The sequence below is a fragment of the Saccostrea echinata genome, unplaced genomic scaffold (assembly GCF_033153115.1).
Source record: "Saccostrea echinata isolate AGI-Se365-2 ecotype Australia unplaced genomic scaffold, CSIRO_AGI_Sech_v1 ptg000056l, whole genome shotgun sequence".
NCBI lineage: Eukaryota > Metazoa > Mollusca > Bivalvia > Ostreida > Ostreidae > Saccostrea > Saccostrea echinata.
Genome location: NW_026889805.1, coordinates 5095742 through 5239920, shown reverse-complemented (window position 1 = coordinate 5239920; position 144179 = coordinate 5095742). Strand labels below are relative to the sequence as shown.

The 144179-nt window shown below is 34.3% G+C and overlaps 6 protein-coding genes across 10 annotated transcripts; 4 read left to right on the top strand and 2 right to left on the bottom strand.

Annotated features, from left to right (window-relative positions):
* Positions 1 to 6987: 6987 nt before the first annotated feature.
* LOC133173296 (uncharacterized) lies at positions 6988 to 12547 on the top strand. The gene is made up of 7 exons (XM_061308285.1): positions 6988 to 7097; positions 8848 to 9091; positions 9273 to 9389; positions 10191 to 10833; positions 10922 to 11087; positions 11268 to 11656; positions 11764 to 12547. The coding sequence occupies exons 1-7, from the start codon at positions 6988 to 6990 to the stop codon at positions 12375 to 12377; spliced, it is 2283 nt and encodes a 760-aa protein (XP_061164269.1). The 3' UTR covers positions 12378 to 12547.
* A 7016-nt stretch (positions 12548 to 19563) lies between these two features.
* Positions 19564 to 27628, bottom strand: LOC133173287 (ER membrane protein complex subunit 6-like). The gene is made up of 5 exons (XM_061308275.1): positions 27557 to 27628; positions 27139 to 27302; positions 25982 to 26074; positions 21365 to 21384; positions 19564 to 19668 (listed from the first exon to the last, which is right to left on the bottom strand). The coding sequence occupies exons 1-5, from the start codon at positions 27600 to 27602 to the stop codon at positions 19638 to 19640; spliced, it is 354 nt and encodes a 117-aa protein (XP_061164259.1). The 5' UTR covers positions 27603 to 27628; the 3' UTR covers positions 19564 to 19637.
* Positions 27629 to 31627: 3999 nt separating this feature from the next.
* Positions 31628 to 52849, top strand: LOC133173255 (kelch-like protein 5). Of its 5 annotated transcripts, none has more exons than XM_061308238.1 (9): positions 31628 to 31732; positions 43330 to 43658; positions 47861 to 48057; positions 48295 to 48507; positions 48942 to 49131; positions 49245 to 49632; positions 49943 to 50155; positions 50705 to 50876; positions 51174 to 52849. In XM_061308238.1, the coding sequence occupies exons 1-9, from the start codon at positions 31683 to 31685 to the stop codon at positions 51231 to 51233; spliced, it is 1812 nt and encodes a 603-aa protein (XP_061164222.1). In that variant the 5' UTR covers positions 31628 to 31682; the 3' UTR covers positions 51234 to 52849. The 5 variants fall into 5 exon arrangements, with proteins under 5 accessions (XP_061164222.1, XP_061164219.1, XP_061164223.1 ...); XM_061308235.1 differs by lacking the exon at positions 31628 to 31732 and adding an exon at positions 34408 to 34734; XM_061308239.1 differs by lacking the exon at positions 31628 to 31732 and adding an exon at positions 35714 to 35737.
* Positions 52850 to 80648, bottom strand: LOC133173256 (uncharacterized). The gene is made up of 55 exons (XM_061308241.1): positions 80455 to 80648; positions 80233 to 80329; positions 80003 to 80141; positions 79785 to 79836; positions 79573 to 79657; positions 78648 to 78870; positions 78286 to 78458; positions 77665 to 77806; positions 77307 to 77424; positions 77055 to 77128; positions 76921 to 76953; positions 76740 to 76802; positions 75636 to 75701; positions 75468 to 75550; positions 74258 to 74731; positions 73924 to 74103; positions 72937 to 73211; positions 72551 to 72699; positions 72137 to 72248; positions 71666 to 71750; positions 71445 to 71546; positions 71177 to 71234; positions 70869 to 70932; positions 69918 to 70070; positions 69735 to 69812; positions 69331 to 69492; positions 69112 to 69199; positions 66127 to 66222; positions 65952 to 65989; positions 65699 to 65845; positions 65380 to 65500; positions 65184 to 65290; positions 64842 to 65039; positions 64524 to 64637; positions 64129 to 64242; positions 63829 to 63922; positions 63642 to 63716; positions 63500 to 63552; positions 63156 to 63197; positions 61740 to 61830; positions 60527 to 60661; positions 60229 to 60243; positions 57759 to 57902; positions 57222 to 57332; positions 57017 to 57132; positions 55996 to 56134; positions 55761 to 55820; positions 55262 to 55395; positions 55034 to 55168; positions 54813 to 54949; positions 54447 to 54586; positions 54128 to 54250; positions 53861 to 53938; positions 53524 to 53671; positions 52850 to 53378 (listed from the first exon to the last, which is right to left on the bottom strand). Exons 1-55 carry the CDS (start codon positions 80643 to 80645, stop codon positions 53242 to 53244), a joined length of 6561 nt encoding a protein of 2186 aa, XP_061164225.1. The 5' UTR covers positions 80646 to 80648; the 3' UTR covers positions 52850 to 53241.
* A 1715-nt stretch (positions 80649 to 82363) lies between these two features.
* LOC133172969 (large ribosomal subunit protein bL28m-like) lies at positions 82364 to 104312 on the top strand. Its single transcript, XM_061307835.1, has 7 exons — positions 82364 to 82493; positions 94218 to 94377; positions 94768 to 94893; positions 98054 to 98195; positions 98794 to 98937; positions 102932 to 103070; positions 103914 to 104312. Exons 1-7 carry the CDS (start codon positions 82421 to 82423, stop codon positions 104045 to 104047), a joined length of 918 nt encoding a protein of 305 aa, XP_061163819.1. The 5' UTR covers positions 82364 to 82420; the 3' UTR covers positions 104048 to 104312.
* Positions 104313 to 117783: 13471 nt separating this feature from the next.
* Positions 117784 to 127792, top strand: LOC133173422 (mastermind-like protein 1). Its single transcript, XM_061308404.1, is given in 3 exon segments — positions 117784 to 118804; positions 124380 to 126335; positions 126337 to 127792. Coding segments are annotated over 3 exon segments (2253 nt in total). The 5' UTR covers positions 117784 to 118558; the 3' UTR covers positions 126388 to 127792.
* The last annotated feature ends 16387 nt before the right edge of the window (positions 127793 to 144179 follow it).

Genomic DNA, 144179 nt, shown 5'->3' with positions numbered 1-144179 from the left:
TTTTTTGTGTTATGCCTTTGATTAGTATTATTTATTGGAATGACCGAAGACAAATATACGGAAACGTGACCGCCTCATGTTGTTGTGTTATACCTTAAAATTGCAAAATAGAATTAGTGTCATCTTTAAATGGAATGTATATAACATCAAAATTTTGTCAACTTGTACAAGGAGATCAGAAAAAAATGATATACTCTGGCTGATTTAACTGCCCTGTTCAAGCTTTCTTGAATTTGTTAAAATTATAATAATGTTTGCGTAATATTTGTAGCAATAAAAAATGCATGGAAATAATCCCATTATTTTGAATATTCCGAATAAATCATGTGGATATGAAACCATTTGTTAGGCTTTAACGATCATATTTTGATAATTCCTTGCCTGTTAACAAGGAATACCAGTTCAATTTTATCGTCTTAAAGGGGCAAGATCAAAATTCAATGTCTGACAAAAAACTAAATTCACGTTGTTTTTATCATCAATCCCTCCTTCCCCTCAATAATAAATATGATGAATATCAAGAACTAATACTGTACTTATCACTTAATAATTTATATATTTCTTCTGTTTATTAAAAGAAAGAAACATTTTAATTTACCAATTTGGCATGGAATCTTAAATTACAATATGTAATTTTTGCGTTATTATCAATGTGGTAGAATTAAAAAAAAAACTTTTGGAGCTCTTTATTCTACGGAAGCCACAATAAAAGGTGAAGGTCAGCATTAGTAAAAACAGTTGATCACTCGTGCTTCGCACTCATGAAAATATAAAAAAAAATTCCTGTCCCACTCGTGAAATAAATTCCATATCAACTACAAAACATTGAATATCCTCTATTTATTACCCCCCCCCCAAAAAAAAAATCATCAATCTCATTTTGAAATAAAAATTATATGCTTGTAAAGTATACATAATAAATATTGTGATGAGGAAAATAATTAACGACATTCCTTCAATGTTGTATTAATAATATAAATGTACATATGTAGTATTAGGCCTATTCGTTGATCAATCCTAAGTAAAAAGATTATAAAAGTGAACTGGCTTTGTAAACTCTGTAAACTTTTTTTTGTTTTGTAAACTCTGGTTTGACGTTCTGACACTATGTGGTAAACATATAGGATCCGCCAAATAGACGTGAATCTCAAATAGGTCTCCGTGAATCTCCACAACTTGGACCCCCCCCCCCCCCCCGCAAAAAATATAAACAGTGAATCATGACAGAATATTAGATAAAATGTCAATATCAGCAGATCAGATTTAACGTCTTATTACTTAAAAGGATGTAATATCATTTTTTGCTTCACCATTCCTCATTATAGTGGACAATATGCATAAGCTAAGTCACGAAGTTCAAGGGGGGAGGTAAACCAAGTAAAATATTTGACAAGTAAAAAGAAAAAAAAATAGATTTGATATTCCAACTACGAGTATTCGCCATTATTTTCGGGAGATATTTACTCAGGAAAAAAAAATATGGAGGAAGGGGCACAAAGATACTCTTGACCGCCCCCTTTTCAAAAGTGGTGGTGTGGACATTAGCCCCTCTATTACTACGCCTATGATCTAACTGCTGATGTCTCACCATCCCCCGTCTTCAAAACATTTCTGAATCTCAGAAGTAACATATGTATAACACTGTAATCTATATATTATATGTTGCATAAACGATATGCTGCACTTATATTGTCTCTGATATTTAATTTTAGCGGTATAGAAATTGATATATGAAAGTGTATACCGGTAAGTCGTCCAAAACATATCGAAATAGTGTCATTCATCAGAAATAAATTGCCAAAGTTTGAAGCAAGTATGTTTGGCAATATTATTTTAAGAAAAATATCGCGTCCTAATGCAACAATTTGAGGAGGAGTTCACGAAAATGTGTAAATGTGTTCGCCTTAGAGTTGCCATGATTAATGACAGCGAGATAGTTCAAGATATAATCATAAGTAAACCCCAGAGCAAATTAAATTTTCAACCATTTATCAATTGTTCAAGTTAAATTTGACTGATAATTACTTGCTAAAAATTCAATGGCATTTAAAACTGCAGCCATTTTTATTCCTATATTGCTATTAAGTCTCGAAATAACAAGAAAACTGTCTCGTTATAACGACATAACTAACTCGTTATAACGAGATAACTAACTCGTTATAACGAGATACTAACTCGTTATAACGCGATAATTATCTCGTTATAACGAGATAACTAACTCGTTATAACGAGATAACTATCTCGTTATAACAAGTTAATTATTTTTTATCTTGTCAAAAATGAGCCTATCCGGCTTTCGTATTTAATAATACGAACACACTTTTTAAAGAGGAAGTTACATTTTTAACATACCAATCAGTGATTGCGGTAGTATTGAACAAAGACTGACTCTTAATATCTCTTACACATGTGCACAAATTAGTGCTTGTAGTAACTTTGAACCCACGTTGAAATACGTTTGTCGAATTTACAGAAGAAAAGATGATTTTTGCCTGCATGGTAAGGGGTATGGAGGCCCGTTGGGACAAACGAAAAAAGCTCATTACATGTTCACTTTCTTCTGATGAAACCGATTTGTATTGTTTAATTGCAATAAATCGTAAACAATGATGTAAGATGTCATTTCTGCAAGTAGTTACAAACACATTGTTTGACATTCGTTTTGGGAATGTTAAACAAAATTAACAATACGAACAACAAAGGGCCTCGGTTTTAAGAGTGTCTTCCACCTATTCCCACTTTTTAAAAAAAATCACAAGTCCACCTATTTCCGTTTGCAAATATGATATAGTTTATTCAGAATATAACTCTGGGCAATACAGCCCATCAGTTACAAAAATAACATAATCTATACATATTTTACAATAAGTAAGACTCTCAAAGAGTCTAAAGGGGGTGGGGGTGAGACCCCTGATCATGTGTTCCTCAGTCCCACAGTTCCATTCGCTGTATAGAAGACTATAATATATGCTATAATATAAAGCAGAAGAAGGAATACTTTAAAACAATATAATTGCTTTACAATATATGTAACAATGCTGTTGTATTATATATAAACATCTGAAAATTAACCTTGAGCAAATAGACATTGGGTCAACCTGACAGATCATCGTAACGTAATATAAGAGCACGATGGATAAATTTCCCTAAGCCAACTAGGGTACATATGCGATGTGAACCGAATAACTGAAGTAATTTAAATGTACTTGGAGATTTGTAATAATATTCATTTATGTATTTTTTCCTTAAATTTAGATATCTATGGCATTGAAGAATGAAATTAAATTCTTCAATTTGATGAGTATCGTAAACATCGCATAATCTATCCTCCCTCCTCTTGCCTTGTGTTGAAAGTTCATTGTGTTTATAACCATTATGTTAATTAAATCTCAACTTAGGTGGGTTTTTTTTTTTTACAATTCAATACACTTTAAGACAGAAAATACATTGAATAAATCGATGAAAATGCAATGACATATTTCACTTAATTTTGTACAGAAAATAAATAAAAAGACTTTAAGAAAAAAGATGATGTAATTCACTCAATTATTTGCTCTTTGAATACGTACACTTTAAGACAGAAAATAAATTAAATCGATTCAATTTCTTTTTCAATTTGCTTGAAATACTGTATGAAATATGAAGATAACAAACAGTAATCAATCTCAAAAGTCCATTCAAACAATAAAAAAATTAAACAGAGCAAACACGGATCCCTAAAAACATCAGAGGTGGGATCAGGTGCCAGGAGGAGTGAGCACCCCCTACCGACCGGTCACACCCGCTGTGTGCTCCTTGTCGAAAAAAACGTAGACAATTCAATGTGTAAATAATGGCTTATGTGTACTTAAAAAAGCAGGCTTAATATTTTAGCGGCTGTGGGGCAGAAAACGATGCACTAATTCTTGATAACTATTAACAAATGAATTTCACAAAATCCATGATCGACAGGGGATGCCTACTCCTCCATAGCACCTGATCCTACCTTTTCGCTCTGCGAAAAATTTTATTGTTCAATTAGCCTTTTTTGTTATCTTCATATTTCTATTTCTCCTTGTATTTCCTTTATTTATACCAGGATAATCTACTTCTGGTAATTAGGATTTCATTGTCTCTTTTTTAGTGCATAACGTAGTTAAATATAAAATTTTATGCAACTTACACAATCAATAAGTTGTGCAAAATTTATAAGACGTCACATCTACAGGTAATTTTCACAACTTTTTCCCTTTTCTTGCTAAGACTAATCAATTTAATTCACGGTTTCATCATCAAGAAAGGAAACATTATACATGTATCACGGTGTAAATTTTGATAAAAACAATTTTAGTCGCATGTTTTAACTATCTTTGAAATATACTTTTAATCTATTGCAAGTACTTAAAACAACATAAAAGACTAATTATGCTAATTACCATGTAACTCAAAATGTGTCAATTTAATCGATTTACTCAATATATCATGAGTTATTCTATCTTAGCCATCTGTCACTCATGCTCAGAATTGTGCTAATTGTCATTGTTATATTTTATTATTTATATGTTACATGCAACATTGTTAATCAGTCAAGTCCTAGGCTTCGGATTGTTCGGGTGCAATTTTTGGATTTCCAGAATTCGCCCTACCGACCTAAGTTATAATAAAGTGCTATTCCATCGTTAGCATTTTTATGTTTCATTATCACCGGGGAAAATAAGTGTAAAACTTTCCGGCAACAATGAAACATAAAAATGCTAACGATGGAATAGCACTTTATTATAACTTAGGTCGGTAGGGCGAATTCTGGAAATCCAAAAATTGCACCCGAACAATCCGAAGCCTAGGACTTGACTGATTAACAATGTTGCATGTAACATATAAATAATAAAATATAACAATGACAATTAGCACAATTCTGAGCATGAGTGACAGATGGCTAAGATAGAATAACTCATGATATATTGAGTAAATCGATTAAATTGACACATTTTGAGTTACATGGTAATTAGCACAATTAGTCTTTTATGTTGTTTTAAGTAATTGCAATAGATTAAAAGTATATTTCAAAGATAGTTAAAACATGCGACTAAAATTGTTTTTATCAAAATTTACACCGTGATACATGTACCTAAGATTACATGTAAGAGTGACAAATATTGCTTACGATTGAGACGACACAAATCGGTTCCATTAAAGTGAACTTGTGCTGAGCTTCTTTTTTTTTTTTTCATTTGTCCATACCAGTAACTATGCAGGCAAAAATTACGTTTTCTTCTGTAAATTCGACAAACCTATTCCAAAGTAGGTTCAAAGTTATTACAAGAACTAATTTGTGCACATGTGTGAGAGATATTAAGAGTCAGTCTTTGTTCAATACTACCGAAATCACTGGTTGCTATGTTGAAAATGTAACTTCCGCTTAAAAAAGTGTGCTCGTATTATTAAACGCATCGGCAGAAAATTAAATAAATTTCATAAAATACAAGGATTCAAATTATTGTCCATTTTTATACCCATCACAACTTGCGCTTTAATCAGCAAGTATGTTATTTGATGAAATCGAGGGTAACCACGGCTGAAAATATAGCGGAATCTCACTATAATAGTGGTATACCACTATTATAGCGGAATTTACGTTTTCCCCCAACCTGATAATGTACATATCCGTTGCAATATGTGAGTCTATCATTCTCTTTTCCAACTTCATAATATCCCCATTTTGGCATAACTAGCATTGCTAATCTCAGAGTGGGGCATCTTAAAACACTACGACAAGTCTTGCTTTCTCAATTCTAGAGTAATGAGCGAGTCATTATATAATAATTGACGTTCGATAAGCAAGAACCAAAGGTTCCATTCAAACTGCTAGGGATGTCAAAGAATATTCATTCGATGATTTATTATTCAAATATGAATTTATGATTTGAATATTCTAGGTTTTTTCTCAGTTTACTTAAGAGATACGATAACTCTGGCAAATTCAAAATTTAATGGAAAAGTATTTAATCAAGTTCAATTTTGTTCACTTTTTAAATTTTGAATTGGATGTTTCAGAAGAAAAGGCATACCCCGGAAATCAAACGTTTGACGATGTTCTAAGAGAAATAGTTATGGAAATAATTTTATGTGTGAACACGGATCTCGCTTAACCCCGGTAATAAAATCACGTCTTGCAACACAATAAAATATAAAATCGAGTACATGTATTAAAACTAAGAAAAAATCCTATATCTATATATTAGACTATCTACTTGGCGTGAAGAGTGTATCAATGAAAATAAATTTATTAAAATTTGATCACTGAATTACATTTTTGACAGTAATCAGTTTGTATATATTTCATAGATGAATTTCTTCTTTTTTTCATGTTTAGATGTACAATAAGGTTGTGGAATTTTCATTTTCACCAAGGGGGGGGGGGGGCAAATGGGGGTCGAAAAAGACTTTTTTTTATCACCAAGGGGGGCAAATGGGGTCGAAAAAGACTTTTTATTTTACAAAAACCTGGTTCCCAGAATCCCTCAAGCATTTTATGCAGTAGCCATTTCATCTTTTCAAGATGATTGAGGGTGTCCTGCGGATCTGCAATAAGGTTTCGGAATTTTCAGTTTTACCGTAGGGTCAAATGGGGGGGGGGGGGGGTAAAAAATGAATGACGTGTTCAAGTTTTAATTACGGTCGATTTTTTCCTTCTTTTTTCCTTTAGGTGCATATTTTTCTGAAATTCCCCCTTTTAAAATCATAATATACTTTATCGCAATCACTAATTTAGACCGGTAATGAATTTATTATTTGACTTACTAATGACTAGTATTAACTATTAGGTTAAAAAAACGTTTAAATTCACAAATAAATGCTATTTTATTTCCGTCTAAAACCAACACTATTTGTAAGGAGTGTGTATAAATATTGAAAGCATAGCCACCTTGACATTTGAAGCGCGTCATCAGAATTGCTGGGTCCACAAAAAACTGACAGTTTGTTTTTATCGCACTGAAAAACGTAAAAATGAAGGAAGTATATATCTTCAGTGTTCTGGCTTTACTTGGAATTGCAGAGGGAGGACAGAATGATTCCTGTCGTTACAGAAGCCTTGCTTCTTCACCAAACCAAAGCAGGTGGGTAATTATTGATTTCTAGGTAAATTGACCGAGTTAAGTATATCAAACATTTGAAAAAAAAGGTAATAAACACAAGATCACGAAGTTAAGGTATACGCCACTCGTACCTGCTTATCATTATTCAAAAAAAGGTACATAATATTACAGGCTTTTATCGACTCTGAAATAATGCAACGGTTAAGATTTTTAAATAATATCTTATTTTTAACAAGTCGATTTCCTGTACACGAAGAATAACCGCGTGACCTTGATTTTAAAATACTATTTTTCTAAACTTTTCACTGATAACCAACTATACCATTTCATATTGTCCTGTATATGTGTATTTAATCACATCCATGGGTCTTGGTTCGGACGTCTGCGCTTCAAACAGATACAAAATGACATGGTCCATGTTAACCCGTAGGACATTAACTGACCATTTCACAATCTTACCGCTTTCAAGATTACAATCTTAAGGCGTATTTATATACACCTTATGAGCAGACATGCGCGGATCTATAGGGGGATGGGGGGTGTGTGTGTGTCCCGGATCATTGTTTTAGTATAATTATATTAATTTAAACACATGCCCCTCCCCCCACCCCCAGCTGAAATTGCTTCCTACTCCTATTGGCCTGCTTCGAATTACACTGTAATTAACGGTCAGATCATTCTAGCAAAGAACACATTCTTTTAAGGTGACACCCGTATGTCAAACAACTTACATTATAAGTCGATATTGAGAGATTAAAATGGTCGACATCCATATTCATTTTAAAACATTTTGATTGTAATAAATTTGTTATGTGTGTAACTTTTGATGACAAAATTTATTTTATTTATTTCTGTACTTAAAATTCTTGATATGAGAATGAATTACTTTTATAAATATGTTAGCAGTGACTCTAAGGAATTTTGTATATATAAATAATTAATAGTGTTATTTAATAATTCTGGGTCAATATAGTACACCATTTTGTGTCGAATATGATATTGTACTATATTCATTTTATTAACCTCAACCCTTAAAATATGTCACAGCATATCTTTACTTTATTTCGAAAAAGTACATGACATTTTCTATAGTTACACAGTTTGTGAACATATAAAGATATGTCCCCTAGGAACCGGCGGTGAGAGCATGTCATCCCCATAATTTTACCAGTATATACACTAGCCAAAATTACTAACGCACCCTCAGTATTTTCATCTGCAAATACGACACCTAAGCCATCGACATGTCTTGAGTAAATCCAAATTGTCGTCTTGCCTACTGCAGTCGAATTTGTCGCTTACTTTATTTCAACACAACACCCTCAAATGACCCTCTTGCGCGCAAACTAATTTCCCAAAACCGTCGCACACCTTTTGGGCACTAGCTGATATAAGGTTAACGGTGGTGGTCAGAAAGGTTACAACAGCGACGGTGACCCTGTCTCTCAAATGATATCAAGCAAAATGTCTAATATGTCACCTAGTAGTCAGTCAGTGCTTTGGCATCCGTACCCGGTCCATCACACTTCCGGTTGACACAATTTTACTGTACAATTTTACAATAGTCGTGTTAATGTACATTTTGTCTAGTGTACATGTATACTATACAGTTGAAAACGAAACTTTTTTTGCTATTAATAGTACTTTGTCAACAATATCGTCTGATGACCTTTCGGTGATATTTTTTATTTACAACTTTCACAGTCTATTTTATGAGTTAAATAATGTTAGTTACAGTGTTCGATTTGATAACCGACTCTTGATATTGCAGTATCTCTCCCATCTTGGAAAAGTATGAATCTGCCCTGTTGATGGTTCTTGGTTTCGCTGGATTTTCCATTTTATTGGCAATAATACACAACACTATAAGACGCATTGTATACAGGGACGCCCATAGTCTGGATACGGTGTTTGACGCTGGAGGGAAAGTCACGTTAAGTTTAACGGCCGTCACGGTGACGTCACAACTACTATGGCCGGCAGATTTTCTACAGATCACCACTGTCACTATAACCGTAGTTATCAATCACACTTCTTTATTTCAATCAAATTTCGAATTTTTATACAAGACACACATGTCTACGAGATTGAAAACTGCACAATAGAAAACACGGAACATTCTGATTTAAATGTTTCTATCAATTTCAATTAACTAAAAAACTACTACATGTAACAAATTATTCCATTTTTTTTCAGAGTGGTTTAGGAGGGTGTTTATTCTTCGTGTTGGGTATTGTTGTTGATATACTCCTGTTTCCAATATTGTCAGTTGAACTCAAAACTAAAGCTCCTGGTGCTAAGACATTTCTACAGGTAGGCATCGGACACTACCAGTGCTACATTGCATTAGATACTACAATATGGTTCAGAGACAGAAACTAGTATTTTAACTATTTACTATAAGTACTAGTATGTTTCTGACACTAGATTAAATTGCAAATTCCAAGCATCGCAAACAACCATAAAACAAAATTTATTTTTTACTTTTCAAAGAAGTCAGTACGATTATTTTAAAATCTAGCAGAAAACGGACACAATTTACCGAATCGAAAGATTCTTCGACTGTAGCAGAAAACATGCATGTAATGTCACTTTGAAAGTAAAAAAATATTTTAGTATATAAATAGAAAATAAATTATTTTATTTATTTAATATCACTACTGTTTCCTTTTGCTTCCCAAAGGTTGTTCATGTACTGTGCTTTCAGGTATCAAGTGCGATATAACATAATACTAATTTATAAATCATTCATAAGTAAAATTTTGAGTAAATTTATTTGAAATACTCCTAAAATATAATGATGTACATGTATTATATTTAGCGGGTACGATTTTTGGAAATTGATTTTCTACTATTCCACGAGTTAACGTACATTTTATTTAGCACAGTCTGAATTCAAGTACATGTAAAAGGTTTCTAAGAGAATTTCAGGAATCACCAAATAGCACTAAAAACAAGACAAGTGTTTTATCAAGCTTCAAAAATTGAATAACAACCACACTCATTCTTATCTTTTTTTTTTTGCATTCTTCATGAATTTCAGAGCTTTAATTCTGCAACTGGATACTTAAGAAATACTAGTATTGAACCGTCCTGTGACTATTTTTTTTCCAGATAGTTTATACAAGGTTTGGAAAACCTGCTCACATCGTGTTCTGTTGCATCGCCTTGTTCGCCAATATCGTGACGATCACAGCTCTTCTTGTGGCTGGCAGATCAGCCATTGGTGTTCTTACAAAAGACGCCACAGATGAATTCATCGCATTCGTCTTGTCTGTTTTGTTTGGTTCTTATTGCTTTCTAGGCGGTATCGGTACAACATTTTATATTTCGTATTTCAATACTGCGATCACATTCGTAAGTTTGATCGTGATAGTTGTCAGTATAGCATACACGGGTAACATAAATGAAGACATGTCCAAGTATGTCTCAGTAGATGCCATGTATGATGCTATGTCTTGTATCAAAGCGAAGGATGGAAACTATGAAGATTCTCTGATAACTTTTCGAACACGATCTGGTGCTATCTACGGTTTGTCTTTGTTCTTCATGGCCACATCACTGAGTTTTATCGATCAAGCTAACTGGCAGAGTAGAATAGCCGCCAAACCTGTACAGGGTGTCATCGGATTCTTTATAGCGGCCGTAATGTTCTTTTGTCTTCCTGCAACTATTGCTCTACCAGCAACTCTTACATACGCTTCAATGGCTTATGAGAATGGAACGCACCTACTGTCCCAAAACGAAATAATAAATGGTAAGAAAACCTGAGATAAAGACAAAATCTAAAATAAAGATTTTATATATTTTATTGTTTTCTTTTCTCCTATTAACCTTTAACACAGGTTACATTACACCATTTGTGATAGAGAAGATCATGGGTTCAACAGGGGCCTATCTCCTCATAACCTCCATAACCATGGCCCTAATGTCAACTGGATCTGGCGAAATCATGGCGGTGGCCTCCATCATAGTATACGACATTTATAAGGTGTACATAAACCCTTTCAGGTAACAAGCATACAGACAATGTCAGTAACCATTAAATTCATAAATGTTTCAAGTCGTTTTCCAATATAATCTGCAACAGCAGTAGCAAGTACTGTGTATCTTTGAAAATATTTTAATTAAAGTAGATGTCACTTTTGTCAGATATGTACATGTATTCCAATTTAAGAATTGTGTTTGTAGACGACTGTTGACTCCAACCACATGTGTTTTGTGTGGACGCCAGAAAATGAGTGGACAGAGCGAACTTTGTAGATGTTCTTCTTCTGTTAACTGTCCAGCATGTCTAAAGGATCTCGTCAAGAAGGAACAGACACGAGACTACGCCGTGCACTACACGTGCCCAGTGCATGGAGATTACCGCCATTATGAAGACCTTCTGATGCACTACAAAAGTTGGTGTATTGTCTGGGTCACCATTGCAATTATTCCATTTTCACTTATTATATATGCCAGCAATATCAACCTTACGTGGGTTATATTTTTTCTGCAAGGAACACTTAGTCCGTGCGCCCTTCCGTTATTATTAGCTATAACCTGGACCCGTTGTACGGCGTCTGGAGTGATTGCAGGTAAGTTTTATTTAGTCTTATTATTCATATTTCAGCTAATTCAGAGTTATGCTGGTAAAGATGTTTTGCTGAATACCTTTTGTTTTGTAAGACCTTTTCTTTTGTAGGTAGTCTTGTTGGACTGCTGGGCTATTTGGTGGCTAATTTCGTCGTTTCAGAGATAGTGTACGATGAAGGTTTATCGAATTTCTTTATTAACACTGTCCAAGATTACAGTCTCTTGGCTGGTTGTGTAACTGGAATATTACTCAGCAGTTTGGGAACAACTGTGACCTCATTAATGACTCACAAAATAAAATCTGAGGAGGATGTTTCACGTGAATGGGAAAAAACGATCTCCATTGACAATCCACTGAATCCATGGCGACGCTTGTATGAAAAAGAGCTGGCGCAGTTTCCTCCAGGGACAAAACCTACAGCAGCTGTCATGGCCCAAATTTTCCGTTCTGCGCGAAAAGTCGCCATCTATGGAGGATTTACTTTCGTCTTCCTATTCCTAGTTGTAATTCCGGCTGTTGTGACATCATTTGATGTTTTGACCCGCGATCAGTTTTCTTCCTATCTAACCTTTTGTTATGTTATTTGTTTTATGGGGGCTGTGTTTGTTGTTCTTGCGCCACCAGTGGAAGAAATGTATCAGATTATCAAAGCTTGGAAAAGTTCTAAAGAAAAGGACAATCTTCAGAAAAAGTCTCCGGAAATTGAACAAAGCCGACTTTAATCTGGAATAATATTGCATAGTTCTAATATTTTGTGTGGATATGAACAGAATCCAACAAACGTAGCTTTAATCAGGTGAATTGTTAGGTTTCAGGGCAAATGAACAGTCCCCAATTGTACCTTACAGTCCCTTTGATAAAAACAGCATGTTTTCTACTGCTTGAAATTCTACCTCCAATGAGTTCTATTGATTTGAAAATGTTTGAATGTTTACAGGCCTACATGGACTTTCTAAAGAAAGTTCCGTTTTATTGTTGTTTTTCCTTGTCCGTCTGTCTGTCACACATCTTCTTCAGTTTAAAATCCCCATTGCATTTTAAGCAGAAGCCGAATTATCTTTCAGAATATGATTGGTGGTGTCATGTAGGTGTGATAAAAGGGTTTGGAATATTCGTTTACGCCGGGGTTCACAAGGACGTTTTTCTGTTAAGAAAAAAAAATGTTCCAAGAACCCCTCTAGAATTTTTTGCAGTAACAAAATCATCTTTTGGATATGATTGATGATGTCTGGTAAATTTGCAATAAGTTTTTGGAGTTATTATTTTCATCCTGTGGGCCAAACGGGTTGGAAAACGACATTTTTCTACGATTTCAAACTTCGTTCCCAAAACTCTAAAATTTTATGCAGTAGGCACATTATCTTGGGGTCCCGTAGATGTGCAATAAGCTGGGTTCTCGAATTTTCATTTTCAAAGTTGAGGCCTGGAGGTAGGTTCTAACTTCTTATTAGACAGTGCGAAAGAAGGAATATATATATATATATATATATATATATATATATATATATATATATATATATATATATATATATATATATATATATATATATATATATATATATATATATATATATATATATATATATATATATATATTCATTCTGTAGTCAGTTTGTTAGAAAACTTTTCTGGTTGCCACAGAAAATTACATAAAAAGTTAGTTATATTATTATTCCGACAGTTGATTTCTGGTTGCCACAGAGACTTTGATGAATAGCTAGGTATATTATTCAGAGAGTTGATTTTTGGTTGCCATGCACAGAGAATTTGATGAATGGCTGGGTAGAATATTCTGGGTGTTGATTTCTGGTTGCCACAGAGAATTTGGTGAATGATTAGGTATCTTATTCAGAGAGTTGATTCCTGGTTGCCACAGAGACTTTGATGAATAGCTAGGTATATTATTCAGAGAGTTGATTTTTGGTTGCCATGCACAGAGAATTTGATGAATGGCTGGGTAGAATATTCTGGGTGTTGATTTCTGGTTGCCACAGAGAATTTGGTGAATGATTAGGTATCTTATTCAGAGAGTTGATTCCTGGTTGCCACAGAGAATTTGATGAATGGTTAGGTATATTATTCAGAGAGTTGATTTCTGGTTGCCACAGAGAATTTGATGAATATTCTGAGTGTTGATTTCTGGTTGCCACAGAAAATTTGATGAATGGTTAGGTATATTATTGTGTGAGTTGATTTCTGGAAGTTGACCTCCAGGGGACTGCTTCTAATGAGTTTATCTGATACTCACAACAACATGCAGCATCTGCAGCCTGTGTAATTTGATAGTCTTCTTGTCAACTAATTACCAATCAATACAATCCTTATTGGCACCAATGTTTCTGAGTCTGACCAATAAGTCACAGGATCAAAGTCTTACACTGTAGCAGTCTTATCTTAATTATTGCTGGTAACATTCCCAGCTCTACCATTACCCTAATCTCTATTGAGATAGTTTGTTTTTACCCTATGTGATTATGAACTAATGTCTACTATGGCTATTGAACATCACATAAAAGAAAACGGACTATAGGAACTCTTTTATGCGAGGTGGTAAACAATTTCGTCAAAGGAGCCATATTTTGAACGGAGATTTCAGTGAATATTTTTATGTTGGGATTTACATGCCTAAACGGTAAGCAATGTGGAAATAAAAGTGACAGAGAGTCAAATAAACAACCAAATGACTTAATTGAAGCGAACGGCAGTGTGGTCTAGATGAATAATTCTTGCTATAGTCGGCCGAAGTTGGGGCTTGATTTCCAGACATGAATTATGAGTGGTTGTCTAGAGATTCTGTGGGCGTCAGTCCAAATATCTAGCCCAGCAGAATCTCAATAGAGATTACCATTACCCATGTCCATTCTGAATTATGGGTGTAAATTTTATTTATACGTTACCACATTACCCTGATTTGACTAACTGCAACAAAAAGCTGATGCCAACCAGCCTTTTTATGAACCAATGAACATTTTCTACAGTGAAAGGTTATGTCTGGCAAAAAGAGGGGCGCATCCTTTTTTTTTGAAACTCTGCATCTTCGCTAGCCAAGGGTTTCTGATACGCTACTCTCCTCATAAACCCTTGGCATACGGTGCTGACAAAAGACGGGATTGTTTTCGACACGTGATCATGCTTCTTACCAGGTACGCATAGATTGCGTCATCGACAGAAATAAAAAGCGTATTTTAAAAAAAAATTGTTTTTAAAGAATAATTAACAAGAAGGTATTGAGTTATGTTAATTTGTTATTTAACATGTAAAAATGCAAATCTACATCTTCAGTATAGATTCTTAATCACATATTTTGCATGTTGCTTTAGAAATAGGATGACACCATATTGCTATTCATAGAATGGCATGTTGTTTACTTGCGTTTTACATTACCGATATTAAAGAGTCAAGATATATCCCGAACGCAAATATCGTCATTTACAAAAACAATTGCTGATTGGTCGAACGATGTCGATCAACTCCAATCACAACTTGAGAAAAAAATCCAAACTTTTTTTAACACCGTATGCCAAGGGCTTATGAGGAAAGTAGCGTATCAGAAGCCCTTGGCTAGCGAAGATGGAAACTCTGCAGTATTTGTATATTTAAAATCGTATGAACTGTTTTTAAATCAACTAAACTGGACTTAGCTCTTAGAAAATTTTAAAGGTTTCCAGGGCATTGGTGCACATTGTTCTGGTTTATAAGAATGGTAATTTTGACATGAGCTTTTATAATCTTCATAGATAAATCTTAACGCTCTTCCTGATATTTTTTTTAAATTTTGCGATGAAATATATGGAGATAACGAACAGTATTCAAGCTCAAAAGTCCATTAAACAATACAAAATAGGAGCAGAGCAAACACGGACCTCCAAACATCAGAGGTGGGATCAGGGGCCATGGAGGAGTGAGGATCCTCTGCCGACCGGTCACACCCGCCGTGTGCTCCTTGTCATGATCAGGTAATAACGGAAAAATCCGTCGACAATCAGTGTGTAAATAATGGCCTAACAATTAGTATGAAAAACGTCAGTCAGCATTTGACTCAATGATAAATTGTATTTGCTGACAAGGTCATTGTATCGACCATAGAACTTACGAAATGATGACTTTAAACGAGACAGCTGATATTCTTGTTTCATCAACTTATTTGTCAATAATTTACCTCGTTTTAGAAATTGTACATACGTAGAGCATGCTATTACGTATCGAATCAACTGAGAGATATATACCCCATATGCGGGTGATGAAGGTATACTGCTGCATAAGTAAGGGAAGTTGACGATTGAGTATTCTGTTCCTTACAGAAGTCCCATTTAAGTAGACAATAACTGAAGTTTGACATTATGAATGAGTGATACCGTATATTGTAAAAAGGTCAAGTCTTGTATTTCACCAAATTTCAAGTTCATGGTCAAACCTTGTATTTCTTACAAATATTCATCGAATATTGCTTCCAAACTTTAATTTAAAAAACGCTATATAATTGTACCTAGATATCGAACATCTGAAACATAATCATCCCATGTGTTCGCATTCTTCTTCACCCTACAACTATAGTCCTGCTGGCCACGTTATTACTGGTAGTTGTAGTTAATAATAACGACCTTAAACCACTTATTTTAATTTAGGAAACCCCAATCTTTCAATTGGCGTCAAAATTTTGACTTCTGAAATTATGAATCCTGTCGAAGATTATGCCAGGCGATGGAACAAACATGAAAAAGACCTGACACTTTGACAGAATAGCTTAAAAATATCAGATGGAGGTTGAAATCTCGTATTAAACAGTTTAGGGGCAATATGAAAATCATCTATCATTCTGTCTTCAATAATTCAGAAGTGAAAAAAAGAAAAATTGGATTAAACGATCAATATGTACAGGTCTCGGTGACAAAGCAGGTAACAACATGGTCTTACTTTGTAAGGCTCATTATTATAAGAGTATTTTAGAGGAACTTGCATTTAATTCTGCAAGTGGTAATCTAACTTCTTGTAGTTCCCTTTCCAATGAGGAAATTCTTCAAAATCATGTGTCAGTTTTAAATATTTTTATATTCCAACAAACTGAATTTCAGTGAAATAGCATACTTATACTGGATTCCTAAACTACATTACATAAAGATCCTTACAAAGATACATAGCAGGTTCTAGTAAATATTCTACATCTAATTCTAATTCTTTACTCCTCGCCAAAATAATAATAGCAGCGAAGGAGAAACTTCAGGAGTACTGTTCAACAATATACATGTATGAAAGAGGTGGTATTAATCAGATGTGCATGGATACTTAAAAACTACACTGTACAAGGAACTTTTAGAAAATTTGAAATCACAAAATAATATCATAATCAATAGCATCAAAACTTTCAACTTTTCAACACTTTGTACAATCATTCCCCACGATAAATTATAGTCCAGGCTTTTTGACAAATAGACAACTGCCTTTGTAAAATTAAAAATGGAACTCGTTAATTCACATACCTTGTCATTGGTCATCTGCAAAATTATTTTCTCAAAAAACATTCTGATTGTACATGCACACAAGTATTCCGTTGATATTAAGGAAGATGCTTGAGTTTCTGAATGACAATATCTATGTATAGTTTTTGGAAATCAAGTCTTCCAACAATCTGTTGGAGTTCCCATGGATACTAATTGCGCCCCGTTATTAGCATACATATTGAAGCAGAATTTATTGAAAAACTTCTATATGAAAAGAAGTCTCTTGTCGTGGCCTTCAATTCGACATTTAGTTATATCGACGACGTTTTATCAGTCAATGATATCCACCTTTAATTCCCACGTTGATTCGATACATCTCTTTGAACTCGAAATAAAAGACACCAGAAAGAGTCAAAGGTCTGTTTCTTATTTGAATATTTTACTAGAGAAAGACATTAATGCCAAACCAACAACAAAACATTACGATTGATGACTTTAACTTTTCTATCGTCAATTTCACTTACTTACGTAGCAATACTCACCTGCTTATGAAGTTAATGTCTCCCAGTTGATGCTATACACAAGAACATGTTCTACGTAGAATTTCTACAATTTCTAAAACGAGGCAAGCTACTAGTATTGACAAATATGCTGATGACATAAGGATATCAACAATCTTATTGAAAGTTAACATTTCGCGAATTCTATGGTCGATACAATGACATTGTTAGCAAATACAATCTATCGTTCAGTCGAATTTTGACTGACTTTTCCATACAAAATGTTAGGCCATTATTCATATTGAATTGTCTACGGATTTTCCGTTTGCCCAATCATGACAAGGTTGGTGTTTTAAAATTGAATTTCAAGTGCTCTTTCAAAAAAACTTCGACATTGCTACTAGGACACTTACTGGTCTATAATTCACTTTCTCTAGACCACTGTTCTTATGGATTGGAGTCACCTGAGCTATTCCAAGTTCATCTGGAGAGTTGATGTTGCCAGACAAGTTGATTACACTGGTCAGAGGTATAAAAAATGATGATTAGTTTAGCAATATGAAAGAGTTTTGCGGACATTACATTTATATACCAGCGTCTTTTTTCACATTAATTTTATTGATACTTTTGAACACAAAGTCCTCCTCTATTGTCGAGAAAGAAAAAGAACTCTGTGTTGTGCAATACCTAAGGTTTTGCTCTAATGTTTTAATACTTGGGTGGTCCTCATCAACCTTTTCATCTGGGTTACCAATATTACTTGTTCAGTGAATGTGATAAAAGATTAATATCATTTTATGCTACGTCCTTTTCATCATAACCTTGAGTAGACATAAAAAAGTATTGATATACAAAAAACTTACTCTGTTTGGAAATCTAATAACACTCTAAACATACAAAATGTTAAGGAACTTTGTTATCTCGGAAAATATCCGTGTTGAGTCTCAATTAGGAAAATTTATTATGCAGTTCTTAAAAAAAGTTTCATAATTACAATTACCTAATATAACGTTCTATGTGCTGGTGCATGTTATTATTTATTCTGCTTACTCTCATATTGTTATATCCTGTAACAACGTATCCATTTAGTAATTTACTGTGTTCTGATGTGTCGTATGACACAACCAAATAAACATACCAAGACATAAAATGTCGATAGATCTTTAACAGGAATCAAAACATTTTAAAATAAGTTGCTTGCAGGTATCTTGATTTCCATGGTAATCATTCATACAGGACATCCCCCGAATTCCCAAAATTTGCTGGAGAAATCCTTTACATTATACAAAGTTTGGTGAAAATCAGTAATCAAATGTGTCAGACTCCTTAATCCCTACAGTGAACGACTCTCAATAATTTATAATATCAGAAAATAATCTTTTATAACAAAACAGCATAATTTATGCAATCATATTAAATTGATTTTTTTTTACATAGCTTCCATGAAATTTACAATTTAGTCTTTCAAAAATGTGTATTTGGCATTTACATCTGTAAATGAAACATATGTAGGTCGTGATGAGATGTTGACTTGGCCTTCATCTCAGACTTGACCCACTTGTAAATCTAATGTAGAGCAGGATGAAATGTTTTATTTGACCTTGGTCTTGGTCTTTGAGTTTGCTTCACCAATCATTGGAGTTGATGAAAAGGGTAAAGATAACGAACAAACAACATGTCTTCGCGCAGAGGGGGGTTGGGGGGGGGGGGGGGTTGGAGTACACACACATCATTCGTTCAATTTTATTCTTATCTATTTAATTTTTAAAGCATCATCTTATACAACACCAGTCTCCATGTCCTGCAGTGGGATTCGAACCCATGCCGTAAAGATCAACACCCTCTTTATTATCGATATATGTGAACTATAAATCCACTTGAATACCCTTTTTTGGGGGAAAAAAATCATGAAAATTCCTAGAGAACAGTACCAGACAATCTAATTAAATAAATGAAGACACCCTGAAAACAACTTTTTTTTTACCACATTTATTTACAAATGTACACAACGAGATTGCACTGGCCGTGATGTCAAGGTCCTTCTTCAGTACACATGAACCATACCATAGAGGAATCTGGGAAAACGGTCAAGTCAAATACATGTAAACCAGCTGTAAAATTACTTTTCTATTGTCACCATGTATGACGTCTTCAGTGACCTTTAACCAAGAAAACAGAATTTTTAATTTTAATACCTTCAAATTTATAATGTAATTCATGAAAGTTGTAATTGAATAAATTTTGCTGCTAGGCTTTTTGAGGTTAATTCACATTTCCTTGTATGAAATACAATTTTCTTTTCTTCAAACATTGAATTCCTTTCCCTTTAAGTTATCTAAAATATTAGTGCAATTTTAAGTTTTAAACTATCTTCTTTTAATTCTAATTTAGATCATTCTATTCAAACTTTTATTAGAGTCAAATTTTCTCCATAAACACAAATTATTTAATCTCATGAATGTATACTTATCAAATTTAAACAACTTACGCTGTCTACCAATTGAAATCTGAATTTTGTAACTGTGGTGGATGGTGAACGATATCATTATGATTTTTTTTCTTTTTGGTTGCGAAACGACTTTGGACTTTTTATGTAGATTTGTTAATCCTAGTTTTAAACTATTCTAAAATAAGCAGAGAATTTTAGATAAATTAATTTAATAATTTTTACATGAATTTTTCAACACATGAAATGAAATGAGGTCTATGAAATACTAAATAATTCTAGAGTAAGATAACAACCCCTTTTAATAACAAGGCTATGTTAAGAGAAAAACTGAAATAATGTTAATTTGGGTAAAAAGTTACCAAACATAATCCTGTTTCATCAATGAATATCTTAAAAATTTTATGGAGAAATCTTCTTTGTACACTTTAAAATTCTTTTTTTTTTAAACCCTTTTTTATTATGTCCCCATAATGGGAGATTCATTGGCATATAGATTTTGACCTGTACATTTGACTATAAGACTGTTTGCCTCTGTCTGCAAAAAACTATATAATCTTGCTGATTGGTGCTAGGGATTTCAATATTCACAAGTGTATTCCTTGTGACAAGACCTTTCTTTAGATACCATCTCTTTTGACCTCATAACCTTGGGAGTTTGACATACTTTTGTAAAACTCTAACCTTGTACAAAACTGTTGAACAGTCGGCACTAGGGCTTTCATATTTCACATGCATATTTCTTGTGACAAAATCTTTTTTGGGGTACTACCATTTTTGACCTAATGATCTTGACCTTAGAGTTTGACCTACTTCTGTAAAACTTAAACCTTGGCCATTACTTTTCAAAGGTTGGTGCTTGGGCATTATATTTCACATGTGTATTTCTTGAGAAAAGACCTTTCTTTGGATACCAACATTTTTACACCTCATGACCTTGGAGTTTGACCTACTTCTAAAAGACTTTAACCTTGGCAATAACTTCTGAATTTTTGGTGCTAGGGCTATCATATTTCACATGTGTATTCTTTGTGACAAGACCTTTCTTTTGGTAGTGAGTTTGACTACTTTTGAAAATCTTTAACCTTAGCCATACCTGCTGAACGGTTGGTGCTAGTGTTTCATATTTAATTTGTGTATTTCCTTTGACAAGACATCTGTTTGGGTACCAATGTTTTTGACCTCTTGACCCCTTGAAGTTTGACCTACATTTGAAAAACTTTCACCTTGGCTATTAGCTGTCATGCCCAGTCACACATCTTGTTTACCCTTTAAAAAAGTAATCACACATGCATTGCTTAACACTACTTGTCAGAAAAGGATACGTCCATGCTAAAATATATGTCTGATTTAGTGGTTAAGGAAAATATCTGAATGTTTCTTAATGATAACATAATAAATCAAATGTGTTGAATGAATGAAACTTTTAATAATACATACACTACTACAAAATAAACATGCTAATTTAATTCTTTGAAATTTCATTTTACACAATACAATACTTATTTCCAACAGGCAAGGGATTGGATGGCTGGTCCTCCCCCTTACATACTGAATGCTTTATTGTCTCCCTTACGTACAGAATGCTTTATTGTCTCCCTTACGTACTGAATGCTTTATCCTCTCCCTTACATACTGAATGCTTTATTGTCTCCTTTATGTACCGAATGTTTTATTGTCTCCCTTACATACTGAATGCTTTATCCTCTCCCTTACGTATAGAATGCTTTATCTTCTCCCTTATGTACAGAATGCTTTATCCTCTCCCTTGCGTAAAGAAGGCTTTATCCTCTCCCTTCCTATAGAATGCTTTATCTTCTCCATTACATATACTGAATGTTTTATTGTCTCCCTTACATATACTGAATGCTTTATCCTCTCCCTTACGTACAGAATGCTTTATTGTCTCCCTTATGTATTGAATGTTTTATTGTCTCCCTTACATATACTGAATCCTCTCCCTTACATACAGAATGCTTTATTGTCTCCCTTATGTACTGAATGTTTTATTGTCTCCCTTATATACTGAATGCTTTATCCTCTCCCTTATGTACTGAATGCTTTATTGTCTCCCTTACGTACTGAATGCTTTATTGTCTCCCTTACGTACTGAATGCTTTATCCTCTCCATTACGTACTGAATGCTTTATCCTCTCCCTTACATATTGAATGCTTTATTATCTCCCTTACGTACAGAATGCTTTATTGTCTCCCTTATGTACTGAATGCTTTTTTGTCTCCCTTACATACTGAATGCTTTAATCCTCTCTATTACGTACTGAATGCTTTATCCTCTCCCTTACGTATAGAATGCTTTATCTTCTCCCTTACGTACAGAAGGCTTTATCCTCTCCCTTACGTACTGAATGCTTCATCTTCTCCCTTGCGTAAAGAAGGCTTTATCCTCTCCCTTCATATAGAATGCTTTATCTTCTCAATTACATATACTGAATGTTTTATTGTCTCCCTTACATACTGAATGCTTTATCCTCTCCATTACGTACTGAATGCTTTATTGTCTTCCTTACGTACTGAATGCTTTATCCTCTCCCTTATGTACTGAATGCTTTATTGTCTCCCTTACGTACTGAATGCTTTATTGTCTCCCTTACGTACTGAATGCTTTATCCTCTCCATTACGTACTGAATGCTTTATCCTCTCCCTTATGTACTGAATGCTTTATCCTCTCCCTTATATACTGAATGCTTTATTGTCTCCCTTATGTACTGAATGCTTTATTGTCTCCCTTATGTACTGAATGCTTTATCCTCTCCATTATGTACTGAATGCTTTATCCTCTCCCTTACGTACTGAATGCTTTATCCTCTCCCTTATATACTGAATGCTTTATTGTCTCCCTTATGTACTGAATGCTTTATCCTCTCCATTACGTACTGAATGCTTTATCCTCTCCATTACGTACTGAATGCTTTATCCTCTCCATTACGTACTGAATGCTTTATCCTCTCCCTTACGTACTGAATGCTTTATCCTCTCCCTTATGTACTGAATGCTTTATCCTCTCCCTTATGTACTGAATGCTTTATCCTCTCCCTTACGTACTGAATGCTTTATCCTCTCCCTTACGTACTGAATGCTTTATTGTCTCCCTTACATACTGAATGCTTTATTGTCTCCCTTACATACTGAATGCTTTATCCTCTCCCTTATGTACAGAAGGTTTTATCCTCTCTCTTACATACTGAATGCTTTATCCTCTCCCTTATGTACAGAAGGTTTTATCCTCTTTCTAACATACTGAATGCTTTATCCTCTCTCTTCATATAGAATGCTTTATCCTCTCCCTTTCATACTGAATGCTTATTGTCTCCCTTACATATACTGAATGCTTTATTATCTCCCTTACGTACAGAAGGCTTTATTGTCTCCCTTACATACTAAATGCTTTATTATCTCCCTTACGTACAGAATGCTTTATTGTCTCCCTTATGTACTGAATGCTTTTTTGTCTCCCTTACATACTGAATGCTTTATTATCTCCATTACGTACTGAATGCTTTATCCTCTCCCTTACGTATAGAATGCTTTATCCTCTCCCTTACGTACTGAATGCTTCATCTTCTCCCTTGTGTAAAGAAGGCTTTATCCTCTCCCTTCATATAGAATGCTTTATCCTCTCCCTTGCGTAAAGAAGGCTTTATCCTCTCCCTTCATATAGAATGCTTTATCCTCTCCCTTCATACAGAATGCTTTATCCTCTCCCTTGCGTAAAGAAGGCTTTATCCTCTCCCTTCATATAGAATGCTTTATCTTCTCCATTACATATACTGAATGTTTTATTGTCTCCCTTACATATACTGAATGCTTTATCCTCTCCCTTACGTACAGAATGCTTTATTGTCTCCCTTATGTATTGAATGTTTTATTGTCTCCCTTATGTACTGAATGCTTTATTGTCTCCCTTACGTATTGAATGCTTTATTGTCTCCCTTATGTACTGAATGCCTTATTGTCTCCCTTACGTACTGAATGCTTTATTGTCTCCCTTATGTACTGAATGCTTTATTGTCTCCCTTACGTACTGAATGCTTTATTGTCTCCCTTATGTACTGAATGCCTTATTGTCTCCCTTACATATATTGAAAGCTTTATCCTCTCCCTTACGTACTGAATGCTTTATCCTCTCCCTTACGTACTGAATGCTTTATTGTCTCCCTTATGTACTGAATGCTTTATCCTCTCCATTATGTACTGAATGCTTTATCCTCTCCCTTATGTATAGAATGCTTTATCAGAAGCAAGACTACCTCTGTGTTTAACATCGCAATACTACTGAAGATTCTGACTTTCTATAAATGTACATTCTCTTCTCAACCCATTGTGTGTTACTAATCATGAAACTTTATTTTATAAGAACTACATATTTAATCTAAAGGCTTTTGTTTCCAAGTGGCAAAGCAGTTTTGATAACAAGCTTTATTGACCTATCATTTTTTTTTAAAGTTCCTCAGATAAAGTGACACCAAATGTAAACACGACTACAATATACTGATATTTAGTATTGAACGTATTTTGCCAAAGCCTTGAATCTCAGGCAAATGGTTTGGTTCTTGGGTCTGACAAAGCTCATGTTGCCCTCAAACCCAGTCAATACATATACATGTGTATTATAATACATGTAATTAGGTCCTCTAGCTTGTGAGCTTATACTTAGGTTTGTGATTTATATACCATAACAGTGATCAGGATGATTTTTCCAGGTTTGGGTATGGGCATGCATGCCAAATAAACAATATGTAGTATACAACCAAGTAAAAGCAATAAAATCAGGATATTTTCTACACATTTTGACATAGTAAGCTTCAAATAACAGTGAAAGGACAAGATTCTTCTAAACTCTCGCATGATGGTTACTGCCACTGTCAAGTATGAAAATTAGGCTTTAAGCCCATAGTAACGATACTACATTGTAAAATATGATAACTAACATGTTAAGGTCAAGATCTAGTAAATGACTTTAGACTAACTTTTTGGTGCTAGATCCATTATGATGTCATAATCAATTATAACTTTCTTTTTCCCGTACTTTACGGCTCTAATAGAGTTATGTAGAAAATAAAGTATTTTCATGGAATTCAATTTGAAATCATGTGAAAAGTAATCCTGATACCTATATTCAATTTAATATCATTTTAAAGAAGAGGCCAAGAACATACAAATTATCGTTTTCTGAGAGACTGTAGGCAATCTGGATACATTTCCTTTGTCTGATATGGAAAAAACTCCCATATTCATGACTGGTTTTCTTAATTTCTTATTGAAAATGACAGTTCAAAATGTGATTTTTCGTCTTGTTCATCTACAAATTATGCCCCGAAACACCTTATTTGACCAAGCTAAAGTTATAAAGCATCATTAAAGGAATTTACTTCTCAAATTTGAGAAACCTGTAGGCACCTTTCATTTACTAGATCTTGACCTTAAGTTACAGAAACACAACAATAAAACAAAACACAAAGACAATTAAAAAGGGATCACTGGGCAATCACATGAACTCTTTTAATCTTTGACCAAAGGTGCTAATATTCAAGAGCACAAGAGATTTGGTTAGAAAAATCACTACATCCATCCTTTCCACAGATTTCCTTTAGCTTAATGTACATAGAATCCACATGTTCTTAGTGATATATGTATCACTTTGATTGGTTTACACCCACTAGTATAAAAAAGACCCAGTACAGTGCACAAGACAGCTGGAGAAATGTTCCTGGAAAAATTATTGTCCCATTTAAAGTAATCAGAAATAATTTGAGATACTGAGATTAATATACATGAAGAAAAAGCACCTGGGACTTACAACTCACTTTGACATGTCCCAGCTATTCAAGATTTCTATGTTTAAGATACCAAAATTCAATGTGAATACATTATATACACATATATGTATACAATGTATACTTATTTGATGAAAAAAGGATACAAAAAGTCCACCAAATAAACCACTCAAGAAAATTTGTCTTCCGTTGATAAAGTACTTGTTCCAAGAAGCTCCTGCCTTCAGTAGCAGCATAATCTATAAACAGAGAGTTGCATTTATAAATTATTTATAAGTACAAGCGTCTTATTGTGTGCGTCATTTTACCGGGGAAGCAGAGAATACTGAAATCAGTGGCAGATCCAGAAATTTCAGAATGGGAGGGTGCAGTACCTGGGGTCTGCCTTGACCCAAAGCATCAGAACAAAGCAAAGCCCTGGTGAGGAGCCCAGAGGCTGCTGAATTATGAAAAAATATGACATATGTGTAACATTATATTTTAGTTTGTGTTAACACTATTTGAAATTGATAACTTCACAATCACATAATACAGTAATAATAATAAAAGTATGAGTATTTAAGATGAACTTCTCCTTTGTTGATAACTATCTAAATTATCATCCAAAAAAAAAGAGAGAAACATAGATGCATTAGCCAGGAGATGTTAGTAAAAAAAATATGAATCCCCATTTAAAAAGAACATGTTAATATGCTATTGCAACATAAACTATTTCTTATGACTTTACTTTTACATGACTCACAGATGTGATGTTGCAATTAGTTTTACAAATTCTAATGCCCAGAAAAAATATAAATTTCATTGTTATTGAAATAATAAATAATTTATAATAATTATTTGGGAAGATCGTTATGCAACTGTGTCTGAAAAATACATTATGTAGTTATGTAACATTGCAAATAAACTATGCACAAATTTACAGAATCACAAAATAACTATATAAATAAAATAAAATAAAATAAAATGGGAAGGTGCATGCACAGTGCACCAGCTTTGGAGATTCAATTGATTCAAATGTGGTTTCATGTATCAAACTTAAAAGTAATTGCCGTCATCTCTGTGACTCATGAACATTTCATTCTCCAGTATATTCTTACTATTAAAGATTACATACAACAATAACCAAAATTCACGTAAATTTTTTCTCACCTTATAAGGAAAAATAATTATCTTGCAAATATAAGATTTTGGGAAAACAAGGAGTAAAAAAATAAAATGGTGATCTACAGTAAATTACTTCTAAATTCACTTGTACCAGATATGGTAAAATTCTAGTTTATGCATGTATTTGATTTATACTTACTGACAAAACAAAAGCAGTAACAAAGTAAAATAAGAATCCTTGAAGCCCTGTTAATCCCAGGATCCCTGCGGCACATCCAGAGAGAGCAGACATGGATGTCCGACAATACTCCAGCACTGAAGCATTCTGTCTCAGTGATATCTCACTAAAAGTGGCCGTCGTCTCTGTAATAAAACAAGTGCTCCGCTCTTATTTCCTTACAGATGCATTACTATAAAAACACTTATTCATGTTTCTAGAAGAGTAAGGCACCAAACTTGAATAATCGAATTTCCTCTGCTTTAACATTCATTTTGATGATGAAACAGGTGGAAATGACAGGAACAACCACTGTTATGGGGCCATTCAATAAAAAACAATAAAGCAACATATAAAACAGATATTATGTATTTTAAACTCAGTATTATAACAGATTTACCCTTCGATTTCTTTTTTCCTGTCTTCACTGCAACTCCGGACGCCATGATTGATTTCTAAAAGAAGAAATAGAGGAAAGTAGGAAACAAAAGTTCCGAAAAAAAAAAAACCCAATCAATGTACAATGTGCAGTCGTTGGTGGAAAACTTTTAACCAAAACAAAAACAGAAACTAACATTATAAAAATAAAACTAATTATTTAAAAAAAGAGAGAAAAAATACATTAATTGTGGAGTTATTAATTTTGATTTAAAATAACAAATCAGTATAAATACTTGGGACTTGTATTTAATTCTGATGGAAAAATAAAATTCTCTGCAGAACAGCTGTCAGAAAGAGCTAGAAAGGCCTATTATGCTATAAAAACTAATTTTCCAGCTAATATAATTTTTTCTGTTGAGACAATATTAAAACTTTATAGATCTATGATTACTCCAATTTTAACTTATGGTTCTGAAATTTGGATTGCTGACTACAAATGTGATTTATTATCCTCAGATCATTTCCCATTTGAAAAAATACAACTCCAGATATTTAAAGACAGTCTGGGTGTTCATAGAAAATCATCTAATATTGCTGTTCTATACGAGTTGGGACAGTTCCCACTATTTTATTCAGGTTATGAAAATATGTTTAAATTTTATTCAAGATTGAAAAATTTAGAGTCAGAGAATGAGCATCAGAACCAATTAGTGGTGTCTGCATTTAAGGAAGATAAAACATTTGGGTCTAGAATATCTTGGCAAAGAAAACTTTTTACTCTTCAACAGAAATGGTCTTTATCCTCATTGGACACACCACATAAAATTTTAAGACATAAATTAGAGGAGCACTATAGGAACAAAATCTGTGAATAGTTAAAGAACATTTCTAAATCAGATTCTGGAAAATTAACTTTTTATAGTAATATAATAAATTTAAATGAATATAAATTACAGAACTACCTACAATTACCATTGAAGAAATCTGAAAGAACAATCCTAACAAAACTAAGCATTAGTGCTCATACACTACATATTGAAATAGGGAGATACTCAAGGTCACCTATTCCTAGAGAAAAACATGTATGTCATGCTTGTAAACTTTTTATTGAAAATGAAAAACATTTTATACTTTATTGTCCTAGTTATGATCAGTATAGATTACAGTATTGTGATTTATTTAATGCTCAATGTTACATGAAGGAAAACCCTATTATTGACATTATCAACCCTCCAAGTATTAAAATTGCTAGAAGAGTATGTAACTTTCTGAAAAAATGCTTTAATATTAGAAAAGAAAAAACTTCAACATAACTGATATGCTTACTGGAATGATTTATTGATTTTATGTATGTTATTGTTTATTGTATTCATGACTATATGCCAATGTATGATGGTGTTGTCAATAAATTGAATTGAATTGAAATAAAAATTAAATAATCATTATTAAACTAGAGGTTCTCTGAGCACTGAGCTCACAAAATGATACTCCCGCTCCCATATGAGTATAATGGCAAAGTGCATGTTTTAGCAGTATGTAAATGAAATTCTGTGAAAGTTCTGTCAAATTTCATTCAGAGTTAAGGAGGAGTTCCGTTAACCCCTTTACCGAGTACATGTATGATGGCAAAGGTCATGTTTTGCTGTGCGTGGGCGGAAACCCCAGACATGTCCGAGTCCGACCATAATGTAAAATAGATACACAATTCATGGCACTTCATAATAAAGAATCTGTGAAAATCTCATTAAAATTTATTCAGTGGCACGGGGAGAGTTGCAGATAAGAGGTGGGTATCCTCAGTGATAAATGAAGAATGGCAGAGTCACTATTTTGCCATGGGAAACCCCAAAGACCTTTCCGATTGAAACGTAAGATAGAAGGTGCAAAATGACACTAGAAATAAAGATTCTGTGAAAGTTTCATTAAACTGCATTCAGTGCTGTAAGAAGAGTTGAGGATAAGGGATGGCTACCTCCAAGCGTAGCGTACGGATGAAAGGTCACACCCCCACCACTATACACCCCCCCCCTTTCCAAACCGAATGAAATGCGACTAAATAGAGCGATTGATCGATTGTTTGTTGTTTTATGTCCCTAGGGAGAATTTTTCACCCATATGAGACGACAAATACCGTTGAAGAGGTTCAAAATAAAACATATATGCGGCACTCAGGGCCGTTAAGCAATGAGGGTTCTTTATCGTGCCAACGCCAACCGTGACACGGGACCTACGTTTTCAAGGTCGTATCCGAAAGACCCGTGACTTTCACTTCTAATGCCGAGCGCTTGGCGAAGGAACGGTCACTACCTAGTTTATAGTCTTCAATAGGTTTGACGCGGTGCCGGGAACGAGAATCGAACCCGGACCTCAATCACGAAGGGAGCGCCCTTCCACTATTGCCACGAACGGTTAGATAAATATATGACGACAAGAAGAAAAGAGACAGACAAAGAAACAAGCAAAAATCATTTAGACTTACGAGGGATTATCAAAAAGTTCGACAACAATCTCTGTGTCTACATAACTACATATTCTATAAATATCATGTGTTACTTAATATATACTTGACGTCAATATGTTGTGTCAAAAAAATGACTGACCCAGTCGTACTCGAGCATGGAACGACTGTAAAGTTTTACGTAAATCTTGCAGTTGCAGTTGTATACAGTTTGGTGATTTGTACTCGTAAAAGGTTTATGGCGACAAAGGACTTGGCAAAAGTTAGTAATTGGATGGATTGTTTAAGTGAAGGAAGGGACATCGTCTCAAGCCACGGTCCGGAGTCTGCATATAGCTATCTCCCAGAATGGGAGAGGATCGTACATTTTGGCCGTGGTTTGCGATGATGAGGAAGGGAGATAGTTAAAAATGATGATCGTTTTGGGTGTCCAGTGAAAGTGTGTTGGGAAAGAGATGTGTCCTTCGTTTAGCAACTTCAACTAAAAAATCACAGAGACAGAAATAGATGAATATCTTAAAAATAAAGTAATTCTTAATCCCCTAAAATATCAGTTACTTCAGACGGTTACAGATGAGATATGAAAAAGGAAAACTTGATCCACATTGGGTACGCGACGCATCCAAGACTCATGAGTCGGGTTGTGATGGACACCATGCTCGTATTGGGAAAAGAAATTCTATCCACCCATCCTATGGCCGAGATTGGGCAATTTGTGACATATGTGGCTATTCTTGTTATGAAAAATATCCTGCGTGGTAAAAGAAAATATAAGACTCGGGAAAATCTTTGGGCTGCTGTGAAAGTATATGGAGCATGTCACGTGACCGCCCATGTCACGTGACCGCTTGGACCACGTGTTTCGTGCTTTTGCAGAAGGGTGGCTAACGTGAATTAAACTTTAAAAAAAAAAATAAACACTGAAACCCAGTTTGATTTCTTTTATGAAAGGTATTCATTTAGTTCGTGAACTTTTTGATCACCTCTCTTATCATAATGCATTTCAACTCACATGTCATTATACGAGTCTCATGTTATTTGTCCAGGTTAAAATTCGATGCAACGACTTTTAAAAATTGAATCACTGCGTGATTAATTTTTGGTACTATGGGGGGTGGGGGTAGAGGTTGCCCAGTTTCCATGTTAGTAATCGAAAAGAAGAACGTGCACTGATAATTTCTCCAAGGACGGAGATTGATGCTTCAAATGCTGTCCATGCTAAGATTCGAACTGGCGATATATTAATGGCTTAAGGCCCATCCACTGCGAGTTTTTGAACTGGCCAGAAACTAGGAGAAAAGCAAATACACAAGAGAGTCTTTAATACGGTTTAATGTTGTAAATTGATTGGGGAAATTGAATACATATCTGATACCATTTTAAGAAAGCATAACTTTTTATCTATTTCGAACATATAGAATGAAACATGTTTGGAAACACAAGCATTGTTGTCCGGGAAATACGGGAAAGGAAACCATAGCTGAGTGGGTATGATATCATACTTGCAGTAGATAAAAAGTGATTAAAATCGTGACTTGTAGAAACAAGGAAGTTAATACACTATGATATCAGGTCAAACCCTGTCACATTGCAATGGAGTAAACAAACCGTACAGGCATAAAAACATCCATGAAATACCATCAAAATCCGGTTTCTCTGGTAAAAAAAATTGACGTAAAGGTTGAAAATGTCGGAATTGCAGTATCCGGACAATACGCAAATTGTATCGATTTTGAGGTGAGTTGAAATTTGGAAAATCTTGAAATATTATAGACAGAATGCTGGTTGTTCGATACAAGAGAGCACAGAAGGTCTAGGGTAAGTCTTCCCGATTTGTTACCAAGCACGGTTTGATTAACCACATGTATGTACCCCCGGCAAAAAAGTGGGTGGTATACCGGAATGATGGTGTCCGTCTGTCTGTACATGTTAGTAGACACAAAGCTCAGCTTAAAGTTTCGATCTAATCCAAGCTTATTTCAAGGGTTATCTCTAAACTGGACTGCCATATGTAATATAAAGTATGATCTATGCTCTGTATGCTGCACCTGACCTATATTTCACAAATTCATGTTTCAGTGGCCCCGCTTAGCATTAAAGTCTAATCCTGACTTCTCGATATAACAGGTGGCACAAAACATATGATGTATTTTTGGATCATTTGTCTGATGCATGCACCAGGATGCTGCATCTTTTCAACATTTTATGCTTGGTTGATTCTGCTTAAATGAATACATTAAAGCCTGTTTTACCTGCATTTCTGACGACGTTGATGAGACAGGAGGTTACATCTGTCATAAAGGTTCAAATTGGAGAAATGAACCCCGTCCTATTAGAATCATTTGCATCTTGAAAGCAGATCGCAGCTTAATGAAAGAGGGTAAATCCACAAACAACTTAGATATGCTCAATTTTTAACCCTTTTACCAACTTTAATTACCTGCCACGGTAATGAATCCAGAATTGTTTCCTGGAATCATGACATCTGTGTGTTGGATCAAACATGGTGGCCCAAGTTTAAGTCGTCATATTAAAATTGAAAACATATTAGCTTAATTTATAAAACATGTAAATTTACATGTACGTGTAGATACATTGCATATCGCAAGATGTTTGAAGATATTTTCTGCAAGTATCATAGAATGTTGACAGTCAACAAATGGAATGTGGTTCTATGATTGCAACTCTTTCTAATGTGGGGTAAAATTTCCTTCTTAGGTTTGCCTTTTGCTATCAGTACGTTAATTTGTTATCTTTTAAAACTTGTCAAAACAATATCTTTATTCGTTTGATACTTTCAATTGCCTTTCCTTCTTTTTACATGTATTTTGAAAAACTGTTCATTATTTGTTGAAAACTTGTCAACTGAACATTGCTACAGAAAATAAAATGGAAATAATTATATGATGTTTAAATTATGTGCAGACTGAGTGGAGACTGACATCCGCATTGATACGTTACCCCCCCCCCCCCCTTTCCCCAGCACTATTGCTATATATATTGCTTCTATTAAATAAACCAGTGAAGAACTTATTTTGTTGCGTTTCCAGAAGTCCATTACATGCAGTTGATTTCTACTAACTGAAAACAAAAGTCCATTACATGCAGTTGATTTCTACTAACTGTAAACAAAAGTTCATTACATGCAGTTGATTTCTACTAACTGTACACAAAAGTTCATTGTTGTCTTTGTAACTCCTCTCGGAATTTGACTTTTTTGTAAAATTCTTATCTTTTCAAAACAATCTTTTATAGCTGTAAAATTTCCTAAACACTACCAAGCATGATGTACATATCTCTAAAATCCCTGAATCTATGGCACACAGATGGCTCCACTCCGATCTAAGCATGGGCTGGGAGCAATATTTCATTCTCCTCAATACACAAAGCGTGCATAGCCCTCCGATCAAGGAAATTTCTCTCTTTCTTGCTGAACAGGTCAGGTTTTCTTTAAAAATATTTTGTTCTGAAAAAAAAAACATATAAAACTTGTTAAGAAAAATAGGTTTATAAGTAGGTAATTAGCTTTTTTATGGTAACATATATATGCAATAACAAACGGAATGTGCCATATACTAGTATTCAAAGTCATATTTTATATTTGAAATGACTTGGGGGCGAGATAACTTGTTCAGCTAGGCAGTGTAATTACATTAATGATTCTACAGTAAAGTGCTTTATGGTATGACTGCCGCGGATAATACGAACGTGTGATTGTTAATTAAAGCTACTCAATTATTCTAATTAGTACTCCTTCCAGTTTTGATCAAGAGCTTTACATCTTTGTTCTGCGGATAGTTGTACGTGGTGAGGGGGGTAATTGGTGTATTTGGACATCGTAACACGTAGTTTATGTATTCTGTATCCCGTACTTAGAAGATTAATACTGCTATGTTGAAATCAAAAATTGATCAAAGGAGCGAAAAATAAATAATGAAGTAATTTAATAGTTTTACCAGGCTTGTTAATCGATATACACGAGAATATGATACAAAATTCAAAAAATCGATCCCGGTTATGCAATGTTTTCCAACAACAAATTGCACGAAATTGCTTTAGTTGTCAAATGGTCTGTTAATTCTCAAAACGAATTTTTTTAATTAAACTGAGCCTAGAGAAAAAGAAAATCAACAAAAGAAACAGTACTATTACTTTGAAAATACCGACTTTTTACTTCCAACAGTGTGCAGTAATATGTTTGTGCAGTTATCAATCAATGCATACTGAAATGATAGAACGTCATTCCAGGATCGGGGTTTGTTTTCGGAACAGATAAAGAGCTCGCCCCTAGAGAGCTAGTAATCGGCTTCATCATCCAGCGCGGTGCTAAAGACTCGCTATTTTGATATATAATAAATCTACTTTGTCAGTGTGGTGCTGTTTGTTGCTGAATCCCCTGCACTGGGTCAAACATTTGATGTTATCTTCTCTCATCTGTGGATGAGGTGACTGGGGTCTACAAATATAACACAAAAGAAAAGATCTTGACCACGTGGATGTGATTATTCTCCCTGCTCGTATGTTGAAGTGCTTACTATTAGCACATGACTTTTAAAAGTTTATAACATGACTAAGGACGGTGCCCATATTAAGTATTCCTTAAATGTGTGTGCCCCGGGGAAAATGGGCGACACGCGGAAACAGAACTGGGAGGACCCAATTGGTTCGGTCACTGTACCCTTGTATAACCGGATGAACTTTTCCACCGTCCCACGGAAAGGTGCTCACAGGAAAGCATGGTGAGTACAACTACAAGGTAGTGGTAGTCTAAGAATTAGTACTGTCGATAAAATAAGTATCGTAGTCGTCCTTTTCACAACCTCCCCACACTCCCGTGGGTAACGAAGTCAGTCAAGATGGTGGGGTTTCTTTCATTGTCTCAAACATGCATCTGTCTTCATTTAAATGTATTTCGTTATTTGATTTATTGAATACCATAAATTAGCTTTAGTGAAATACATTGCAGATATTCTCTGATGTCTGTAATTTTCTTCCACTTTATATCGCACTTTAAGTTTATTCTGATGGATTTCTGATTTTTAAAATTGTTTCATGAGACAAATTTAATGAATAATTGACATCTGAAAGTGGTTTACTAAAATGTTTAGAGAGACTTTCAGATTCTAGAATTTGGGATGAAATTTATGTTTTATCAGTTCCTTCAATGACTCACGGACTCTGAATCATTCGTCTAAGATCTTATCTGTATTGAATGCACTGGAGGTTTTCATTTTGATCCCATGTATCTGGCAATGTAAATTACTTTTCGGTTCAAGGTCGTCAGTATATTGGAAGATTTGCCAAAATCTATGTTATTTGATATTTTTTTTCAAAAAAGAGAACACTTCTGAGGCTGAAATGCTGTAAAGCATATACTGTTACATAGCCGCAGGGCCTGTCTGGCATAAGTCGATTTATGAATTTAAGCATGATGCTATTTTTTAAAAAAGGGGGCTATACTCTCTTGTTTATAGTTGCTCTTCTTATTTTTTAAGAGTCTGCCGACTGTAAGATAAAACACGAGATTTGGCAGCAGTAATGTTTTAGGCTGTTTGATGTGTTTTGTTGCTGGCTTAATGCTTAGTTACAAATGAACACAAAATCTGAAACATAAAAAGTACACTACTACGGTAGGGAAAAAATATGCATTAAAAGTTGAGCCACCAAACAGGAATGTTGGATAATTCTTAATCTCAAAGGCCAAACGATGCATTAGTGTGACCTCCAAAGGTTGCATGTCAGGTCAGTAATTAATGAATAGTGCATGTTACTCGTCAAGCAATTTACCAGGGCAATATACCAGGGCAGTCACATTTCTTTGAGTAGCTTATAATATCGGCCAGTGCATATTTAACAAATTTTAAACGAAAGACAGACGGGTTGGAACTCCTAAAAGTGGCATCTTACAGGTATGTACTCCATGGTATACTATCAGGTTATACGTAAACAGAGAAAATTTACACTATACGTGTTTTCGTTCATTTTACGTATACAGTTGCACTTCGGTAACTTGAACATCGAAATCCCGAATACCATCGATGTCTCTGAGTTAAACTTCGATATCTGGAATCGAATTAAATATCTCCAAGGTTTTTCTCTCGGTCCCATCGAGTTCAAGATAACGAGTTTTGACTGTAGTATGTGACAGTGTCTGGTAAATATCCACCTTTTAGTATATATCTGGTATAAATTAGAGTAGGAAAGGACCTACCGAGTAATTCTTTAACGAAGATTTCATCGAGGTCTTTGAAGATAAATTATTTTTTTAAAGTAAATTTTTGAATACTATAAATACAAATTCTGCGAGGAAAAGATGTATTTTATCATCAGGGATAACATTTCAGAATAAAAAGAATTTTTAGATTTTTCTATTTTGATTTTTTTTTAATTAGAAACAGAGGGAGATCTTACTCTTGGAGGACAAAGTCATATATTAGAACACATTGAATCCGTACTTACTGGCAGTTGTAAGTGGAAATCATGTTTTGTTTTGTTTTTTTTTTTTAAATATATTGAATAATTAAAGTACACATCTGTTGTGCATTAAAATTTATTGAATCTAGGGCTATTATGAGCAGAATGTAAATAATTATTTTTAGACAAGTTGATGGGTGCAATTATCGAAACATACATGTACATGTATTAATCTGTGCGTTATATACGAAAACTTACACAACATTTAAAGTTACTTTCAATCTTATTTCAATAACTTAAAAATATTGTTCTATCATTTTCAGCTCTCTGATTGGCTCAAACTACATTACATGAATCGATCAAGTATATAAAACGACAAATTGACTAGATTTATAATTACTTTTAAGCTTCCTTAAAAGCTTACTGACTGGATGTTTTCAAAAATGAGAAACAATCTTCTGTAAAATGATAATTGTGATGAGATCACCATATTTTCTAACTGTCTAAGCTACAGCGAAATGGGAACATATCCTCTTTCCCCGAACCCCCTGATGCATGTGGCCATGTTCAGTAAAACCTGTATTTTTTCTTGTCAAGTAAATTTCAATATCACAAGTTTAAAGATTTTCAACTATTTCTCAGCTCTTTTAGTCAGCCCTCGTGGCTATTTTTATCTTCTTAAGTTATTTTCCACGATTTTCTGTAAAAAAAAAAAGAAAGAATTTTTTTATCTTTAAAACGGAGAGCATAAGGTTGTAGGATGTGAACTTATCTTTCTTATCGTAAGGTATCTTTTCTATTATCTACTCTTCAATTTTGAGAGGTTCGAAAACAGAAATGGATCATGCACACACATATATATAGGCCTATACCTATTTTGTATTCCCTAATCATGATTTTTAAAGGTGTAACACAGAGTGTAACGTTTTTATTATTTTTTTTTTTTCATGTGATATGCAGACGTCAGGGGGGGGGGAAATCAATAAACTTGTCAGTTCACACCTCGCATTTCTCGGCTATTCTCCATGTTTCACACTAAGCCACCTCGCTACACTTGAGTGGACACGAGGTCACATGGTTTTATGATGACCTCACATTCTCCGTCTAGCCCCAGGTGTGTTTACAAAGTTTAGCTTGATTGTATCATGAGGGAGGAGGACGAGGACAACCTTCCTTTTCCCGGGGTCCCCGACATTTTTCCCTCCACCGCGACGCTTGTTCGTAGCCCTAGCGAGAATACAAGGTAGGGCCTCTCTGAATATTTCACATGTAAACAAAGGCACCCCTGACGCGCGACATTTGACAAAACCTCAAACATTGTGGACTATTTCATTTGTACTTGTTTATGTGATAGGCAGGTTGTAGTCGTCAACAGTTTTATTCTTCTTTGTCATTGTAATGTTTTATTCATATTTATCTGAAGAAAACTCAGAAATGGGACATTATATTTTATTTTTATAAACTGAGTGTGTATTTTGGTTTGTTTACCTTCTTGTTTTGAAAATTCTATCACATGCAGGACAATTTGGCTGTTTAGGTGTCACTATTTAACCACTCTGTATTGACAGTTGATCAGGCCTTGTATGTATCTGAGCATTACTCTATCCCGTAGTATTGGGTATAATGGGTAAATTGGTTCACCGGTAAATTATAGCAGACTAGATCATATAACATTCTTTTGTTTAAATGATATTGTACCCCTATTGATATTTCACTATAGCAAATGCCAAATCAATATATTTCACTGATTCTCTGAAGTGTAATTCCCTTGGCTTCAAAACAAAAGGTGTGCCAGTTTGAGAAAATGTGGATGATGCACACTGTTCGGAACTCCAAGAAATATTTTGTAATCTTATGAAAAGTACAATATGCTCCAAATAAAATCATGAATAATCATTATGAAGTAGAATTGCATCACATTAAATAATTTTTTGGAGGGGAGCTGATTTGTTCTCTTTCATAAGGAACTTGAGGAGCTTAATTTCAACATTTTTTTTTCTGATTTATCGTGGGTATGGGTATAATAAAACAAAGCATATCAGTAAGGACGTCAGCGAGATTCCAATTCCTTTGGAAAATTGCATGCTCTTCGGGTACAGGAATCTTGCTGATTCCAGTCAGTGATATACTTTGACTGTAAATCGAGATTCCTCTAATCTATCCCCCCTCTAGGCTCTTTTATGTTGTGTCATCTCCCCTGCACATGTCACAAGGAAATTCTTAATTTTGTGAGCAAATTTATAAATGATATAACATGTTATAGTTTAGTTGTATACTTTTAAACACTGTATTCCATTTTACCTGAAATACTATTGTCATAAGGTCATTGTTAAAATGAGCAATGTCATGTACTGATTGTTAAACTATTCATGGGAGACAACGGTAATAAACAGTTTGCTAGTGCATTTTCTCTGATACATCTAGTGTAAATCACTTCTATTCTGTGGAGGGGGTACTCCATGTCATTCGGAGTTAGATGCCTTGTGTTATTATTATAATATGGTTTTAAAAAGATGGCTACAGAAACAATATAGTGCTTGTGTGCTGTGGGTCTGTCCTGAGACATATATCATTTGATTATAAATTATAACTGTAGTAAAGGACACAATAGCCACTGTGAGAGTCAGAAACTTTAAGATTTGAGACCAATGCACTTTTATGTGGGTTTGTTGGCTCATTATTGGATGTGTTTTCATGTGTATACTTGGTGTTCACAAGAAGTAAATTATTAAATTGGCTCGTATCTCGTGTGAACTTATATGCCAGTGAAGGGTTTCAAATGTGAACAAAAATTTGTACACAACAGATCTTGAGAAAGTATTTACAAAGCAGTTATTCAATAGTTTTTATTTCCATCGATTGCATGCAATGTCAATCAGGGAAAGACACTGCAGTTGATTTTATCTATGTCCTCACATTCACTTTTGTATATAAACAAGACATTGTTTACTGTTTATTGCGTTATAATCTAACTTCCCTCTGCACTATAGACTGATCTATTGTTTTAAAACAAATATTTTGGAAGAAAAAAATTTAACAAAGATGAAGACCAGATTTCAGAAACTGGTAAGTTTGATTGGAATGAGGATACCCACGGTTTTGTTTAAAGACTTTTATTATAATTAGATTGATGAGTGAAGGCAGTATTTGTGTAATATAAGACAGGATTTTGATTCTTCATGTTTAAAATCTTTACTATCAAGAGATTATATGGTGATTGAAATGACTAAAAAAGTAATTTTTGATTTCTTGATTTCCTCATATTAGCTATTTTAAGAGCAGCTAATTGTGTTATTTTTCATATTACAATATTGGTATTATTTAGTGCATGCTAAAAATTTTGAGATTTAATTGTTAAATAAGGAAATACTGGTCTTCACATGATGAAGTCAATATTGCTCTATTCTGAATTTTTTTGTATTGTTCAAGCCCTAACTTTTCTGTTTTACGTAAGAGTGTTATTTGTAACATGAGAGTATAGACGAATATCACATTCTTAAGAGTTATCTCCCATTGTTGTCGTAACACTCATTTTTGTCACTATATCCCTTGTAACTTACCTGTAAATATTTTCAGCCTTCAAACGGCATTGGACAATATTGACCCGTTCCTTAATTGCCTTAGTATGGGGCAACTTGAAAAACATAATGAACATATTCAAACGGATTTAATTTGAGAGATATTGCCCCAAAAATTTGGTATTGTTATAGAGGGAAAACAGTGTCTTACACTGGTTGACCCCAGATTGACCCTGCAAAGGGAAATAACTTTTGTAAATGTGAAATTCGTCTATTGGTTATGGTCTACATATATATATGGCTTTTACCTTACTTCAGTCAAATTATTAATATTCATTTTTTTTTGAGGCAATAAAGAGTGTCCAAGCTTTTGATATTCATGTATCCTATAGCTATACTTTTTTGAGACAATAAAGAGTGTCCAAGCTCTAGATATTCATGTGACCTATTGCTATACTTTTTTGTCCATTAACAAGAGTGTCATCTTTAAACGCTGTAACATTTTCAGAGTATCTTAACTGAATAAGGTACATAGCATCAGTAGTAAAGGAAAATAAAAAAAATGTGTGATTTTATGTTCTCTTATGTCTGAGGAATGGGGTCAAATCTCCAACATTATTAACAGTAATAATAGTCTCCTCTCTTACCCCTTGCTTGACCAAGCAGACCAATGTACATGATGTGTCCAATGCTGTAAAAGGTCCAGGGGTTCAGACCTCGGGATGGGGCTAAATTAGTCGTACATGCTGTATAATGAACATTGATTACTTCATTCATATACATATTCTTGATTCCTGGACATCCAACAGACAACTAACATTTGTGTGAAAATAAACAGGTGCCACTCCAGGAATTGAAGTTAGAGGGGGTGCAAAAAGTAGGCAGGGGGTCTGGGGGCTGTTTTGGGGCCCCCAGTGGGTCCTGGATTCTAGAGATTTTGTAGGGTTAAAATGAGGTCTACCGAGTAGACATTTTTACATTTTCTCTAGGAAAATATGATTTAGATAACTTTGACAATTTTAGGGGGGCGCGCCCCCCTTAAATCCACCACTGATAAGAGTGCTCTACCACTGGGTGTAGGGTTCAGGCTGCAATGAGTAGTGTAAAGTTAACATGGTTAAGCTGATCGAGTTTGTGGTATCATGTCTGTAATGAATTACGTGTAATACATGTACATGTATCTTTTAGCATGATCATAATAAGCTAGAAGTTCCCTACAAATATTTTAATACTTGTAATTTATAAAAACATATTTAAAATCTTTATTGAATAAATTCAGTAAGCATTGGGAAACAAAGCCTACGTGGAATCCTCTCCTAAATTCCCCGGGGAATCCTCTCCTAAATTCCCCTGGGAATCCTCTCCTCAATTCCCGTGAGCCCAGGTTTCAGACCTCAGGGTGATAAATTTATCATTGAAGATCTCGTCAGGTTTCTGCACCTTTCTTTTTCCTCAATAAATTTTGTTGCCCATGATAATCTGTTGTTTACGGAGAAAGTGTGAAACTTAATTTATAAAACTTCTTGTGCATAAAAGCAAACACTGAAAACTTTGCAGTTTATTTTGCATTGATTACTGTGAAAGAGTATTCAGTGGATTTTAAGCCTACAGTTTAATAGAACACATCTGTATTGCATTGATCACTGTAATACAGATAAGTACTATGGTATATTGAGCAGGCAAGTTAATAGAACATGTTTTTAAATAATCATTAATGCGAAACATTTAATAATGTAAGGCAATTAAATGGACACTGGGAAATATTTCTGGCATTAGACAGATCTTAAATCAGGATTCATTTTTTCCTTATTCAATCTTAGGATGAATAGTTAACCTGTTTTTATTATATCTGATTACGTGTAACTCGCTCAAATATCTACTGCATGATGACGCATTGTATAAAATTACATATGTATTTTCACATCTGAAGAAAAGGCGCATTTTCCTAGTGACCTCTTGATAAAATTTAATGGGCCATTTTACAGAGAAAGATTGTGAAGTGTTGAGCTAATGAAGCACTTGACAACACAATAAGGTTTTAACATCTTGTGGCATTTAGAGGGGTACTTTAGATTTACATCATATATATTTGAGGAATTTGTCAAGCCTGATACTGAACATAGTGCACACAGGACTCTAGAAGCTTGTGTTGGAAGCTTAAACATCAGAATGTAAATGATTTTACCAGCTTAGGTATGTTCTATTTTGGTATATTCTGTTTAGGTATGTTCTGATGAATGAGTTTTTTTTTTCATTAGAAATTGTTATTATACCTTCTTCTTGACTTTTAAGTAGTAAAAATGATTTTTTTTTAAACCTTATTAATGTAAAAATCATACATCAAAGCTTGACAGAATAATATTAATAGTATCTTATTGAAATTGTCAGTAGAGGAGAACATATTGTTAGTTGTCTAGCCCACTTTTGACAGTATATTGTGGGTGTTTGTCAGTGTCATTGCAGATTCAGGGAATAGTCATATACTTTTCCCAGTGGATCCAGAATTCAATACTTTGCAAAGCTGTATAAATTTCTGCTATAAAGGACTTTATTTGTGATTGTCGGGGAACCTCCAAGTTAAGTTAATGTGAATGGAAGAGACAGGAAGCTTTGACAATGAACTGGAGCTGAATCAGTGAGAGAAAATTAAATTAGGAAGTAGGCATGCCTACTGAACACTAGATTCTACTTAATGCTAGTCCATTGTAAATGCTGATTGATTTTGTTCAATACAGTTCTCTAATATGTATTTTGAGATAATGAATGGCTGATGGTGAAGTTTGGCGACTAAATCTAATAAATGTCATTGTAATGGTTTACATTCTGGCAGGGCAACTGTAGAAACACTTTACTTTCATTATTTGTGTGCTTAATCTTTTATTTACTTTATACCATACACTACAACATTTAACTCTTGCCAAAAATTTTTGGCTGTTGTAAATGTTTATTGAACCCCAGTTGTAAAGTTCAGGGCATGTCTCTCTGTCTAAACATTAATACAGTCTGTAGTGTCTTCAGTTATTTTGTGCAGTTCTGATGAAAAGTGATCAAAGGTTTTAATGATGGTTATTTTCTTGAAGTTTCTGCATAAAATGTGAATTAATCTTTGAGTAAAGATTGAATAATGTAGGTAAAAAAAAAGTCATTATATATATATATTGTATATTATAGTACATGTAGCCACAGGATACATCATCTCGGTATTATCTGAATGGTTATGCATAAATGTATATTTTTAATGACATTTTTCAGAGATCTTTTACAAATTGAATCCCTTTACATATTTGCAGAGGAATCCATGTTTTTGCCCTGTACATGATTAGTATATATAGGATTTATAAGATTGATCACTGTTCGTTATCTCCACCTTTTTCATGACTGTGTTTTATGGATGCCTTTCAGGTACCTTGTACAACAGACCTATGCCTCACAGAACCAGGCTAACTCCAGAATGGAGGAGTCTATGACCCCTGACCTTTTCCACTCCCACAACCATCCAGAAAGGATGATCCGCAAAATGGAACAGTATGTGGAGAAGCGGCAGTTGTGTGATGTCACCCTGGTTGTGGGTAACAAGCGGATTCCAGCTCACCGATTGGTCCTCAGTGCAGCTTCTGACTATTTTGCAGCAATGTTCATGAATGATGTGAAAGAGGCATCCATGGAGGAAATCCGGATGAAAGATGTAGATCCAGATGCCATGGTGGCCATTGTCAACTATGCCTATACAGGTATATGCTTTTTAATTAATCATTTTCCACATAATTGTATAGTAAGCTTGAAGAAATTTTTATTAAGGTACTGTGAATCAGTTTTTATTCGTGAGAACTTTATTTTCGCGTAATTACGCGAGACAATGTACTCGCGAAATTATCATTCTAGCATATATTAGTATTCCTAAGGATTATATAGAGCAGTAACCACAACTGAAAATTTTGTCTTGCTTATAAAGAGTAAATGTCTTATCTCCATGATCTCGTGAAAATAAAGTGTCATGAAAATTTAATGATCTATAGTAAATGCTATATATGCTACAAAGCCAGTCTAATTAAAACTTATATTTCCACTCCCATATGATATGATACATTGGTATACTGGAGGATCGGAATTACAAGTCTAATTTTAATTAGGCTGGATCCTTAGCAGACTTCGTCATAATGACAAGTGATGCATCTTTTAGGCAGTATATGTTCTTGTTTACTTATTTAAAAAAGGTGTTTATATTCTAGTATGTTTCTTACAGAGGTTTTATTGGGGAATTACTCATTTTCTATAAGGTTGTTGATTATTGATGTTTGTCAAGACTGGAGCTGTGTCACAATTATCCCTATAATAAAGATTGAGTATTGGGGTGACAGGTTTAGTAGATCTGGGATGTCACTGATAAAGCTAAAGTTAAATCAATAGACACAGACATAGATAAGGATTCCTGACCTTGGGATCAGATATTTGGGATTCTCTGACTTTGGGATCAGATTTTTGGAATTCCCTGACTTTGGGATCAGACCATACAGATGTTAAGGTGAATAATGAGGTTTAACAAAGTTTGCTTCAAAAATATCTATCTGACTTATAAAAAAATTTTGCAAAACAAGTACAAATTACACTTTAAAAAAAAAAAAATAAAAAAATAAATTATGAACAAAAATACTTCATGTTAGTTGAAGTGATGGAGTCTCTTGATCATTAACTGTTACTCAGTTACATACATTTGTTGATCATAAACAGTCTGTTGCTTGATCCCACCTCAGCCAGATCAGACATATGGGGATGGATTAAGCTAATTGACAGAGGGTTTAAGGGGTACATGTCATATGCACACAAATATATTATTGACAAAGAGTTCTCAGTATGTTTACATACTATAAATCTTACGAAATGTTTTATATTTGTTTGTGATGTAAAACAGTGCATTAAGTTAAAGGATGCCATTTATGTGAGAAGTTAAGAATGATAAGAATAAAGATAAAGAAAATAGTGAGAAATTTATAAATGTTGATAAAGAAAGAGAAGGAAAAAAAAATTACAAAATCCAAAATTTAGTTATGTCAGAAATAAAACTACTTGATAAGTAGCTTTCCTAGATAGATGTACATCTATATGCACTTAAATATTAGAATGTTTCAAAAGGAACCTTAGTTGTGAAAAAAATAATATGTTGTTGCATTGAATTTATTTTTGAATAAGAAAAGTCATAAGCACTTTATTCAAAGTTTAGTTCTGTACATGTAATATTTTTTAAAGCACAGTCATAAAAAGGTGACCGTTTCACACAATAATGATTTAGAGCTACCATTACACATATTTAGTGCTTATTACCATATTTTTAGGCAGTACTGTAGATTCCTAAATATTTGCGAAGAATTAATTATCGCGTAATTACGCGAGAAGCACCACTCGCGAAATAAAATTACTCGTCTTTATTTTTTGTAGTGCTGAAATCAATGTAAAATCTCTAGATCAACCATCCACTCGCAAATTATTGTTGTCGCGATTTGACGTTATATAAAGAGCCATTTCGTGAAAAAAAAGTACTCGCGAAAAATAAGGAATCTACAGTATTCATGAATCTATAAGTTTACGAAGGTGCCAAATTAAGAATCGCGCTCATATCCATTGTACATAGTGTGTTCATCTTAAGTGTGAAAATGCATCATAGTATTTACAGATTTTTCACACTGAAAGAAATCATTTACAGAGATTATAATTATTTGGTAGTAAATGAACTATAAGGGATGGACCAGTTTTTAAGAAAAAGGCTAGTACTTTTTACATGAAACATGAATATTTTTAACATCTTTCTGCATAGAAAACAATTTCTGTCCTTCATTTAAATTGTTTGAGAGTCTGGAGAAGGAAGTTCCTATGCCTGGCCCCAGGAAAAGGCCCCCAGAAGTGTTAAGTGGTTCAAGTGGGCAGGCAGTACAATGCCTGATCTCAGCAGTTTTCTATGTTAATTAAGCTTTGTTCTCCAGCATGGCAGTCAAGGAGATCAGTTTAATTCCCTTCATCATGATACAGTGTTCAGAATCTCAATGCTGGTACAACAAATGTTGATTATATTTAATCATATTCAGCACAAATGTTTCATTGTGCTCCCTTAAGAAATTGACCACTTGTTCACTGACCCAAAACGCATTGGCATTCTACATGTTCAAGATTATTAAATTTGAAGTTTATTTTCTTTGATCTCCTTAATATGTTTATAAAATTTTCTTTGATCTGTATGAAAGTTTTTGTTTAAAGAAAATATGATACACAGGGATGTATTATTACTGTGATTTGTTATTTTCATTGTTTTTGAGTTTGAGTTTTTGGTCTTTTCTTTATTTTTTGGAACAGAGAAGTGTTGATTGCTTCTTGAAAGCATTTTAAGAACTGATTATTTGTTGTTGTTTTTTTTGAAATGTTAAAGTCTGTAAACAACTAAACATGCCTGTAGTCAGTAAGTGACTCAGGTTGTAGGAGATGGTTTACATCAACTCTTGCTGCTTGGGGGGTATTTTATTGTGCTGGAAATTGTTAGCAGCTGTTTACAGTATTTTGAGTGGCAGGAAATAAAAATACACTTAGTCAAATTGAAAGCTATTAAAGATTGAGGTTCTGCCATAAAACTTCAGAATAGAATAACAAAAATCTTGAAGGGATAATCCATGCAGAACACATATGTAAACAATTCACTACAGATAAATAAATATCATCCTTTGCAAGGGAAGTGCAGTAGAGAGAATCACCAAGGACAAGGAAACCCCTCTGTTCTCATTTTAACTTATGACTTGTATATCCAATTGTTCTACCTCAAGGCTTGAAAAATATCCATAGAAGATGCTAGTGGTAACCCTTCAGTAAACTATGTTACATCATACTCCAGAGGAAATTTTTTGAACAGTAAATATCTCTGTCATGAGGGAAGCTCTAAGATTATTTAATTTTAAGTCAGATTCCTAGCTGGTTTTTTTCACACAAGATGGGGGAAATCATAGTATTAAGGAATGTTTTTAAGTTTAGTGTGAATTATTGGTGTGTAAATCACACAGACTTGTCACATAGGCATATTTCATGAAGCGCGCTAGCGCTTCATGAAAAAAATGCCTATGTGACAAGTCTGTGTGATTTACACACCAATAATTCACACTAAACTTAAAAACATTCCTTGTATTTACATTTTACAAGTTTAAAAGCACCAATAATATACTCAATATTTGAATTTCTTGCTGCCCTATATCGTTACATTTTTATTTACGTCTCTGTAGCCTCATTGTGACGTCACTTTAGCATGAGTTTCACCGTGTATATTTCTACCCGTGAGTATACACAAAAATGACTTTCAAATCAATTGCACAGTTGGCTTAGTAGAAAAACATAGCAAATGTAAATATAAGTAATTGTATCTCAGATCTGTAGGGAAATAGAATTGTTATTCAAAACTGACTGTATATTAGATTGATTGATTGCTGTTTTAGAAATTGGGCTCATTGTATATTTTCAAATGTTCATACATCTCAGCTTTTAGGATAATCCATCGTTATTTTCAAACAAAAGACAAAAGATCTCTTTGTGACTACCAGAATTACTTAATAAATTTCCGATAGTAAACAAAAGTTTTAAATATGAACGTCTTGTTCTGTGACAAGTCCTCAGCAGCAGGGATGAAGAAAATATTATTTGGAGGGGGGAGGTATTTATGTTTTACAGGAAATATGTGAGAAAATACATTTTTTTTAAATCTTAGAAAAATAACTATAGATTAAAATTGCTTTGTCTCCAGGACAGGGCTAGGGCTTCCTTACAGCTCAAGTTTCTCTATGTTAGATAAGTTAGGTGACACAACTTATAAACAGTTGATGTATTATATTCATGTGACTGTTCAGGCCATTGGCCTATTGTTTGGGAATGACTACTTATATATGTGGCCACACCCCTGTTGTTGTAGGTAAAATCCCGCTACAGGAGGACACAGTTGAGAGCCTTCTGTCTACGGCCTGTCTCCTTCAGCTATCTGAGGTGGTGGAGGCCTGCTGTAGCTTCCTCATGAAGCAGCTCCATCCCTCAAACTGTATTGGGATTCGCCAATTTGCTGATGCTCAGGGATGCTCCAATTTGTACAAAGTTGCCAATACCTATCTCATGGTAAAATACATTTCTAAATCAAGTGGTTTTAAAAAATAAGCTGAATTTTGACAGTTGATTTCTTCTTTTCTTCTTTCAACTTTTTTTATTCATAGGAATTAAGTGTTTGTCAAACCTAATGCTAGCAAGGACATATAAAGCAGCAGTAAACATTAAGATTTGGCAAGACATTCATTTAATATCAATCTATATGCATTTTACAATTCATAAAAGATGTCTGTTTATCTCTTTTTTCAGGATAATTTTGTTCAAGTAATGCACAATCAGGAATTTCTTCTGTTACCTGCGGATGAAGTTTGTCGTCTGCTTGCCAGTGATGATCTTAATGTTCCAGATGAAGAAACTATATTCCAGGCCCTGATTATGTGGTCTAAACATGATCTGCTGAATAGGAAAAAATATTTATCCAAACTCCTCGCCCACATCAAGTTACCTCTAATGTCTCCACAGGTACTACTGACTTGTTGATTAACATTAAAATTATCTTGAGGGATAACTGGGGGAAAAAATAATGAATATTAATTTCATTCTTAAAGGCATTAGATTTTGGGAAGCTAAGATTTTAATAAGAAAGCTTTTCTTGGATTTTTTTTATGTTGTTGCAGTATAATCCAGAATTATATAATACTCATTCTGCAAAGATAAACTGTGTTTCAAGGAGATGCATTTATGTATATTTATCAGAAATGGACATTTACGATGTATTTTGAAGTAGATGTTTCTCTGTAGAGTAATAAAAACTAGTTTCGAAATGCCAGAAGCCATTAAAAGCAAACCTTATCTCCGTGAAGCCAGCAACATTTCATTTTTGTTATGAAACTACATCAGCAGCCATGCTATCAGGAGAGCTATAGTTCCTGATTATTTCTGTGGTTTTGTTGCAGTATATTGCTGATCATGTCGAAACTAACCCATTATTTCGAGAAGAGAAAGAATGTCAAGCCCTGATCATGGAGGCTCTAAAGTATCATCTGTTGCCAGAGAGACGGTCATCTTTTCAGAGTCCTAGAACCAAGCCCAGAAAGTCGACAGTGGGTCTCATGTATGCTGTGGGTGGGATAGATTGTAACAAAGGTACTCAATCATAGCCACAGAATAAAAAGAATAAGTGTTTAAGTGACACATTTGATTTTGTAACAATACATTTCTCTTTATGGTAGCTAAAAATATAAGAAAATTGTTTGTAGGTGCCACTACTATTGAAAAATATGACCTGCGTGCTAACTCTTGGACCCAAGTTGCCAACATGAGTGGGAGGCGACTTCAGTTTGGTGTTGCAGTAATTGAAGACAAATTGTACATAGTGGGAGGGAGAGATGGACTTAAAACATTAAATACAGTAGAGTGCTTTGACCCAAAGAAGAAATCCTGGAATCTTATGCCTCCTATGTCTACACACAGACATGGACTGGGGGTGGGGGTATTGGAGGGACCAATGTATGCTGTTGGAGGACATGATGGGTGGTCCTACCTGAACACTGTTGAACGATGGGACCCTCAGGCTAGGCAGTGGAGCTTTGTAGCCCCTATGTCAACCTCAAGGAGCACAGTAGGAGTGGCAGTATTGATCGGAAAGTATGTGGACAGATTGCATTGCATTTTTTGTTGTTGATGCCTGTATGGCAGACACAGAGAGATCATTTAATCTGGAATCTGTTTGTGTTTATGTCTGGAGTCACATTTTCTGACAAGACCAGAACCTTCTTATTTAAAACTTCATGAAAATTTAAATCGAAATAAGATACAAGCATCAGTCTGTATTGTATCATGATAGTAATATGATCATTAAAGTACTGTAATTATATTCTTTGATTTTATAATTCATGTTTATAGGCCTCATCTGAATGTTGTATTTCTGTAATTCAGTCAGACCTTATATTTATAGATTGTATGCAGTCGGTGGTCGAGATGGCAGCTCTTGTTTGAAGACAGTGGAGTGTTTTGATCCACACACAAACAAGTGGTTACACTGCAGTCCTATGTCTAAGAGGCGTGGTGGAGTGGGGGTGTCCACGTGTAATGGTTTTCTGTATGCTGTGGGGGGTCATGAGGCCCCAGCCTCAAATCCCTCATGCTGCAGATTTGACTGTGCTGAAAGGTAAGTTGAAAACCACTCTGTGACCTTATTTCAAATTGAAACATTGACTATCAATTTTATCAAGTGGTTTATAAGCATTCTAATATTGTTAAGGCCAAAAAAATTAAACAATTGTTTCTCAGGCACCGCCGCATCAGGTCAAAAACGGCCGCATTGATCAATTTTATTGACATTGTGAAAAGGGAAATAATTCAATTTTATAATTTTCCAAGTTGGAAAAGAAAATTGAGTTATTTCCCTTTTCATAACAATGATAGATAGACGTTTTTCTTAGATAAACAATATTCTTCTAGTCTATACAGTCCTTTATTAATTAACTTTTAAAGAAATGTTTAGAATAACATAATTTAAAGTTGAGTACATTATAATTGGTATATTAAGATAATAAAAAAGTGAGAATCAGTTAATATCATCAAGTTGTTGAACGACTGAAATGAAAAAAAGATACCCGTTAAAAAAAAAAAACAAACAAACCTGCCTGCCGCATTGAATTTTCAAATTTTTGGCCTGAGAAACTATTTATTAATTTTTTATGGCCTAACTTGTTAGATATGACCCTAAGACTGACCAGTGGACCATGATAGCCAACATCAGCTCCCCTCGTGATGCAGTTGGGGTGTGTATTCTGGGGGACAGGGTGTTTGCTGTTGGGGGATACGATGGTCAGCATTACCTTCAGGATGTGGAGTCTTATGACCCTGTCACAAATGAGTGGTCCAAGGTTAGTCATACTGGAAAAATTATTAAGTTATTGTAGATGTTTCAGCCCCGTTATTTCAACATTAAATAGTATATAGATAAGCTGTTTCTTATTCAATATCCCCAGTAATCTCTTGACTACTGATTAACACTGTGTGGTGAAAAATACATGTTTAATCAGAAAGTTGTAATCTTAACTATTTATGAGAGGCATGTAATAGGAGTTATTTTGCATATTACCAGAATATGATTCTTTTTAGTGAAATTGAAAAATCAAATGAGATTCAAGCTTTAAATAAGATGTACATGTACGTTACAGATGGCAGCCCTTTGTACTGGCCGAGCAGGTGCCTGTGTTGTCCATGTCCCTAACAGTTGACATAAGAGGAAGTGGTCACTCTCTTCTCTACGGAAGTGGCCATCTGGATTCTTTCGCCGCAAAAACAAAAATCAGGACCGACATATGATTGTGTGACCTAATCAGGACAGATGTATGATTGTGTGACCAATTTAGAAGAACCAATCATCGTTTTGACACACATGCGGCCATTCACATATCAGCATGGTGCTCATAGTTTGGCCAGAATTGGCCAAGAACAGCCATTGAATTCAATGCAACATAAACGTTGATGATGCAACAAATCACCGTCTCTTTACAACCTGTGATAATCACTTTAAAAAAAAAACCAAAAAACTTTTATACCAAATATCCAACATAATAGAAATATAAACTATGCTTTATTTTAAGAGAAATATTAATTTAAAAAAATTCATGTATAAATTTTGAACTCACTTTTACATTAATGATAGTCATTGAAGTATGTGAATCTGAGACTTGTAGCCAGTTTGTAGTACTGTAGTGCCTATTCATGTGTCAGATCTGTCTCTATATGCTTAGTTCTGTGCTCTTGAATTAACTGCTTTTTGATTGGTAGTTTGTTAGATTTGTTAGATTTTTTGGGTGTATATATATGTGAAAGTTTTGTTGTATGATGATTTTTTTTTATTACTGTCTGTAATATCTTTTTGATAGTTTGTGCAATAACCTTCCTGTAACCCCCCACTCTCCACTGCTAGCCTCATTGTTTGGTTGTCTAAAACTTAAAATGATAGTTTCATTTGGAAAAGAAACAAAGCCTCTAATGATTGGTTGTAAGGTGTACATCTCTGAGTAAAACACTTTCTGATTGGTTGTAAAGTATTTAACCATGTACAAACAATACTCCTCCAATAACTATATAACCCCCTGCTTCAGTAGATATACTGCTAAGATCTGAGAAATCAGTCATGTAAAGTAAGCATTATCTGATAGATATTAGGCAGAGGGCATTACAGGTGTGACTTTTTCTTTAATGTATGCCAGATTTAGTTTACCTGATTTTTTTGTACAGGGTATACATGCATGTCAGAATACTAAACTGCTTTTGCAACTTTTTATATTTTGCCTGATTGCTTGCCCTTCATTTTCACTTGGGAAAAAAGTTGCAATTGGGTGTATACTGACCACTCTCTTCATTTGATAAGATGCACATTATTAATCAATCATACTGGACCAATTTATAACATATACATATAATTCATTTGGCATTTTTTTTAACCATTTTATCTAATATTGCTCACAGCATACCAAATCATATTAACATCGAAAACTTGTCTTCCCTTGTAATCAACATATTACAGTTCATGTGAAATGCTAGTCATTGTAAATTTTACGCAGATATAGTACATGTATATACTTTTGGATTGTTAAATGCATGTAAGTACAAGTTTGCATTTTAAAGTAGGATCAAGATATTATGTATTGGCTTATTGCTACTATTTTAGTGCTTAATGGTTTTCTTATGATATTTTAAGTTGGTTATTTGTAGAGAAATGTTTGTTGCATTTGAAACAATCTTCGGTGTATTATGTAAATATTCTGATTCATAACTGTTTTTTTATCGGGTCTTTTTGTAAACACACTCTGAACAAAGTAAAACGAAGAAATTTGTCAAATGTTTTTTATTCTTGGCAACCAAACGAAGTACAACCATATCTACAACCATAGATATGGTTGAAATAAAAAAGAATATAGGAAACAAAATCATATTTTAAAATGCCTGGAATAAAATAATCACAATTGATATCACAGATTCACATTATTGTGCTGAGATCTCTATCAAGTGGACGGATCATACATAATCTCCACCAATATCAGTTAAATTTCACAGAAAACTCAAAATATAAAATAATATACTGAATATGAAATGCTTTAAAGGTCGCATTTCTTCATACAAAAATACGTAAATGTCTTGTCCTTTCATGATGAGAACTTGGTAACAAGTGTCCTATGTCAGCTGTTATTTGCCTTCACTCAGTAAATGTTTTTTTTTTGTGTCCTTATTGGGTTAGTTTCCTGTCAGGTGACTCTGAATTTCCACGGCTCGCTTGTAGTCCTGAATGGCTTCGTCTCGTTTTCCTAGTTTGCCTAAGACATCTGCTCTTCTCTTCAGCACCAGTGGGTCGTCCGGTTTCAGAGAAAGAGCTGAAAGCGATCACAATTCATTTATTACTTTAACGATGGCACATTCCAATTTAATGATAATTTAAGAAAATAAGAACCAAGGCGAAGTGTTCTTTTCAGTGTGACATGCTAGTAAATTCAATATTAGTCCAGGGATAATGTCTACCTTTAGAGTAATCCTTCTCTGCCTGATCAAACTGCTCCAGTGAAGAGTACAGGTTCCCTCTGTTGAAGTACATGTGAGCTGTATGTGGACTGAGTTTAATGGCTGCCTTAAAGTCTGCTAGGGCACCCTGGGAATCTCGCATCATCACCTGATATATCACAGCAGTTTAATTAAATAATTCACGTTCTGAATTTACTTCTTACCATTTTCACTAAGGATTACAAGTAGAGATTGACAATATCAAAGAAAGCATGTTTAAGATTGTTTGACCTGCAGCATTTACAAAACACATCACTCATTTGATCAGGGAATCTAAACAAAAGTAAAGATGACCTACTTTTGTGATGGCTCTGTTCAGGAGAGCAGACTCGTCGGATGGATTGTGTTCTACTGCACTGTTATAGTAGTTCAGAGCCTGAAATAAAGAGGGGTCAGAATATAAGCTGCTAGCAATATCCTAAAAATTTTCTTAGTCTTTTACAGTTGAATTTTTGAAATTTTAGGTTCAAATGCATTTGCGACTAAAATTTAAATGCAGTTTAAAACATGTTTTCATGTCTGTTTATAATGGAAAAATGTGATTTTCTTCAATTATCACTCTTACCTGCTTGAAGTGCCTGGTGTGGAAGTAGACATTAGCAGCATTAAAGTAAGCCAACGAATATGTAGGGTCCATTCTGATAGCACTCTGGTAGTCCTTCATTGCATTAACCCGATCCTTCATGAACTGTTATAACACAACAAAAATACAATATCTGGTGGATCCATATCATTTTGTCATATATTTAGTGTCTATTACAGCTTTAAGAATAAAACAAACAGCAGTGACAATTGCCCTACTTAGTCCGCTTTGAAGTAAACTATAAATACCATTCAATCCACAGCCCCTTGGACAATGTTAACAATATATCTGTGTGTTTTACCTGGTTGATGACCCCTCTATTAGTCAGCAGCTCTGCAGTTGGAGCTACTCTAATGGACTCGCAGATGTCCTGGAAGGCGGCAAACGTATTGCTCATCTGAAGGTTCACTATGGATCTACCTTCCAGGGCTGGCTTAAATCCTGTAGTTAAATTCAGAGCAAAACTTTTATTTGTTTGTGAGTCCTTTCTTATTACTGTGTTTTACATACAAAAAGATAGTATAGAGATAGTTGCACAAAAAAAGATCTAATGTTAATTACTTCCAAACCATATACATGTATATCTAACAGGCAAGTATACAAAATTATTGCCTCATTGTCACATAAACAGTGTTTATTCAGTTTGTTGTTTATAAAAGATACTCACTAGGATTGATCTCAATTGCTGCTGTGAACTGTCTCCAAGCATGCATGAATTTGCCCGACACTTGTAAAGTGTACGCCAAATTAACTCGGGCTGGAAGGTGTAGTGGGTTCTGCATCAGAACTCGCTCATAATCCCGCCTGCAAAAGCAGAATATTTTACATTTATCTGTTATAAAATGTATGCCACAAATTAAAGGAAGGAAAACTGAATAAAAGTGATACCTTGCATAAATAACTCCTCTGGGTGAACCATAATCCATGTACACATTGCCACGAGCAATGATACCTTCCACAAAGAATGGGTTCCTCTCTAGACAGGAAGTAAACACTCCCACGGCCTCCTTCAGACGATCCATCCTAACAAAATACAAAACAGTGTTTATAAATTAAAATAATTTAAAAAACTTCTATGAAATGCAATCTCCATGGAGACTTGACTTGGTAACTCACTTGTGATAACAAAGACCCAATGTGTGTAGAATTCTGTAGTTTTGTGGGTCTAGTTTGGCAGCCATTTTGAAGTCATACAAGGCATTGGTGTAATCTTTCTGTGAGAAGTACAGCAATCCTCTGTTGATCAAGACCTGCAAATGAAACACAACAATACACTAGAATTCTTATCTAAATTGAGGATTCTTCTATCAGACAAACAAACACTATTCTATCATCTTTTTCCAAACACAAAAGATTATATACAGTCAAATCTAGTTATCACGAACTCCATGGGGCCGAGAAAAAAACTTTAAAATATCTGTGGACTCGAGATATCAAGGGTAAAATACTAGAGGAATATGTGGTTGGGACTTCCAGCTCACTTTGACATATCCATTGTATTCCAAATATTGGTGTTTGAGATATCAAAGTTCAACTGTACAAGTATATTTATCAATTCTGTGTAAAGCAAATAAAACATTTAGAACACAACATCAGAGATGAGTGCTTTACATACCTTTGTCTTCAGTCTGTCATCATCTCCAAGAAGGAGGACAATACCATAATCTTTCAGAGACTGTAAAATAAAATCCAGGTCCTTGCATTCACGTATAAACAAGCACCAAAAGTTAAACACTTTGACATGTAAAGACCTATGGAAATCCATTGTCTTTTACCACGCATCTGAATATAATATTCAGTGATAAAAGAAAATAAAGTTAAGAGATGGCTACCTCAAACATACAGCATACCTTGTGATAATTCTTTTTCTCCTGATAGCAGACAGCTCGGTTGAAAAATGCAAGGTCACATGTACTGTCAATTCCAATAGCAATGTCAAGGTCACGGATGGCAAGGTCATATGCCTTGATGTGATACTTGAGTGCCCCTCTGTCAATAACATTCAGTAAGTAAAATATAATTAATGGTAGTTATCAGTAACAGAAAGATTTCACTGCATGAAATCGGTGCATTTCTTTCACTACATCCTTACAATATCAAGGTTTTGTGATTTCGGAACTCCACACAAACCCTTGACATAAGTCCTTATTTAAAAGTTGGGCTTGCAGTTACACATAACGTAATGGGTAATTATATAAACTAAACATTAAATGAGAATATATATTTTTAAATCCGTCGTTATCAAATTGCCCAACTCCAGAGTATATCTTTTGTGATTGTAAGATGTTCAAAAAATTAATCCCTGATGTTTTATTTAAAGTAACTATTCACAAATCCTACAATACTGACATTTTCCATTTTAAAGACGAGTCATATTTGCTTACAAAATTTACCTACAATAAAAGCTGTTTTTCTGATTGGTTCCAGTCCTAGACCAGGAACAAATGAAATTATAGCTGTCTAGCCCAACTTTTAAATAAGGACCTATGTCAAGGGTTTGTGTGGATCGAGTTCCGAAATCACAAAATCTTGACATTGTGAGGATTCTTTCACTAAGGATTGTGTTTGATATGTAAAGTACCAGTACATGAACGAGTAGTCTCATACACAGAGACTGCTTCAGCTACTGGTACAAGTAGTCACATACAATGAGTCTTATTAAATTACTTGAACAAAAACTCTTAAGTATTTTTTACTGGTGTGAAGAAATCAGACTCATTGCTTCATCTCTATAAAAAATTCTTGAGAGTGAATTACCTGTTTAATTAGGTATGTACACTGAGTTAATTGAAATACCTGTAACAAGAAGTCATATTCCCTGTGAAACTGACAGAGATTCCTGTAAAAGTAGACTTGACTGAGTTAACTTACCTGTACAAGTAGGATCGCACACTTCGTGGCTGGAGCTTTGCTGCCTCATTACAGTTCAGAATAGCTTTAGTGTAATTTTTCTTCATTCCATAATAACATGCTCTGCTAAGGTATGCCTAAAGCACAATAAATACCAACATTATTCACAAACTCCTCTACAAATTTGAATGTACACTGGAGGGACAACTCAGTAGTTTTGATTTACCTGGAATATTCTGGGGTTGATAGCCAGAGCTCGATTGAAATCTTGGATCCCCTCCCGACTCAAACCTCGACTGCTCAGCTTCATCTTAGCTACACCTCTCTGGTACAGAGCCTGAAAAATACATAGGAAATTTTAAAACTATCCATGGGAGTAAATTTTTAACAGATATTATGTATATATGCATGATTTTTAATCAGATTTTAAAATTCTTCTGCACACTGCCTGGGAACAGGGATCTGTTTTGTTTCTCTTTGAGTTTAATTTTCTATCAATATGTCTGACCTGAGCGTAGTTGGGGTTTATGTCTAACCTGAGCGTAGTTGGGGTTTATGTCTGACCTGAGCGTAGTTGGGGTTTATGTCTGACCTGAGCGTAGTTGGGGTTTATGTCTGACCTGAGCATAGTTGGGATTTATGTCTGACCTGAATCTAGTAGTTGGGATTTATGTCTGACCTGAGCGTAGTTGGGATTTATGTCTGACCTGAGTGTAGTTGGGATTTATGTCTGACCTTAGCTTAGTTGGGATTTATGTCTGACCTGAGCGTAGTTGGGATTTATCTTGACAGCTGAAGTGAAGGCGTCCTTAGCTTCATGGTAACTCTTCAGTTCGATGTGACACATGCCGATCAGGAAATGACATTCGGAGGCTTCAACAGGCCAAGGTTCGCGTCGCCATGGTTTCTACAGTATTAAGATTATTCTGGTTACCTTTATTTATATTTCATGTATACATACATTGAAATTAGCATACAGTTTGATTGTCATACATTTATTATCCATGTGATTTTTGACAGCTAAACTTAAGCACATTTAATACATGATCTCTCTCTCTCTCTCATTGTACAATTCGTAGAGATTATATGCTTTTCTTCACATAGGGCTGTAACTCAAATAACTGTTGGAAATACAATGGATGCGTCATTTGCTCTCTACAGACCATAGAATCTCTGGGACAATTGACAATAGATCTCTCTTTCTTTCTCTCTCTCTTTTACCTACATTTTTGTATAACGGTTATAACTGTTTAAAAAAATCTAGTCCAAAAATATTATTGAATAAAACACAGCATAATATATTACAGCATGTAAAACCTTTACAATTAACATTGTTTAGTTTTAGTAATATAAATATTAGTGTTGTCAATGAGTTTTGATAAAAATCACTTGCAGACAAAGGTGTTCATTAATTTTAATGTGAAAGATAAAGATCTGCCTCTGGATTTTCTACTGCAGTCAAGTTAATTAATCATAGGGGACTCATTGCAGCTTTCACAGTTTACAATACAAGACTGAATGGGCAAAGAGAGATAACTGATGAAAATGTTTACATATAAACTAGGAATCTACCCCCACTCTAGCCCCCAACAGGATGAGATCCAGAAAAAAAAAATTGTTATCAAAAAATGCATTACTGCCATTCAACCAACATACCAAATTTGAACTTCATAGGACAACTGGAAAAAAGTTATTAGATAAAAAAGAAAAAAAAATTGTGGACAGATAAATGAGAGAGTGATTACTGCCCTGTGAATCCTTCTGAGGCCGACCCTAATTATTGTTTAAGAAATACAAGCCAATTTTGCAGGATTAAACAAAATGCCACATTGGAAATTGTCCGCTTTGATTCTTCAAGCATAATTTTTTAACAAAAAATAAATTGAGAGTGCCCAAGAGACAATCAAAGAACAAAATAAGTTTGAATTTCATAACTTGTGTTCTCTATTTTGGACTTTGATCTATTATCATGGTTTTACTATTTGTAACAAAAATAAAAGAAAGTGACATAATTAGTTGTGTGTTTTGTATTATTTTATATGCAAATAAGACTGATATTACATATACTCGTAATTACTGAAAGAACTCTATAAGAGATATGTAAATACAGTAAAATTTGTTTCTCAAAAATAGATATACATGTATGCCATGACCAATAGTTATTTAAGAAAAGCCATCCAAGTAACCCAGGGTACTCAATGGGGAAAATAAGCAGTGATTAAAAATCTTCTGATTTGACAACACTAATAAATATATGCTTGTTTGAGAAATCTTAGTGCCAACTTTGGCAAAGATGAAATGTATACATTCAGTATTGTACTTTAAATAATGAGGCATGCCCAACATGCATAAAAAGCTGCAGATTTCATGCAATTGCACAACACATGGTAAACATTGTTACACCATCAATCACTTTACCAAGTTGTGCCATTTAAGTTTCAATGCAACACACTTTGTCACACAAAAAAACATCAGACTGAAACTTGTATAATGGCCCATAAGTATTAAAATTCAACACCTCAATCATTTTCATCATTAAAATAGATAAAATTAAATGGAATTTCAGAAAATAAAATTGACTTTTGAACAAAACTTGAAATCCCAGATAGAATGTTACAGCATGCTGAAATTTCTTAATAATGAGTTATGAGCAAGATATATTCATGGTAAAAAAAAAAGTTAAGAAAACAAATTCAGCTTTTTGCTAGCAGCTCCTTCTGGTATATGGTCTTTAACAAAATTAAATTTTTTATTTCCAAAATAAATGTAGATGGAAACAAATACATCTATACCATATGTTTAATAGCAGAAGACTTGTATACATCCACCAGTAGATTATTAATTTTTAAGCATTAGTGTCATTCAATTTGATGTTTGAATTAGATAGAAAAGGTGAACAAATAGAAGTTTTTAAGATAAAATTTCTCTCATTACTAGCAGATTAATTAGAGCCCTGACTAACTGACCGTTTTCATCCTACACCTTTAAATGCTTGTAGAAGTGAAGAATACATTATATATTAAACTCTTAGTACTTGTTAGCATAAATGTTCAATACATCATATCAGACAGGAGATACTGACAACTAGACTACATGTGTACATAGATGTATGGTTACATACAATATTGCATCATAATATAAATGAAAGCAATGATACATTTAGCTGTAATTAAACTACAGACTTGACCAAAAGTTCCCACAAGATACCACTGTGGTACATGATTTTGTCTTACCCCATAGCTATCTTGCTAATTAAGAGAAATATTTACATGGTTACAGAAAACATCAAATCAAAAACACTTGTTACCATGACTTCCCTTGTTATTATTTCCAGTAACTTTCATTCATTGAGCTTTATGTTAATAATATTAATTGTTTAATTTACCCAAAAGGTTATGAATTTTACCATACCCAACACAAACACACAAAATTTGAATTAAAATTAATAAACATAAATTAATCACCAATGGTAATATTATTTCTTTAAAACTGGATAATGGTAAGAGCTAATAAAATATTCTGAACACTTACATAGAGTTGTAAGGCTCTGTCGAAGCTGGTGATGGCATCTTGGAACACTTTGGCCTGCATCTGTGTCTTACCCAGGAGCATGAACAGCGGGGGCACAGGTTTCACTTTTGTGGCTGCAGTCAGTGCTTCTATAGCCTGTAAAACAAAAATGAGGGGTGCTTAGTCTTTCTCTGTTTATAACTACATTGTGGTTAAATACAATGCAGTATGTTGTATACAGTGCATTTCTGTTGCTCTCCAATGCATTCCAATTGTAAGATCTTGAATGCTGTAAATCAGCTATTATTTATGACAACTTTTATTTGTGATTTGTCAATTTGAAATGCATATTATTTTTTGTGACTTAGAAAAATTCAACAAAAATGCACAATTAAATTAGCAGCAAGAAATGTTGAAAGTAAAATATTGTAAAACTTGCTGCTATTTCTCATCTTCAAATAAAAGTTGGTTCATACCAGTATGTAAGTTTTATTAAGTAATTGCAGAAGGGAATGTGCCCAATATTAAAAAAACAAGAGGCCCATGGGCCACAACACTCACCTGAGTAACTTTGGCCTTGCTATTTTTCACCTGATTTTCCCCCTTGTAGTACTTATTGTGGCCCCGCCCTACCCCCAGGGATCATTATTTGAACAATTTAGAATCTACACTACCCCAGAATACTTCCACATAAGTTTCAGCTTTTCTGGCCCAGTGGTTCTAGAGAAAAAGACTTTTAAAGACTTTTACTACATATTTCAATATAAAACTTGGATTCCCTATTGTGGCCCCACCCTACCCCCGGGGGTCATGATTTAAACAATTTAGAATCTACACTATCCCAGGATGCTTCCAAATAAGTTTCAGCTTTTCTGGGCCAGTGGTTCTAGAGAAGAAGATTTTTTTATGACCCCACCCAATTTTTGTCTTTTCTTGATAATCTCCCCTTTGAAGGGGCTTGGCCCTTCATTTTGAAAATTTAAACTCCCCTTCATCCAAGGATGCTTTGTACCAAGTTTGGTTAAAATTGGCCCAGTGGTTCTTGAGAAGAAGTTGAAAATGTGAAAAGTTTACCGACAGACGGAAGGACGGACGGACAATGGGTGATCAGAAAAGCTCACTTGAGCTTTCAGCTCAGGTAGAGCTAAAAAGCTTTACTTGACTTATACAATTGAAAATTCTTCCCCTGATATTTCTGAATGTTTCAATGTTGCTTTCTGGACTACATTCTCACCTTGTCATAATTCTTGAGGAAGGATTGGACCACAGCTTGTTGTGTTGGCATCTCTCCCAGTGATGCATTAGAGCTAATCTCTGATGCATGTCTGTATAATAAACAAACAGTAAATCTTATTACAGATACACTGTAATGCCATATCATAAGCTTTTATCTAGAATGCAACAGACATGCACACTCTGCCATCTCAAAGCAAGACATATGAGCAGGCAACAAACCTCAAAACACATTAAAAAACTCTCAATTTCCTGTTATACATGATTAAGAATGAAGTAAACAAAAAACAAAAACATAAACAAAACAAAAAAACAACATGAGATTTATTTGCTAAATATGAGTTGAAAAGGGTCAGCATATCTGAGAATCTGGAATATTTGAAAAAGTGTTGACAAAGAAATGAAAGCTAGAAAATTCTCAAGAGTCATTTCTTAAAAAAATCTTTACCGATTTCATATATTTACATGGCATTTTGTTTCTGACTGGGATTTTTTTCTGTGAGTGTAAAAATCAAGACAGAAACTCTTTATTTATTTTTATCTTGTGTAACCTAGTAACATTGACCTTTATATCGATCTTAATAACCTCCTATTTAAGAGCTTCAATTTATCACGACATCATAAACACATACATGTAATGGCAACATTCATCAACCTATCAATCAAATCATTTTCTTTAAAGAATTCAACTTTTTTATTTGTTATGTCTTACTTCTGTTACATTGATACATAATGTACATTAAAATAACTGCTATAAAATTGTTAATATGCTGTATTTCATATACTGCACAAAATATTGGGAAAATCCCAGTCGACTACCATAAATGCTGATAAAGGTTGTGAGTTACAATACCGTACCAAGGTTATGAAACCCAAAATGGTAAACAGTGCAAGTCTGATAGCATTGTAGCATATGAAATATAAAAACCTCAAACTCAGGGTTTTGGCAGATCACACAAGTGTACTGTTAGTACATGTTACATATCAATGTAAAACATTCTTATTATTCTTGAAGATGTTTAAACCATGCACTCATAATGAGAAAAAAAATGGAGAAAGACAATATTCCAGCAGTGAAACAACAAACAATGTTTTATAAATAACTGCAATCAAATATGGAAATTAGTATGTCTTTTAAATATGTTTTAATATAAAAAGAGAATAAATTCATGAGAGAAAAAGGTCAATTTGTGTTATTCTTGAAACAGTAATATAGTCATATCATAAGGTAATAAAAAAAATTACATTGAAACTTTTCAGAATACCTTGACCACCTTTAGCATAGCAAGCTGTGACATTAATATTTACTATCCCTTGTATAATTCATTTAACCCCAAAATATAGAATGCTTCAAGCTTGAGCTGAAGAGAAACAGAAGTGACATGGGTATAGTGAAATATAACATGTGCTCCCATACCGTGCCTTCTCTTTTTCGGTTTCTCTGCCTACTTCAAACATCCTGATCAAAATAGTCACATATAGTCACTATACTGAAGCTAGATGTCAGTATAATTCAAATGTTTCATGTACTATATACTTGAAACATAAAGTAAATGAGAAAAATAAACATACCATTTAAAATATACATACACCCATAGTCTCTCTATCAAATTAAACCTATATAAACTTTTGTACCAAAACAAACTTTCATTTTTTGGAAATGTTTCGTTTTATTTTAGACCATGTTTTTGCTGGAAAATTAGGGAAAATATTAAGAAGTTTATTCTTCAACAGAGCCCTTGACAAACATTGTTTTCTTACCTGACACAGAAGGCTGCTAACTCTAAGTTCCCAAGCTCTAGTACAAGCTGACCCTGAAATAAGGAGGAATCGGACATAACATATGCTCTATAATAAATAAATTAAAAAAATGTCAAATCGTAGAAAGTGAGTAACGATTTACCCTGTACATATAGTAATGATGAACATCTGGACGGAGATGAATGGCTCTGGTGAAGTCCTTCAAAGCAGCCTTTAACTGGAAAATTAAAATCTTTGTGAAATGAAAATCATTTATTTTTTTTTATTCTGACTGTCATATACATGTACCTCATCTCAAATCTTTTTACATTGATGACATATTTACGTACATCATGGATCTTGTGGTACGCCTCCCCTCGGCAAACATATGCCCTCACATACGTGGGATCCACCTTGATACCAGCAGTAAACTTCTTTATGGCTCTAAATTTAACATCAAAAGTAAAAATTATACAGTAATATAATATTTACCAGTGCATGTCGTAATATACTATTTACCAGTGCATGTCATATTATCTATTTTTCATATTCTTCTGACCTATCGTATAAGGTGGACAATTTAAATTTGATGTATTTTCTACACACATTTAACTTATATATGGTACAAGTATTCACTTCAGCAGTCTAACCTGTGATAATTCTCATAATGGTTCATGTAAATAAGTCCTAGGTTCACATGAGCACATGCAATGTCTTTGTTAAGTTTAAGCACACTCTCAAAATCTGGGATGGCATCTTCAAATCTGAAAGTAAAAAAAGGAAAATGGAAACAAGAAAATACATGTACCCTGGTATGTAGTTTCCCCAAATATAGGAAAGGAGAGGAGGCTTAAATTCTTGGGATAAAATTTCTTAGTTTGATTGCTTGCTGACAGGAACATGTCTGAAATAAATGTCCAGATGTCCTGATTACAATGGAGTCCCACTTGCTAGAGGTCCACAGTCCATAATCTACAGCATCCACAGTATTTACAGACCTCAGGAATCTAATGAATGTTTGACAGGAAGTGGTGAGATATCTTACCTGTTCATGGCGTTATATAGAATGCCTCGGTGTAGGTAAGACATGACATTATCGTCTGTGTCATTAATGAGGAGAGAGACACTGTAGTCGTGCAGAGCCTGCTTAGGATGCGCCCTGTCCAAAAATAAACTCAGCTATTGTCTCAAGTTCATAATCACACTTATCAATACATCAACATCTTATTTTTTTATAGATAGATAATTTAGCTCTACAAAAAGTAAATGGGATGAAGAGAATAAAAGCATATTTAAAGATATCTTTGCAATGAGTATATCCTACGAGTGTATAATTTAATGTGCAACCAAATGAACCCCCTACTTTCTCAGTATACAGGCTCTGTAGAAGAAAGCCCGCCAGCTCTGGGGGTCGAGGTGGATAGCTGCGGACAGATCTTCTACTGCTGCATTCCACTGATTTTGTTCTGCCAGGGCACGACCTCGATACATACGAGCCATTGAATTCAGGGGGTCCACTTTCAGTAGGTCAGTGAAATCTTGAATGGCCGTATTCCAGTTTCTGATCAACAAAAGTATTATAAAAGATGTAATTTGCTATAAAAAAAATTATCATATGATTGTATCATCAGTGTGTAAAGATAAAAATAAATTGTATTGACTTTTTGAAATAGATTTGATTTTTTTTTTTAAGAATAAGACTTACTTTTGCTGGAAATAGTACATGGCATGCTTTAATATGGCATCAGTTCTGGTGGGCAGGATCCTCTTACACATCATGTAGTCATCCAAAGCCAAGGGCATCTTATCAGTCTACAAATATTACAGAGTCAAATCAAAATCAATTACCAATGGTGTTTGAGTGTATCCTTTAGTTTTCTTGATAAACATTTAAAACAGACCTTTTCATACATGGCAGCTCTCTGGAAGTAGGCTTCGTGATCCCCAGGATTCAGTTTGATTGCCATGGAGTAATTAATGATAGCATCATTAGGGTTATTCTCCTTTCTCAAAATCTCAGCCCTGTTCAAAGTAAAACAACTCATTATAGAAACACACATTCAGTCAGACAACTATTACTTTATTGCTTCATGCAATAATTACAATTCCTAAGACTGCACCAGGAAAGAAAATTTTTGAATGATTTTGTAAATGTTGAAAACTAGGGTTATTTTATATTTGGCCCACAATGTATTTAAACCTATCCTATTTTTGACTTACATGGATCTGTATGCCCCTCCATGCCTGGTGTTGTACTTGAGAATGAAGGTCAGATCTGCTTTGGCTTGTTGTTTTTGGTCTCTCAATAAATACAGCAGGTGTCTGTGCCAGTAGGCATCCAGCAGTAAAGGCTCCATTTTGATGGCCCTACAGAAACACACAGATATCTTCAGTTCATTTATAGTAGAAAGTAAGAGACACCATTGATAATTTCAACAGTTATCAATAGCTATTACTACATGTATTTACTTACAGGTCTAGGTCAATCTGAGCTGCTTTTATCATCCCAACCTACACACAATCAAAGAATTGTTAAGCTAACATGATATGGAGTCTATCAGACATTTTGTTAATACATGTATATGAAATGTCTTTTATTTAATATTGTTCACTCTTTTGAGAAAAGATACCTTTTATACAGTACATACCTTCCTATACAACGCTCCCCTTCTACAAAGATCAAAAGCTTTTGGTTTTCCCTGAGCAATCTGAGCAGTTAATTTTTCTATCTCTTCATGGATAATCTACAACAAGAGGCCCAAGGGCCTTAACGGTCACCTGAGTATAATACAATTTAGAAGTTGAATACACTGATAGATGAAGCTTTGTTGCCCTAAAGCAAGAGAAGTAGGAAGATCAGGATCAACAAAATAATTAGTCTAGTATTCAGTATCAACTCATAAATTAAGTTCTAATCTGTCCCCCACTTAACACTATCACCATGCAGACTATTAACAAACTATAAGTGCTTCTATACTATTTTTAAACCCATATTAAGACCTAGAGCATTGACCTCTCTTATGGTCTTTGAAGAACTTTTAATAAGATAAGTTATTTTTGTCTCATTTTTATTTATCTATTACTTACAGGTCTACCTGATTATTAAAACTAAGAAAATACTTTTTGAATTATATGATAAACATTCTTGCATAATTATCTTATTCTATTAACCTTTCAAATACATTATTTACAGTGATTAATTATCAAAGGTGAACGGAAAAGGGGAATAACTTCTCTCAGTAGAATACAAATTAATAGAGCCCTGCCCAGGACTAGAATGCTTAGACAAATGGTCCAGATGTTCAAAAATCTGGTAGAAATACGCTTACTTATATCATTTAAACTTTTACTCAGTTTTCTTCCGATATGCCCAGAAGCAGAGAAGAATTTCACAGGTACAATGCATTTTCAACACAGATTCAACAAAGCCTTAACCTAACACCAGAACCCAAGACCAAGGGTCAAGAAATTCAAAAGGCCCCCCCCCCCCCCCCCCTCATTATGCCAGAACCCCTGACCCTAGGACCACAAGATTTAAAAATTCTGTTCGAAGCTCCCATTTTCATCATAGCTAAGCAATTTATTTATCAGCTCAACACTAAGGAGCAGACAGGATTAATTACTGATTAATTAATAGAATTAATGCTTTTTCACTATATAATCAATAGAGCCCCCCCCCCTTTCCTCAAGAACCCCAAAAACTAAGGCCATATATTTAAAAATTTTGGAAGAGGCATCCTTGCCTATCATAATCTTGCACTTAGTTTGTTTAGATAATCTCCAGTAGCAGAGAAGAAGATTTTCAAAGAATCAATGCATTTTCACTATATAATCAATAGAGCACTGCCCTAACACCAGAACCCGACCCTGGGGCCATGAAATTCACAATTTTTGAAAAGGCATCCTTATGCATCAAAACCATGCACTTAGTTTGTTTAAATAATCTCCAGTAGCAGAGAAGAAGATTTTCAAAGAATCAATGCATTTTCACTATATAATCAATAGAGCCCCGCCCTAACACCAGAACCCCTGACCCTGGGGCCAAGAAATTCACAATTTTTGAAAAGGCATCCTTATGCATCATAACCATGCACTTTGTTTGTTTAAATAATACCCAGGAGCAGAGAAGAAGATTTTCAAAGAATTAATGCATTTTCACTATACATGTATAATCAATAGAGCCCCGCCCTAACATCAGAACCCCTGACCCAGGGGCAATGGCTTTCACAATTTTGGAAGAGGCCCACCTCCTCATCATAACTATGTACTTAGTTTATCACCCTAATAACCAGGAGCAGAGGAGAAGATTTTCAAAGAATTAATGCATTTTCACTGTATAGTCAATAGAGCCCCGCCCTAACACCAGAACCCCTGACCCTGGGGCCATGAAATTCACAATTTTGGAAGAGGCTCTCTTGCTCATCATAACTATGTACTTAGTTAATTTATTTAATACCCAGGAGCACAGAAGAAGATTTTCAAAGAAATAATGCACTTTCACTATATGATCTATATAGCCCCACCCTGGGGCCAGAACCCCTGACCCTGGGGCCATGAATTTCACAATTTCAGAAGAGGCATTCTTGCTCATCTTAACTATGTACTTAGTTACTTTATTTAATACCCAGGAGCACAGAAGAGGATTTTCAAAGAAATAATGCACTTTCACTATATGATCTATAGAGCCCCACCCTGGGGCCAGAACCCCTGACCCTGTGGCCATGAAATTCACAATTTCAGAAGAGGCATTCTTGCTCATCATAACTATGTACTTATTTACTTTATTTAATACCCAGGAGCAGAGAAGAAGATTTTCAAAGAAATAATGCACTTTCACTATATGATCTATATAGCCCCACCCTGGGGTCATGAATTTCACAATTTCGGAAGAGGCATTCTTGCTCATCATAACTATGTACTTAGTTACTTTATTTAATACCCAGGAGCACAGAAGAAGATTTTCAAAGAATTAATGCATTTTCACTATATAATCAATAGAGCCCCGCCCTAACACCAGAACCCCTGACCCAGGGGCCATGAATTTCACAATTTTGGAAGAGGCACTCTTGCTCTTCATAACTATGTACTTAGTTACTTTATTTAATACTCAGGAGCAGAGAAGAAGATTTTCAAAGAAATAATGCACTTTCACTATATGATCTATATAGCCCCACCCTGGGGCCAGAACCCCTGACCCTGGGGCCATGAATTTCACAATTTTGGTAGAGGGCTCAATGCTTGTTACAATGATGCCAACAGTTTGACTGCTTGATGTCCTGGAGTAAAGAAGAAGATTTTTAAAGATTGCATTATTTTTGGTGGTTTTAGCCCCACCCCTCAGGCCCCAGGGGGGCAGGGACCATGAAATTCATAATTTTTGTTCCCCTTCACCCATAGATGCTATATGCCAAATTTGGTTGAAATTGGTTAAGCGGTTTCAGAGAAGAAGCTAAAAATGTTCAAATGTTAACACACGACGCACGCCGACGGACGAGAACAGATAGCAATAGGTCACCTGAGTGACTCAGGTGACCTAAAAATTGATTGTTAATATTACTCATTTCAGACTTTCACTATAAATTCATCTAACTTCTTTTTTAAAGTAAAATTAATTTATGACAAATTGATGTCACCTGATGAAGCTCTATATTTTGCTCAGAGTCATCTAAAGGTTCAATCTCACTCAAGGCATCAGAGATGTAACTGCTCAGCGAATCTTTTCTATAAATAAAAAAAAAAAAATGTATGTTATAATCAAGTTATCCCTAAAACTTGAAACTACATTATAGTTTGTTTAGTAAAGTTATTCCTAAATCTTTACACAGAACTAGTATGTTTTCCTAGATCTATACCTCTTTTTCTCCTTTTCTTTCTCCTCCCGTGTGGGGGACACCATCTCGTCCTGGGTGTAGTCCACCTCCTCTTCCTCTGACTCTGAGGGTGTGGGAGGGAACACTTGGTCAAACCACACATTCCAGATATCACGGACCCACTCACGCTGGTCTGTGTCCTGACTACTCAACCAGGAAACATTGGGGTATAGTAATATATGTAGCAAAAAACGCTACCGCAATCATCAAGACTGACGTATTGTTCATGGCTAATAGATAATTTCTAGTATGGTCTGACATAATTTATTCTTCTAACTGAAATATGTTCTGTTAAGTGACTTTTCTTTTTCTATAAAATCCTTTAGATATCTGCTGTTGTTGTAAAAAATCTTAGTCAGTATAAACACATAATAAGATTAACTTACGGCATTTTTCTGCCCTTTGCAAATGAATCAAAATCCAAGAGATTGGGCAAGCTAAGTCGTGAACCTAGTCGTACTTTCCTGAATATAAAGAAACAAATGTTACATGAGTCACAAGTATTCAATACATGTCATTGTACTTGAATCTTAAACCATACTAGTATTTAAATTACATGTACAACTTACGAAGGAACCCTTAATTCCCTTTCTAAGGGAGGAGCCATTTTTATCATTGAGTTAGAGCGCTGGATAGGTTTGGGAGGGGCTCGGAGAAATCTCTCAATCTGTTCTAATCTCTCCATAGTGACTGGACCCTTCCTCTTAGACTTCTTTTTGCTCCTAAAGATTAAGTAGAGAAAACACATGTACTTCAAAACATATCAGGACAGTATATCCTTTACCTGCAATTATAAATCTAAGATCTGTAATGACTTTTTCAGATAAAAATGTTAACGTTTTTTTTTAAGTGTTGGCAAGATGCAAAAACAGTGTCAACATTTCCATTCAGAAGCAAATAAATTTGCCAATTCTCTTTCACCTCAATTGAACCAAAGCTAACAAAACAGAAGAGCAAAAGCCAGTGATTTTCAAATCCACTCCACTCAAGTGCTCAATGAAAACGAAACACGTTCTCAAAAACAGCAAGAAAACAACTTCAATCTTCATTTGACAGCCGGTACATCATACAGATCAAAGAAATGTACATACATTTTATTTACTTCATCCATATGTTACTAACACATTGTCAATACTGAATTCTGAAGACATCTTAATTACTTATTAAACTACAGCATACAGCAGGACTAAATGTGATATTCACTGATTAAAGGTTAGCACGGAAATTTCACTTATTAGATTCTTCATTCACCCAGTAAAAAGATAAAAAACAATGCACATTGTTAGTAAGTAAATCTGAAATATTAGGGATTCAGCAAATCAAAGTGACTCAATCTGGTACTGTTTTATCATAAATATATATACTCACAATCTGTGTTTTCTACAATTTTACCATGCAAAAGCATCAAATGAAGAAAACTGCTTTATAGGAAGAAAGGAATTTTGAATGTAAATGTGGAAAAGGAATGCTTAGCAACTTAACATGTTACTGAACTGCAATAGTATAAATGTAAATCTTACTTTTTTGGAAGGATAACATATGCCCTCCCTGCCTGAAGAGCAAGCTCTGCCGGTGTTGGCTCATCTATGAAACAGTCAAAAAAAATCCTTTTGTATGACACAGATCACACAAATTAAAAGGTTTAATCACTTGACATGAAATACATGTATAAGGAATGCTTCTACCAAATACTCTAAGTGCTATAAATCTTTCTTCACAAATTAAGTCTATTAAGGTGATTGATTGTTTTTTTTTTTTTTTATTTTTCTGTGGATCAAAAAGAAATACCCTTACAAAAGAAACATCTTGACAGAATATAACAAGTTACCTTTCTTTTTTGGTTCTTCTTTAAATGTCTCTTCCCTCTCAGCTGCCAATCTTTCTAACTATAAAAACAGGACATAAAACATCAATCAATCTGTCACAAGAGCCTTATCATATTATATGTGAATGTTCCTAGCTTTTTTTATCTCGCTTTTTTTTTTTTGAAAACTGAACTGCTTCAAGTATCTTCTTATCATATAATCCTTCAAAGCAGTGCATCATAATGCCTATGAAAAGTACATAAATTTATAAACAACATTCTCGAGTTGTACCTGCATCTGGATTTGTTGTCTCTTTTCCTCCTCTCTTTCTTTGGCTTCCAATAATTTCTTGTTTAGTTTCATTTGTCTCACATTAGTTTTCTGATTAGAAATCTACAAAAAATCAAACCAGCATCATAAGATCAATGGGCCTATTTTATAATTTGTTTCATTTGCAAGATTTAATTTTAACAATAAAACTCTTATTTGCTCCTTCTATTAGAGTAACCCACCTCTTCCATGGCCGTGTTGTAATCCTGAGGAACCAGTAAGGTGTCATCCAGTTTCCTGGTCAGGCCCACATCAGATGTACTTCTCCTGTAATGTTCACAAAATTGTATTCACTGGAGCTAGTGTAAAATCAATGTATTTCATCCCAGATTTAATTTGGCCAAATACAGTTAACAAAAGACAGTTATATTTCCTACAGTTTTGATAGGCTAACAGTTAGTAACACTGAAAATGACTTGTTAATAACATTCTAGTGTGTCGTCTCCTGACCTGAAATGGTGAGTTCCCTTACTTGGGTGACATTTCTTACTTTAAGATAGCATTTCAAATCTCAGTTTCCAACCTTGGCTTGTTTCAAGATTCAAATGAATACAAGGTATTCAAAGCAACATGTACATTCATATTTACCTAAGTATTGATAGTGTACATTGCACATAAGGAAGAAAATCTTGTATCTTGTCTTTTTTTCGTACCTGAGTGGTATAAACACAGGGAATATCTCGCTGTCTGTCATATCTGTCGTTCTGGTGACTACCGGTGTGGGCTCTCTGGGCTCTGGTTCAGCAGGGAGGGGTGGGGGAGCAGCTATCAATGAAAACTATTGTTTAGTTTACTGAAAACCCAAATTTTAATTTAAATCTATATGAAATTTATAGTTTGAACAGTATATTCATCCCCTATTACATATAGAAAAGGAAAATTCTGTCACAAGAATATGAAAAAGTCATTTTGTGACTTATCTATTGAAAAAAAAAAGTACAACACAGCAAAGACAGTATTCATCAGACTTTAAAAGACTGGGGTAGACAAAAAGTTTCCTTTTTCCTAGTCTTGTACTTACTGACCATTACTAACTGACCCCTTACCCTTCACAAGCTGACAAGTACCTTTCTCAAGCTTCTCAATTTCTTCCTTTAACAGTTTCCTGGTTTCATAAGGGAAAATCTTTCCATCTTTAATGTCATCCTCTCTTTGTTTTGCGGCTTTTGCATACTCAGAGAGGTCCTCCATGGATGTACTCTTGAAATTCAGGAGTCTGAATGAATAAGGCCTTCATGAGTAATGAAGCGAAATAAAAGAACATAAAAAAAAAGTTTGATAAAACTTCAAATTGAAAAGAATTTGTTATACTTGTATACTTGTCACTTGTATACCTTTAACATTTAATTGCCTTTCACCATTTTGACTTCATAACAAGCTGGCCATCCCAACATTGGGTTCATAATACATGTTTTACTTTTCAGCTCATTCTGTCTGCTGATTTCTCCCTTACCTGTATAATTCCTGATATCTCTCCTCTGCTGAGTCCACCACCTCCATTTCTTCCTCCTCCTCTGAGCTCTCTTCCATCTCCTCCTGTTGCCGAGTGGCTGCCACCTCCTGATCATCCATTCCCAGTGATGCTGGCTGATAGTCGGGAAATAAAACATCCTTGACCTTGGCTGGCTGGACATCAAACTTTGGGGGAGCTGGTGTCCAGTACAAGCGAGACTCGTCAGATTTTACTGATATTTTTGTTCCTTCCACTGACACAGGAACAGTATTAAACTGAAAACAAAGATAAACCTCGATAATAAAAAAAGATTACACACTCATTTCAAAAATGCCACCCATAATCTCATTCACTATGAACATTTATTATTAAAGATGCATTACTTAATTTCTTCATTAAATTAGACATCCAGAAAATACAACATCCAAAATCAGCTAGAGTAACAGTAAACATCCCTAGATACCAAGTTTGGACCAAGCTAAAATGCTCCAAAAATATGAACCAGGATTTTATCTGACAGATATACATCAAAAGCATAACATGGATAATGAGTGGTTTCATGCATCCCTTGATATATAATACATCCAAGTTTGATCTAGAAAGGGGTAAGTTACTCTAAAATGTACAGCTCCAAAGGCTTTAATCTGATCACTCAACTGGAAAATACAGCATTTAAAGCATGCTTGATACAAAAAGTGTGCATACTGGATAGAGAACCCATGCAAGTTTGGTCAAGCTAGCCTATGCTTTTGGAAATACATGCCAAAGCCAACAATTACATTTACCAATGCAGACACAAGGATTATAGCACAAACTTTCCTAATTCACTGAGTTCAGCTAATAATTGATGTGCAGAAATAAAAAAAAATGAGGGTGTTGGACAATCTTCTACATTACTTTGTACTTTATCATCATAACCATCCTGACAATGTTAAGGTTAATCCATTTAAACTTTGGTTAAGTGATGTCTATCACAAAAAGACTCACCACTTCATTTGCCTTCTGCTGCCAGGCCTCCAGAGTTTCCTCTGTGTCCTTGGACTCCTCGAGGACACGTCTTGCTGCCATTGTCAGTCTCCTCTCCTCAGCTTCTTGTACAGCTGTAGAACTAGAGTACTCTGAGGCCACATCTTCTTGCTCCTCCACTGGCTGAGGTCCCCCTATGTACTGTCACAGAAAATTGAAGTTCAATGTAACAATTGTCAACAAAAAGGAGCTGCTAATGAGGATCTTAAGGATATGCAACTATGAAAGTTGATTTACATTATGTCACAACCTTGTAGTGGATACACTGTATTTATTATTGGGACAGGTTACCTACCCTGGCTGGTAGCTGAGCTGAATCAAACTTGCTGGGGGTGTGGTATTTTCTACCCAGATTTTTATACTCATCAGGAAGCTGATAATCATCATTAACAGTACAGAAATGATGAACATGCTTGGCTGGCTTCTTCTCTTGCTCTTCTATCTCAGGTAGTTGGTATTTGGACGGAGTAATTGGTTTCCATGTGGAGAGGAAGGACACAGCATTGGAATACACTGTGACGTTGTTAGTCACTGGACCCTGGGCTGGCTGTCTATTGACTAAGTCCACATTTTTTCCCTGAATACTGATTATATCTTCACAGGTCACCTCAGGAGGGGCCATGAGGTCCTCCCAGGCCTGCTTAATATCTATCACCTCCTCCTCTTCACCCTCTTCAGATGAAGACTCATCCTCAACTCCTCCTAAATCAGCCAGCTGTAGAGAAGGAACCTCTGCTGGCAGGGATTGGGGTTCAGGAACAACAGGCATCTACAGAAAGACAGAATCTATCTATAATCCTCTGGTACATGTGGACTTATCTCAAAGCCACCTCATATAAGTCTTGTTTAACTATTTCATCTCACCATTCAAACTGATAACACACAAACATTACTGACATGGGTATAAACTAAAATTAATACACGTTTTGAATGATTCAATTGTCCTGTGATATGTTTGTAGTTTTATGCCCTGTTCACACAGAGAGTTTAATTTGAATTAAACATGTCACTGCAAATTAAATTTGAACTGCATTCACACTGAGAATTTAATGCAAATTAGTTTAATTCAAATTAAATTACTGCGCATCAAATTACATCACATTAGCTCCCTGTAAATTCTACGCAAAGCTTATTCGAATTAAATTTGGGCGCATGCGTAATGGCAAAATTAAGTCACATGCCACATGTAGGTGGTCAGATATAGGTACTTGTGTTATTTTTGAGTGAAAAATAAAGAAAAAATATGTTAATCTCCAAAATGTGTACAAACATTTTGACATTGTGTCAAATGAATCTGCTCTGCATAAGGTGACATGATTAGCAAATGATGTCACTGAACAGCATTAATGTAGAAATACTATCTTAATTTACTATGCATTTTTGCATATTGTGAATGCAATTTAATTTGAATAAGTTTGATTTGCATTATTTTACTTCATATTAATTTACTGTGAATATTTAATGCACATTTGTGTGAACAGGGCATTATTTGTCCTCCCACTTACTACTGGCTCCTCCTCTCCAGTCTTGGCCTCGGAGGTCTGGTCCTCACTGAGAGGTATCTTATCCCCCTCCTCGAGTTGCACACCTGGATTTAACAGCAGAATTTAATTTCAATATCCCTATCATTTATTGCGGAAGTATCGACGCCAGATTAAATATTTTTTCCTCACCCTCGTCCTCTTCCTCGAGTTCTTCATCCTCGGGGATGTCAGCTGGTACATCAATCTCCTTCTTTTCTGTTTAGTGAAGCATCATCAAAAGTTAAAATTTGTAAATATCTAATCAAGCAAAATAAAATTCCACACTTCATTGAGGAGTTAAACCATTATACATATGCTCAAAATACATATTTTTTGTATTTGAAAAAAATATATTAAATACATGTACGTGTATGTAAGTATATTAAATCACATATGCTCAAAGTCTGTGAGTCTACTGCAAGCTCCCACTGCTCATTATAAAATATACAACCTATAAATCTTCCAATGTTTGAGAACTGTTTTTATTTTCAAACAATTTTAAAGCCCTATTTCTAAAATCTATATTTTTAGAGCATATTAAAATTAAGAGCATTATTTTGCAAACTTTATGAGAAGCTATCTCACTCTCTCATGTACTCATTCTACAGCTTGTAAAGAAAGTTGGAAGGAGAATCTTTTCACACATATTTCCTGTTTGTTAGGAAGGTACATGCACTTTTAAAAAAAGGTATGACTTTTTTCCAATTAAATTTTTAGACATAGGTGTGCCTTTGGATAAAATTAAGTAGATTTTAAGGTGAAAATTGTTAATCATGCTGAAACAGTAACTTTTTTTCTCTTGAACTTGTAACTTCTACTTCAGGACAATAAAACAAATGCTTTTTAAAGTAGATACGTCATGATTGGATTAAAATTGTGCTCTCCAGGTATCCTCTGGTTAAATAATTTTCACTTTCATCATATTTAAATTCTCTGTTTGCCTTTATCACAAATTCTGTTTAAAAAAAGGCAATAGTAAATATTTTGAATTTTTGTTTTTCCTGACAGCAATTTCAGTCATTCAACAAAATGTTAATTTAACATGCTGTATATTTGTGGGCTAAATAAAATGTGGATATGTCAAATTTCAAGGAAATTACATATTAATGTTCAAACATCCCAAGTCAGTTTATGTTAGAAAAACTGTGAGTTTGTTGGATGCATTTCACTAATCATTCAAAATAAAACATCATGGTTATAAATGGTTAGGATGTCATTAGTAGATGGGGGTAATCAACAATGGACATGATTTACCATCCTGGTCACTCTGTGAGGCTCCATCTGGGAGTGGGGTGTGTGAGGCCTCAGAATCAGAATCTGTTCACCAGGCATTAAACATTACATATGTAACTCAATTTTCTATTTTCTGACAATATAAGATAATCTAGTATGTATTTAACATGTTTGGCTTATTATGAAAGGGAATAAATCTTACCTCTCTTGGAATCTAGTGCATCACTACCATCACCTGAAGACAATAAAGACTCAGTATATCTGTATGTACTTAATGATTGAAACTTTATCAAATTAAGTTTTAAAACACACAGAAATAGATTATGAGACCCTTACTGAGTACAGCGCTGGCCCTGGACATAACTCTGTCCATTATCTCTTGGATTTTTCTGTCAGCATCAGATACCTGACTGTTTCAGGGAAAAATGTATGAAAATTATACAGACTTTTTTCCTTTTTTTACTAAAGGGTTTATAGACAAGCAAACTGAAGATTGGTGGACAAAACTACACATTGCCAAGTACATAAAACAGAATGCCTATATCAGTATTTATTATATTAATTTTCTGTAAACTGTGCAATATTTACGTGCGAGCTCCTGAACTCTGAGCTCTCAGTGAGGCGATGATCTCATCTACTGAGCGTTCAGAACGTGGGCGGGGCTTCCCATCAATCTCCTCCTCCTTCTCTTTACTTTTCAATTTTTCTGTCAATTTTAAAATTTAAACCATAACTGATTTAATTTCAACTATCTAAACTAGTATCTTATGAAACATGTATTTAGACTCAGTCTAAAGACAAACCATTCAACAGAAATAATTTAACTACTTATAAATATTAACATACAAAATTAAAAGATTGACTCTTAGTGCACTGATAAATAGAAGTTTGGATATCAATTATCTGCTGTAGGCAGTTTACTTTCAAAAGTAAAGGTTTTTATCACCTTGAGCTTTCTTATCTTTCTTGGTGTCTTTTTTCCCATCCTTTTTCCTTGGAGATTTCTTGCCCTGCAGTTTCCACATTGGCTCTGCCCCAGGCTTGGTAATTTTTTTGGCCTCTTCCAAGAGATCTTTTGTTGATTTGGTCTATGAAATAAAATGAAAGATTTAATATCTACAGATAACTACAAATAAATATATGTTTGAAATACTGATTTAGCAACATCTGCAATTATATTTTACCAAGTATCAAAATTTATATCAACATATTTTCTTAATGGTGCTGTAAGTATAAATATTAAAAGGGAAATTCACCTCATAATATCATAATACAATGTAATTTTATAATCATTAAACACATTTAGTCTACCTCTTGCAACTCTGATTAGTAATAATTATGGAAGAGTTCAATATAAACCAAACCCTTGACACCTCTAGTATAAAGCAATGGAAGTCCAACCTCTCGATACAGTAAATAGGCACTGTTAATCCCTGACACATACCGACATGACACTGTTAACCCCGACACATACCGACACGGCACTGTTAACCCATGACACATCCCAACACAACATTGTTAACCCCTGACACATGCCGACACAGCACTGTTAACCCCTGACACATACCGACACGGCACTGGTAGCCCTCCATCCCTCCTCTTTTGTTTCCTGGTGACTGACAGCCGTCTGAAGATCATCATCAATTCCTGCAATGGCTTCGTCATAGCGACTGTAAACATTTTCATCTGGCAGGAGGTTGTTTTCACTTTTCAGTGAGGTAGCCACACTTAGAGCACTTTCTATTAAAACATATTAAACTTTATAAATTAATTCTGAGAACTATATATTTAAATAAAATGTTTTAGCAGTTCACATTTTTGCAGTTTCTTAATTAGCTTTACAAATCAATTCATAATGACATAAGTAAATCCAAATTTACTAAGTTTGAATTTGAATACCATTATAATATCTCAACAATTTACTCATACCAACTCTTCTATGAGTCCTCTTGAGGGAGGAGAATGGAATGAGAGGTTTGGGCCTCTCTTTGAAGGCCACCCTTTGTAGAGTCCCCTCGGACATCAGTATAGCTGGTTTCTTCTCTGTCTCCTCACTTTCATCAACACCCTCCTCCCTCTCTGTCTGGACAGGTGTCTCCCCAGGAGTTTCCTGCTCTGGCGTCAATGGGGTGAAAGCTCGCATCTTATTAGCCTACAGTAGATTGTCATAAAAGCTTCATGTACAACTGAGACCATCAGTAAACACTTTATAATATTGACCGGCTATACTTTAAATATCATTAGATATCATATATTATAAAACCAAGTTTTAACAACAAAAACATTGAATTACTTCCATCTTGATTACATGTGAGGAAAATCAACATTACTTGGTTCACACTTGTTAAGAACATGCAAAGATATGTGAAATTCTTGGAATTTAGAGAGTAAGAATCATGCTTTAAGCTATTCCCTGAGCAACCAGTTATCATGTTATATAACAGTGGAAAATTACAAAATGTGAATGGTGTCTGCTTATTTCTGCTATTCAAAAATGTGAATGATATTTCATACATGCTGTTGACATTTATCTTGTGTTATGAATTATGTTGAAGTATTTAACATTAAATGAATTCATTAATCAAAAGACATATACAATCACTTGCATTTAAAAAAGACAGGGCTTCATCTTAAAACCAAATACCAATAATGCTTACCGGTGAGTTAACCTGTCAATGGGGAACCAAAATCAAAGTATAAAGAATTAAAGCAAATCAGAAAACCAAATTTATTTATAGCTTTTACAATCTAAAAAAAAAGAAAGAAAGAAAGAAAAAAGAAATAATTTCAAGAAAAGAAAATATTCAATGAAATTAATGTACTTCTTTGTCCCTCTATAAAGAAAAACCCAAACCTGCATCATTTGTTCTAAGGCTGAATCCTCTGACATCAAGGCTGGCTTTCCTTCCATAACCACCTTAAGACCAGGAACACTGACACTATAAAATCATACAGGGAAAAAGTGCATAAATGAATAGATTATGGAATAGGAATGGCACTACAGGTGAGAACAGATTTGAGAAAAAATTCTCAAATGAAGTCATTTTGTATGATTTGTTGTGTTACCTAGACCTGGATGGTACAATTCCCACAGAGGACAGTTTTGGTTTCTTCATGTCTGCAAACATAATAATACTTCTGTTATATATCATAAATCTCATTACAAAATACTACATAAAAAAATCAATTATTTCATTAAAAATCTAACAAACAAAAACAAGCAATTATCAACAAAACAAATAAATATAAGTTACATATCAAAATGTTTGTAGTTCAATATATACCGTCTGTGGTAACTGTTGTTTCCTTGCAGAAAGGCAGTTTTCGTGAGTGTACTCTGGCAATTTTGGGGTCCACATTATGAGATTTTTCAAGAGGGTTATAGGGAGGCTCCATCACTGGTTTTAAAATAAACTTTGGGTCCTACAGCAGGAAAATAGATAAAAGATATAGACTTACAAATTTATTGAAATTTATACTTCATGTGTTTCAGTGAAAAAAAAATTTAAGCTACTTTTTTGGCTGCTTTTGTGAGAATGTCATCATGGAATACAGGCTCTGTTTTCCTTTTTTCTTTGCGTCTTTCTGGTTCAAATGCTGGCTGGAGTCTCCTAGATGAATGGTTGTAAAATAAACAATACATTCATAAATATGAAAAGTGTTCTAATGTTAACATTATCTGTAAGGTTGAACACATTTGGTTTTAACTCAGAGTCACAATAAACGAAAATCCTACCTTGTTGTGACAGTTTCTTCACTTTGTGGAAGCTTCAGTCTTTCATCTCTTTTAACGGCTATCTCATTCAGAGACTTTTTTGCCATGTCATCCAGCTCCTTGCGAAGGGTGAGCTCCACTTGTCGATTTGTTCCAAATCTAAAAGAACCTGTTCCATTTTTGTTACTGGGCTGTAACTCTCCTCCTGGCATAATGAAACCTTGAATCTGCAACTAAAAGTAAAAGATACATGTAATAACTTTTTTTCTGGGGTAGACTTTACTTTAATGGTCCCCAGATCCGCACGCTCATTGCACTATGACGTAAGATTTACATCACTCAACTGATTAGCGTTAGTTTTGCACATTTTTTGACTTGTTAGGGTTAGTCTTGCATCCATCTGAAAGATAAGGGTTTGTCCTTGCACAAGTTTTCGACTAATTAGGGTTAGTCTCGCATCCATCTGAGAGATTAGGGTTAGTCCTCGCACATGGGTTAGTCTAGCATCCACCTGGGAGATTTGGGTTAGTCCTTGCATACCATCCAAGAGATTAGGGTTAGTGTCTTGTTCTTTTAGATTAATTAAGAAATTCACTTGTATCTATATTTTTTGCAAGATCTTCATTCAGCTTCAACGACATCTCATTGGTTTGTTTACATGAAAAAAATGGCTAAGTAAGAAAGAAATGGCACTAAGCATGCGCCGCATGCACTTCGTTGACAATTATTTTTTGTGTCCTTTTTACTGAATAAACAATATTTATTACTTTTTTTCATAGAACGAGGTTAAAAATGAAGTTTTAAACTAAACTTTTAACTCTAGAATTTGATTTTGGGGTCAAAAAGACTTAAAACCTCATATTTAAAAAAAAAAAATTTCATCGCTCACACATTCTCATATATATTGAAGTCACCTACGGCAACACTATATTTTAGTGTGTTTTTCTGGGGACCGGTAAAGTAAAGTCGTTCCTTTTTCTGTACAATAATACAACATACAGTTGAACTTTGGTATCTCGAACTTGGATATCTCGAATACCACGGATATGTCGAAGTGATTGAGGAGTCCTAACCACATATTTCTTAAGTATTTTACTCTCGATATCTCGACCCTCGGATATCTCAAAGTTTTTTCTTGGTCCCAATGAGTTAAAGATAACGAAGTTTGACTGTATCATTGACACATTCTTTTTTACATGTAAAATATAAAGATGCATGCAGATAACAAGCATTATCATTGATCCTTCAACAAAACGCTTTAACACGATAACAACTCAGTTTTGTAAATCTTATTTCGTGTTATTCAACTTAGTGTCATACCACACAGCTGCAAATAATAGCTACTTTGAACATTTTAAATATCGAATACTTGCTCAATAAACTTGCCCAAGTTTAATCGTGGATTATATTTCGAGTTGATGGTCAAAAATCGAACATGATTGTTTGCTTCGCCTTTTATTAAAATGATGTGGATGTGGACTTGTACCTTTCATAAAATTATGTGGATGCGTCTTGTTTTCTCTTACAATGGTTTCGTGTTACGCTTGCTCCGCCATGTTGTTTACAGGTTGGTTGACGACAAGATGCAGATAGACTTTTTGATGATTAAAAGAAGGATAGGAGCAGAACATCAAATGGAAATATGGGAATCTACAAATGCATGATTTTAAGTCCATAATAAAGACAATGTTTTACCTATTTTGTGAGCATTTCACGTTCAAAGTTAATTAGATAGGTTGTACTTAAAGAATTTCTTACTTCCATTTTTTATTTGTATTGCACAAAATAGACATGAATATATGAATATGGAGTATAAGTGAATACATAACGAAATTATGTAAATGATTAAAAAAAAAATCAATGCAGTTTCTATGGGTATTTCGATAAATTCATTTTATACGAATTTTCTGTGGTACGTACTTTCAATCAGCACACATCCAACATGTCTGCGCCCTTGTAAAACATTCCACTATATTCCAACTTAAAAATGAGTTCGTCAAAAACAGCAACGTTTATTTTACGGAATAACCGTATCAAAAATATGAGATTACCAAGAACAAGTGAGTGTAATCCCAAAATTTTGATTACTGAGCATGTTTCGTTGTCAGCTCGAGTTATCTCAGTCCCACGTCTGCCGACAACAGAATAATAAAGCAAGGAATCCTCCTAGTTCATGACAAAGTTAATGTTAATAATTTGTGTCTGTAAATTGTATATAATCAGCTGCCCTAGACTTTTAGGCGTTATTGCGGAAGTATTTATTTACCCTCCAGGAAAATCCTGATCTGTATCTGTGTACGTCGTTGTACCCAATACTGGCTTTTATACGACGGGAGAGAGCGCTGTCGATCTTATTGACAAATCTTGTCAAGGGTGGTCTTGAAGGCCTCAACAGATTTTGCACGCCCTGTATCTTCGTCCAGGTAGATCCACTTGATCACAATGTCTATGAAGAATGAGTGCTGGTACTGTTTTGTTTTAGCTGGTGTCACTTCAAAACTTCTGGTGTTCTTTTTTACTTGTTTTGTTACTACATTGTCCGAAACACAGTTTCCAAAGTTTCTTGGTTTTATTATTCGTTTGTGTTTGGAGGGTGTTACGAATTCAGATGGAGGTAGTGTTGGTACCAACCCCTCAACCACCTTATACAGTAGTACCAAGCGGAGACTTCTTTTTCCAATGTAGGAAGTTCCAGCTTGGATGCCATTCTATTTATGTAGCCCTCTTCCGTGGTTCGGTAGTCCAGTTTGATGAACCTGATGGCCCTACGCTGTATGCGTTCGAGTTTGTCTATGTCTCCTTTTTGATATGGGTCCAAGACTGTGGCGCCATATTCCATAATTGATCTTGCCATGGAGATATACGCTACTTTCCTGCAGTTCTCTGTGCAGTTCTTTAAGTTTCTGTGAAGGATTGAAGGCCAGTGTAGAATGTGCTTTTTTGGTTGTGTTATTTATATGTGTGGTCCACTTTAGATCTGATGAAATCTGAAGGCCAAGGTAGGGGTTGTCCTGCACCTCTTCTAGTATCAGGGATGGGCACGATTACTCAAAAATGTAATCGATTAATAATCGATTACTTAGAGGAATTTGTGTAATCGATTATTAATCGATTACACTCATTTTTGTCCTGTAATCGATTGTAATCGATTACTTTGGAAGATGTAATCGATTACTTCCAAGTTTTTATCCCTTCAAATATCAAAGCAATATTTAAATGGTAAATGTTGATGTTATCTACTGAAGTTTGAATGTGTTCCTGCAGTTTCAGTGCAGATTCTTATAAGGTTTTATTCTGGCTAACATTCTCACTAAATGCCCAAATGAGGGATTCTCTACCAGGGAAAGTGGAGACATGATTCCTACAATGAAATATGCCAAGGAATAATTATTCCTTTCAACCTTGGATCTGAACCTCCATATTTATTGACTTGTTGCAAATATTATTTAATATTTTATTGTGAATTACTTCATTAGAAGTATTGGGGCTGCCCGTATGTTGACAGTACACATTAAACATTCCTGTACGTGTATTTAAAAAAAAATAAGTAAATTAGAACTCTTAGTAATAAACATGTAAATTGAATGTGTCTTTAAGTAATTAAACTAATAGCACAATTTCATTCTGTATTGAAATAAGTGTTTTGAGAGCTATTAATTGTTTTAATAATATTGCTTGTCTTCAATGGAATGAAGGTTAAACACCAGGTAGTTCACAGTTTACACCTCATTATCTGCAAATCAGGGATGTCTCAGTTGATTAATTAGCCAAGATAAGCAAACCCAGTGACACTTACTCCCTCTCTTACGGACACTTATAACCGGGTGCGTCTTTTTACCACAAGGAACCACAAGGTACCACAAGGAACCACAAGGATACCACAAGGAATCACAAGGAACCACAAGGAACCCCAGGGATACCACAAGGTACCCCAGGGACACCATACACAACCTTAATTATTCTAAATATGGTTTATATGCACTTGTAAATTAGAAAAAATGTTTTTGAAAGGCAATTTAACACTTTGTCTTAAATATAGAGCAGTTATCCAAGTTAAAAATTTAAAAGTAAATATACTTATTTAAGCTGAATTATGCATTTATAGTTCAGAGGAACAGTTAAATTATTGTATCTTTTTATGATGTACAAAAAGTTAATGGTTAATTGTGTATTGCAGTAGTCAATACACAAACCAAAAGTTGATATCTAAGAAGAACCCTAATGATAACCCCTGTACCACTAGGATAAGCCAAGGTACCTGAAAGAAAATCTAAATGACACTCAATTCAACTTTTAAAAAATCTTTTCATGGTTTAAATGCACTTGTTAATTATGAATTATAACTGTTTATTGTATATTTGTATAATACAAAACATAAAGAATAAAAGAACCCCAAAGGACATTTAGGATCATGATGAAATCCCAACAAACAAACCCAAAGAACCACTTAGATTAATAAATGACATTCCATTCAACCTTAATAAATCTAAATATGATTTATGTTCATTTGTTAATTACAAAGTAAACTGTTTATTGTAAAGATAATTTTTTTTAGGTCACCTGAGTCATTCAGGTGACCTACCAATTGTGATTTGTTTATGTTTGTTGTTCATTGGTCATAAAATGTTGAAATTTTCAGCTTCTTTTGAACCACTGAACCAATTTTAACCAGTTTTATGGGTAAAGTTAACCAGTTTTTATAGGTAAAGGGAAACATGAATTTTGAATTTCATGGTCCTTGACCCCTCTCCCCTTCTGGGCTTGAAGGATGGGACTAAAACCATCAAAATACATTGTATATGCAATTGTTAAAATCTTCTTCTTTACTCTTGGAAATCCAATAGTCAAACTGTTGACATGAATGTAATAAGCATTAATTGAGCTCTCTATCAATTGTAAAATTTGTGACCCAGGGGTCAGGTTTTAGGGTAATCTGGTGAAAAAGCATTATTTCTTTCAAAATATTCTTTATTCTAGGATATTAAATTAGGCAAACATGTTACCAGTAAATGCATGGTGTGATGCATATATGAGCAAGGGTGCCTCTTACAAAATTGTGAAACTTTATGGCCTGTGGGTAAGCTAGGGGTTCTGGTGTAGGGTGAGGATCTATTGGTAATATAGTGAAAAAGCATCTTTTTTTTTTGAAAATCTTCTTTTGAAAGTGCTTACAGTTGTGTTGAGAAAATGCATACGGTGCCATTTTCAAATTATTTCTTTAAAAACCCATTCTGCCCCTGGTATTTAACACATAAAATAAATTATTTATGTCAGAAGTGCAACTATAGATGATTTGGGGGAAAAAAACTTGCATCCTCATTCAAATCTAGAAAGTATGAAAAACTACCCATAAATGGTTTACAATTTCCAAACAATGAAGAGCCTTTAATTACAAAATAAAAAAAAATGAGTGTGTTATAAATTTAAGATGATGTTTTTTTGTAAACATATCAGAAGTCAGGAGCTAGTGCAACAAAATGATCGGGGTTAAATAGAATCACTTCCAAATCTTGTATTTAAAAAAAATAACACTTTCAAAATTCTTTTTTTGCCTTAATTAGTTTTCAGAATTGCCTTATATAAATTGATATTAAGTAATTTGTTGGGAATTAATTTTAACACGTCATTTATTAAACTTTCTAAATTTATGGTCTGACTGTCTGTATATGATCAAATTTTTGGTGGAGATTTGTCTTTTTAAATAAAAGTTCTAATTTTTCAAATAAAATTCTGTTAACACTGGTTAATAAAAATTAATTCTGAAACTTTTCTATGGATTTGTGTATTCTATTGATATACTTAAAAGTATTCAACTAGAATGTATATATACATATTATGATCTTATAATTGGAAAAATATGTTAAAACAAACTGAATTTTCTCCAAAATTTCCAATTTTTGAATTCACACACCTTATATATCTAAATGTAAGTAACAACAATAATTTCAGTTAATTTACTAAAACTACACTGCTTTTGAAAAAATTTCCTGGGTAAAAATCGCAGGAAATAAACTAGAAAAACTAAATATATATATATAAACACAAAAACTTTTCTCAACAAAACATTTTCGTTCATTGTTTTCATAGCATTTATTCCTTAATACAATATAAAAACAATCATGTACATGTAAAAAGGAAGTCCAAGGTTGTGAGTTTCTTTGTTATGGAAATGCATGAATTCAAACTTATTAAATTTCTCTATATTAGATTGATACATTTATTAAAAAATAATTCATCATGCATTCATGGCATTGTATGAATGTCTATAGATTGTACTGAACATGATCATCTCAATTAAGAGAAGTTATATGGAATATAGAAATGATAGCATACATCTATTTTCAATGACATATGGAGAACTCTCTTGTGTACAAGATTTCTTGTTTGCATGCATGCATATATCCACATTTTCAGGTAATCATCAGTGATGATCAACAGTTTTCAGTGATTAACTTGTGTATACACAAGGTACACAAGAACTGGTTACACCATACCTTAGGTGTATAAACAAATGTAAAACTGCATGGTTGGTGATAAAATACCTGAGTTTTATATAATCAACAAACTTAGTTTTTCTTGTACCATTTACATAGGATATAAGTGTCACTATATTTAGCTGGAAATTGTTAAATAAAATAATATGTTTTACAAAAATACCTGAAGCTGACACATTTTTTCCAAACTTGAGTCTTGTTTCTACTACCCTGGTACTTTCAACTTTTCTACAGATCTACAGTCTGCTAAAGATGGACAATAATTTTGAAAATTGTTTATAAAAAATAAAATAAATGTATAACCCATTCTTTCCTGCATCAGTGAATCATATATGGTGCCTGCCATTGGTAAAATTAACAATATCAACTAAAGTTGGCCAAGGGTTATCACGATATTAAACTTAATTGATGAGAAACTAGCTGATTTCCTTAAAAAAAATTCTGTAAACCCATTTTGAGGTAATTAAAAACATTTTTTTAAAAAAATACCAAACTTTATGGTTTGTGGGGAACTTGACAGATCTCCCTTAATATAATGATAATGTTTCAGTCTGAATTATTTCTTTTGGGGTTTTTAAATAACAATTCTCAGAGTTCAAAAAAATTGTATGCAAAATTTTTTTAAATAATTTTTTATTAAAAATCCATGTGATTTTGTAAAAAAAAAAAAAAAAAAAAAGTGAATGTGGATTCACTTCTTTGTGGCATAAAAAAGTCCAGTAACTCCTTAAAATGGCTCTGCATGTCCCTATATATACCAATTAACTGAGTCCCAAGATTCCATTTTAAACCTCAATATAAAGAAGAGACATATTGCTTTAATTCATTTCCCATAAAAAAGTTTCCTTTGAGGGTTCAGGTATTGCAAAATAGGCTTTGTGAAATTACAATATCCCTGAATTTTGAAGAAAATGGACGAATTTGAGCATCTTCAGTTAATAATTAAAATATGAGCCCACCCCACGATCCAAAAAAAAAATTTCATGGATAAAAATCTAATGAAACAGTTCTTTCAATATATAAATAAACAATTTATATCAGAGGTTGGGGACTATGCAAAATATTGAGAAACAATTTCAATTTTTGACCGTTTTTAAAGAGTTTTTTCAGGATTTGAGGAAAATGAGGCAACTCATGACTTCATAATTATTAATACATGGACTAGAGAGAAAATTATGTCATTTTTAATTGGTATGCAGTCACTGAGGTTCCAAGTGAAATTTTAACATATTTTCAATGAAGACTGAGCAGATTTGATTCTTCAGAAATTCACAAGGCCAAAAAAGGTCCTATTAGTAAGTGAACTTTGTTCTCTAATAAATATAGATCTACAAAACTAACCATGCAGTTACTACCAGGTATAATAGATTGAGACAAGTAGCCAAGCTATTTACTATCCTATAGGAGATAATTTATTAATACAATATGTGTGAATTATAATTATTAAACTTGCATGAGAATGAATTATGATTTTTTTTTTAAAGTCATATATGGCGTATTTTTGATAAGTTCAGACTAACTAAAATTAAAAAGATCTTTCTATTTGTTTTAATTACTTTATATAAGGATAGGACTTTCCTGTAAATTACACAATTTAAATCAATCGCGTTTCATAAAACTTACAACTTTTCAACTTTATACACAACCATTCCCCACAATAAATTAAAGTCCAGGCTTTTTGATATCATTGACAGCTGCTTTTTCAATAAAAATGGAACTCGTAAATATACTTACCTTGTCATTGGTCATTTGCAAAATTATTTTGCTAAAAAACATTCTGATTGTACACACAAGTACTCTGAAGTTGACATTAAAAAGATGCTCGAGTTTCTGATTGACAATATCTATGTGGTTTTTGGAGACCAGGTCTTCCAACAATCTATTGGAATTCCTATGGGTACCAATTGCACCCCGTTATTAGCAGACCTTTTTTTGTATTCATATGAAGCAGAATTTGTTCAAAATCTTGTACGTGAAAAGAAGAAAACACTTGCTGTGGCGTTCAACTCGACATTTAGATATATCGACAACGTATTGTCAATTAACAATGGCTATTTTCATTCTTATGTCGATACAATATATCCTGGTGAACTTGAGATAAAAGATACCACAGAGTCTGACACATCTGTTTCATATTTGGATATTTTACTTGAAAAAGATGTTAATGGTAATCTAACAACCAAGCTTTATGATAAACGTGATGACTTCAACTTTTCAATCGTCAACTTCCCTTACTTATGCAGCAATATACCTTCATCACCTGCATACGGGGTAAATATCTCTCAGTTGATTCGATACGCAAGAGCATGCTCTACGTATGTACAATTTCTAAAACAAGGTAAATTATTGACAAATAAGTTGATGAAACAAGAATATCAGCGGTCTCATTTAAAGTCATCATTTCGTAAGTTCTATGGTCGATACAATGACCTTGTCAGCAAATACAATTTATCATTGAGTCAAATGCTGACTGACGTTTTTCATACTAATTGTTAGGCAATTATTTACACACTGAATTGTCGACGGATTTTTCTGTTATTTCCCGATCATGACAAGGAGCACACGGCGGGTGTGACCTGTCGGCAGGGGATGCTCACTCCTCCATGGCACCTGATCCCACCTCTGATGTTTGGAGGTCCGTGTTTGCTCTGCTCCTATTTTGTATTATATAATGGACTTTTGAGCTTGAATACTGTTCGTTATCTCCATATATTTCATATTAGAAATTTAAGGGTAAAACAATAATCGATTTATTTACTGACTCCGCATTTAAATATCAGACACAGTTTAAAGTCATTTTAACTATAGAAACGTGGGGTTATTCAAGTTCAGAATCGGTGAAAATTTTAATTTGAACGTAAATAACAAATATCATGTTCAACTACACTCTATCTCGTATTTTTATTTTTTACCTCAGATATGCCATATATAGCTTTAAGTATTAATGTATTTAAATGATGTAATTAAAAAAATGCACATAAACCATATTTACATTTATTAAAGCTGAATTGGATGTCAGTTATATGGCTCATTATTGGGGTACTTAAGGGTATTCTTCAGAACCTAGGGTTTCCTTGGTATCCTTTTTTGTGTATTAAAATATGCAATAAACAGTTACTATGTTATTTACAAAAGCATAAAACCATTTTTAGATTTATAAAGGTCCAACTGGGTGTCCTTGGGGTATTTTGGGATATTCTTCGGGTTACCCTGGGATGTCCTTGTGGTAACTTAAGGCTATCCTTTGGTTCTTAAGCAAGTATCCTTTTGATTTGTGTATTGAAGTATATACAATAAACAGTTACTGTGTCATTTACAAGTGCAAATATAAACCATATTTACATGTACATTTATTAATGTTGAATTGGGTATCCTAGGGTACACTGGGATTTTCTTGTGGCACCTTAAGAGTATTATTTGGTTTTATGTGAGTGCCCTTTGGTTTTGCGTATTGAAATACATAAATCATAGTTAAAACATGATTATTTATTTACACTGTATAAAATATTAAAGTTCTTCAAAACTAAACATGCATAATTGAGCTTAATTGTTTAATAATTAATTAATATTACCTATAAATTTTTAACTTGGGTAACTCCTCTATATTTAAGACAATTAATTTAAAAGTGTTAATTTGTCTTTCAAAAACATTTTTTTTCTAATTTACAAGTGCATATAAACCATATTTAGAATAATTAAGGTTGTATATGGTGTCCCTGGGGTACCTTGTGGTATCCCTGGGGTTCCTTGTGGTTCCTTGCGATTCCTTGTGGTATCCTTGTGGTTCCTTGTGGTACCTTGTGGTAAAAAGACATACCCCTTATAACCTTTCATTGATATAAAAGCAACCTTACAATTTTGAATGAAAACATGAGAATGGTTTTGCAAATTTTAAAGTTATAAAACACAAGTTTGAAGTTGATTAAACATTTTCAGATATGAAGAAGTATTTCCATCTTCTTTTTTCGAGAACAATGTAGTTTATTTACCAAATATTTACCTATTTACCAAATTATTTATATTTAATACAGCACTTAAATCTGTTTTTGCTATTTATAATTTTCTATTACAAGACAAAGTTTTTTTCAACATCTGAAATATGAAAAAGGACATGCAGCAAGAGGACAGTGGGTCAAATGTAAAATGCACACGAAAAATCTGTATATTTTATTAATAAATGGTTGAAATACACTTCTGAATTATTTTATACTAGACCAGTAGGTCTATAATGCAAATTTTATTGAGAACATTATTAGACTTATGATAATAAAAGCTAGGAAATCCAAACTTTACACTAGGTGGGATATTTATGTGTGACTGACTGGAAATAATTTTCCAAAATAACATCCATTTATGTACAAAATAATCGAAAGTAATCGAAAAAGTAATTATAATTACATTGAAAATTTTAGCTGTAATCGATTAAATTACGATTACAAGTAATCGAAAATCTCTTCGATTACAGATTACTGTCGATTACTTGAAAAAAAGTAATCATTACAATCGATTACGATTACTCGATTACGATTACCCCATTCCTGTCTAGTATGTGGTTATTTAGGGTGTAGTACTTGTGTTACTTCTTTCATATGCTCATTGTATAGCATTTTTTGGCATTGAACCTCATTCCCCATTTGGCGGCCCATGTCTGGAGTAAGGCTGGGACGATACAACTTTTTCTATATCGATACGTATCCCGATATTTGAGCCACGATACGATATGTATCACGATATGTTTAATTGGTTATAAATTCTTTTTTTTATATTGAAATGAATAAGATATTTCTTCACAAATACGAATAATTTATTCAAAGAAGTTGTATATCTGTTGTAAAACTTAATTATTTTGATCTTAATTATTATGTATTTCATATTCATATTTATATTAAGCATATTCATTTTACATATTAAACCCAAAATGTTTAGTTAACAAAGAAAAACATTAGTCAGAATTTTTTTGGAAATATGTCGATATTTATTCATACGTATCGATATGCGTATCATCCTCACATTGAATCGATATTATCGATATCTCGATATATCGTCCCAGCCCTAGTCTGGAGGCTGTCAAGGTCTTTTTGAGGCTTTATGGTGTCTTCAAAACTGTGTATTGTGCAGTATAAGAGGCAGTCATCGGCAAACAGACAGACTTGTGAGATAACTGAGTCTGGAAGGTCATTTATATGGCAGAGGAATAGGAGTGGGCCAAGCACTGTTCCTTATGGGACCCCAGAGTCCATTGTTACTTCCTCTGATGTTGTTCCTTCGACGAATGGTCCTCATTGTGCGAGATGTTAAAAGAAGGCATGGAGCCATGATAGGATGTTACCCTTTATACTGTTTTGCTGGTCAAAGCCTGTGGATAAGTTTGTCATGCGGAAATGTATCAAAAGCTTTGGAGAAGTCAAGTATGGCCACATTAACTTGGTTACCCTTGTCATATTCCTTAAGGAAGTCATGCATGGTTGTTAATATCTGTGTTTCGCATGAGTATCCTGACCGAAAACCTTGTTTAATGATGTTAGAATTTTGTTCCTCTGTAGATGTTTAAGGAGATGTCGGCAAATTATGTGTTCTAATAGTTTACTGGTGACTGATGTTAGTGATACAGGTCTATAGTTTTCAGTCACATGTTTGTCACCTTTTTTTATATATGCTTGTAATGATATATTTTTGTCTCTCCAGTCCTTGGGTATAGCTGGCCTGAGTCGATTTGAGAGTTGGAATATGATGGTTAGACTTGGTGCGAAGCGTTTGGCGAATTCTTTTAGCATTCTATTTGGTATGTTGTCTGGTCCTGATTTCGCTGTTTTGGTTGTGTCTGGAAGTGGGCCTGCTGGTTCTTTGGTGAAGACAGACTGAAATTGTTTGATAAGTATGCCTGCTTTACCTTTGCTGTCACTGAGTATAGTGCTTCCAGATTTAAGTGGTGAGATTCCAAAGGAGTCCTGTTTTTTTGATTTGATGTATTTCCAGAATGGTTTAGAGTTGTTTTCGTATATTGTGGTTGAATGTTGATGTTTGACCATTCTGCTTTTCTGAGTTGTCTTTTGCATTCTTTCTAAAATTTTCTGTAGTGGGTCCACTTATTTGATTTCCTGGCCTGCTTATAAAGTCGAGACTTTTTCTTAATCATCTTCCTTTCCTTATGGGAAATGTGATCATGTTTATTTGGCCTATCAGGGACCTACATACCTATCAGGGACCTACATACTTAGTATATAGGTCCCTGAGCCTATGTTCTGAAGTAGTAATGTAAGTCCTTGGATCTGTCCAGTCCAGTATGATCACTTAGCTTGAATTACCTAAGTAGCTTTATTTAGCTACTCAAAGTAGTTTTATTTAGCTATTTTAATACAAGTTTTCACATGCTTGCATTTTAGCTTTCCTGAGCTGATAGCAAGTGAGCTTTTCAGATCACCTGTTGTCCATTGTCCATCCGTCCATCTGTCTGTAAACTTTCCACATTTTCATCCTCTTCTCAAGAACTAATGGACCAATTTAAGCAGTCGGTACAAAGCATTCCTTGAGTGAAGCGAAATTTAAATTGTAAAAATGGAGGGCCAAGCTCCCTTCCAAGGGGAGATAACTAAGAAAAGACATAAATAGGGTGGGGTCATTAAAAAATCTTCTCAAGAACTGTTGGGCCAAAAAAGCTGAAACTTATGTGGAAGCATCCTGCTGTAGTGTAGATTCTAAATTGTTCAAATCATGACCCCCAGTGGTAGGGTGGGGCCACAATAGGGAATCCAAGTTTTACACTAAAATATGTTGGAAAACATCTTTGAAAATCTTCTCAAGAAATGCTGAAACTTATGTGGAGCCTCCTGAGTAGTGTAGATTCTAAATTGTTCAAATCATGGTCCCTATGGGAAGGGTGAGCCACAATAGGGAATCGAATAGGAGTTTTAAATTGAAATATATGGGAAAAATCTTTAAACATTTTCTTCTCAAGAACTACTGGGCCAGAAAGCTGAAGAAGCCTCCTGAGGTAGTGTAGATTCTAAATAGTTTAAATCATGGCCTCCAGGGATAGGGGGCACAATAGGTTATCAAAGTTTTACATTGAAATATATGGGAAAAATCTTCAAAAATCTTCTTCTCAAGAACCATTGGGCCAGAAAAGGTGAATGGGGTAGGGTGGGGGCCACAATAAGTATTACAAAGAGGAAAATCTTGTTACAAACAGCAGGATAAAAGTTACTCATGTGAGCATTGTGGTCCATGGGCCTCTTGTTAAAAAGAAAATCAATGATCATATTACTGTCATGAATGTTGCATATTTTGTAGAAAAAGCAGCCTACAGTTATGTGTGGGATGAGAAAGCAGACGCCATTCTTCCTGAACACTACAAGAAGAGATGTCTGGAGTTCATGCATAAAGAACCAATCCCAGTTCATTATGTACCATCTGCTGGAACCTTTGGCATTCATAAACTAACCAAATTACCGTAAATACCTATAACTGTAGCACTGATTGTACACATCTTCAACAAGTGTTTACATTTTTAAAATTGATATACATATATAATTTATATACTGATACACCATTTAATAGGGCTATGAGGTTTTGCATTTTTGTGTAATTTTGTACTTTAGGTTAAATCATAAAAATATGATCAAGATATTCAAACTGGCCTATGTTTACAATTGTATGTCAAATTAAATTGAGAAAAATCAAATTGCTAAGGCAATTTTAATGAGGCTTTGGAGTAGCAAATCATAAAATTTTTCAAACTGTATGGTTAATTATTATTACTGTGTACATGTGTATGCATAAACATAAAGGAATCCTAATGCATTGACTAAATTCCATTTTTTTTAACAAATAAAAATTGTAGAAATAAAATCCAGAATGTCCCCATCCCTGCATTATATCCCCAGGAAGCCAATGAAGAACTGTGGGGTGGAGAAGGAATCATCATGGGCTACAAGATGGACAAGGCTCATCTCAGGCAGAAAAACAGGTCTTTCCATTTATGTGTAATCTTATTTAATGATATCCCTTTAGCTTTAGTTCTACTGGTTGAGATCAGAAGAGCTTATGTATAAGTAAGGTGTATGTCTGTCTGTAAACAGTCTGATTTTAAGAAAATTTTTACAAGTACCAGTGGATTATACTAAGATACTATAAAACACACTTATAAAGAAGTGCCGGAGATGGACAATTTTGGTTCATTGTAAATGTAATTTGTTTTAAACAACAAAATGCTTTCAATGATTGTTAGTATGGGAATTAATGTTGCAACAAAATGCTTTCATTGGTTGTTAGTATGGGAATTAATGTTGCAACATTTTGCTTTCATTGGTTGTTAGTATGGGAATTAATGTTGTAACTGTTGGAGAAAAAATGCATAACCTGCCTATTTACATTGGACACATATTTTGCTTATAAGTGTGTGGAAAGCTACAGTATTCAAAACACTGTAACATGGATGGGGAGGTCAAAAGGTTAAAGTATGATTTTTATTTGGACGTCAAAAACGTTGAACCCCGTGCAAGTGCAACGTCATAAGCGAAAATAAAAATTCACACTCACATTGAACAGTCTGACTGTAGAAGCTGTTGCACTGGTTCTTCCATTAATTGTAACTTACAGAAAGGATAATACAAGGATTTTGAAATATAAATCACATATTCAGACAAGGCAGGGAGTTAAAGAATGTAAATATAAGCATTGAATTATTATTTTTTGAAAGATGTAGTCTCATACTGCAATGGTGTGTGCAAACAAATTGAGTAATGCAGGTTAGCGCGTTATGAAAATTTGTTTGCACACACTGTTGCAGTTATGAGACTGCATCTTTCAAAAAATGATAATTCAATGCTTAAAGATGTACAACACACTGGAGGAGATAACTCTTGCGATTTCAATAAAACGTTTAACATAACGTTAAATTTGACGTTAATTACGAAGCGTCAAAATGACGAGCGATACGATCCTGATGTAATTAATGAAAAAAAAAGAATAGAGGTTTTTATTGTGGTTTCTTTAGGAATACCAAAACCTATCCTTGATCATTTGCGCAATTGCAATAAATCTCCCCCCTCCATAAAAAAGAAAAAAAGACAGGTTCCTTAAACTTCTTTACTTTAAATTTAGTTAATTAATTCTTTAATATTGTATAATTTATTATATACACAAAGGCAATGTTTTAATCTAAAAATGTTAATGCTACTCTACATTGCTTTTTCCCGTTACAATTGGCCGCATAACATTGAGAATAAATGTAACCGGTATGTCTAAATATTATCATATTGCAAAAATAAACATTTTCTTGCTTTTCTCTCTTTGAAAAAAAAATGAAAAAGAGTAATCGTTTTCAGAAGGTCACTGATCAAAGAGAAACAACTCTAAAATTGTAGAGATGTATGTCTTTCTTCCCCTTAGCTGAGTTATTCCTCCTGTTTTCCGAAGAATTATGGGTTTTTTTCCCTCACAAATACACAGATACATTTACAGTGTGTTGCAAGGAACACAAGAACTGAAAGCCAAAGTTTATACAAATTAAAGTAAGTATCAACAGTGAAAAATTATTTATTAAAATTATACAACAGTTGCATCCCATTGAGAAAATATTTTACTGTAAACAGTTTCAGTTTGCATTTCCTCGAATAAAAACAAAATGATTGATACCAATGTAGATGATTCAGGCACATGAATAATTTAATATTGATAAATAATTTACAATTTGGTACAATTGAAGTTAATATGGACGAATACATCATTTCCATTTATGGAAACAACAGAAGGATACAATTGGGGGAGGGGGGCACCCATCTCGTTTGAAAACAGAAATAATTTGAAATCTATACATGTATTTCATTTTCATCACAAGAGAGTTGTACATACACCATTGTTGGTTCACTTAAAAAATAATATTCAATGCAAGTAGAAGTCATATAAAGGCTTGACACTGCACCTGTGTGCATGAACTCCAAACCGGACACGTGGAAAATCCTTAGAAAAATAGTTTTACTAAATATAAATATATAAAAATAATATTTAGGATAACAAAAAATATTAGTAGTCAACATTTAATCTGTATACACGAATGAAGGACATTACTTTAGGAGTTCAATATGCCAATTATATATATTATGCAGACGTAACCAATGTTGTTTTTTTTTTTCAAGCTCGAATGTCCTGCATTGCAGAGAAGAATGGAAGTGGGAGGGGGGGTTCTTAAAATTTCAGAAATTGCTTATTCATCTTCATTTAAATGCAGATGTAAAGTTTTATATTTGTGATAGATATATGTACATTACATTTTTTAGGTAAAAGATATTTTCCACCTAGGAATTTTATTTGCATTTGTAGAATCATAGCATTGCTTTCGTCCCAAGTCTGAAAGATGCTGTGAGAAATGTAACTTACGGAGAGAGGGGGAGGGGAGATTTTCTGCTTTAAATTCAGAACGCGTCGTTTAAAAAATTTTCAAAAAATTATCAAGAACATTTTGATCATCAGTTACAAGAAGTAATTATTTTTTTCAAAATTAAACAACAGATTTTTTCATTAAAAAAATCAAGCATTTTTCAAAGCAAAAATCGATGATAATTTTTCAATTTAAATTCTTCAAGATCGTTTTTCTCGAAGTGTACCTCTACAAATTCACTTTGTTTGTGTGTTTAATAGTTAAACGAACGATTCAGCAAATTTTGACAGCTAGGCTAACATTAAATATTTTAAAATAAGGGATTTTATAATTAGTTGGTTGAATTTTTTTTGTACTCGTGATCAGCCAAAGGGGGTAACTTTAGGAACTTCCTGTCCAAATTTGGCTCGAATGATTTTGACCAAAATGTACATACACATAGTAGATATTGTCATGTATAAGATATACAAAAATAGCGAAAATTAAACGACAGGAAATTTTTGGACTAGGTGTGTTGTACATACTTAATTGGCACTAAAAAGATCCCACACTGTTCAATGGCCCTAAGTGCCGAGTATAAGTCTAAATTTGCAGCCCTCCACCGGCAAGTGGTGGCATCTCCATATGAGTGAAAAATTCTAGAAAGGGATGTTAAACAAACAAACAAACAAAATAAAGCAGTGGAGCTACAGTTTCATCAGAGACTTCTGGTTACATGATGTTAAAATAAATTCTTTTTTCATCCTAGATTACCAAAGTTGTGGAAGCCATTTGTTTGTAAGAGAGCTGTATATAGTGAAATCCTTGACAAATGGTTTGAGATATCTATGACAATGCGAGTCCTAGATTTGATCGATGAATGTCATGGTTTTGATAACTATATTCTAAAAGTGAGTATGATAATTTACTTATCTACATGAAAAGATTCAGATTTAGTACAGAGTCCTCTCTCTTAACTCTCCAGGTGTTTTTGATTTCCCTTCATCACAAACCTTTGATCTGTTGTACTGTGTAAAAGTTGTGATTGTTTATGTTACATACTGTTCTGTGAAGTGAATTTTCAATATTTGCAATGATCATAAACATAGAATATCAATACACAATGATACATCTAGACAAAATTAAAGAGCATTGACTCTGCAAACAGAGATTACTAAACTTATGTGTTTGCTAGAGGCAGGGTCAATCCAAATACAGTCAAATCTGGTTATTCTCAAAGTCAATGGGACCAAAGTATCTGAGGATTTGAGATGGGTAAAAAACATAAAGAAAAAGTGGTTATGACTACCAACTGACTTCAACATATCCCTGATATTTGAGATATCAGGGGGTGTGAAGAGAGGAGCAAATCAGAAAATCTGATGAACAAACAAAAAAATATACACATGTATATATATATACATCTTTTTAGGGTTTCCAGCTTAAAAAAAGGTGGTAGGATAATTTTTTTAATTACTGTATCGTATAAGGTTCTCATCTTCACTTCAGACACATGAACGTGATTTAAACTCTCTACTAGCCATGAAAATTCGGAGAAAAATGTTGCTTGCTCTTGCCAACAAAACCTGTTATCCTAACGACAAAGAGAAACAAGAAAGGATATTACACAAATACCACGAGTTCATCATACCAGTAAGTACAAACCGATATTGATAAAATTAATAGTACAAATTAAATAAAGTATGAGGGGAGAGATCTTTTAACCTTTTATGGTTTATTCTTGATAAATTTTTTGCATTATTTTATTTTCTGTGATTATTGTGTTACAGTAATACAAATTATACTTCATATGAATTTTTTGCTGTAGAAGGTCATGTACTTGTATATAGCTTACATTAACTAATTAATTCTAATTAATTAGAAAATTATTTTTATATATATACATTTTATGTTCAGGTCTAAAAACCTTCTGATAGGAGAGATAACTTTGGAAATATTTTAATCCAAAATATCTGACAATTCATTTTATCAGGTGATAATTATTGAGTCATTTCTCCCTAAGAATCACACCTGCTGACAGAAAAGAACAGAAAATGCAAACTCTTTGATAGTTGTTCATACTTTCTGACCTAAAACATTTGTACCATTTTTAGCTCACCTCAACGAAGTTGGGGGAGCTTATGTAATACCCTCGGCGTCGGCGTCGGCGTCGGTGTCGGCGTCGGCGTCCCAGGTTAAGGTTTTTGGAGCAGTTTTCTTTTCAAGTACTTCTATGGCCTATATTAGTCAGAGATGCATGGAGGATGCTTCTAGTGTGTTTCATTGTACCAGTCAAGGTTTCAGATGCTGCAATTTCAGCTGAAGAATGACCAGGTTAATGTTTTGGAGCAGGTTAAAGTTTTTGGAGCAGGTTAAAGTTTTTGGAGCAGGTTAAAGTTTTTGGAGCAGGTCTCATTTTCAAGTAACTATAAGCCCTATATTGACCAAACTTGCATGGATGATATATCTAAGGATGCACACTACTGAACTTGCTTCAGATGCTGGATCTGACCTACATTTTCCGGATGAGTGACCAGGTTAAGGTTTTTGGAGCAGATCTCATTTTCAAGTAACTATAAGCCCTATATTGACCAAACTTGCATGGATGATGCATCAAGGGATGCACACTACTGAACTTGCTTCAGATGCTGGATCTGACCTACATTTTCCGGATGAGTGACCAGGTTAAGGTTTTTGGAGCAGATCTCATTTCCAAGTAACTATAAGCCCTATATTGACCAAACTTGCATGGATGATACATCTAAGGATGCACACTACTGGACTTGCTTCGGATGCTGGATCTGACCTATATTTTCCGGATGAGTGACCATGTTAAGATTTTTGGAGCAGATCTCATTTCCAAGTAAATAAAAGGCCTATATTGACCAAACTTGCATGGATGATACATTTAAGGATGCACACTACTGGACTTGCTTCGGATGCTGGATCTGACCTATATTTTCTGGATGAGTGACCAGGTTAATGTTTTTGTAGCAGATGTCATTTCCAAGTAACTATAAACCCTATATTGACCAAACTTGCATGGATGATACATCTAAGGATGCACACTACTGGACTTGCTTCGGATGCTGGATCTGACCTATATTTTCCGGATGAGTGACCAGGTCAAAGTTTTTGGAGCAGATGTCATTTCCAAGTAACTATAAACCCTATATTGACCAAACTTGCATGGATGATACAGCTAAGGATGTACACTACTGGACTTGCTTCGGATGCTGGATCCGACCTACATTTTCCAGATGAGTAACCAGATTAAAATTTTTGGAGCAGATCTCATTTCCAAGTAACTATAAGGCCTATCTGATCAAAACTTGCATGGATGATGCATCAAGGGACGAACAATCTCAAAACTTGCTTCGGATGCTGGATTTGACTTACATTTTCTGGATGAGTGACTAGTTTTAAGTTTTCAGATAAGTCTATTACCAAGTAACTGCAAGCCCTATCAGACCAAAATTGCATAAATGTTGCATCTAGGGATGCACACTCCTAGATTATTAGTTTAGTGTGGGACTTTGCCTTAGTTAAAGGCAACATTCGTTGAGGTGAGCTCTGTAATCTCTGATTACCTATGTTTTTTTACTTGATACAAATTAGAATATTTCTATCTTTTCATATATACAGTGTACATGAGAACCTAAAACTAGCATAATTTGTCATATACCATCTGTAGAATTATCATTATTATATATATATATATATATATATATATATATATATATATATATATATATATATATATATATATATATATATATATATATATATTCCCTACAAAAAGAAAAAACTTATTAAGAAAGATAATTCTTGTTCTTGGCTGGACCTTTTTTTAGCTCACCTGAGCTGAAAGCTCAAGTGAGCTTTTCTGATCACCCATTGTCCGTCGTCCGTCCGTCTGTCCGTCCGTCTGTAAACTTTTCACATTTTCAACTTCTTCTCAAGAACCACTGGGCCAATTTTAACCAAACTTGGTACAAAGTATCCTTCGGGGAAGGGGAGTTTAAATTGTTAAAATAAAGTGCCAAGTCCCCTTACAAGGGGAGATAATCAAGAAAAGAGAAAAATAGGGTAGGGTCATAAAAAAATCTTCTTCTCAAGAACCACTGGGCCAGAAAAGCTGAAACTTATATGGAAGCATCCTGGGATAGTGTAGATTCTAAATTGTTAAAATCATGACCCCCGGGGGTAGGGCGGGGCCACAATAGGGAATCCAAGTTTTACATTGAAATATATAGGAAAAATCTTTAAAAATCTTCTTCTCAAGAACCACTGGGCCAGAAAAACTGAAACTTATGTGGAAGCATCCTGGGGTAGTATAAATTCTAAATTGTTAAAATCATGACCCCGGGGTAGGGCGGGGCCACAATAGGAAATACAAGTTTTACATTGAAATATATTGGAAAAATCTTTAAAAATCTTCTTCTCAAGAACCACTGGGCCAGAAAAGCTGAAACTTATGTGGAAGCATCCTGGGGTAATGTAGATTCTAAATTGTTCAAATCATGACCCCCGGGGGGTAGGGCGGGGCCACAATAGGGAATACAAGTTTTACATTGAAATATATAGGAAAAATCTTTAAAAATCTTCTTCTCAAGAACCACTGGGCCAGAAAAGCTGAAACTTACGTGGAAGCATCCTGGGGTAATGTAGATTCTAAATTGTTAAAATCATGACCCCCGGGGGTAGGGCGGGGCCACAATAGGGAATCCAAGTTTTACATTGAAATATATAGGAAAAATCTTTAAAAATCTTCTTCTCAAGAACCATTGAGCCAGAAAAGCTGAAACTTATGTGGAAGCATCCTGGGGTAGTGTAGATTCTAATTTGTTCAAATCATGACCCCCGGGGGTAGGGCGGGGCCATAATAGGGAATACAAGTTTTTACATTGAAATATATAGGAAAAATCTTTAAAAATCTTCTTTTCAAGAACCACTGGGCCAGAAAAGCTGAAACTTAAGTGGAAACATCCTCAAGTAGTGTACACTCTAAATTGTTCAAATCATGACCCCGGGGATTGGGGGGGGGGGGGCACAATAGGGAACCCCAAGTTTTACATTGAAATATATAGGAAAAATCTTTAAAAATCTTCTCAAGAACCACTGGACCAGAAAAACTGAAACTTATGTGGAAGCATCCTGGGGTAGTGTAGATTCTAAATTGTTCAAATCATGGCCCCTGGGGTAGGGCGGGGCCACAATAGGTATTACAAGGGGGGAAGTCTGGTAATGAACAGCATGGCCAAAGTTACTCAGGTGAGCGATGTGGCCCATGGGCCTCTTGTTTTTTTTTACAATAGATAAAAATGTGATATTCGAAGTCAAAAAGCACTGCTTCATTATGTTTCTTAACATGAATTTATTATGTATTACACTAAATATTAATTCTATATATACCACATATTTTTAATTTTATTCTGTGATAATGGATTTTTGATCTTTCTATTCACTGTGCCACTTCTTTTCAAACTTTTTTCCCATTTGAATTTGATGTGTTTTTGTTGATGAAAATTAATTTTAGGAATTTTTAATTTTTATATGATATTTAGAACAGAGGGTCATAAGACCTTTTGAAATCATTGCATAATTTTCAAAATCATTGATTTGACCCTATTATTGACCCTGTCAGGCAGAGGAGGCAGAGTGGGTGGGGCTTACCGTGTCAGAGGCGTTAATAAAAGCCAAGGAAGCAAAGAAAGCTGAGCCAGAAAACCAACCCAAACCACTGAAAGATCTGTATGAAGAAAACCTAGTCCTAAAGCTTCATTGTAAGTGGTCATATTTGTAGCAAAATAACTGGGCACAATTCAGTTTTTTTTTTAAATCAAAATTTACAGGAGGTTTTGAAGAGGGATGTAATTGATGCTTATCCACCAGAGTTTTGAGAAGAAAAAAAAATCATGGGCACTTACATTTGATCACAAAAACATCAGTTCTATGGTTCACTAATCTACTGCCCAGTGACCTTGACTTTTTAGTTATTACATGAACCGTGAGCTAAGTTTGGGACACATACATGTATTTAGGTTATTGAAAACAATACTGTATACTTAATTTTGACTTCATTCCAGTCAAGGGTTTGGCAGTGTTTTGTGACAGACATACAGACAGACAATATCTCTTCCCAGTATTGGAGGAGACACAATGAGAGCTAGGGCCTTCTAAGTTTCCCAAATGTAGAAAAAATACTTTTAGAATACATACATTTTTAAGGGATGGTAAAAAAACATGATAAGAAGATAGTTTATAGGATGTAGAAAAGCCTGTTGCTGTCAATATGGGCAGTGCTACGCTTCATCAAAATATTAAACTTTGGTGTTCCTCCCCCTTTTTATTGTATGTATTAAGTTGTCACTATATCTAGGTAAACATTATATCATGAGGTACAGTCAAACCTCTTATCTTGAACTCGATGGGACCGAGAAAAAATACTTAAGAAATACCTGGTAAGGACTTCCCATTCACTTCGAAATGTCCATGGTATTCAAGATATCTGTGTTCAAGATACTGAAGTTCAACTGCATATGCATCATAGTAACCCTGATCATTAATATATATACCTTATCTTTGTTTGAGTTCATGTTATAATGATGTTTGTAATTTCTTTGCAGTGATAAAAGAAAACAGATGGGAACAAATTATGGAAGAAATTGAAAAACCCAAAGAAGAAACAAAGGAAGCACCTTCTATGATAGCAAAACTGAACCCCTTCTCCCAGTATAACAGAGCCAAAAAGAAGTCTTGACACCTTGAAATAAATGCAGTAAAACATTTTTTTTTCTAGCATTTATAATGTTTCCTGCCTTGGCAACTGTAAGAAAAATGGACATTCTCTACAGACATAATTTACAACCGAGTGCAGGAATTCTGTGAAGGGATTCATTCTAGGGTCTGATATACAAGTGTGCATGCACTCAAAATCAGTGACAATTTAATCAAGTGAAGGATCACAGTGTATGGAAATATAAATGTTTTATTGGTATATATATGTATTTAAGTGTTTTGACATCCAATGCACATAAATTAATGTATAAAATTATTGATTATTAATTGAAAATGTGTGTATTATTTGGGAGAATAGTAACTTAAATTGGATTATTTCCCTTAGCGTGCGAGTTCTATAGCTTTTACAGCACATTGACAGCATGGAACTTCAGTAAAGTATAGGTTACCTGCTGTGGTACAGTAACACGACACCATTAAGTTTATATACTGTGTTAAGATTAAACCATACCTAATATGAAAGGATTGGCCATGCAGTTTGCATATGAAAAGAGCACAGAAAGAACGCCTCTTTGCTGGTCAAGTGTCCAGATGTCCGACACGAATCGGACATTTGGCCAGCGAAGATGGCAAAGACGAGGTCTGAGTTACAAATTTCTGGACATCAATTTCTTTCAAAATTATTATTTTAAATCTAAATCTAAAATGTGGACTTTATTTTTATCTCAAAATGCTTACTACACACATGTTTCAATTCTGGTCAAAATTAAGCAGTAGAACTTTACTGATTACCACCAAAGTGCGAAATGATGAGTATAAGCCCGGGTATCCATTTCACAGCTGTTTCAATTGAAATGGAGGCTTTGGATTGCATAAAGTTATTCGAAAAATTTAAAGGCATATCCTTCATTAGTTATGGAGCTTCTCGTCATGCCGGAGGAGACTCTTGACTTCTAAAGACGTGCATATTCAGCACTTTCTCAAAAAAGAGACCATCAACGGCGACACGGGGGTCTTCCTTTAAGTCTTGAGGTAGAAGAAAATGTGTGTTGATAAAAAGACTCAACGAAAGCGCGTTAACATAGCGACCCACTGTGCATACCCGACGCGCCGAGAGTTGCCTAAATTATCGTCTGCACATTGTTCTAAATCATGTTGTTGCATACGAAAAATAACAGCCTGTAATTGACTGTGTTGACTTAAGGCATTAGATTTCATAAGGACACAATTTGATTCTTGAAAGCCTTGTGTCATCCGCCCGATCCTCTAAAGTTTGATCTGACCTACGACATTTAACTAAACAGAAACGATCTTCAAAAGATATTGTGTTTTTAGTTCAAGTGCCCTTGCGATCTTTCAATCAATTCTAAAGTAAGATATTTGGAACACTGCATCGATTGTGTGTTAGTGTCATCAATGCAGGTGAACACCACTCAATCCCCGGTGGCTGGATTCAGAGAAATACATGTAAGAGTTACACCCCCTTTTTTAATTAAAAAAAAATAAACAAAAAAACAAATAGAATAACACCTACATGTACGACTCCAAAAAAAACTATTTATTAACATCTTTCTGGGATTTTATGTATCTGCTTTTGTGTGTCCCTAACCTTGCGTCTCCACCCAAACGGAAATGGTGATTCCAGAATACCTGGACAATTGCTTTGTTGGGATATAATCACCGAAGTTTCGTCTGGCATTCCAATTTTAAGTCTGAAAGTACAGTTCATTAAATTTTATACTGTAGGGGAATAAACGACAAAAACAAATTAAATTTCCAAATAAACAAATAAACATAAGTGACAGTGTACCAACGTCACATAAATTAACTTCTTGGTTAATTTTATTCCATGAATAAGTAAGTTTATAATGCGTATCTTAAAACACGCCAATTTATTTCATGTGAATAATCAAGTTTATTGCGGCAAACTACAGTAATGATTACACTCGAAGGAAAGGAAATGTGATTGGTCCTCACTGGACCGGAACCTTAATGTGGTTTTTTTTCTTCTCTCTTTAGGTAACAAAGTGAATTGTCACTTTTGTCAGTCATTATTAGGAATAGTTTGTATTTACACCACTTCAAAAAGTCGCCAACTTTGCATATAAAGAGTTGATTTAAAAGTGGTCAGTACCAATTATCTAAATGACATTTTCAAACTTAGTTTTAATAGGCAAATTTGTGACCTTTTCATAAAAAAAAAAAAACGAATGTAAAAGTGGATAATTAATGAAATGCTTATTTGATTTTCAAATCTACTTCGGACATAATATTCCAGATATATTTTCATCTTGTCTAGCTTATGTCTCACTCCCCCTGGTCTCTCTGTTTCGCGGCTAAATAATCGATCTGTAGAATATCACCATCCCAGTCCAATCAAACATTAATTTGTTAACGATTTCCGTACGTAGCAAGTTATTGAGTGTTCTCAGGAAACCGAGACAGGAATTGAAAAGATAATTTTTCGAAAGCAGTACCGAAAACATTGATATTTCTAAGAAAAAATATAGTGTATCGTATTTTTATACGGCATATGGAGTTTGCATGGTCTCGTGTAATGATGAACATACGTAAAGGTCTTTGATGGCAGAGAGCAGTCCATTATTCCAAAGTTACACAATATTCTGAATGCGGATCTTATTCAATGTCTGTTACTTAGTTCTGAAATTTCATTGCCCAAAAATAAAAACCAAACGCTATAGTTTATTCGTACTTTATTCTTTTACGCGTGTTCTTGTGTAATTTGACGGAAATTTCATCGCTCTGGATAACAATCGGTGACAGACTACATTACTTATCCATAAAACACACGTTTGTCAAAAAAATTTAAAGTTGTCACAGGAAACCAAATTACCTGTATAAATCATAAATGTACTTTATCATAATAAGTCTGATTTGAACTTGAAATGTTTTAAAAAGTTATTCAGAGGATCAATCAATCATGGATTCTTCGAAATAAAAACTCCAATTTTGGCGACGTCCATGCATATAGACATTGCAGTAGGACGTATAGATTTTCTGTGCAAAGCTGTTAAAAACTTCATATTTTTTAAAAGAAGAGTAAAATTCAGTATTTATTTGAGAGTTAAAAATCCAGCCCTTTATTTTGTACCTTAACATCTCTGATCATTTCAACGTCAAAGAAGGAGTATTTGATTTTTCGATATAATGAAGTTAAAGACAATACGAAACAAACCACTCAGAAATCCCAAAAGCAGTCCGCCTCCCCCAAGTTCTTGATATTATTTCTAGTCTGCCTACGATTTCGAACATTTAAAAGGTTATATTTATTTTCTAATGAGGTCCTTTGATTTGGTAGTATTGCGAGTGTTTAGCAAGAAAAGGTAGCCGTTCTAGGAATCTACACCTGGACTACTTTTGAACTTTAAATAGGTGCATAAATATTTCATGTTACATAAAAATTCAAGTGCATAAGCACTGCATTGAAAGTGTGTAAGCACAGTTGAGACCAGTTTTTATGTTGTATTTCATGGAGTAAGATTAAGTCCATTTTGACTTTTGAATCTTGCCGTTTAACACAGAGGTAATGTGAGCATCATCCCCCCCCCCTCCCTAAACTTAAAAGACGCTGTATATATGCACCAATTAAACTGGATGGAAATTACCAGATATTTTCAATGATAAAATTTACTTCGATATGAGTCGCACCGCTTATGTTTGACAGGAATGCATTACGCTATTTTAAGAACGTCATTACACATGATAAAAACAAATCCAAACTATCACTAAAACGTGTTACATGTCAAGGACATTCACTTTTTAGCTCACCTGAGCTGAAAGCTCAATTGAGCTTTTCTGATCACCCGTTGTTCAGCGTCCGTCCATCTAGCTGTCTGTCCGTCCGTCTGTTAACTTTTCACATTTTCTGGAGAACAGCAGTGCTAACTGCTAAAGTTACTCAGGTGAGGGTAGTGGCCCATGGGCCTCTTGTTCGTGGTTTGTAATTTTCAGAAATATATATATATATATATATATATATATATATATATATATATATATATATATATATATATATATATATATATATATATATATATAAAATAGTACACGAGTTTACAAATTGTGATTTTATATAACCTGCGTTAGCATAAGATAATTTTCCCCGATTTTAAAATCGGTGCTTATTTTACTAAATTTTGGCGCTGAGCATTTGTTGGTAAAAGGAAACCTGTATTTCATGTTTTCCCAGCCAGTGGGATCAGAGAGGAAGGATCAAAACCTCCTCCAAAGTTTTAATATTCTTTACTACAAACTGCATGATGGTATTTAACATTCTATCTACTTAATTAATCAATCCAAGATACTCTCGGGTGGGATTATGATGATCAAATAATAAAAAGACAAATCTTAAAACTATCTTTTACTATACTCGTTTAGATATTTGGACAGTAAACTGTTTGCGTTATTAAAATGATTGATAATCCCTCTATGCAAATCTTTAAAATTCATGCCCTTGGTGAAAGGTCCAGGCCCCTTTATTGATATTAAGGAGGCTGGGGGTCAACAAATTAACCATCAAATATAACTTTATTTTTTTTAGATATGATATCTTAAGCTGTCAACTATCATTTGGCAAACAAAAATTTCGTTCATTTTAGTTTTAAAATTTGATCATTTTTTAACATTCAGAACTACTGCCTATAGGCAGAAACGTTTTAAGGACCCTCTCTACGCTGCACCCTATTTTCAGGGCACTGTCCTTTCTGACATATTTTATTTTATCAAATAAATTCTGCAATATGACTACTTTAAAGTAGTCAAATTGCAGAATTTATTTGATAAAATAAAATATGTCAGAAAGGACAGCACTTTTGTGTAATTAGACTGACCTACTGTTTGACATACAAGTAGAATAAATTGTAATCTGAACTAAATCACATAATTTGAAATAAATCCAAGTATTCTAAACATTATATTAGACCAAGGTAGAGTATTTGAAAACTTTATTTGCATGTATTTTATCCATTTGAGTAAGTGAAGGCAATTTTTCTTTTCTATTACTTCATTGTCTTTGAAGATTTTTTCCTGAATAAAAAAGGCATGCTTCCTATATTAAAAATGAGTTAGTTAATTTCAAATTATCCTCCTTTATTCTAAATAATTTTCTCAAAGTCCCAAAAACATTTTTCATCAGTGTATAGAGGGACCTTAATTTTAATTATTTAAAGTAAAATAAAAAGTTCTTGAGGTGAATGGTGTTAAAAGAAAACATTTCAAATATTACACTTGCAGAGCTTTATAGGTAGAGATAAAAAAAAATAGCCCCATTTTACAACTAAAGAATGACCAACAATTTACCTTGTTCTAAACCTGACACATCTTTAGAAAATTATACAGTTAGAATTTATGCCATTTTCAAATAAATTGTAAGAAGAAAATTTGGCAGCGTAATTCTTGATATTAGTCTTTTGTAGAACAGACCTCTGCTTCCTTGTGAAATACCGCTACCTCAAATGAGTGGCTTTGCAGTGTATCTGTCCCGAAATTTACTTCTCGCCCTCTTCTGAATTTTCCCTGAAATCTTAGATGGTGAAGTCAGGAAGACCCCTATACATTTTATGTTTCAGTTGAACTGAGACTATGGTTACCACAGTCTTCACTAAACTGCATGTATATTCACACGCTCTATCGGTCAGTTGTGGCATCAAGATATCGATAGAGTTATATTTTTACTGGATGATAATTTAGAAACAAAGAAAAATTACCGCTCCTACTAACAACTGTAAGGTATCTTAAAGTAGGCTAGAGAATCATAGTAAAGTTTGAGTTTTTTTTTCTCTTTTGGCCATTAGCTACGGAGATGCATAAGGGGCTACTACTTAACAATGAGGTTAATGTTATGATTTGTAATCTGTGATCAGACACCTAATTCAGTAACATTTTAAAAAGTTCATTAACATTTGGAGAGAGTATCTGGGAAATAAATTTCAAAAGAGAGACGAAACTTTAAAGGGGTTTATCTGAGAGAGTACAGTGTGAAAAAGTTATTGCATGATGCTCAGGTATATGTCAAGGATCATATGTTTCTTTTTAGCTCACCTGAGCTGAAGGGTCAAGTGAGGTTTTCTGATCGAAGGGTGTCCGTTTTCTGTCGTCGTCGTTGTCTTTGTAAACTTTTCATATTTTCATCTTCTGGGGACTCCAGAACCACTGGGCCAATTTCAACCAAACTTGATACAAAGTATCCCTGGGTAAAGGGGATTCAATTTTGTTCATATGAAGGGCCACACCCTCTTCCAAGGGGAGATAATTAAGAAATGGTGAAAATTAAGTGGGGGTTATTTAAAAATCTTCTCAAGAACCACTTGTCCAGAAAAAATGAAACTTATCCGAAAGCTTTCAGGGGTAGTGTAGATTCAGGTTTGTTCAAATTATGACCCTGGGGATAGGGTGGGACCACTTTGGTAGTTCAAAGAACACCAAAGTCATGATTATTCAGATTTTTAAGGAAGCATCCTCAGGTAGTGTAGATTCAGGGTTTTTTTTTTCAAATCATGACCCCTGCGGGTTAGATGGGGCCTCTATGGGCAATCAAAGTTTTACATAGGAATACTTTGAAAAAATCTTTAAAATTCTTATTCTCAAGAGAATCAAGGCCATGATTAGTCATATTTAGATGGAAGCATCCTCAAGTACGTGTAGATTCAAGTTTGTCCAAATCATGAGCCCCGGGGTAGGGTGGGACCACTATGGACGATCAAAGTTTTTCTTAGTAGTACATAAGAAAATCTTTAAAATTCTCCTTCTCAAGAACAGCGAAGCATTCGTTAGTTATATTTATACGAAGCATCTTCAGGTAGTGTAGATTCTAATTTGTTCAAATCATGACCCCCAGGGGTATGATTGGGCCACATTAAATTTTTACATAAGAATATAGGAAAAATCTTTTAATATTCTTCAGAACAGCAAAGCCATGGTTAATCATGTATGTATAAAAGCATCTTCAGATTCAAGTTTGTTCAAATCATGACACCTGGGGGTAGGGTGGGGCTAGGGGTAGGCCGTAGCTACAATTTATTATCTTAATTTTACATAGGAATATATTGGGGGAAAATCCGCTGATAAAAAAAACAGAAGGGTCATAATTACTCAGGTTAGCGTTGTGGCTTATGGGACTCTTGTTTATTTATTCATTTATTTTATTTATATTCATGCATTTTTTTCTAGATTCAAAGTTGTAGACCGAGCGTTAAGTTAGGCTAAACATTTACATTGATGGTTTGAAATTTGACACTGAATCAAGGTCAACTTTAGAGTTAAAACAAATCAAATATTTCTCATTTGTGACTTAGCTTCTGATTTATGGGACGGATAAATTACTTTGCTGTTGCAATAATATATTAACTTTCAAGGTATGACCATGCAGTTATAAAACACTATCTATTATTAATTATATAAGAACAGCAATTGTGTAAAGCAGGCCCGTATAGAAACAGGGGAGGGGTGGTATTTAGGGCGTGCCTGTATAATTTTGCCAGTATATACTTTACTATGGGAAACAAAGCTAATTTACAGTTGTGCCTCTCAAAAACTTAACAATAATATGTTATACATCAGGAAAGAAAGGTAATTTACGTCCCCCCCCCCCCCCCCCCGAAAACGTGTGATGCTTTTCTTTTTTCTTTTTTTTTTAATTTATTTTTGCTTGCAAAAAAGTGTCTGTTAGGTTGAGCCCCGTAACTCAACTGAAACTGCTGTCTACGGCCTGTATAAAGGTATTCTCATTGGTGGATTCATAGATTTCATACAGATAACAATTTGAACCCAGTAGCTCTAATGACCTTTGACATATGATCAAGGTTATGACACACTATATAATAATTATTGTGTGGACAAAGACATTTTATTTATTTTTTGTCAAAGTGGACTGAACAGTATTTCAGGTCGGACAAACCACGGGCACTGGCGTATGGATGCCCGTCTGTCTGTCCGTCTGCAAACTTTATTTTTCAAAATGCTTCTCCTCCTACAGTTTTGGTCTGATTCCAGTATAACTTGGCACACAAATTAGACTACACTAAGAAGCATAATTTTATATACATATATCGGGTTTTTTTTATTTTCATGAATGATGTTGCAATGGTTACTAAAATTAGAAATTTCTGCGAAATTCTTTCAAAACGATACTCGTCCTACAGTTTTGGTCTGATTTCAATATAACTTCATGCACAAGTAGATTACACTACAACACATAATTCCATATATCGGTTTTTGATTTGGAGACTTTACCAAGAATCATTATTCTATATATTTATTGCTGTTGCATAGTTTCAAGTCCAGTGCTTCTTTTCTCTTACTAGTACGGACTAGCAGAGCTGAAGTCTCATCTGAGTCTTCTGGTTTTTATATATATCATACATTCAGTGGCTTTTTTTCAACTTCGCAAGAATGGAATATGATATCAGATATCGGCATGTATAGGTATGATGGGGCACCATATCCATACGTCAGGGACCTGTGGGACAAACGTATAGACAGACACAATCTGAGGGGCAGTGAAAGGGAATCAAATAAAAACCAATATTTGATTGTTTCTGATGCAAGCAACATGATAGTAGAATGTATATTGATTATACAAAGAAATTTCTCTTTAAAACAGCTGGATCCTGTCTTATTGTAGACTGTCGGTGATACGACTCGCGGAAATTTATGTAAAACAGTTTACTCATCATTTTGTTTATTTGATGTGAAACTTATCAAGAATAGGCGCATTGTACACCTGGTAAGTCGTGTTAACAGGACACAGGTGTTTAAAACTCGTGTAAATCACCGGCATGAGATAGATGTAAATACACAGGATATGGGCTTTAATTGTGACAATCTGTTGGTTTATTATTTCTTAATGATTAAGTGCAGGTTGTATAGAATGTGACAATCGTCACGAAGGTATTGATATTTTGTATTAAACCTGTTTGGATCAAGCTGATACGGTATAATGGAGAAGTTAAAAAGGAATGTACTTTAAATTTATGTACTAAACAGAAATCTTGTCCCTAGCTAGAAGCATATATATATATTTTTATACAATACTGACCCTATGATTTGTAGAGTTCAGTGCATTCTCTTAACGACATAAATCGACGCGGAAGTTTTAAACTAAGGGCTGCAATACCTTGGAAAGAAGGTTTTTCCAATTTACTCAAATCGAATGTCGGAAAAATGTCTAAACAATATACATTTAATTGCACTTTATAAAAAAAATCAATACCCCTTAAGTCCTTTGAAAATGTCATATCTGACAAAATTCAAACATAGCACAACACATTAAATTAATACATGTAATTAAAAGGAAAGGAGTCGAGATGGACATCATAGGACATCCATTTTGGCAGTAGCGGATTGGTTGAGGTAAAATATGTTCTTCGACGTTTTTTTTTTCGCGTAATAAAGGTAGATAAGGACTATTTGCTTCCCCCATTAATTAACTTGACATAAGAAAGGAAATCGACACATTCAGCGACATTTGCAGAAAAGTTTAAAAGTCTGTGCAGTGCCTTTTAAATGAAACACACCTACATTAAAAACACATTTTGGCTTCAAAGCGGCTCATTCACAGGCGCTGTTTGATCAACGTATATTATTATATAGAAAATCTAGACTATTTTTTTTTCAAGCGCCATAAAAAAACAAACAAACAACAGTAAACGACTAAAGATTGCATTTACAAACAGAAGGGGGGGGGGATATTCTCACCACGCCAAGAAATGCAACGCACTATCATTCAGTCTAGATTTACGTTGCACCCAGTCTCGTGATTAATTAACGCTAATCACTGATATTTACCTTTGAATATAGCAATTAATGTCAGGAACTTTCAGGGATGAATGTTAGAATTTACAGTTTTAAATAGGGATGTCAAAATATTTATTTTCTTTAGTCGAATATTCGATTGCATTATTCGAACGACAGTCGAATATATTCGAAACTTTTTCGGAAACTAAAATTTTATTTCAAACTTCACTGGTACATCACATATCAAATCCCAAATCCCCCCCTTTTTTTAAATTGATTAAAAAGTTACATAAAATGTTACACACAGATGTTCACATGGACTTAAAATGTGGATAGCGTGTTTATATTTACTTAATATAGACCGTTAATTTCTCCAAAATGTAGGATTTCACCGTCAATCATGTTCATAAATTGGTCTGTAAAGTCGGTTTTTTAGGAAGCATAAATAATGACTGTGTGATATATTTTTTTAAAGCTTATTAAAGTGATGGGGGGGGGGGGCACATACGGTGACCTTGATAATGTTAAATATTTGAATATACTTTTTGTACCAATTATCAAAATGTCTTTAAAATATGTAAAAGAATATTAATTTTATAATAACTATCGTAGTGTCCAAACATGTCACGGCTTTTATGGGTACATGGTATGAGATCAAGTCCAATTAATAGTTTTACAAAGAAAGCGCAGTATGGCGAGATAATTTTATTATGAAAACAACACATTAATTGACAATAATTCACGCGGAAGTGAAGCGTTTCTAATCACTGTACTTTCTACATGTAAAGTCAGCAGTTTTTAATGAGGAAAATTATCTTATCGACTGTGTCTGAGGGAAGACGGTTTCTCAATTTTAGGATGAGAATTCCAACTCTTTATCACTCTTTTATTGAATTTATTTATTCGAATGTCGTTTCGTTATTCGATCGTCGGTCCATTCGACTGATGGTCGAATAGTCGACTATTCGTTGACATCCCTAGTTTTAAATTAAAACTAGAAAACTAAGAACTCATTAAACAATTGGGCGCCTTTCAATCTTTTCAGGGTTATACCGTATGCTAGAAAATGAACAAACAAATAAATAAAAAAATAACAAAGCAATAAATTTAATGAATATAAAGAAATGTTCGAAACTACGATCCTTAACTTTTCTTCTGGTGTTAGAAAGCAAAAAGTAGGATTTATGGAGGCAGACATTTTCGTCATACAAAATAGTGTGGAGAGGAATTAGTTTTTTAAGAAATGATCAGTACATACAATTTAAATGTTGATTTTCTTAATTGCTTGATGTTCTGAATGAGTTAATCAGTTTAGTACAAATGAAATATATAAGAAATACGTAGGCGGTGTTGTTTATTGTACGTGCATGTATATGGAAAACTTGCAAGGCTGGGGTAGATCCTATAGCCCATCCAGAGAGAACAGATAATTAAGATTAAAAGAAGCATTCGATTTGTTCGTTTAAACTGATTGAAAGTAGCATCATATATGCATTGTAAGAAGAAAAACAGAAAAATGAAAACATTGACTGCGATTTAATACGGAATATGGCCGTTTTTCAAAATTAATTAATTCTAAATAAAATGTAAATAAATTCCTAAAATCTGTCTAGCATCAAAATAACGAATCATGTCGGGGGAAATGAATGCCATTAATGACATCTGAAGAAATTCTTGGTAAAATGTATATTTTATTTTCTTTTCCAGGCCCGTAGAACGCGGGAGGGGGGTGTGGGGTGTGGAGGCGCCCCCACTAGTTTCTGAGTATAGTATTTTGCTATAGTAAATCTTGCTTTAGATGCTGGTTTGCCGCCCCACTTTTTGATGATTTACGGTCGAACACTGGAAAACTCCGGATTTGGACAGTAAATTAGCTTTTTATGCACCCGTATCGAAGATTCGGGGGTATATAGTTTTTGCCCTGTCCGTCCATCTGTCTGTCTGTCCGCAAAAACTTTAACCTTTCCCATAACTTTTGATTGGTTGGAGCTATGGCTTTCATATTTCATATGTGTACTCCTTGTGACAAGACCTTTCTTTGGGTACCACCATATTTGAACTTTTGACCTTGACCTTGGAGTTTGACCTAGTTTTGCAAAAATTTACCAAACTTTAACCTTGGCCATAACTTTTGAACAATAAGTGCTAGGGCTTTCATATTTCACATATGCAATCCTTGTGACAAGACCTTTCTTTGGATACCAACAACTTTGACCTTGACCTTGGAGTTTGACCTACTTTTAGAAAACTTTAACCTTGGCCATAACTTTTGAACAGTTGATGCTAGGGCTTTCATATTTCACATGTGTAATCCTTTTGACAAGACCTATCTTTAATAACTTTGACCCTTTGACCTTGACCTTAGAGTTTGACCTACTTTTGTAAAACTTTAAACTTGGCCATAATTTTTGAACGGTTAGTGCCAAGGCTTTCATATTTCACATGTGAAATCCTTGTGACAAGACCTTTCTTTGGATACCAACAACTTTGACTTTTTGACCTTTACCTCGGAGTTTGATCTACTTTTTGAAAACTTTAACCTTGGCCATAACTTTTGAACGGTTGATGCTAGGGCTTTCATACTTCACATGTGTTATCCTTGTGATAGATAAGACCTTCCTTTGGATACCAACAACTTTTACCCTTTGAAATTGACTTTGGAGTTTGACCTACTTTTGGAAAACTTGGTCATAACTTTTGAACGAGTGGTGCTTCGGCTTTTATATTTCACCTGTGTATTTCTTGGGAGAAGGCCTTTCCTTGGGCACCATTAATTTTGACCATTTGACCTTGACATTGATGTCTGTTTTCATCTGTTAAGAAATGTCATTTCTCTACTGAAGTTGTTTGTTCTTGCCAATAAAGTTGATGGTTTTTAGATAGATGGAACAATTAATGACGATCAAATTTACTTCCAAAAAAGTGTCTTTTGGGACCTTGACCACAATGCTCTAAAATTGTTCGGTAATCCGAGGTCTGGTTTGAATTGTATACAAATTTTCTACGTCGCCATTGTGCTGAGAAGAAGAGGGGGTGTATGTTGAAAGTAAGTAATGCAAGTAGATGGATATACAAATTAGGCAGGGTTCCTTGGAATATGAAAGTCATAGGTCAACTAGGTAACGTCCTATCATTGATTTCAACATTTCTCTATGGTTGGAATGAGACTGAACTTGATCAAATATCAAGAGTTGCACCGCAGGTGCCCCCTTGACCTTGGCATGAGGGGGCACAACCGTATACAATTACATAAATTTACTTGTTTTCTATTGTATCCATTAGTATGTATTGGCAAAATTAGAGTACGGGGGGGGGGGTAACGGCCTCCCGATTTGTACGGGCATATTTCACTAACTCGGAAACCTCGGACAAGCTGAGTGGTCTTCCTGGATCTAAAGCGTCCACTGAAATACTTGTGACTAAAAGTTAACGTTCCTTATTTAACGTTCAGTCATAAGTTTAACTGTGAATTTTCCATACATGTCAAATAAGTTACCTTATCTTTCCAAAAGAATAAATTCAAGTTTTCTGAATCATAAAAGTTCATGCACCAAAGCCATCATGCCTGGTACCTTTCATGTTGAAAAATTAAAATGGTTTGTTCAACCACATTCTTCTGTACTGGTTTATTTTAGAATTTTATTACATCTAGTTATTAGAATTTTTGAGCCGGACTTAAATTGTATAATTAAGTTTTAAGAGGATTGTCAGTGTTCGTTGAAATTCATTATTTGTTTATATTTTGAAGGCGAGTGTTCTGTAATGTGGACCTTTTTGATCATCATCATCATACAGCTATGTAAAGGAGTCGCTAAGTATGTCAGAGGGAAGTGGGATATGAGTACATATGTACGTTCGTTTCCGAATACATGTAACTAACTAAGGAAGTTTTACAATTTATGCAGACTTCATAAAATTTAATTTTTCTACTCTCTTCTTTATAATTACTTTGAATTGGGCCCTTGCTTCTAATGTATGAGAACGAATATTGGATTTCAGACGTCTTTGTTATATTTAAAAAGTTGCGGATTTCTCAGTAACTGGATTGTTTAAATCTCATAATCAACCGATACTTTTGTTTCCATCAAAAGATTTGTTGATTTTTGTAACACCGCTAGTGATTTGGATGAATTTTTTAAATCCAACTTGAGCTGAACAATGGCGCGCTGAAGTCATTCAATACCTTTCCATTATCCGCGATATCCCTTTTTACCTTGTATATACTAATCACTGATCCGTGACCGCAGCCGATCTTTCATGCGTCATAATAAGTAAATAAAAGCCCACCTACTAACGATTAACTCATACGGTATAAAGACAAAGACTTTTAATCGTGGGATAAATAAATTGTTCTAATTTCTGCATTTACAACGAAAATCAAAACGCTTTAAATGTGAACACGCTAGCCGCGTGACCTGTCTGATAGCGAGTTAGTCAATGGTTTGCCGACCGAGGCTGTTCCCCCTGATAAGTTACAATGGATTAGCCCTAAGTAGAAAAAGCGTATCATAAAACAACTTATTTCGACACATTTAGGATCATTTGCACTTGATTGGAAAGGGGAAGTGAGGTAGATTTGTTTATTGATGAGATGTCCAAAGATGTGATCGGAACTGTTTCCGGGAATAGAGACAACACACCACGCACATTGTTTTTGTTCTGTGATCGGCGCACGGATCTGTGATTTCAATATAATGGGAGACATTGCATAGCGTTCTGATGCTGCGAATGTTTATGAGACAAACTTGTCTCAGTTTATCCCAAGTTTGGAAAGGATAGCATGGGTGATTTTCCTTCTTCTAAAAAACGAGATGTTTTTAATCGGCTAAGACGTCGTTTTGAAGAATACAGACGCCATCACAACACTTCCAATACCTATTACGACAATACAATTAATAATATTTACGAGCATCAATCGCTCGAGACTCTGAGCCATCGGCAAAGGTGGCTGGACTCTAAAGCAAAGAAAGCGTCCAAGCAATCCAAGGCCAACCGGGAGTCAGCGGGGAGTCAGACAAATCTAATTGTAAGTATGTGCATATTTCACAGGTACAAGGGATTGTCCGAAGATAAGGAAAGATGTGTCCTGAGGCATTAGGCCTACACACGGTCATTAAGTTACACCGAGGTCAGTAGTGTGTTCAGTGTATAGGCTTCACCCCCCAGAAAAAAATATATACTTCAGCAGAAGACGGAAGTGATTAATTTCAAGAATATGCACACACCATTGTTTGTTTTAGTGTAACTGTTATCGAGAACAGCGTTTACCCTGCCTTGGAATGGGTCCTACGGCTAATGACAGTTTCTCAGATCCGCACCCGGCTCCAGCCACAAGTGTAAGCAGTGGTTTAAAAGTCAGAAATTGATCAGTAACATTTATTTGGGTCTGTTTAGGCAGCGGTTTGTTTGTCCAGTTTTAATTGACAAGGGTCACTCAGTGAATTTGTAATATTAAAGTAATTTTAACTAGTTTGAACAAGTGCTTGCGGAAATCACACTTTAAAATTTGTTGGATTTTTTTCTTCAATTAGGGGTTTCTCAGTGCAAGAACTCCGGAGACATTTCAAACACTCAAATTATAATTGACCTAAATCTTGAGATATTAATTAATTGATGTCATTTAATCAGACCCTTTGTTTTCTTGAATGCTTAAGGGTAATTTAATTAGCATACACCAGGTTTTGTAATGTAAAATCATCTTTTGTACCCAGAACTATTGTGTATTGCTTGTAAAGCGTATAGCATGTATACCAATTACATTTGGTGGATGTTTGACAATTTATGAGAGCATTGTCTGGTAGAGACAATAGGGCTGGATAGAAGAGCCTACTGATTCTGTGTGAATAAAGGTACAGCAGTGTAATGATAAGGCATAGAGAGAAACTTCCCACAATCTATAGTCAGGTCATAGTGCACGTTATTGCTCTAAAAAAAGTTTCAATTGGTACAATAACCATTTTAAAGGTAATTTTAAGGGAAATTAAAAAAAGAAATACATGCACAGCATGATAATCAGAAAATGGACTACCATTTGTTTTTTTTTTGCTGAATTTATATGTTGTGCAATTGTTCTTATTTTTATTAATTTAAGAAAAACTACATTGATAAATGATAAAATTATTCAGTTTAATAGAGTTGTTGGAAAGAGCTAAGTACACTTTGTGCATAAAATGGTCTTGTCTATAAACCAATTAATCAACTGTCACCCTCTGTCCAATTTAAAACATTAATATAAAGAAGAGACGTATGCTTTCATAAACTGCAAAAATTTCCTTGTCCCCTAATCCCCTAATTAAAACTTGTTTAATAAATTCAATATTTTTTTTTCATCAATATATATATATATATATATATATATATATATATATATATATATATATATATATATATATATATATATATATATATACTTTATATATATTTTTTTTTACTTCCAACCACTGCTCCAAAAAAGTATATATATATATATATATATATATATATATATATATATATATATATATATATATATATATATATACTTTTTTGGAGCAGTGGTTGGAAGTAAAAAAAAAAAAAAGTACTAAATATTTGCCATTTTGGAATTGATAATGATGCAATGTATGGTGTCATAATACATTTAAAACAAACCCCCCACCCCCCAAATAAAAAATTGCACAATTTTTAATAGATTTTTTTGTCGCCATGATTTCAATTGATATATAAGAATTTTTGCACTAAAATTTCACAGTTTTCATTTTTCTCAATTTTACAGAGTCTTCAAATAAGGCCTTCAGTGAGCCTTGCTTTTTACAGAAAGAAGTAGTTTAAAAGATCCCTTTTCGAAGCACAGAAAAATATTTCACAATTAATATTTGTTAAAACAGTAAAAAAAAAAAATCATTATTATAACACATTTGAGATTTGACTAACAACTATATGCATCTGTAAAGCAACATATGTCTAATACCAGGCCATCGGTAAAAATTTTTTGTTTTGATGTACTCTGACTTACATTTTAGAAGGAGGGTAGGTATGTAGCTAATTTTCTTTTTGTAATTATCTAAATATTGTTAATAGTCATAAAAGCTAAAGACTTTGAAATTTATTTATGTTTCATTATACACCAGAGATGTAGACATATTTAATAATTACTGCTTTTAAAACTTTCAATCATAAAAAGTTTCTTATAGAGAAATGATAAATCATGATTCAGACAATCTGTATTTCCCTGGAACCCCCCCCCCCCCCAAAAAAAAAATAGAATAAAATTTAAACTACTGAAGAAATGATCGGGTAGAGGCATTTTTGATTGGTCAGTCTAACTACATAAAACAAATCATTTTTTATTCTTGGCCCCATTTATGCTATACTTAAGGGAAAAGTGAAATTATTGAAATAAAAACATGGCAGTTTTTCTTTAGAGGTATACTTATATTCAAATTTGAATAAAAAGTATGAAGCCGTGATCTACAATTCAGCCATGCTTTTGAAAACAGAGAAACAAGTTGGGTTTATCATTTTGGCAAAATAAACAAGATAAACGGCACAAGCAGCTCAGGATTTTAATTGCTAAGATAAACTTAGTTGTCTTCAATATCATATCACCAATTAAGAGTGTAGAGCAGTGAGCTGCTTTCTTCCTCAGCATGTTTGGTTTTGATGACCTCTGCTTGCTTATCAGGTATAACTATGTGGCCAGTGATTGCACAAAGGCTCACAAACAAGTCAGAATGTTCCCCAGACCAAATGATTTTTTCCTCAAGAGAAAAAAAATAATGCAAAATTTAGTTTATTGCCCTAAAACAAAATTCTAAAATGATTAAATATGACAGTTTATGTAAAGTAAAATTCATCATAGAATATAACTGGATAAATTAAGAAGTTTGTTGCTTGTTCTATACTTTACTTTGGTTTGTTTTGAAAATATACATGTCTGCTGTATTGTATTTGTTTCCATTAGCATGCAGTCATTGTCTAATTTCCCATTGATGCATGTTTGATTCTTCAAACCATGTCATTTTATGAGGGAAGCCAAAAGAAAACAAGGAATTTGCTAAACCAATTTATTCTCACTTAGTATGATGCTAACCTGATCAAAATGCTGAGTAAGAATTTCTAATCAAAGTGTGCCAAACATATTTCTACCAGTTTTCTCTTTTTATTTTAATTTTCAGATTCACTAGACAATTTTATCAAACTTGGTAAATAGTATCCATGTGCAAAAGAAACCTATATGAAGGACTACACTCCTTCTCAAGGCAGAGACAAGTAAAATAAGGGAAGTTAAGATGAAGTCAATTTAAACATCAACTTCTTTAGAATGTCAGGGATAGAAATAAGTGGTTTTTGAGAGCTTCCTTGTGAGATGTAGATCTAATTTAGTTTAAAAAAAGAACAGCCCACAGAATGATGATCAGCCTCAGTAAGGTGAAGGTATTGCAGAATCAATATGGGTAAAGTTTGAAATAGTCATCAAAATATCTAACTGTAGTTAAGATTTAACTCTTCTACAAATGCCCAGAATGAGTATGCAAAAAGGTCTCAAGATATACATTCAGTTTCATCTTAAACAGGGGACAGAATCTTCCAAAGAACATTTCTTGGCTACAAGATATGATTTGCTAAATAAAAGCAAATGTATATTTGTCTATATGGAAAATATACTGAACAGTCTTTGAAAGAACCTCATTTCTGGAAATTGTCAAATTCAAGTATGCTCATATGAAGGGCCACACTTTCTTCCAAGGGGAGATAATTAAGAAATAGTAAAAATTGGGTGGGGTCATTTAAAAATCTTCTTCTTAAGAACCACTGGGCCAGAAAAAATGAAACTTATGTGAGAGCTTCCTGACACAGAATATACTCAAGTTTGTTCAATTCATGAACCCTGGGGTAGGATGGGGCTATGAAGGGCGATCAAAGTTTTACATAGGAATATACAGTTGAACTTTGCTATCTCGAATACTGATATCTTGAATACCATGGATATGTTGAAGTTATTTGGTAGTTCAAGATAACAAGGTTTGACTGTATAGGAAAAAGAATCTGCTTATTTAAAGAACAAGAAGGGCCATAGCTACTCAGGTGAGTGTTGTGGTCTGTGGGCCTCTTGTTTATTTTAATATTGATATTTGTGCATTTTTTGTTAGTTTTCTCATAAATGTATACTTCAAAGACCCTCTTTACTCTGCATGCATAGTGTTATCTACCCTTAGATTTAAAATAAATTGAATTGAAATCAAATTTGTATCTCAATTTGTAATCAATTCAGCATAAATTTTATTTAATTAAACACTTTATTTGCATGTATTTTCCCATTTAAACATCAGTAGGGATTTCTGTTCATCAATACTTTGTTGTACTTGAACATTTTTCGGATTTTTTCCTGAGGAATGGTAACTTTTGTTGAAAATAAAATAGAAAAACTCCAGATTTACACCTTTATATAATTTTTTTTTCAACATCCATATTTTATTTTTAAATTAGTGTACAGAAAGTCAAAGTAGTTAAGAAGTTAAAAAATACGATACAATGTCTATCAGTAATAGGTATAATCCCTCAAGTTTTACTGGTATTTGGTTGAAAATTTGAAATATTTCAATTTTATTTTTTTAATATAAATCTTGATGTAAATATCTTATTGTTTTTATTGAGCAACTTAATTAAAATATGCAATATGTATGACGCCTGTTTTTGTGTGAAAGTGGTGAAGTCATGATAAGAAGAATCCCCTATGTTTTGTGGTTGGATATGATTTTTTATCCAACTCGTGTGTTTTCTATCTCTTCGCAAGGCTCGGGGATAGAAAACACACTAGTTGGATAAAAATAATATCCAACCACAAACCATGGGAGATCCTATATTTATAAAAACACCTGTTTCAGGAGATTGAGTTAATCTGGTATTCAAAGTGCTTCAATTCGAGGTGCAATGCACAGGAATTCTGTTGCTAACATGTACCTCATCCGATGGGTTTCACCTGAACAAAGGTGCATACACGATGCAGGACCACTAAATGCAGTGCAAGATGGAAAGTTTGTTGTTGGAGAACAAGTGACACACGATATATTAGCCGATTTCACACTCGATAGTTGACCCACAATTTCCTAGACTTGATATTATTGATAAATATGGAGCAGATATATATAATTACATGTATATATACAGACAATGCACTTGCCTTCTCATTTTTATACATGTAAGCGAGGAATCCTACGTTTCAAGTCTAGATATCTGGGCTGATATATTCAAATGATTTGTGCTAGATGTTGCGACTTAGACTAAAAAAAATTTCTTGAAATACTTAACGAATATGACATAAATCAAAATGCATCTTTGACAATGTTGTCAGGATAGCATGTGAACAATTTCTATGACCTACTTTTATGAAGATAATAGTCCGTTTCCTCTCCTCACGATAAGTTATTTAAATATTATTCAAATATATGTATATTTAAGAGTAAGGCAATAAATTATTGTATAAAAAAGATTATTAAATCAATTGAATTGCAGAACCCTAAGTATAGAACTGTGCTACTTTGTTAAATATATGTATAGATGCACAAATGTATCACCGCTAGTGGCTGTATTTTATATAATGTGTCTTTTCTGTTATATAGCCTCGCTTGAAGAGAAGATTAGACGTAAACCAAGGCGACGGATCGACGACAGACGGCGCTGACACAGAGGGATCATCGGCAAAGCAGGCGAACAACGGTACCACAAGCGAAATCAACTTTTCTGTGCGGATCGAACAGCAGGATAACAACGTAAAACTTGACGTACACGCTACCGTCGGCTCCAAAGGAGAATCTAGTGTCGAAACTACCGCTAATGTCAAATGCGAACAAAAACAAAGCCCCGACGACTGTAGCAATGAAAACGGGAACCTCAGTCCGTCAGATAATATAAGTATTAACGACGAAGACATTGACTTTATTTTGAGGTCCATGGTGGAAAATAACCAGGACGAGAATTTGTTGGAGGAGATTAACAAATTTGAGAAAATTTGTCAAAGTAAATTTTCGGATGACAGTAATAACAGTAATGACACAAAAATGTATCCCTTAATGAAGTCTCCGGGACTTCCCAACAAGATTGAATCCAACTCGCCGATTTTCAATGGCAACCCGAAGTATCCAGTTAACTCGCCGCACCTACAGAACTTTAATAGAGCACCTTCGACAAGCATGGCAGAAGGCACACTGCCGGCTGCAGAGACATTGAAACAGTTAGCAGCCAACCATCAAAATCAAAGCACGGGCACGGGCCCCTTCCCACCATATCCTGGCCACCAGATTTCTCCTGATACTGGCCAATTTCCACCAAATTCCGGATATCCTCCAAATTATGACCCACCTACCCCTTCTCATTACAATCCAAACCAAGGACCGTATATGAATAATATGCATGGGCATGTGCCGTTTAACCAGTCAAAATCGGAGGCAGGTTTAACATATAATGGTACCAAGCCACTCACTCATTATCAGCCAAGTGTTCCCGTTTCTGTGCAACAAACGCAACCCCAGTCGTCGTTGCAACAACTTCAAAATCAAGTCCAATCACATTTCAGCCAATCTCCACAAATGGAAATCACCCAGACACAGCATGTGCAAGTAACAGACGGGGCCAGCCGAATGCAAATGTCTCAGACCCAACAGGTCCATATGAGACAGCCACCGCAGCAGATGTCGATATCGCAGCAGCAGTCATTCAGTGTGCCGGGAGCTAACATGGGACCAAACAGTCAAAACTCTCAATACATGAATGAACAAATGAAAATGCAGATGATGCAAGAGAAAATGCGTCGCGATCGACAAGCAAAAGCTCGTTCACTATTAGAAAGTCAAAGGCAGCAGCAGCAACAGTATATGAATCGTCCCCCACCAGAATACAAAATGCAGCAATCCGCACCTGAAGGGTATCCAGGGGCAGAAATGGGCCCCAATCCACTTCAGACCATGCAGAACATGGTCAACCAAACCAGTACTTTGCCATCTGCACAGTACAGTCATATCAAATCTGAAAGTGCTAGTGTACAAATGCCAAATGGTATGATGCAGTCACACCAGGTAACTGCAATGCAGCAAAGAGTTGGTAGTGGACACATGCCTGATATGCCACAAGGCAATCAACCTTATCCGATCCAGCGACAACAGTCGTATCCAGGTGCCCATCCACATCCGCTACGTCCTCAGAGGCATCCGCCCGAGTCGACGTTCACAAGTTCTATCATGCGTAATCAACGACCACCAAACGTCAACGTAGGTCCAGATGGCCTAAATATCTCCCAGCCCCGCAGTGAGTGGCCAAGACCAATGTTGAATCAACAAATGTCCAGACAACCAATGTCGTCTGGCATGCCGCAAATGAGTGCGCAGGTTGGAATGATGCAATATCAATATGCAAATCAAAATGGTATGGGAGGGTCTAGTATGCCAGGTATGCAGGGACCACCAGCACGGCCCATGCAAATGGGTTCTATGCAATCACAACCTATGATGCCGCAATCTCACCCAATGATGATGCATCAAAGCATGCAAATGTCACAGAGAATGGCAATGCGAGCGGGACATATGGACTCGACTAATCAAATACCAAATGGATCAAATCATGAGGACATTATAAACCTACTAGACAGTGCTGGACCTAATAACAATCCGGAACTTTTGGATACAATGACTGTACAAAATTCGGATCCCAGTAATGATGCCGCGTGGCTGGACGAGATTCTTGGCGGGAAATGATTGTCAGAAGACAAGCGTTGATTTATCGAGATAATTGAAGATGCATCGATTTCCTCTTTAGATATGAAATTGAAATGATTCTAGATGCAGCTTGATGCAAGTGATATTTACATAATCGATACGATGAAACAGAGATTGTGCGGCGCTCTGTCCTGCAGTGTTAAGCACTGTAATGATTTTGAATGACATCAATATTTGTGATGATGGGATATTGGACCAGTAGTCAGACAGGAGTCTCTGCACCCCAAGGTTTCCGGCGCTTCCTAACTCTGTGAAGGAAATGTCGAGTGTATTTTTAACTCAAGTGCTTGTATTCATTAGATCTGTTACTTGTTTTCATTTTTTAAAAAAAATCTACCTCCAGGACTATGACCATTTCTGTATCGAAAACAACTTCGTTATTTTATTTTATCTTTTTATTAGTTATGCATTTTTAGAAATTTCCGATGAGCCGAATGTCCCCAAAATGTAAATTACACATTTAATTAAGGTTTTGTTTGGAAATAATTGAACGGATCAGTATTGATTGTTTTGCATTGATTTCTGTTTTCATCCTTTCTTCGAGTTTTGTTGTGACCTTTCCCATGATTCTAGTGTAATAATATTATTATGATATATGTTACGTTGGTTAAATCGAACCTAGTAGTTGTAGCGTTTAGCTTTTCTTTCTCTACATTATATAGTTAGTATTGCATGTTGCCATTATTTTGTTTACCCCTTTCGTTGACCTCGCGACATATGGCAAGAAAACTTAAAAACGGCGGGCACTTGTCCCACCCGTTTTCAAGCGAGTAACATCGTAAAAACCGGACTAATTGAAGTATGTGTGACAGTGAGAAATTGAAATGAGATATTTAAGCGTTAAGCAATGGGGAACACATTGACCAAATAGCTTTCTATTTATTGTCTTTCTCCATTATGAGCCTAACGCTGAAGGCGCCGAATCTCGGCCCTTTTGAAAAGAGATAACGGGAGCTATAGTCTCTTCTCGCATCATTTTGTATTAGCATTTCAGTCGATGGTCGACAGTTGAAATTTATTGCAATTAATTTATTCCCCGAGATTTGCTGAATATTCTTGACACATTCACATTTAATTAAAGAATTCTCGAGCGACTTGACATCACACATGACATCGAGACAAATCAAAAATGTATTTTTTTTTTTTTTTTTACATTTGATGTTTTATTGTCTTCTAATCTGACAAAAATCAAGTTGTATTATGTAAGGTATTTTTCATATCGATTGTTTACAATGTTTTTATTGAATAAATCTATTTTAAAATTAGACATAGGTATTGCATTACTTATTCAAGACCAATCGGTATCAAATACAATATTAGAACAGTCGACGATAGATAAATTTTTAATTGTACCATTTTATCATTTAAAAAATGACAATTTGCCACCAGTTTATTCAAAATGAACTTCATCATTAAATTAAGTAAAATACACCTTGGAACAATGAAAGAGTGTCTTCTAAAGGTTACTGAATGTTCGGTAGCACCTTTATGATTGTGAAAGGCAGCTCATTAAGTGGCAAGATTAAAAAAAAAGATACTAAGAGGCAGATGCACGGCATTATGAAAATATTTCATCTCTTTTTTCTAGAGATGTTTTTTTTTTCTGTAACATAGACGCTAACTCGTGACGAACACGTGACTACCCTATAGGAAAGGGAACTTGGCATTGCTCTTATCTTACTGTTTGTTGATAAACGGTAACGCTGAATTCGACAGACCTCTTTCACCGATGTTATCACGAAATCTTCTAATCTGTAAAAAAAAATTCAAATGTTAGTGTAATTGATATAGCAAGTATGGAATAGGAAGCGATAGTTCTGTCCATCAAGCGTTAAAGTTAGGTCCGTGTACTTTCCCTCTTAGAAAGCGAATTCATTCAATACCGTGGTTCAAGAAATTGAAATGAACTTGGCAATTTGTAAAAGGAAACGCAGGTGAATACACCGGATTTTCCAACAATAATTTTACACATAAACGATTTCACATTATTGAGGACATTGCTGTCAGTCGCTTTGTAACGAATTTTGCTGTATAAGGGTGTCGATGCTTTCCTTTGCCTGGCATTCAAAAGGGGAATCATACTAATAGTTACACGGATAGAATTTATATGCTGAACGGAGAGCATTGCAAATAAATTTTTACGTGATAAAAAAACAATTCTGTATTTCTACAACATCAAGTATTGTACAAAAGTTCACACTTAATTAATCTAGAATACATATATATTGATTGTATTAATGGAGACAATGTTTTTATATGTCTTAAAAATGGATAGCTTTTGATTGGTTGATTTTCCGACGAGAATATGTCCTTTGGAAATAGCTCTATATCTATATAATAACATTTCCGTCGCTGCAGTGGCTGCCATATACTTAACAGTGGTAGTTAGAGAACCCGTGACTCTTTCTAATCAGTGACCTTTCAATTGTAAAGTACTTGTTCCGAGTGGAAACCAGATCTGGTCAACGGTTGAATAATGGGTCAGACGTGTTGATCGTATTCAGTGTTGATCTAAAACGGCAAAATTTCGGATTCACCTTGCGGGAATTTTAGTTTATATTTCGCACTGAAGAAACGTTGTTATATTTGCGTACATGTACATAATCAGTCACAACTATCAATTAAAATATTGGAAACCTTTGACATTTATAGTGGCCTTATAAAGTCTTCGGGCTACACGAGATAATACTGAACAACCTTAATTAATGAGAGGATTTACCACGGCGTGGTATATTATAACGGTTATGTCCATAAAATAATGTTCAAAATTATTTTTAAACGGAAATGTAACCTTTTAAAGTGATAATTATTGATGATTTCATGCGTTTCTGAAAACTTTTTAAAAAAATAAATCAAATGCCATCATTGCATCAAAGCCTCGGAATAGAGAAAACAGAATCTGATAGAAGCTGTCGGCTTTGAGACAGCTTTGTGCAATAGACCTTAGCATTGTTTCAATCTTAGATGGCCTTACCAAGACTAAACTGCACATGTCAGAAAGAATGAAAATATGACAAACAAACAAGCGAACAAAAACGATTGTAAAACACGTCTTCATTGTTTGAATGTTCATTTATAAAACTATGGTCTTCTCTCTTCTTTCAGTAAATGACCATACATGTAGAAATGTATACTTATTTGTTCTTCAATCTCTTTGAATTCATGCAATTATATATATTTATATATTTTTTAAAAAATCTATACCGAGAAAAGCCTAGGACATACTTGCTTTGTCATTCATTTAAAAAAAAAACACACACACAAACAATCATATAGTATCTTATTTTACTTTTAGCTGATTAGCGTCAAATGCTGAAAGATCGAAATTTGTCCGTTGTCTTTCGGCGTTGTCGTTAGCGTAGACATATCACACGTTTGTCTTTTGTAAAATTTCAATCAAACTTGGATCAGAGTATCCAATTTAAGTTTGTTTATAGAAAAATAAAGGGTCATGCCCCCCTTCCAAGGGGAGACAAATAAGAAAAGGGTGGAGCCATTTGAAAAAAGCTTGGCCAGAGCCACTGGATCAGAAAATGTCCTACTTCTGTGAGCGTTTTCTGACATAGAGTGTATTCAAGTTTGTTAAAAATGGCCCTCACGGGTAGGGCCACAAAGGATTCAAAGTTTTACATAGGAATATATACGAAAAAATCTTTGAAAAATCTCTTCAAAAGATCAGGAGGGCCATGGCTAGTCAAAGTAATTTGCAAGCATCGCCCGATATTGTATAGTTTAGTTCGATCGTTCAAATCATGACCCCAGGGGTAGGGTGGGGAAACAATAGATCAAAGGTTTAGATTGGAATATGAAGGAAATTTTTTAAAAAAAAAAATCATTTCAGAAGTAACAGAGTCTTTCTAATTTGCAAACATCTGCAAACTATGTTTTTGACTTAGGACTAGGGCGGGGCAAAAATCAGAATAAAGAATCTTTTTTTTAGCTCACCTGAGCTGAAAGCTCAAGTGAGCTTTTCTGATCACCCGTTGTCCGTCGTCCGTCCGTCTGTCCGTCCGTCCGTCTGTAAACTTTTCACATTTTCAACTTCTTCTCAAGAACCACTGGGCCAATTTTAACCAAATTTGGTACAAAACATCCTTGAGTAAAGGGGAGTTTAAATTGTTAAAATAAAGGGCCAAACCCCCTTACAAAGGGAGATAATCAAGAAAAGACAAAAATAGGGTGGGGTCATTAAAAAATCTTCTTCTCAAGAACCACTGGGCCAGAAAAGCTGAAACTTAAGTGGAAGTATCCTGGGGTAGTGTAGATTCTAAATTGATAAAATCATGACCCCCGGGGGAAGGGCGGGGCCACAAAAAGGAATTCAAGTTTTACATTGAAATATGTAGAAAAAATCTTTAAAAATCTTCTTCTCAAGAACCACTGGGCTAGAAAAGCTGAAACTTATGTGGAAGCATGCTGGGGTAGTGTAGATTCTAAATTGTTAAAATCATGACCCCCCGGGGAAGGGTGGGGCCACAATAGGGAATCCAAGTTTTACATTGAAATACATAGAAATTTTTTTAAAAAAATCTTCTTCTCAAGAACAATTGGGCCAGAAAAGCTGAAACTTATGTGGAAGCATCCTTGGGTAGTGTAGATTCTAAATTGTTAAAATCATGACCCCCAGGGGAAGGGCGGGGCCACTTTAGTAAAACTAAGTTTTACATTGAAATACTAAGAAAAAATCTTTAAAAATCTTCTTCTCAAGAACCACTGGGCCAGAAAAGCTGAAACTTACGTGGAAGCATGCTGGGGTAGTGTAGATTCTAAATTGTTAAAATCATGACCCCCCGGGGAAGGGCGGGGCCACAATAGGGAATCCAAGTTTTACATTGAAATATGTAGAAAAAATCTTTAAAAATCTTCTTCTCAAGAACCACTGGGCCAGAAAAGCTGAAACTTATGTGGAAGCATGCTGGGGTAGTGTAGATTCTAAATTGTTAAAATCATGACCCCCGGGGGAAGGGTGGGGCCACAATAGGGAATCCAAGTTTTACATTGAAATACATAGAAATTTTTTTTAAAAATCTTCTTCTCAAGAACCATTGGGCCAGAAAAGCTGAAACTTTTGTGGAAGCATCCTTGGGTAGTGTATATTCTAAATTGTTAAAATCATGACCCCCGGGGAAGGGCGGGGCCACGTTAGTAAAACTAAGTTTTACATTGAAATACTAAGAAAAAGTCTTTAAAAATCTTCTTCTCAAGAACCACCTGGCCAGAAAAGCTGAAACTTTTGTGGAAGCATGCTGGGGTAGTGTAGATTTTAAATTGTCAAAATCATGACCCCTAGGGGAAGGGCGGGGCCACAATGGGGAATCCAAGTTTTACATTGAAATATGTAGAAAAAATCTTTAAAAATCTTCTTCTCAAGAACCATTGGGCCAGAAAAGCTGAAACTTACGTGGAAGCATCCTTGGGTAGTGTAGATTCTAAATTGTTAAAATCATGACCCGTGGGGGCAGGGCGCGGCCACAATAGGGAATCCAATTTTATATTGAAATATATAGAAAAAAAATCTTTTTCTCAAGAACCACTTGGTCAGGAAAGCTAAGACTTTTGTAGAAGCATCCTGGGGCAGCGTAAATTCTAAACTATTCAAATCTTGACCCCTGGGGATAGGGCGGGGCCACAATAGGGAATCCAAGTTTTTCATTGAAATATATAGGAAAAATCTTTAAAATTTTTCTCCTCAAGAACCTCTTGGCCAGTAAAGCTGAAACTTATATGGAAACATCCTGGGGTAGTGTAGATTTTAAATTGTTAAAATCATGACCCCCATGGGTAGGGCGGGGCCACAATAGGTATTACAAAAAGATCGTCTTGTGAAGAACAGCAGGGCCAAAGTTATTCAGGTGAGCGTTGTGGCCCATGGGCCTCTTGTTTTTTTTTTTTGTTTTTTGTTTTTTTTTTTTTTAATCTTCTTATCATACGGTTTGATCTGTGAAATTTGCGAAGGAAATAAAAAAAAAGTCATCACTCCAATATTAAGACAACTCATTGTTTTAAACATAGATTTCTTATATTCCGTTACATGATTTCTGTAGTTTAGAACCCTTTTCCTGGCTGCATCACGCTTAATTTTCTTCTCAGTCTTCTTTGAGGCTTTATAATTAACATAAGTGCAACATGAGCTATTTTTATGTCAGAAACATGTGTTTTTATTGGGTGGCTGCTGTATGGAACATACGGTTTCAAAGATCAATGCAAGCTACGGGATTTGTGTCCATTCTAGTTTGTGGAACTAGAATGGACACAAATCCCGTGGCTTTCGACGATGGGACTCGCATCCAATCCCGGGAAACTGTGGACCAGCTTTAAAATAAGGATACAGCATATTTCCATACCACAATAATTACCAATAGTTAAATAAGTAAAACCCCTAATTTATATCAATGTCATGAGGAATGTGTATCTCAGATATTCAAAAGGGTCCCCTCTCCAACGAGGTCTTATATAGTGTAACTAAAAGTGTCACCTCCCGGAATAACCACTCGAGGTATACACGAAACTGTTGCCCGTTGCCGAAAGTAAAAAAAAAAAAGGTTTATTCATTTTTTTTAATTTCAAGTGGTAAAGGGAAGTTAATATACCATTGTAAAATGCCGATGTTTCGTACAATATTAGTAGGAATGGGGAAAGGAAGCAGGGGTGCAAGCACAAATGCGATGCAAGACGAAAATTACTGTACTTGACAATCAAGATGCAATCTATTGGATGAATTAGATCTGTCTTCTTCCTTTTTGCAACACGAACACAAGTATCAAGTGTGCATTTTAGATTTTATTGCGCATTTAAGGCCCACTAATTGCAGTGATACCTTACATGGCAGCAAAAAATGATACAATATGTGTGGAGATGAGCGAAAATATTTTCTTGCTGAATTTAATACAACACGACTGACTTCACCTAAAAGATGTTATCACCTCTCTTCCTAACAAAGGGGGGCTTTGTAAGGGAGGTGGCGCGCGTGTAAGTTACCGGCAACTGGGGTGGTGACTGTCTCCTATGGTTTAGTGCTCCCTACAGCGGTGGCACTTCTATAGTAGGTGGAGCACCAGGGTCAGTCATTTTTGTTGCTGCATAAGCTCATTCATAAATTTACCTCTGTTGTGCAGGTGTGAAGAATTTTGCATGTGATACACAATACCTTCTTGTACCAGGGTTGACAAATAGAATTATATTTTCATTACTTGATTTTGTAAGAGATCACTTAAAACTACGGGAATTTCATTCAATCTTTGTGATGAATTTAAGTTGTCTATATTTCAGAAATTTTGTTATCAAGATTAAGAAAGAAAACAAAACACAAATTCACGTGCCTTGTTGTAAATATCTAGTACCCACAATTCCCATCGTCCATGACGTCACTGGTCCGTTTAACTTCTGGTTTAGTGTATTGATTGACTTTTTAAAATGTCTTTGTATAAACCTTCTTTTGAGCCGCTTTTGCTTTGGATTTAAATCTGTTGTTTACTTAATTGCCTCTTGCAAAAATTTACTTTCTTAAATCGATATTCAAGTCTTATTTGACGATTGATCTATGTGTATTCGGTTTACATTGTACATGAATACGATAAGATTTGCGTGGATAGAAAAATTAAATAAAAAGCGCCCTTTGTTATGCGCGGAATCCAATAGGAAAAATCAATTAATTTAAACTTCCATGCTTCGTTGTGATGAAAATAAACACGAAATTTGAAATCGCAAAAAAACCTAACATGATGCCCACCACGAAAGTCAAACGATGGTGTATTAGGTTACACACGAGTTTATAGAAAACACGTTGCTTTGACTGTTGTTACGATAAATAGCATCTCGTTCACAGGTAACGGTAGATCTTTATAGGCCAACCACCAACAGTACCTTAACCTAACGGTCATCAGGAAAAAAATGTGCCGGTCGTCACTTCCACCTATAAATCACCACTTTTGGATAATTTTGTTGGATTTTAGCAGGAATTGACGCAAGTCTGACAGATTGAAATTGGAGGATAATACTAATCATCATAGCTTTATAGTATTTTCAACTGGAAAAGTACTCAATAGCCTTAAAAGATTAAAAGAAAGAAACGTCATTTTTCTAAATCCTAAATTTCATGTATCATTAGTTTTTTTTATTTATTTATTATCATTTTTTAAAATACATTCTTTTGAAGAAAATGACCAATACGTCAACTAGTGGACATTGGCGATTTAATGTCCTGCATAGAGACAGTCCTTTCTGAGATTGAGCGATTCGTCTGATTACTTTGACCGAAAGAGCTTAACCAAACTGAACTCTCATCGATTTACCGATAATTAGTCCTGACGATTAATTCTTACTTTCTGTTCTGTTGAATTATTTACCACCTCAGTCAATAACATTTCACTGCATCCTCTTAGAACTTTTTCATTGATAAAGCATATTATTACACAAACAGATGGAGGAAATTGCCTTCTCTCAGTAAAACTATTGATTTCAAAATTTGAGCAATACGTATCTTTTTTATGATTGTGTATTTATGAAAATAAATTAAAAAGAATAAGCAGTTTAATTCGAGAAGGTTCTGTTTTTGTAAGTCAAAGGAATCTTTGCTTCTTGCTTGACGTCACGTAGGCTATAGCTCTACCCAAACGGGAAAAAAACGTGAAAAATCCTGTACATTCACACTTAAGAATGTAATTTTTGTGGAAAACTTTCAATATTTCTGCTATGGCGGTATATAGACATTGACATTCATACTGTACAACAGCAAAAACAACGCTTAGAAATAATTTGTTCTGTGTGCTAACGCCAGAGGTATTGTTACCTGATGCTAATGGTTTTAGTCACGAAAGTTTACCTATCATACAAAAATACCTGTACCGTTTATTAATATGTCTTTTGATCTTTGAAACGCCTGTTAAATACGGTTGGAGGTGTGAGTCAACGCCAAGATATTCAAGCCAACTTCAATTACTTGAAGACAAGAACCACGATATTTGTTTAAAGTCTCTGTAAGAAAATATTTTCAATGTAGGATAAGATTGAATGTTTGAAAATGATTAATAAAATATATTGCCTTTTAAGGTTGTATAGAATTATTGTGTCTACACGGAGGAAAATGATTCTCAGATTTAAAATCTTAATTCTACATGACCATCACATTTCTAATTTAAAAGAAGAAAACTACAAACATGTATCGACAACCAGATTTGTTATTTCATTTCCACAGAAAAAATGTATTTTTGGGCCGCTGTTGATATCGTTAGAAAAATATAAATACCATAGGGTTTCTAAAAAGAATTCATATTTGCCAATTTTTCAAGAAAGTAAATAATATCAAGGACCTACTTTTTAGGCATAAGTATTTTTGCAAGTTTAATAGTAAACCAGATAAATCACTATTTCCCTTCTTTGATTAAAAAGTGAGTTTTTCTGTAGGAGGATGCATATAATCTGTAATGGTTCGATGTTTTCATGCCAGAAGGCCATTTTAGATTTGTTCACTTTCTAAGGATGAAATTCTTTAAAATCACATCTCAGTGTTAAATACTTTAAACATTTTGAGTCAACCAAAGTGAGTTCGATCTACCCTACCTATACTGGATTCCTAAACTTCATAAATATCTTTACAAACAAAGATACGTTGCCGGGTCCAGCAAATGCACTTCCAAGCCCCTATCTTTACTCTTTACCAAAATATTAACGGCTGTAAAGAAGAAGCTTCAGACGCAGTTGTGCTACAGCATAATCTACAAGTGGTGTAAGTCAGATGTGGATTCTCAAAAACTCCAAAGAACTTTCAGCAAAAAATTATTAACTTTTTCTTTAGTCAATAACATCAAATCATGCGATTTTTCTACACTTTAATACAACCATTCCACACGATAAATTAAAAACTTAGCTTTTGATATCATAGACAACTACTTCTTCAATAAAAAATGGAACTCAAAAATTGTAGTATCTTGTAATTGGTCATCAACAAAATTACAAATCACTCTGATTCTAAAAACAAGTACTCTGAAGTTGTTAATAAAAGGAAGCTGGAGCTCCTCATTGACAAAATCTATGTAGTCTTCGGAGACCAGGTCTTCCAAGAAACTAGCTGTTCGAATTGTGATGGGCACTAATTGTGCTCCTGTATTAGCCGACTTGTTTTTATATTCCTATGAAGCAGAATTTATTCAAACACTTCTGCAGGAGAAGAAAAAAAAACACTTGCTGTGGCTTTCATTTCGACATTCAGATATATCGACGACGTTTTATCAATTAACAGTAGTTACTTCCATTTACATGTAGACTCGATATATCCCAGTGAACTTGAAATAAAAGAAACCATAGAGACTGCCACATCTAATTCATATTTGGATTTTTACTGATTATAGACGATAAGGCTTATCTAACAACTAAATTGTATGACAAACGACATGACTTCAGTTTTTCTATCGTCAACTTTTCTTATTTATGTAATAATATCCCTTTATCACCTGCATATGGTGTTTACATCTCCCATCTTATTCGATAGAGCATGCTCTGAGTACGATCAATTTTTAAACCAAGACAAGCTACTACTGACAGATAAGTTGATGTTACAGGAATTTCAACAACCTTTTAAAATCAGCATTTGGTAAATTTTATGGTCGTTATAATGACCTTAATTGTTAACAAATATAACCTGTCATTGGGTTGCATTTTTGCAGACGTATTTTCATACCAATTGTTAGGTCTTTATTTCATACTAAATTTGACTACAGAATTTTCCGTCCACCTGATCAATAGGGTAACGGCGGGTGTGACGTGTCAGCAGGGGGTCTGTGTTTTATGTCCTACTCACAGATTTATATTGTTTGTAGATTTTTTTTTTTTTTTTTTTTTTGAGATCGATCACTGTTCTTTATCTTAACCTTTTTCATTTATCCGAATTTTACTTCTTTGGGAATTTCGAGGAAATACTAATAAAAGGATATAGCTTAATCTAAGCCACATACTACTGTAGTGTATATACACTAAATGAACATAAATCTATAACGATATCCTATGATTCCGTGATTGGAAAGTGGTCAGTATTATAATATCTTAGTTTCTTGATTGGATAGCAGTCAACATTACAATATCCTATGGTTTCTTGATGGATATCTGTCAACATTTAAATTTTTTCTTCCTTTTCTATTCTTGATAACATATTTATATTTTTTTAGACCAAATTCAGAAGACAAATACATGCGTATCAACGCTATCGATGTTATTTACATAAACTTTAATTTCAGAGCACCACAGGTAAGAACTAGCTATTTCCAGGTTTAGCACAATCTCAAAAGACTGGGCCATGACAAAAATCAGACCTAGAAAACTATTTCCAGTCACTGGATTTTTCCCCCACATTTTTCAGTATCGAACAGCATACATGTATATGTGTTCCTTGGTAAACTTCCTTAGCAAATGCGGGTAATTAGCACTCGCATAAAAATACATAGTTTACACTTTAATAAACTCTCAACTAAATCACTATTACATGTAAAACTCACACGGATGGTTAAAGAGTTTAAGCTGTGCTTATCAAATAGAAAAAATCCGAAGAAAAGATGTAAAGTACAAATTATAGCTCAAAGTTTGTACATGGTCCTAAAACATCACTACAGTTTGAAACAGTGTGCTTTGCGGTATTTATTAATTTTTGTATGTATATTTTTATATGAAAACTCACATCTTTCTTAACTGTAGTGGTTTGTTGTAAAAATATATGTGAATGACTATACAGTTAGTTAAAAAAATAATAATGTGTACCTTTTTTTAAACAACTCTTAATCATTCCAATAGTAGAAAAAGAACGAAGTTATTTTTTTAATTTAAAGTTTTTAATTATTGATGCTTCATAATTTATAGAATCTCTTCTACTAGTCACATGCAATTTTTCACAAGAATTCAAGACACTGCATTGTGTATTTTTCATTTAATGCCATGCTCCATGTGTTTTCTTCTTTCCAATATAAGTAACATATACATCAGAGGAAATCTCTGGTGCATTGATTAGCTGCTCGAGGAAAAAGTTGATAAATATGTCTGGAAGACGATCGAAGACTTAGGAGGCCCTAAACGTGGACATCACTCAAAGGAAACAACATATCTACTAAGGTTCTCTTCGTTCCTCAGTCAATACCATGGCCTGGTCAGTGATTGCTGGAACCGCCAGAAAACTCTCTCTAGGACACACCATGTCCGTGTGAACGGTTCTGGTGGGGGCAGCTAGAAATTAATATCATGACAGTTCATTTGTTCTTCTATCTTTTCTCTATACGTTCAAATTAACACCGTCTTGATTGCATCGGGTTATCCCTGCAGAAAGCTGAGGTTCTTGTTCTTTTTTTTATTATTATTTTTAAGTCGTTTGACTCTACGCTCGAATAATAAAGAAGCAGATAAAAAACAACAATAAGAAAATATTTAACTCATGTTTCCTTTGCAGAAAGCCATTGCAAAGATATAATTCATAGAATTAAAAAAAATGTACAAATATTGTTTTACTAAAAATATGAAATAAAAAGTTAAGAATATGATTCATTATTTTTGTAGGAGGAACTTGAAAACACAATGACTTTAGCTATATAGTTATGATGAATCTGTCAGTCTCCCCCGGGCTGGGGCTTGTCGTTACATAACGACCAGTTTCTGACTTTTGTAGAAGTAAAATAAATGACAATTGGCGACCCAACAGTGACTCGGTCTTTCTTCTTTACACCTTGTGTCAAAGCGGCGACGCTCAAAGCCAAATTAGAAACACTTCACATTTTTTGTTTATTAGTAAGTTTAAAAAAAGGACAGACACAAATAAGACAATGATCCTTTCATATGTCGTTGTTCAGATAAAATGAATGACACGTCTTCTCACTACCGCCTGCCTGATAACGGTTTTCTCTGAAAAGCTTACATTTTAAGGCATAGGCAAAACATTATAGAGGCCTGTAGGAAGTAATTTCAATGGGGGGGGGGGGGGAGGGGGTGCACAGCCATACATTTTTAGTGGGGGGGGGGGGGCTATCAACTACCAAAATTCCTTGACAAGCAAAAAAAAAAAACCAAACAAACAAACAAAACAAAGCAAAACAAACAAACAAAAAACAAAAAAAGAAAACAAAAGAAAAAAACAGAACAAAAACAAAAATCTCATCAGACGTTTTTATTGAGGGGACAAAAGCATATAGTAGCTATGTTTTCTATAATAACCTACATGTATATATCGGCAAAATTATTGGGGGACACAGCTCCTCACCCCCCCCACCCCACCCCACCCGTGCCCCCGTTCCTATAGCCATGTTATAAGATAATATTAAGACCTAGTGAAATATTTTGTAAAAACTCATTTAGTATAAAATTGTTGAAAACATAAGTATTATAAATCAACATTTGCTAACGAAAGATACATCGACTTGATCTACCTATACCAATGTATCCGGGATTTTTTCAAGAGATCTATACTTTGAATGTGAGTGCATGATCGACAAATAATGTTCAAAATTCTAGAATCTCTAATCTCTGAAGAAGTCAAATTGTTATTTATTCATTATCATTAGTATATAATTGCTGTTACTATGGTGTTTTACGAATTGTTTTGCCTTTAATGAAGATCCGAATTTTTGCAGTCTTTAAGAGTATGGTCAAATAAACTGTTAGCATCGACAACGTTTGAATAGCTCTCTGACTTCCATTATTTTGATTTACTGAGAAATTTTTGGATGATTTAAAAAAAAAAACACTTGCTGTGGCCTTCAATTCGACATTTCGGTATATCAATTAACAATAGTTACTTCCATTCATATACCGACTCGATATATCCCAGTGAGCTTGAAATAAAAGATACCACAGAGTCTGACATATCTGTTTCATATTTAGATATTTTACTAGAAAAAGACGTTAATGGTAACCTAGCAACAAAACTTTATGATAAACGTGATGACTGCAACTTTTCAATCGTTAAGTTCCCTTACTTAAGTAGCAATATTCCATTATCACGTGCGTATGGGGTTTATGTCTCTCAGTTGATTCGATACGCAAGAACATGCTCTACGTATTAACAATTTCTAAAACGAGGCAAGATATTGAAAAACAAGTTGATGAAGCAAGGATATCAACAGTCTTGTTTAAAGACATCATTTCGCAAGTTTTATGGTCGATATACAACCTATCATTGAGTCAAATACTGACTGACGTTTTTCATACTAGTTGTTAGGCCATTATTTATACACTGAACTGTCTACGGATTTTTCTGGGTTTTTTTATCATGACAAGGAGCACACGGCGGATGTGACCGGTCGGCAGGGGATGCTCACTCCTCCATGGGACTTGATCTCACCTAAAAAATTTGAGGTCCGTGTTTGCTCTGCTCCAAATTTGTATTGTTTCATTGGACTTTTCGAGATTGAATACTGTTCGTTATCTTCATATTTCATTTAAGAAATAAAACGGGATGTGTAATGTTAGTGGGAAATAATCACGTGACACAGTGAGTAGTTAATATTCTGCATCATGAAATGTAAAGAAAAGGAACAGTAATTATATACAAAAATCCACAGGTGCTTATGGACAGGACCCCCCCGCCCTTCCCCCAAATATATTCCTCGGGTCCAAGGATATTTTTTTGGTCCTCTTTCATAAATTATTCTTCTAGCACATATTTCCAATGTATTCCATACGGAAATTCCAAAAAGTAATGAAGAATAAACGTTTTATTTAAAAAAAAAAAGCATAACCACAGCATTATAATTTTTTTAAATACTGTATAAAGGGTTGTTTTCGCCCCTTTTATTTTCACCCTGACACAATGGCATACAATTTTGCCCCGTTTTGAATTCACCCAGACACAACTAGGTTTAAAAGATGATGCTGTTTTCTTTTAATTCGCCCCATTTTGAATTGGCCTTCTTGGAAAGAGGGCGGAAGTGGAAGTATTCGGGGGAGGGGGGGGGGAGGTATCCTACAAGCACCTGTGAAAAAATCCAATGAAACAATACAAATTGTGAGTAAAGCAATTACGGACCTCTGGAAATAAAAGAGATGTGATCAGGTGCCATGGAGGAGTAAGCATTCCCTATCGACTGGTCACACCCGCCGTGTGTCCTTTGTCATGATCGGGAAAAAAAAGGAGAAATTCGAAGACAATTTAGTATGAAAATAATGGCCTAACAATTTGTATGAAAGTTGTCTGTCAGCATTCGACCTAACGACAGATAGTATTTGCAAACAAGGTCATTGTATCGACCATAAAGTTGTTGATAAATGTTGACTTTAAACGAGATCGTAGATATCCTTCTTTCATCAACTTATTTGTCAGTAGTCTGCCTTGTTTTAGAAAAGTTTAGTCATCACATATATATCATAAAGTGTAGTTGTTAGTTTGCCATCAATGTTTTTCTCTCGTAAAATATCCAAATAGGAAGCAGATTTGTCAGACTCCGTTTTGTCATCATCATTCTATACACTGCAGTGCGATTCTAATTTCGAATTAGAAAAGAAGGCTCTACTTAAGTTAGTATTTCCATGCTAGATTATCCCCATGTTGAAAGTTATATATTTTATAAGGAATTACAATCATGAGTAAAATCATTTTATTTTATCTTTAAAAAGACATTTATTTACAAGATGACGTAATTAATGAATTTTATGAGTGCAACAAGAAAAAACTTCCTTTTCATTCTCCAACTTATTTTTAAAAATGCAATAAAAGGGAATTGGTTTAAGAGAAAAAACTATTACATTTTATTTCACAAACCTCAAAATAAAGTGATGTATCTATATTACAATATTTTTGGAGGATTCTTCCAAGCGTCTTCACGGCTAGTTCACTTCTAGACAATTTTTGATTTATATGATCGATGCAAAGCACTGGATAACACAAATTGTAGCATAATAAGCAATAATAGATAATTTGACAACTTATTTGGACAGTTATGTAAAACAGGAAAGATACGCAATAAATTCTACAAACACACTCAAGAACGTGCCGAACTGTCACACTTGGGCAAGCATTTATCATAATTTCAAATGACCTTGAAAGAATAAACCTTTGCTTTTTTTTTCTTTTTGATAGACAAGTACAAAATAAATTATTTACATTTCATCACAGCACGAATTTACATAACTTATGTAACTGAAATATACTTAAACAAGAAGTTTTGATTATTATTATAATTTTTTTTTTTACAAAATTAAATTTGATATTTTAAAATTATCGAAATTTGACGTTACCACATTATTCATATATCTACAGCACCAGCGCATATACGTATGCTTAAAGTTTTTTCCAATTATAAAAAAAATGTTAGAAAATTAGACATATTTATTTCAGTTCCACGGTGCTTCCTTTATCTGGGAAAACGGAATAATATAAGGAGCCTTTATCATTATCATTATTATTATCATTATTATTATCATCGTTATTATCATTATTATTATCATTATCATTATTATTATCATTATTATTATCATTATTATTTTCATTATTATTATCATTATTATTATCATTATTATTTTCATTATTATTTTCATATTCTGTTAAAAAGGGGACGTACTGAGGACAGTCATGTTTTTTATGTTTCAAACACCTTGTGAGGAATTTATAGGCATTGATACTTTGATAGATGTACAAGACTTTGTATTTTTTTATTTATAGAACTTTTTTGAGAAGTCATTAACAATACACTGTTTGTGAATACTATTGCTTTCACCATTATGAACGTCATTCCTCTACAAGTAAACACAAAAAATAGTAGGAAGAAACAGTTGAAAACAATATGTTCCCAATATGTTTGAGGAATGGTATTAATATACGTGTAAACCAATATTGACAATCATCATTTTTCTTCAGCATCGACCTGGAATTTATTCGTAATATCATTCCTTTTATATTAATTTTTTTTTACCATAACTGATTAATCATGCCATTTCATGCCAATTTTCAATAAATAAATGAGTTAATGAATAAAAAAGTTTTTTTAAAAAAAAAAAGGGGGGGGAATAGCAAAATAATAAGTAATGCTTAGGGTCATTTTTTAGGTTCCATCCTCTTTTATATAGAAACTGATACTTATATGTAGGCGCATCTATATTGACAGAGCACAGCGTGTAATCAATGGCTGAGTCTTACAAAACCTCGACACAATCGAGTTGACTGCGAACATGGTTCGGGAAAGACGGCCTTCTCGTATTGCAACATTTTGTCTAATTACCGTATATATCATCTGAATTGCGACAAAAAAGGTATTCAGGGGTTCTCAGCCGGAAAATCAAGCTGGATCTGGGTCGGTCTGATCTACCCTACATCTTAAAACAGTATGTTCATAAAATTAAACAGGAAGTATAATGTTATAAAACACGAACAACTTTTAATCCATGTTAAAAACAAGGTCAAACCAATGGGTTTCTTTTTCATCATTTCCGGACACGGGATTTTTCATTTTATTTTTCTTGATAAAAATGAGATTTTAAATATAATGAACTAAGAAAAACTATTAAATGTGTAATTAAACATTTTCCTAACTGCTATCAAGATTAGGTAAAATCTACGGCATTCTTAATGGATCATGAATTTATATTTGTTGTTATAGTGATGTGGTCTTAGACATTCATTTTTTCCAGTTTTTGTTTTTTGGTTTTTAAAAAAAAATTCTTTGGTTTGTTTTGTTTTCGAGTGTACATGTC

Coding starts and splice junctions, on each gene's coding strand:
- LOC133173296 (XM_061308285.1), top strand. CDS start 6,988: ATGAAGGAAGTATATATCTTCAGTGTTCTGGCTTTACTTGGAATTGCA. Junction 9,092..9,272: donor TCACCACTGTCACTATAACC/GTAGTTATCAAT, acceptor ATTTTTTTTCAG/AGTGGTTTAGGAGGGTGTTT. Junction 10,834..10,921: donor CCAAAACGAAATAATAAATG/GTAAGAAAACCT, acceptor CCTTTAACACAG/GTTACATTACACCATTTGTG.
- LOC133173287 (XM_061308275.1), bottom strand. CDS start 27,602: ATGGCGTCCGGAGTTGCAGTGAAGACAGGAAAAAAGAAATCGAAGG. Junction 21,385..25,981: donor GTTTATTTGGTGGACTTTTT/GTATCCTTTTTT, acceptor CCACTAAATCAG/ACATATATTTTAGCATGGAC. Junction 19,669..21,364: donor ACATATATTTTAGCATGGAC/GTATCCTTTTCT, acceptor CCGTTTTCCCAG/ATTCCTCTATGGTATGGTTC.
- LOC133173255 (XM_061308235.1), top strand. CDS start 34,562: ATGACTAAGGACGGTGCCCATATTAAGTATTCCTTAAATGTGTGTGCC. Junction 43,659..47,860: donor TGTCAACTATGCCTATACAG/GTATATGCTTTT, acceptor CTGTTGTTGTAG/GTAAAATCCCGCTACAGGAG. Junction 50,877..51,173: donor TCACAAATGAGTGGTCCAAG/GTTAGTCATACT, acceptor TGTACGTTACAG/ATGGCAGCCCTTTGTACTGG.
- LOC133173256 (XM_061308241.1), bottom strand. CDS start 80,645: ATGCCAGGAGGAGAGTTACAGCCCAGTAACAAAAATGGAACAGGTTCT. Junction 77,129..77,306: donor CAGAGTTCAGGAGCTCGCAC/GTAAATATTGCA, acceptor TCCCTGAAACAG/TCAGGTATCTGATGCTGACA. Junction 71,751..72,136: donor CCTGTGTTTATACCACTCAG/GTACGAAAAAAA, acceptor TGAACATTACAG/GAGAAGTACATCTGATGTGG.
- LOC133172969 (XM_061307835.1), top strand. CDS start 82,421: ATGAGTTCGTCAAAAACAGCAACGTTTATTTTACGGAATAACCGTATC. Junction 94,378..94,767: donor CATAAACTAACCAAATTACC/GTAAATACCTAT, acceptor TAAAAATTGTAG/AAATAAAATCCAGAATGTCC. Junction 103,071..103,913: donor CCTAGTCCTAAAGCTTCATT/GTAAGTGGTCAT, acceptor ATTTCTTTGCAG/TGATAAAAGAAAACAGATGG.